We start from the raw sequence: 144,179 nt of genomic DNA, 5'->3' as shown, positions 1-144,179 counted from the left end.
CATTCAACTTGAGACAGGGGCTGACAATACAGGACAACAGATAGCGTCGAATGAGAGTAGGATGTCTGACGTAATCTGGTAATTAGAGGACTTTGAAAATCGGCAGTGCCGAAATAATCTCTGCTTATTGGGGATTGCTGAAAAGGCAGAAGGAGACGACATCCGTGGTTTTGTTCTTAGACTACTCAAGGGCTCTTTTCCCGAATTAACTCAGTGGAATTGGGAAACGGAGGTTCAAAGAGTGCACCTATTTCCTTTGATGCTAAAAAAGAGAGCTGGACAGGAGGAAAAACCCAGAGCCATACTTATATTTTTTGGAAATTTTTTGCTGCGTCAGCTCATTTTTGAGAGAGCCAGACCAGATGCAAAACGAACAGCTGAGGGGCTCTCCTTCTTCGTTCGACCTGACTTCTGTCACACCACGGTAGAGAGGAGATGGAGACTCCGCCAGCTAATAACTCCTTTCCAGAAGCTGGGCTGTGAGGTCTTTCTAATGAACCCTGCTAGACTTAAGGTTATCCTTAAGGGTACAAGTAGAGTATTCACTTCAGAGATTCAGGCCCAGGAGTATCTACACAAACTCTCTCAGAAATAGTTTTTTTTCCCCTCCTTTTTTTTTTGGTTTTCTCTGTTTTCTTCTCCGGCTAGGGGGTTTTTGACTCTGCATTATGGTTTGATTTCTTATTATGCTTTTTTAGGCAGGGAACGGCAAGGGACACAGCATGACACAGGAGGCATCACAAGGGTCCAAGGACCTTTTTTGTCTTTTTTTAGGGGTTGGGGAGGGTCAGGGGTGGAGGGGTCCGAAAGGGGGGAAGGTTGGTATTTTTCTTATACACACATTGGTATTTAGTGGGTATCTCTTAGGATGTGTAAGCATAACTTTCAATGAAGAAACTTAGAATAGCCACAATTAATATCTGTGTTCTGAATAATCCCCAAAAGAGACAGAGAATCAGTTTGGATATTCAGTACCTGCATGCGGATATTCTTTGCCTGTAGGAGACACATATAGAGGCCAGTAGGAGTGGGGCCGTGTTCAAAAAACTGCCCCATGGTTCAACGTGGAATTAAGAACCATGAAAACCACACTGAAAAGAGCCGAAAGAGATTGGCGCAGGACTTTCTCCAAAGAATCTAGAGCCACCTACTTGACTAACAGACGACTTTACCATGGTCAAATCAGAAAATCCAAAGCAGCATACTATGCGTCTAGAATCAGTGAAGCTGGTAACTCAACGAAAGAGCTGTTTTCACTCTACAAAACTCTTTCGAGCGGAAAATCAATCAATGCCCCAGTTGATTGTTCCCCCGAATCATGCAATAAAATTGCAGATTTCTTTTCTGAAAAAATAGCCAAAATCTATTCAGCGTTCCCAACGCAGCCTATAACTGGGACAGAATTTGTCGAAAGCCCCAGGGAATGGGGAGATAGACACAGACTGACCCACTTTTTCGTCCCGCCCCCAGAAGATTTCCTAATAATTTGTAGATCTGTAAGGTCGGGTTCTCCACGGGACCCTACCACACCTAAACGTCTAGCGGATAGTCTGGTGGTATTAGAACCCTACATCAGACATCTACTAGACGTGTCTTTTAGTACCATGACAGTACCTAAAGACTGGAAAAAGGCGGTGGTCCTACCTTTAAGGAAGAAACCTACCATTAGTTTTGAGAAACTTGAGAACCTGCGGCCAATTTCTCTCCTACCATACTTAGCCAAAGTAGCCGAAAAAACGGTCAATCTACAACTGATGGATTTTGTTGAAAAAGCCACATTATTACACGATACTCAATTCGGTTTTCGTCCCCGTCACTCTACAGAATCTGCATTACTGACGGCGGTGGAATCCCTACGTCAGGGGGCGGATGAGGGTCACACCATGGCCCTCATCCTACTGGACCTGAGTGCAGCATTTGACACTGTTGCTCATGCCAACTTGCTACAGTGTTTGAATAACGGAGGAATATCTGAGGCTGCACTTCAATGGATCCAATCGTTCCTGACTGGGAGAAGCTTCCAAGTCCGCCTGGGTGATCACTACTCTAGAGACATAGGTTTGGGACAGGGCGTTCCCCAGGGATCGTCCCTGAGCCCAACTTTATTTAATCTTTATGTCTCTCCAGTGGCTTCAATTGCCGCGAGTCATGGATTGGAAATCGTGTCATATGCCGATGACACACAGTTGGTTATCTCCCTCTCTCGAGCGCCCGGACTTGCTATGGACAGTTTCAGAGCTTGCATGCAAGATCTTGCAACCTGGATGTCCACTAATTGCCTGAAATTAAATGGCAACAAGACCGAGGTACTCGTGGTGGGGGGGAGTCCTTCCGCCTGGTCGTCGGCATGGTGGCCCCCAGGCCTAGGGCAGGCACCTATGCCCCGTCAGGAAGTTAAAAACCTGGGCGTATGGCTCGATGCTGACCTGTCTTTTGGACCCCAAATAAACCGAGTGGCGGGTGTCTGCTTTAGCGTTCTAAAAATCTTACGCAAGGTCCTTGCTCTCCTTCCTATGTCCGCCCGGAGAACGCTGGTACATGCCCTCGTGACATCGCGCCTAGACTATGGCAACCTTTTGTACTTAGGAGCCACCTGTAAGGCAATAAACCGCCTCCAGGTATTGCAGAACGCGGCAGCCCGCCTCATCCTTAAAACTCCTAATAGATCGGATTCGAAAGCTGCCCTTCACACTCTCCACTGGCTGCCAGTGAGAAGCAGAGTGGAATTTAAAGCCCTCTGTACCTGCCATCGCATTCTTGCTCGGAAAGCTCCTAGACCACTCCTGAACCTTGTTATCAAGTATGTACCTTCTCGCGCTCTGCGCTCTTCTCACGGAGGTCTACTTGTGGTCCCTAGGGTCAGAAAGGCTCGTATGGGTGGACGCTCTTTTCGCCATTTGGCAGCGAAGCGCTGGAACGCCCTGCCTCTTAACCTCCGCCTAGACCCCTCGGAATCCAGCTTCCGGAAGAATTTAAAAACTCACCTTTTTTCAAGATAGTCGTGCCTACTCCTCACTACTGCTCTGAGTCTCTCAGCTGTTGCGCGGGGACACGCTTTCTAGCGTAACCAAGCGCTTTATAAACCTCCCTAATAATAATAATAAGTGGGATTTTGGAGCTGCCAGGCTATCAGTTGATTTCCCGCACCACACAGCAGACTAGGACTAGAGGGGTGGCTGTACTGGCAAGGAAAGGGCTAGCCAGATTTCCACGATGTTATGTTGATAAAATGGGTAGATGGATAATCATACAATGCTGTCTGGAAAATAGTGTTTTTACACTCTGCTCGGTGTACAGATCCATGCTCGATGATCCAGCATTGTATGAGTGGCTCAAAATAGAACTAGTGTGCTGGCCTCAGCCCCTTATAATCTGCGGGGATTTTAATATCAATATGAATTGTCAGATCTCCAACCACCCTGGTATAGTGCATAATGGTCGCAAACCTAAAGTGTATAGAGCTGTTTCACAATTAAAATCTTTGCATTGTTTAGTAGACGTTTGGGCTAAACAAGAAGTCAATGATGCAGGCTTTACATATTACTCTGCACCACATAAAACACATGCTTGGCTGGATTACTTCTTTGTGTCACAGGTGCTTCTACAAGGAAGCAAAATAAGCAAATTCCCCAGAGTTCTGTCTGATCATAACCCGCTGGTGTTAGAAGTAAATATTCAGTTAAAAACTCCACTGTCACGTTGGACATTCAATAGGGCTTTATTAAGCCAGGAAGATTATATACAACATATGGAGATGTGAATACCCAGGTTTATTAAGGAAAATCTGGGAAGTACTAGTATTTGTGTAGTTTGGGATACTTTAAAAGCTGATATTAGAGGAGAAACGTCCAAGTTTGGTTGGGAAATGCTATGGAAAGAAAAAAAACGGCTACAGAAATTATATGACGATCTGGGAAGAGCAGAAGCTGACCTGATTGAGACTCTTGCTGGTGGGGGCGATCCGGTGCTAGCTCAGTCAAGGATTATACTCATCAGGTCAACAATAATAGAGATTTCGACTCAAAAGGTGGCTGGTAGATATATGGCTTGGAGGAGTAGGGCGTATGAAAGTAATGAAAGGGTTGGCAACATGCTTGCTGTCCGTACTCGGGAAAAAACGGTCCAAGCCCGGATCGGTGAAATGAAAGATCCCAGTGTGGGCATGGTCTCGGAGCCTGTAGATATTCTCTCTGCTTTTCAAAAATACTATCAGAATTTGTATACAGACGACGTTCAGATGGGGGATCAAGAGATTAGAGATTATCTCACTGGGCTGAATTTAGAGAAGATTTCCACAGAGGAGAGAAGAAGATTAGAAGCACCAATTTTATCTGATGAGATAACAAAGGCTATTGACTCTATACCGTCCGGTGAAGCTGTTGATCCGGATTTGATACCAGGGGAGTTTAAAAAATTTTTAAAATAGAGATGATAGATATTATGCTCGAGCTCTTTTTAAATGCACAATTAAGTGAGATGGCTCCGGAATCGTGGAAATCTGCCAATATTGTGGTATTTCCAAAGAAAGACAAACCCTTGTATGAATTAGGATCATATCGCCCAATAACGTTGGTCAACAGCGACATAAAAATCTACTCGAAGATTCTAGCTAATAGATTAGCATCAGTGATTCAGAAAGTAGTCTCTCCTTGCCAACACGGCTTTGTCCCGGGGAGAGGAACGATTGATCATATTCGTCTAAGGTTATGGAAGACCCTATGGCTCTTATACTTCTAGATGCAGAAAAAGCTTTTGATATGGTCTCCTGGCCTTTTTTATGGGCAATTATGGAAGAAAAGGGCCTGGGAAAAGGATTTATTGGGGCTATTAGCTGTATATATCAAGAACCTGGTGCTAGAATTGCCATGATGGGCTCTACTTCTGAATTAATTAAAATTATCCGTGGCACGTGACAAGGGTGCCCTTGTTCTCCCCTATTGTTCGCGGTTTATATTGATCCTTTAGTAAAGAAAATAGAGGAGAACCAAATGATTCAAGCTTTATATACTATTGGAGGGGGTACCAAGATTTTAGCTTACGCGGATGATCTGGCAATAATAACACCAAATCCACGAGAGGCCCTTATAGAAATAGAAAGGGAAGCAAATCAATTTGGCAAGGTTTCAGGATACCATCTTAACGAAAGTAAGACGCTAATAGTTAAGAATGAGAAAGCTGTTCTGGACGACGTTAGAGTAGTGGGAAATGCTAGCTATTTAGGGGTTAAAATCAGTGCTAACGTCGATAAAATCGTTAATATTAATCTGGAACCTCTGATTCAGAAATCCAAAGTAGAGTTTGATAGGATGACTAACCTTTATTTAACATTATTAGGTAGGTGTAATGTGATCAAAATGTTGTTTTTACCTAAAGTTTTATATTTTTTCCGAGCCATTCCTGTGGAGATAAACAAATCATGGTTTTTGACAATGAATCAAATGAATACTAGATTTTTGTGGGCAGGGCAACGTCCCCGTCGAGCCTTGAAATATATGACCTTGTCTAGAGATCGCGGAGGCTGGCCAGTTCCTAACTGCCAATTATATTACTGGGCGGCAGCACTTCAACAGATGTCTGTGCCATTGGGAAGACATAGTGGGACAATAAGAGAAACAGCTAATGTTTCTATATATGAGTTAACCCTTTCGATGCTTGTGACGGAGCGGGTCCGTCATGCGCGTCGGTCGCGCTGTGCGCATGACGGAACCGCTCTGTCACGGCCCCGCCCGCGCAAGAACCCTTCAGCACAGCGCGGTAATCCGCGCCGCGCTGAAGGGGTTAATACTTGAGACAGAGGCCTGCGGCTGCCTCATGCGGCATATTGACTTTGCTTACTTTAAGAGAGTTAAATTCAAGGTAGTGATTGGAGCATTTAGGGTGTGGACTGATGTTCGGAAAAAATTAAATATTGGTAGAATTCACAGATATTCTCCCTTAGATAATAATGATTTGTTCCCAGCCATATTCCATGATGGTTATATGAAAACATGGGTGGATAAAGGTGTGAGACTTATTGGGGATTTAATGAAAGATAAGGATGTATGCTTATTTGACACTATTAAGGATAGTTTTGGGATAGGGAATAATAATTTTTTTTAATACTTACATTTGAGGGATTTTTTTGTTTAAAAGGTAGTCAATTGCAGTAAAATTCCCTTATTGGAAACACTACTGGGGCCTTTTCCAACCTTATCCACAATATGTAAATTACTTAAGAAATGGGTGATGATATAAATAAATATAAAACCCGTTCGCAAGAACTGCTTCAAGTAAACATTGAGGTATGCGAGAATTCACTGTGGTACAGCCAGACAGCATTTATTTCGGCCAATCTTCAAGTGCAGTGTTTTAAAACGTGGCTCAATCTATATATTACTCCAGCACGGATTTTTAGATGGGGTGGGACGTCTGGTATACATTGTTCTTGCTGCGGATAATTAGCCGCTGATAGCGTGCACATGTTTGCTACTTGTCCTAAACTCGACCCCTTGGTAATTGATTTGGGTAATTATCTGAGAAATATGTTGGGATTTGAGGTAGATGTTACACCTCAAGTAATAATCATGCGGGTAAGCAAACAGGAAATGGCAGAATCAAATCAGATTTTGCTATTTACAGCTATGGCGGTGTACAGGCTATGCTTAGCTAGTGCTTGGCTCAATAATGATCCCCCTTCAATACATGTTTGGTTGGAGAAACTTTTAGCCATATACCGATGGGAGAGTGCAGTATATAAGCGTAGGGGATTCAGAGCAAAAAAGAAAGGGACTGCCATATGGGCGCCAGTATTTAGATGGCTTAATGAGGATTTGGCCCCTCCAACGGCTTAATAGCCTTAAAAAAAAAATTCTCTAGGGTAAGGGGATATAGAATGTACTCTCTTTTTTTTTTCCCTTCCTTTTCTTTTGTCTTTTTCCTGGTATAAAATGTCTGTAGTAGATTTGTATAATTGTACCTCCTTAGGACCTGAGGGAGGGGGGTGGGTTTTGGAGGGTTGGGGGGGAACCGGGGGTGGGGAAATGAAAAATATATAAGACATCGAAAGTTTATACATTGGTTTGCTCATGCTGTGCTTGTTGTTTTTTGGTTTGATGTCGAAATAAAAATTTAGTAAATAAAAAAAAAGAGTATCATTCAATTCTAAGGTGGTGTCTAATTTGACCTTGCAAAATAATGATTACTTTATTTGCAGGGGGATTGATGTTATTTGTGTACTGTAGGAGAATGGAAGGAGTGGGTTCTGCTATGATGGTGATTACTTTTACTCAGATGGGGGTTTCCTGTGGCTGGGAAAGAGATGTAACTAAAAAATGCTTAATTGTATTGTATTGTAGTTGAATTTATAACGGCGCACAGCTACCCACCATGGGGTCTCCCGGCGCCAAGGATGGTACTGGCCAAAAACTGAGATAGCTATTCATTGAGGGAAGAGCCAGGTTTTCAGGTCCCTACGGAACTTTATGAAAGTAGGTTCCAATTTCAAAGAGACAGGAAGAGAGTTCCAGAGCTTAGGAGCGAGATGGGAGAAGGAGCGACCGCCCATTCTAACCAATCTAAATCTAGGGATCACATAGTTACCCTGAGATGCTGATCTGAGGGACCGGGAAGGGACATAAGGATAAACAAGTGATCGCAGATACAGAGGTGCCAGGCCCTGTTTGATTTTGAACATAAAGCAGAGCGCCTTGAATTTAATGTGGCTCTCTAAACACAGCCAATGTAAGTCCCGCAGAAAAGGAGAGATGGAAGATCTCCTAGGGACATTACATAGGAGCCGGGCGGCAGAATTTTGCACCAACTGGAGCTTCTTTTGTACCTCCTGGCTACTACCCAGATAAAGTACATTACCATAGTCAAGGCGGGAGGTGACAAGTGCCTGGACCGCGGTACGTCTAGTCGAAGCGGGAAGCAGCCAGAGGATTTTCCGAAGCCACCTTAAGATGGTAAAACAGGTGGCTGCAATACTGACCGCTTGTTGACGCATGGATAGAGAATCGTCCAACAAGAAGCCCAGATTGCGCACATGCGTAACCGGTTGGGGTAGCGGGCCCATTACCAGGGGCCAGTGTTTCGGGCCCCAGAGATGTTTATCCTTGCCCAATATAACTACCTCAGTTTTGTCACCGTTGAGCTTTAGTAGATTCGCCTGCATCCATTCTGCCACGCGACCAAGTCCCTCCTGTAGAATAGAAAAGGAACACTCCTTGTTTGAGGATAAAGAGAAAATGATCTGCGTGTCATCCGCATAAGAATAGAGGGATAGTCCAGCATCCTCCACAATCGAGGCCAGGGGTCGCACGTAGATGTTAAAAAGCATAGGGCTTAGCGTGCACGATGCACGAATAGAGGAGGAGCAACTAGATGAACAAACCTGAAATGAGCGCTGACACAGAAACGAGGCTAACCAGGTCAGGGCGGACCCGGCCACCCCAACATTTTTTAGTGCGGTGAGAAGAATAGAATGGGACACCGTATCAAATGCGGCGCTCAAATCAAGCAGGATCAGCGCCGTGGTTTCGCCTTGATCCAAACGAGCACATAGAGTCTCTGTAACCCCCAGTAGGGCAGTTTCCGTGGAGAAATGAGTGCGGAAGCCTGACTGAGAAGAATGGAGATAGCCCACTGCCTCCACATGGGCAGTCAGATGAGTGTTTACATGTTTCTCAAGGATTTTTGAGAACATGGGTAGCAAAGAGATAGGATGGAAATTAGCGAAGGTTTTAGGTTCAGCCCCAGGTTTTTTCAGAAGAGGGATCACCATAGCCCTCTTCCATTCTACGGGAACTGTAGATTCCCAAAGAGAGGCATTAAGCAATTCTTGGACAACCAAGAGGGGAGCGGATGAGAGCTGGCTAAGAATAGCAATAGGCATAGGATCTAGAGGGGAGCCAGATTTCACCTTAGAGAGGCAATGGCGGAAGGACTCTCGATCCAACAGAGGCCAGTCAGAGATCACTTCCTTGGGAGGAGAACACTCACCATGAATAATATGAGAAGGCTCACCCCTGGGCAACGACAAGCCAGCTGCCAGGGAATTATGGATAGTTTCGACTTTGGTGGTAAAAAAGTCAGCGATCTCATTACACTGGGATTCCCCAAATGTCGGAGGGGCCGGAGAGGTATCGGCCCCTGCCAGCTTCTTTATCATGGAGAAAAGAGCCTTAGGACGATTCCTGGCCTTAGAGATAGAGTCAGAAATAAAAATTCCTTTCGTTTTCCTGCAGGCCAGATGATAGTGCTTTAAAGCTAACCTATAAGTTAATTTACTATCCGATGAATAGGTTTTCCTCCAACGCCTTTCCAGGTGTTTACACTTAGACTTCATTATTTTAAGGTCCTGCGTGAACCAAGGGGCTGGGGGCATGTGCACAAGGGTCGCCTAGTGCATAAAGGAAGATGATGATTGATAGTAGATGACAACCACTGTGACACCTCCAAGTTCAGAGAGGACAAAGTAAGAGAGGTATCAGGGCATGTAGATATCAGCTCAGCATTGAACTTATCCAAGTTCAGTTTAGACCATGCTCTATACCTAGCAGCGTTAAGGGGCAGAACTGGTGTGGCAACACTATCTGAGGTTAAGCTGAATTGAATGGCAAAGTGATCCGACCAGACAAGGGGAAGGGGCGAGATAATACTATCAAGCAAAATGTTAGATAGAATAGGGTCAAGTAGGTGTCCAGCCTGATGGGTAGGTCCTTGATTACATAAAACTAGATTGGTTGCCTCACAGTCAGCAAGAAACATTTTGCTCAAGTTGTTATGAGCATCTTCTAAATGAAGATTAAGATCTCCTACGATGATGAAATTTGCAGCCTTCAAAACATAAGGAGCTATCCGCTCTGAGAATGAGGAGAGCCAATGGGTAGGTTTATCTGGGGGACGATAAAGAAGAATACCCGATAGAGTCAGGTGAGGTGAAAGTGCTAATTTAAACAACCAGGCTTCACAGTCGGGGAGTTGCAGAGCCTCTAACCGGCATGTATAGGTGTCTTTAAATATGATTGCGATCCCGCCACCTTTCCCAGAACTTCGGTCTCTTCTCACTATTACATAGCCAGGTGGAAGAGCACTGGCCACATCCGAACCGGAGCTAGAATGGAGCCTAGTTTCTGTGAGAAATAATGCATCCGGGTGTGCAGTGCTTAAAAGATCAAATATATGTTCCTTATTCTTAGGGAGGGACCTACAATTAATACTCCAAAATTTAAAAATGGAACTTACTAACACAGGTGAGGCTTTTTGAGCGGAGGATTCAGGTTGAGTCTTGCCTCTAAAGCAACTAAAGGTAAAATCGCAACCTGTGCACTTAACCGGAAATCTAATTGACATATTAAGGGGTGTACAAGCGCATACCTTACCCCGTAGCTGATACAAATCACTGGCAGAATATTCACGACGTGAACTCCTATCCCGCCCATCAAGGACATTATAACTAGGTGCTGGGCGCTCCTTGGGGCGGACATGCGCAGACGGGCTTGCCTCTGGCGCGCCCGCTGCGCGGGCGCGCTACGCGCTTGCATCCGGTCATGTTAGGGGGGCGTGGCCAAAGGCGGAAGAGACCCTCCTGCTACACTCGTGAATTAAGAGCGAGTGCAAGGAGGCGTCATGGCAACCCAACGCAAGTAACTACAAATGCCCCAAACGTTAGTCCCCACAAACACTCTGCCCAACAGTAAAATAAGGCGAGGAACAAAGGTTCCTGTGAATTAAAATTTTGGTTTGCAAGTATGCGGGCATGAAGCGTTTGGCTCAGCGGTAGCGGTAACAAGATCTCAATAGACCGCTGCACGCTTGCATCCGGTCGCTCAAATAGCGGCCGGTCGTGTCAGGGGGCGTGGCCAAAGGCGGAAGAGACCCTCCTGCTCCACTCGCGAATTAAGAGCGAGTGCAAGGAGGCGTCATGGCAACCCAACGCAAGTAACTACAAATGCCCCAAACGTTAGTCCCCACAAACACTCTGCCCAACAGTAAAATAAGGCGAGGAACAAAGGTTCCTGTGAATTAAAATTTTAGTGTGCAAGTATGCGGGCATGAAGCGTTTGGCTCAGCGGTAGCGGTAACAAGATCTCAGTAGACCCATTAACATTTGTTAGTGTCACTGGGAGAAGAAGGAAAACATGTTTCCTGTTAGATACAGAGGAGGAAAGATCCCATTCAATAGTAGAGGACGAAGTAAAGAAATGGAGTTGGCTAGCTGGCTCGCACAAAAGTAATCGTGTGGGGGCCCTATGATCAATTCATGTAGTTAATAATAGTTCAAAGGTGGTTTCCTGGACTGCTGCAGGTCTGTTGAATAATCCTGATAAAATTGACTTTTTAAATAGTTTGAAAACTGATGTGATTTCCATTCATGAATCCTGGTGCTCAAAAGATTTTGAATTAGATGAGTATTTTGTTTTTAGTTTTAGTGCTTTCCCTTCCAGGATGGGTCATTCCAGGGGGGGGGGGAGCTTAAACATTCTTTTAAGTAATAATTTCATATGGAATTACAGTAGTTTCTCAAAAGTCTCCAACCTCTTTCAAGCAGTAAAAATGACTTTGTTTCCAGGGCAGGGCAAAGAAAAGTCTGTGGTCCATGGAATTAAATGCTGCTGATAGCTCTAAATTGATATCATATCTATCTATTTGATCAATTGAGCACTCATATTGAGCACTGCTATCCCATTGTCCATTACCTGACTAAAAACCAGAGAGCAGTGAATTTACCTCTAATATTTCTGCAACCGACAGGTATCTGTAGAATTTACTATATGTACTTGGAAAGGTGTTGTTCACTACAAAAAAAATATAGGAGTGAGTGAAGCTGCCATTGGGTCAATTGGAAGCTATGATGCGGAGGAATGTTTTATTTTCTGCATATCTAGCACAGGGAGGATTATGGTAGGGATGCATGGTTTGGGTTTGTGCTGGTGTGCATAAACATTGGGTGCACACTTCAGAGTTGTCTTTGATGGAGCAGGATTTTTGCAAATTAAACCTGCTCGGATAAAACCTCCTACTGTGTGAAAATTATTAACAAGAGTAGTGAAATTAACAGAGAAAAATTAACACAGGGTATTTGGAAAGAGAATCAAAAAACGTGCAGGAAAATGACAAATGGTTCTTGTAGGCCGTAAACGATTTCTGCACCATAGACAGCAGATAAATAATGCTGAGAGGTTTGAGTTTTCATGTGCAAGGTAAATGAAATGCGTTAACAAAGGAGTTTTACATGAGTGATATTAATTACATAGAATACTGGTTGAGAATGTTTGCGTTTATATTAGAATAATAGAAGACTAAAATGAATAATGAAATGGAGCTTTTAGGTGAACAAAGAACTGAATTTGTTTATTTCTCCTAGAGAAAACTGCACATTTCACAGAGAAGGCCTCAAGTCACTGTTAAGATTAATTAGCGTTTTATACATAGTCTGCAAAGAATTGTATTTGGACCTTCGTTATGATTGTTTTGTTCTTTCCTTGTCGACTTCTACGTGGAGAGATACCAGCAGGACTTCCTACTTACCGAGGAAATGTCCAGTTTTGGGGATAACTGCTCTAGTAAAATGTTACAATTGTTTCAAACATGTGTGTGAGCCTAGGAAGGAGAATATCGTGATTTCCTCTGCTGAAGGACGATGATGACCGCATGGCTCTAAACAAAGAACTCTTGAGAGAAAAGTGCGACGGAAGGGGTGTGACTGAACACCCTATACTCCTGAACCAATGAAAACTGTGAATTGCTTGGACTTTGATACTAATTTGGAATGGACTTTAACATTTAGGGTGTAACTATTGGTGTTAGAATCTATGGTTTAGGTAGGCTTGAGCTTACGCAGGCCTTGGCAGGGTGAGCATTTTCTTGTGAGCTGTTACTTGTGAGGAGAGAGCTGTTTCCTTAAGCTCTACTTTGGCTGCTGCTGTTTGATCCTCACTTTTTAACTTTGCTCCTCATACCTTTGTGAGGTTGCCCCAGCTTTCCCTTCTGGTCAGAAGGTTAGCTTTTTAAAGTATTAGCATGCTGTGCTATAGTTTCTTTAGGTTCGTATAATACTCCGTAATTGTATTGATCTTATTACAATGCTCTTTTGTCTCTTCCCTATCCACTCACTCATGCTTGTTAAATGAGATGTTATTGTGATTTGCTTACTTTCTCTTGTGTGATGATCTGTAACTTGATACTGTGTCTTTGAATTGACCATTTCATATGCTTCAATGAATAGATAAAGATAGTGAATAGTAAAACTAAGTCTGTCATTATTGATGACAGTGTTTAATGTGATTTATACATTGTGAAGTAAAGTTGGTTTGTAGAATATTCCCTTGGTTGTAGGTCCTCATAAAGGGGGTATTATCCGTCTTAACAGTTGTCAGTCCCTAACAACTCTAAAAAAGGTTCATCGGAGGACCATTTATAGGTACGGGCCAAATTTAGTTTCATAAAGAGAAAAGATTAGTGGTTATTAAACTGGTTACGTGTGGTTAATATGTTACCCCACGTTTTCCGCTGCAACATCTTCAGTGAATGCCCACATTCGTGGAATAAGTGTATTTATTTAAGGAGCTTTGTAGAGTGCTATGTGTTTCCTTGCACTTCCTTTAAAGAGACAGGGTTGGATAGGAAAATGTACAATTGATGGATGGAGAAGTTAGAGTTCAGTAAATGAAGAGGAAGTCCCGATTGGGTTGTCTTCATTGGAACTACCATGAGAGTCAATTTCAATTATAGTACTGGCTTCAGATTCGTTCTGAAGTTAGCTTATTTCTACTCTCAGATGTGGACTGAGTGCGGGCGGAAGCAGAGCTATGGGGGGAGAGTTCATTCGGCTAAGGAACATGGGTGGTATTGATCAGTAGTGCAGAGGGCACATGTGGTCTAGTTGTATTGCTTGTAAACCTTGAAACCTAGGTTTCAATCCTAGCCTCAGCACTTGACATAAAATTGCATGATTCTGCACAAATCACTAGGTGTCTCGTGAATAAAATATAAGGAATGCAATTTAAATTTTGCAATTCAAGGATAAAATCCACTTGATGTCCACCACTGTCTTATACCATCTTCCAACACCTGCACATGTTCAAGACTCTGTACCTCACAACAGCTACATTGTTCTATATAAATACACATACTGACTTACTAGTTTGATTTTGGGGATATTCTCAGCTTCTCCATGCCATGATATTAAAAGTGACCTTTCTACAATCTGGCCCGGTGTCCAATCTGCCCATTCCCAAACTGTGTTTTTGCATCAGTATGTTGGCACAATTATTGCTTTCGCAATGGTCGGTTGGTGCAAATGTCAGTGCAAAACTGCACTGCGTGGGACAACGGTGTGTAATCTTGTTCCAGATGGGGAACTATTGAATGTTGTAGCACGTTCAAGAATATAAGGCGCCTATCTCACCCATTATAACTATAGCGCGAACATAACACGTGCCATGTAAGCGGCTGTGAAAAGCAAGAGGATGTTGCCAAACTGAAAACAAGCCAATTTCCGCAAGGCCACTGTGTGGCCCCTAGCTCTTGGACACGTGCTGCACCCCTCGCACGTGGCACGCTTAGTGTGTGCAAAGTGCTCCTTCGACAGCTGACATTCGGTGTTTACCTATAAACAGACCCCGAAGTTACCGCAGAATCTGCACTGCTTTGTATACAACACTATTATGTAAAGAGCTTAAGCAGCGCGTATGTATGACGAGACGTGTCTATTCTGTTGCTCCAGCTGCCAACAGCCTAAATTATTCAGCGAGCTGAGGCCGTGCCAAGTATTTTAGTCAACAATGTAGAGCCTGCCAATGAGCTAATAATGTTAAAAAGCAATGTTTGTGACAATTAACAGAGCCTGCAGCCTGCACCGAGACTTGGACTCATTTGTAAAGGGAAATTCAAATGATATGCTTCGTTATAACTGGTTCCATTAAACACACTGCTAATCAACCGAAGCAGCCCCCTTTTCCCGCCCTTTCCATCAGAGAAACCAAACAGCAGCCCGAGCCAAAGACCTGGCCACTGTTTGCTGTAGCGTCAGACGTGGTGTGGTTATCCCTCTCTGTAATCATCTCGGAGCACGCGGAATAATTACCGGTAAAGAGGTCGGATAGCGCCCCGGCCCCTTATCTTGTCTATTAATAAGTACGTATAACTTCACGGGTCACTCGAGAGGTGTGCAGTCGTTCTCCGGAGAGTGGCTGTCTGGCTGAAACCCCACGTGACCTCAACAATGCGGGTGATTAAAGATGGAACAGTAATATGCCGGTAATAATGAGCTGACAGCTGCAAAACACCGCTGCCCTCCCCCTTCCTTCAGCCTTTGGCACAGATAGGATAAACATGTCAATCACAGTCAAGGAAATCATTTCTATAAATGCGGGTGGGGGAAGGGGTGCTGGGTACAGTAGAGAGCCCCCATTCAATGAGCACAGGTCTCAATAAAATGCTGCAGTCAAACAACAAGGGATTAGGGAGGTATGCGACATATGCTCGGGGTGAATATTAAGAAGCAGTGTTCCTTTGGAAACGACAGAGACCATTTATTTCCCCTTTTAAGCAGAAACATGGTAGCGTCGTGCGCATCACACAAAGAGAACCCTAGGACAGTTCGCCTTGAAAAGAAACAACAGATGCTCGCAGGGAATCTTTTTTTTTGGTGATTAGCATTCTGCGGAGGGAACCCCAGATGCACAGCCTTAATACTCGTCTGCGCTTAGACAGTGCTGTACACATTAAATCAGATGCAATACGGGGACCGCCAACGTGTGGGTTTTCTTTTGAAATTAAGGCTTTTAGACGTGGATTGAAAACATTAGCTGATCCTTCTTGGGCAGATCTCGGATGGATATTCATGCACTGCTGTCTCCTTAGGTCTACAATCAGTGTAATTCAGTTTCATATTTTGTACATAATAGTTGACAACAGAGCTGCATAGTGTCAGTTTACGTGCTTCATATATGAGTCATGTTTACTGTGCTAAAGATTCAGACATTCCATTCTATTTCATTCCACCATCAAAAAAGAATTTGGCAGGGATGATTAACCTGCTAAATTCACACGTCTGTAGAGGTGAGCACCAAAATAATTCCTCAAACTATATTTTAAAGAAAATTAAGTTGTACTCTGGCAACGTTGATGCAATTTGGTGGTGGTAGTAATTGGCAGAGTGTAAAGGAGCAGAGAAGCGGAGCAGGAAGGATTAAATATAGGGGACATCAAATGTATGATTGCCTACAGGAGTTTGTGGGCCATAACTTCTGCTGGATATATCGACACTAACCTTAGATTGAATTAGAGGTCCCTCCAACTCATAATTCCCTTTTCATTTCGTGGAAATCTAAACAATCCCAAATAAAATGACAAAAAAAATGCTTATCAGGCCCATTTTGTAACTCAGCTGGAAATCTGATTGGCTATGACGGCTGACATGGTTTTGGTTATGTTGTGGAATAACAGAAAAATGTCTCTTTCAAGGTGAATGGCTCCAAGCTATTGTCTGCAGAGCTATGGACAGATAAACCGAGCAATAGATCACAGTTGATGGCCATTCCTTATGTGTAGGACCTACTTACTGCACATCCAAAGTCTGCTTTGTGCTCAGGGTACTGCCACTGGTCATATGATGTGTGGTGCTGCACTCATAGGGCTTGGCCAAGTCATTGACTCCTTTATACTCTAGACTGTATTAGTGCACAAATCTCTTTTTTTTCAGCAATACCCTGTTCACAGTGTTTACAAGGACTGAAGTATTAAAAAAAGTGATGGAAATATGCTTAAATTAATCTCAGCCACTGGCATAACTCGGGCCGCATCCCAGTCTATCATTATTTTGCACACCATGAGACCTTAGTTTGGACCCAATCATATGCAAATCGGTCCTCACTCTGTTGCAATGGGAGGAGTCCTGCTTGAAATACCAGGATAGGTCCTCTCTGACACAGAGCACAAGCAACCCAGGACTCGTTTTGCCCTGATTAGGGCTCATCAGCCAGGTATAGCTTGGTTCTAGTGGCACAGTGTGCATGGGACCCATGTCTGGGCATACCTGTCTGAATCCTGTGTGAGTGAGTTTGCCTAAGTGAAAAAATACTTCCATAGACCAAACAGAGCACTCTTTTCTTGAAATGGAGACACTTGTGGGAGTCACTTGGACCCAACCATCCAGATATACAAATAGGTTTATACTTTAATTTCTCAGAGACTACTCAATGGATTTACACCGAATCACAAAATGCTCGATCTGCGAACGAATATCTAGCTTTCTGGAAATTTGGTGTCATTCCGTTCAGCAGTTATTGCGCAAATGCTTCTGACAAAAGTCTATAGAAAATGCTTGGGGATTTTGTGCTGTGGGACCCCCCTTTGTTCTCAGTCCCCGCTTGGGGGATCCCTCCACAACTTTACATGAACAAACTAGTTTTGTGGAGATTCGGCAAACAGTGCCAAAGTTCTAAGCTATGGAAATGTTGACCTAACTATAACTACCCAGGGGCAAATGCCATGTCATTTTATTAGCTTTTCAAGTCAGTGCATTAAGGACAGGCACTGCTGCCTGACTGACGTTACAGTGAGCTCCTTAACTATAAGCCTTGTGTTATATGGAGCTGGAAGTCTTACTTGAAATCCGGCGCTGGTCTCCAATGACCGATGCACCTGTAAGTGAAACCAAAAACAGACTTTTATTTGTGCAGAAAGAAGAGAGAGAAGAAGGACAAGAGAGGCTACAAAAAGGGACAGCAAAAGAAAAGATGGACTGGAATGAAACGGAAAGTGAGGAAGGTGGAAAATGGTGTCTGTGTAAGGCACAAGTGAAGTTCCCACGGTGCCAACAGCGGAGCCCGAGAAGCAGATGCCAGAAGTACAGGCATAGCCGGAAGACCCCGCCGGCTTCTCTCAGTCACCCACCATGCTCCTGGAGGAGCAGCGCTTTCTCAGGTGCATGAGAGGGTCGGTAATTAGAAAGGGAGCAAGGTTGTAAGGGAAGGGACTGGGCAGGTCATTACAGGGGAAATGCATTAAGTTGAAGGGAAACCGCACAACGCAAGCAGATAGAAAAGTTGTGAAGAGTGAGGTCAACTGAGCTGTTATACTCATGTAGAGCCAAACTAAAGGATAAATATCACGTCACATTAGACTTAATTCTCTCCTACTTAAATTGTCATATCCTTTGCTTTATTTGATTCCAAGGGAACCGTTTTATTTTTGAGAACATATTTAGACATAGAAGTGTCCTAAAAGGAGATACCAAAATACGAAGAAGGCGAAGAATGCCAACAGAGAGAAACGTCTAAGAGAGAGAGAGAGAGACAGACAGAAGAAATTGAAAGATTAAACTAAAGAAGGCAGGCAAGACTAGAGTAGATCCCGTCAAGTAACACAGAAAGTACAAGAAAAGACGCAGATCAAATTTGGTCTACATAAGTGATACATTTCTGAAGTAGACACTTACCTGTACTTTCTTCGCTCTGAGGGAACCTGCGGGGCAAAATCGAGGCTACACCTACAGAAAAAAGAGAAGAAACCTTCAATAAATATACATCATTCCACCAAAGACTCATAACAAATTTCCCATGGTGGAACCCTACTGCTATATTCACTACTATTGAGACTAGTATCGCTATCTCAACTTCACGAATTTCCAATAAAAGAAAAATACTTAATGTGCATACTAGTTGTTGTGAAGTCATTATCCCGCCAGACCTAAAGTGACTCCTTGTTACAAATGTTTTCATATTTCAAAAAACAAAAGACCTCATGTGTGGCACATTAGGTAATTACTTTATATACACATAACCAAGAAATTAATAAGTTGATCAAATTAATTTCTTCCAATGCTTAAGACTCAAATGGTGCAAAAACAAGTAAGAAAACATGCTATAGACACTGAGAACTTTTACAAAATATTTTGTGAATGACGATAGTAGACATCAGTGAAACTTTGTGACCTAAAAAGAAACCACATAAATAACTGCAAAATAACAATAAACAAATAATACATAAATATGTCAAGAGATTGCCCGTAGTATTATGAGGGGACCAGTTCTAGCATTTTTAAAAACAGACTGTAATAGTATGAAAGAAAGTTCCTGAACAAACATAGATAATCCATACACAAATTACATGACAAATGCCAATGGGGAGTAAGCAACAGTCTTGTTAGGAAAACAGAAGGATCCTTCTGAGGCATCAGCGTAGATCTTTTTCTGTACTATAACATTTTATTTAAAAAAATGCTGGAATTGGCCCCTTCCTAATACTATGTACAATCTGTTTTACTGGTGCTGACAGGGATCCAGAAGACACATAAGAACTCCTGGATCTATGGAATGTGGAAGAGTGCAAAGGGGGTGTCCCTTTTTAAGGACGGTTTCACTCACCCACCCAAAGGTGGCATGCTTCATCATAGGGCAACCTCCTTGCATTATGAACCCAGTCATAATGTGGGCTACAACCCCCTCTCTGAGAGGAAGGAGCCCTGGGGTGTTTTGTTAACAAGAGAGGTATACCAAACATTTTGAGAGAAGGGTGTGGTGAGGGGTGCGAGACAAAAGAAAATGGTGTGAAGTGATAACTAACTCAAGGATGCTCAATAGACTTTAATGGAGTTCCCTTTGGCCAGGACTAAAAACCAAGATGTGACTGGTGGTAATTCAAGCTGTCACAAGGTGATCCACCTTAAAATCTTATGAAGCATGTAGAGGGTGTGGAAGCAGGAGGAGGCTCCTAGTGCAGTGGGCTATCATCTGTTGTCTCATGAGCACTTCTGTCTTGACTGTGTTCAGCTTCAAGCAGTTGGATCTCATCCAGTCAGTGACATTAGTCATGGTGTTCTGTAACTTGAATCTGGTGGTGGTGGTTTCTTCAGTGAAAAAGATGAGTTGGCTGCTTTCAGTGTATGAAATGATGTTGAGTCTGTAAGTGTGGGTGATGTTGGCCAATGGAGTTATGTAGGCATTGAAAAGAGTGGGGCTGAGGGAGAATCCTTGCGGGACCACAGGTGATGCTCTTGGGTTCAGAGGTGAAGGGCGGTAGGCGGATTCTCTGTGTACACTCTGTGAGGAAGGAGGTGATCCATTTGAGAGCGTTTCCTCTGATGTCGATGTGGTGAAGTCTGGTGATGAGCATGTGTGGAATACGGTGTTGAAAGCCGCTGAGAGGTCTAGGAGGATCAGGGCTGCTGTTTCGCCACAGTAGAGGATGGATCTGATGTCGTCGGTTGCTACTATCAGGGCTGTCTCTGCGCTGTGGTTAGATCAGAAGTCAGACTGGGTGGCAATGAGTAGGTTGTTTCCTTCCAGGTGATCTATGAGCTAGCGATTGATGGCCTTCTCCATAACCTTGGCCAGGAAGGAGAGCAGAGAGATGGAGCGGTACTTCTTGAGCTCGCTGTGTCAGTGAATGGTTTGTTCACGAGATGTTTCACCTCTGCATGTTTCCAGGCTTCAGGGAAGGTGGCAGTGGTGATGGATGAGTTGAGGATGTTGGTGAGTGCGCTGCTGATTTCATTCTGTCCCAGGTTGAAGGCGCAGTGGTATAGGGGTCTGTCAGTGCTTTGGAGTGGATGGAGGTCATGAACGCTGTGGTGATTGGAGTGGTGAGCGCAGTCGCAGCTCCTAGTGGGAGTGCTGCGAGGTGGTGGGGCTGGGCGGGGGAGGGGCAAGGTGGGGGGTAGTAAACTCCGGCATACGGCCGACTGGAGTTAAGTACATAAATACAAAAATAAAACAAATTATATTGTGCACGCTGCAACGCCATTTGCATTGCGGGGTGCGTAATGTAATTTGTTTTATTTATTTATTATGTACTTAACTCCAGTCGGCTGTAAGCTGGAGTTTACTACCCTCCACACTGCCCCTACCCCACCCCGCCCCACCACAGGCAGCACTCCCACTAGGAGCCACGACTTGGTGAGCGGTGTCCAATCGGTGTGGTGACGGTGGGAACGGTCAGTGTGTGTCAGCAGGTGGCCGAGGTCAGTTGGCTGTAGATCAAAGTTGCAGTAAATGTCTGCTATCTTATTGTGGAAGTAGTCCACCAGGGAGTCGCAGAGGGCTTCGGAACATAAAATAGTGTTCTTGGTACAGATGGGCGTGAGAATTCTCTGACAATGCTGAAGAGTTCTTTTGTGTGGTTGGCGCAAGTCTCGATGTAGATGATTAGGATGTAGTTTTTGCAGCCGCGGTCGGTAGTAGGAGTAACTGCAGGGCGGTGATGTGGGGAGGGGGAGGGGCAGGGTGGGGGTTGTAAATTATGGATTACCGAGGTTTACAGGTAAGTTAACATATAAATTAATAAAACGAATTTCGTTGCGTGCACTGCATCCCCAAATGCGATGAAGTGCACGCAACGAAATTCGTTTTATTAATTTATATGTTAACTTACCTGTAAACCTCCGTAATCCATAGTTTACTACCCCCCACCCTGCCCCTCCCCACGTCACCGCCCTGCAGTTACTCCTACTACCGACCGCGGCTGAGTTTTTGGATTCCTTGAAGTATACCACATTTTACAAATGTTGGCATGCGATACAGTTAATTAAACAATAAACAATTTGAGAAAGTCAAACATGAGCTACACTAGCTCCACATAGAACAAAGGAACAAGCAAAATATTCTTTGATCATCCTTACAGCCTAGAAGTTCAGGGGCCCAGAGAACCTTAAAACAAGGCACACAATTACACCCATTTGCCAAATTAAGTCAAGCAGAGCCTATACATTTTGCCTTTCAGGATTCAAAAGGAAAACATAAAAAAGAGAAAAACATGCACGGTACCAGCCTGTGAAACTCTCTGGCTCTAGGTAACAATCCCTTCCAAAACTTCCCGTCCAGAAGAACAGTCTGAAAATGATATTTACCCTTATCTAAATTCATTTCCTTCTCTTGAAAGACAATGGCCAGCAAGCAGGGTGGTATATCTAGGGGCGGTTCATCCATAGGAGCGGAGGAGCACTGCCCCCCCCCACACTGCTGCGCAGAACACTAGAAAAAATAAATAATTTTATTACCATTTTATTTTTCCAGTTTTCTGCCAAACAGAGAGGGCAGGGTGGGACCAGTGCATCATTGCTGCTGATTGGCAGCAACGACGAGTGGCCCCTTCAGTTTGAAGTGTGCATGTCGGTTTGGCCAGCTACCTTGCTACTGCCAAACAGACATGAGCAGTTCAAACCCTCCAACCCAGCTGTTTTAGGCAGCTGGATTGGAGAGTAGGTGTCAACCTTCAGTGCCCTTTGGAGTGCTGAGGCAGCCTGCTCCAGCCAATCAAGATGCTCCACTCATGTTGCTTAATAGCATGAGTTTAGCATCTAGATTGGATGAGGACCTTTGGGAGCTGTGGGAACTCCCGCTCAGAGGAGTCTGAAGCTGTGGACAGAAGAACATGGATGACCTGCTGCAGGCTAAGGTAAGTGAATCTTTTCTTTTGATATTTTTAAATGTTTTTGTGCATTTGTAATTTTTTTATGTGTTTATGTTGCCCTCTCGCCCTACCATTTTTGCTTGTCACTAACCGCCACTAGGTATACCAGCCATTGGTGCTCACACATCCGGTAGCAGATTCATCAGCGGGTAAGACATGCATCATGGAGAGCTTCCAAAAGAGCCAAACAACTGTGCTTTCAGTGTCCAATTTGCATGCCAGTGATCTGACTCAGCCACAAGCAAACGTGTTGCACAGCAAAACATCTAAATAAATGAATGCACCCACCTGAATTCATACCTGTAACAAATGGACTTCTGCCGAACATATTACCTATGGGGTTACCATTATATATGCTTATTTAACCATGTCAAATTAAAAATTCTCTCTACGTGTGGAAAAAAAAAGAAAAAAAGAATCTGGAAAATGGTAGACATCACAAAAAGCTACGGGAAGTTAACAAAATATTAGGGTGGGGATGCCCAGATCTGGAGAAAAGATTGAGTTTGGTTTGCTTGAGAAGATGAAAGCCACTTACAAATTTGAATCATTGCATAAAGAAGAAAGAGAACAAAGAAGCGGTGTCAGAGGGCTGAGGGATAAGGCGTCTAAGGGACAACCATGATTTTGGTTAATCAGCACTTGGGGGACCAAGGAAATGTTAGCACCCACCAGTACCACGCATACAGATAGCCAAAATGTTCCTGGGTGCCCAGCAAGGGGGCAGGAACAGTCACACCCATGCTCTCTAAGTTGAGAAATAAATCTCAATAACTAATAATAAGAACAAAACTGATGCAAGCACATCATTTTAAATAAGCAAAGTGCCTTGCATCCAACAAATAAGTCTTCTTTTCTGCAGACTTTTTTGGGTAGAAAATGTTCTTGCAGCCAAACAAACTTCGTGTGTGCTGATCAGAACATTGCACTTTGTTTATTTGAATTGAAGTTATTGTATTAGTGTTGTTTATGAATTGTGCTGTTTATCCTATCCTTTATATCAAAGAATTTAGCTAAAATATTACACACATCTATGAATCTCAAATAAGTTTGCAAATTGAACAGCAGGCGTAAAACTAACTTTGGTCCCAATCCGCAAACGTATTTTGGCTCGCTGCTGTCAAAAGGAAAATAACAAAACTAGCGGTCACCAAGAAGTGTAAAATCTGCCATTCTGGTCTCTAGGGAAATACTGATTGCGAGATTCAGAGATTTTATGAGCAATATAAGTAGTGAAAAGATGAAGGACATGGTTAACAATGTGATACGTAGGTGGGGGAGAGTAGTGATGCAGAGATTTTGCACAACAGCTTCGTATGTATTCATAAACCTTGCAGGTAATTTCTCAAACAAAATCCAGATTCATATTTATATTTGCAAAGATTATGTTCGTGTTTGTATTTTGTTAACCAAGGTAGTTGCACTCAACTTGCCCCATAATTTATGTGGATAAAGAGGAAGTTTTTCCATAGGAAAAATATTTTTGGTCTATGGTGAGAAAATAGAAAAAAAACACAATGCTAATCACACTTTTATACCAAATCTAAATAGGAGGAGCTTCTCCTGTAGAAGCACACAAAGATTGGGGTTTGGCCATGATTCTGAAATTGTACATAATCCTCAGGTTTCTATAACCTAAACCTGGAAAAAAATGTCTAAGAATATTTTTTAAAAATTGATAATTTAAGGCAGGTGAATACAGAAGCCTTCTCTTAGCTTATCGACATTGTGAATCAATGAAAAGGTCGCCATCCATTTTATAGAATTAATTCAGATTTCATAGTGCTAAAATTCTAAAATGCAATGTATTTGACTGAAACGGAAAACACTTGTAGAGAAAATAGGAATAATCTGCTTTCCATGAGAAATTAGGTTCAGGTGGCAACGTTAGTAATCTGGCATATGTTACACACATACAATATTTACAGTGAGAATATGATTTGGGTCTAGGCATAAAATAAAGTGAAAGTGGCATTATTCAATATGCGGCCCACTGTTTTCGAGTTTAAAAACCAGAGGGAAAAGTTTTAAAATGAAAGAGAGCTGCTGGTAGCGAATATCCCTGTTCAATGTTCATGCAGGTTTTAAGTAATGTAAGCAAACAACCCTTGCAATCCATATTTATCGCCTGGCAATGGAAATCTAATAGCATTTATTCAATCCACGGGGAAAGGGAGTCTAACAAATGTTTTCTTTAATGAACAGCGGAAAATATGTTTCTGTTGAAATTACCATTTTGTTTGCTGTCAAACAGGCTTGAATAGGATTACAGACGTTCTCTGGGAAGATTGAAATGGGTAAAGTGGTTAGCTCAGCATTGACCTTGAAAGGATTAAATGGATGAAAGGAAGTTCTTAGAGCACCCTGCTCTTAAATTCTCAGCATAGAGACACCAGTCTTTGTACACGGAATAAAAGTAAGGGGAATACTGGAGGAGGAAAGTGGAGCAGAGGAAGCATTCTTAAATTCAGCACAACTAAATGCATGTTTATAATGTCAAGCATCTTTGAAGCATCCTCCCGGTGAAGGTAAGGCTACAAGAGAGGTTTTGTTTTCCCTTCCGCATTCATTTGCTTTCAGCCACCATTTCGAGTATTCTCAATGAGATACAACTGGTGTATAGGTTAGATTCTTTTTCTCCCAAAGCATTATGTGGTATATTTTTGATGGTATGTCAAGGAACATGAGGATCCGCAATAAATAGTGTTTTCAGAATATTTTAGATTTTATGAGCAATTTCTGAGAAATATTTTAGCACAAGACAAAAGTCGATTCACAGCTGGCAAATGGAAGCAGATGAACTATAAAAATGCAGGCGGTGATAATTGCCCCATAATAAGGAGACTTCATACCTTTCAACAACTATTCACGCCTTGGTCATTGTGTTGGCACCAAAGGCATGCTTCACTCTGAGCCGAATGGGTACAGGTCTCCTGAATTGTCACAGTCTGAGCAGCACACATTTCTCATACCCATCCAGGATGAATCTTCATGTTTTAAGTCAAATTCGCCCCCAATTGCTAGGTTCTATCATCCTCCCTCAAGCAGGGATTACTCCACATAAAACTGCATCATGCTCTGACAAATGGACTCTTTGACACTCTTAATGTTCGCTGACTCACTCCATGCACTCATGTTTGTAAAATGGTGGGTCTACCTCTGCCTGCCTCTTGGTAACCATATATGAGAGTAAAGGTAGCGTTGTCTCCACACTGTAAATGGGATCCAGTATGAGGTTTACACATAGGAGACAACAGGATATAAACAGCCTATGGACTGCTTGGATGCCAGGGTGGAGTACCATCTTTCACAGCGGCGGTTCCTCCAATAAGGCAGAAGAGCATCGCCCCACTGCTTTGAGGGCAGTAGTTAATGGAAAATTAAAATGATAACAAACAACGTCATTATCATTTTATCTTTGTGTTTCCTGGTGCAGGGCGGGGTTGTGAGAGCCGGGGCTAGGGGGAGGAGTGGTTTGCCCACTCCAACTGAGCATGAATATTTGGCCGGCCGTCTCGGGCTGACCAAACCCTTATGCTCACCTGGCATGTTCTCCACCCAGGCTGCATTACAACCTGGGTGGAGAACATGCCCAGACTCCCATTTCCCGATTGAGCGCTGAACCATGCTACTCAGACTAATCACAATGCTGCATTCCAGCATTGTGATTAACTCGGGAGTCAGGATCCTGGGTGGTTCCTGCTTCCTGCTGTCGAGGAGCCGAAGAGGAGTGAGAAATGGCGACGGGTCGGCCTGTAGGTAAGTGTTTTTATTATTTCTTTTTACATTTACCGCCCCACCACCCCTGTTAAATAGCAGTCGCCCCTGGACTTTCAGACCAAGTCACTGAGTATTCAAACACTATGCCAATAGATCATCTTCGCAAAGCTAAATGCGGGTTGTTGGGCTCCAGTGTGAGAGAGCAGAAACAGTGTTGGACAACAGATTTACTCTCAGACACATTCTCTTTCAGTGCTGCTGCACAGGGGCATCTAGTTGCAGGCTCTTGTTGATTTGTCACCAGCTGCTCATGCCTACACAAAGAAGGTGCTCTGTGCTCATTCCACTGCGGTAGAGCAGTCACAGTTTCTGCAATTGCCAATTGGCTGAGGACCGTTCAGATGATAGTAAATTAACAACCAGCAGGGGCAATTAGCGGATATTTCAATAGATTCGGAGACATGAACAGACCTGCCGATATTGTGTGGTGCCTCATCAACATTTTTCCAACTACAACAACTTTAGAATCTAATAGGTGATTTTACACGAGTTAAAGTGCTGAATCATTTGTAAGACCAGAGGCTGGCTAACAAGGTTGAGAAGCAATGAATCTTTGCCTAGAAACCAAATTCAATGGGCTATAGACCAGTTTTTCTCTGGTGTAGCCACAAGCATTTGGAATTTGCTGCCAGAAAAAAGTCATATTCACGGGGAAGTTTTCTCATTCTGGAAAAAAACTTCTCTTTCATTTTCCCCATAACCATTAGTCTCTTTCATTTACTCTCATGCCTCTTTAGCTGGCTTCTTCTTTTTCATTTTTGCCTTTTATTTCCATCCTCCACTATTATTCTCTATTTCCCTCCCTCTCTTTCGAACTCATAAAAAAATAAAAAAAATGCAAAAGAACTAGATTGTTACCTTCTTTTGCAATGCCACTCCCCTCTTGTCCTGTACTTCCTTGTGTTTCAAATCTATCACTTTTTATTAAACACTATTTCACCACACATTTCTCCACTTTATATTTTTTTAATTGTTTTTCACTATTGCCATTGATCTGCTTCTGGTACCTCTACCTGACTCCTTCATTTTTAGACTCTCTTCATCTTCTTAGTGTGGCCTATTACAATCCTATCTCGCCTTCCAAATAACCTGACTTTTCTAATTGTTCTCCAACCTCTGGAAAGAGATTTATGTAATATTCTAGCTGTTTTGCTATAAATTCCCATTGTCTTAACAGCCACTAGCACCAGATCTTTTTATGTCTGTTCTAATTTTATTTGTGGACCGAGCAATGTTCACTGTCTGGCTATTCTGTGGTTCTCAAAGTTCTATTAAGAGATTTCTCTTACTAGCCTTGAATTAGTTTATTGTAAAGAGTGCTGACACTATATGGTTTTGCTGAGCTACATTAACATACAAATAAATTCAATAAAAAATCTCATAGCTGTTCCCAGTCCACGAGCGTCCTTTCAGGTTAGTCCTGATTGAAGCCATCCTGAGACAAGCAACCATAAAGGACCTCATCAATGTTTTGAATGCAGAAAGTGGACCCCCTTACCAGCCCCCTAGAAAAAGTGCACTCACAAATGAAGCTGTAGTGAGCTATTTTTGGCATGGACATTTCCACTTGGTTGGTACAGGGGGAGTATAATTTTACATTTGCATAATTAACACATTTGTAAGCAATGTGTGATTTACATGGTCAAATAACATGTGAATGTTAATCGTACAATTTGTAGTAGGTGACCACATTTAGCCATTATGAGCCACACTAGAGTTAACATGCTATGTAACTTAAGGTTAACCGCATTTCTTTTGCCATCTTGAATGTCAGCTTTAACGTGTTTCTAAGATGCCTGCACATTTCATTTATTTGCACTTTATGTGCTTTTCCATTACAGATGTTGTTATTCCATGAACCTATTGCTAGCTACTGAATAGCATATTGTCATGTATTAGACGATTGATAGTAAGGTTCTCATCAAAAGCAGAAGATGCCGGGAAGAAAGAGCAACTCGTGGGAACAATCTGTCAGGGTTGACAATTCAAGGACATAGCCAGTTTTGGATAGTTGTGTTGTCCTGAGAAAGAGAGGAGTTTACCTGCTTTCAGAGACTGAAGTAAAACGACTGTCTCCCAAGAGTGAGAACCAGCTGTATTGTTGCAAAATGATGCCTTGTTGAATAATAATAGTGTGTGTTCTTTAGACTAGAGGGGAGATGCTTGCTGACTTCAATCTGAGAAGAACCTTCTCACACCTGCTGATCTCCACACATGAGTGCAAAGGCTTTAACCCTGAGCATTCACATTTTCTCGTCAGAGACCTTTCTTTGGTTTTGCAAAGCTGGCCCCTCACTTACAGTTTCCACTTTCTCCGTATAAACTGTTAGTTTGTTGGACAACATAAACGCGAGAAAGTTCCAGGATGATTCCATGCACTCTCCAGGATTTGTAATTGTTAGTCTACATACTTTCTAGCTCACAGTGCCACTATGGGTACCCCTAACCATAGTAAGGTAACATATGGTTTGGGCAACTTCAGAACATGACAACCCTGACTCGTCAACAAATTGTGGTAACAGACCTAGAAACTTTCCGCTCATTTACTCGTGCTCACTCAGAAAGGTAGACAAGAAATACACAAAGGGGTATTTCAATATTTATTGAACCATTGCCATTCTTGTATAAAATATATGTGCTGCAATGATTGATAGATAGAAGCAGATAAAAGTGATTAGTAGTATAAGAACAGTCAAAACGATAAACAATTCCACCATTTTGCTAAAACAGTGTACATATGGGGGCACATAAGAACAGGGTATAGTGTACTCCTACTATGTGCTCCCTAACTTAGATGCCCAGGGTGGGTGTTCTGCCAGGAATCCCCTACTGGATGATCTAACTCCCCATACCCTGAAGGCTAGGTATGGGGGTCACCATCTTGGTCATAAGTTGGACATCCTTCCTCGCAGAGTCTAAACAGGAATCCTGCTGGGCTGAGATTCCGACACAGCAACAACCCCCCAATGACAGAGGAGTGCTCCTCTAATTTGAGCACAGAAATGCATGTGTATTTCTAATAACATCAGCCATGCTTCCATGTCAAGGCATCACCCGGGCCGACATTGTTTATTGTCTTTTTGATAGCCATATAGCCTCATGGATGAATAACAAACAATTGCAAAATGTGTGCTCAGGCATTGTAGTAAATGTTGAGGGTGTCATGATAGTGTATTTACGAAGTTGAATTGTAAGCAATGTGGTTTCAGAGAAACTAATCCTGCACTGTCACACAAGAAAATGTGTGTCAAAAGTCAATATGTAAGAAAGAAGGCAATTTAAGAAAAGTGTATATGTAAAATGGAAGTATTTCTTCCTGGGCCTAACCTAGCCATGTGACAAATTTACCTTATTCACCTAACCTAATGCCCTTTCCCAACCCATACCTGCTTTTTTTAAATAAGGGGCTTCCTTCATGGAGCACAGTTATTGCATAGTTTGTATTCTTTACATAATGCATGTTAATGTTCTATTTTTCCTTATCTTGAAATATCAGTTCATTGACCATTTAAACAGAAGGTACACCACGTCTTTATATGATGCCCAATGTAGGACTTCACACATGTTTGCAGCTTATTCAATGGCAGAAGTTCACCTAGAAAGAAGGACCATTAAGAATTCCACAATAGAACACATTTTATTTGAGACCTGTTCAGAACTTGACTTGAGAAAAATATTGTATGATGTGAAATCTTCCCCTAGATCAGCACAGTATGAGGATTCCAATGCTTGGGAACGTTCTGCTCATGCAGAGGAGAAAGAGAAATACCAGAGTAGAGCAAATAGAGCAGTGCATAATTACGCAGATGATAAGTGGGATGAAGAACAGCTTGGGTGGAGGGGAAAATTCTGTATGATTGCAAGAATAACAACCCGTGACAATTTTGGAGAACCATAAACAATCTGGAAAGAGGCTTCCACACAGCTGATAAATGATAATGCAAACAGTAGTCTCCTGAGGCTTGAGCCGGGAGGTAGCGTCTTGTTGTTTTTAAATATTTCGTGCCCTGTTATTTACTGTGTTATTCATTGTGCTGCTGCAACGATTTACGAATTTTAAATATTTTCTTATGGTCACTAAATTGTTTGCTCTACTTACCGTGTGGTTTTTGGACGCATGGGGAGGGTTGTAGCTCGCTTCTTATGCCGGCTTCACTTGCGGAAGTCGGGGGGCCGCCAACTTGTGTGCTTCTGGTTAGCGGTCTAGTCTCGCAGCGTGCAGGGACAAAAGCGAATGCTGCCGCGAGCGCGCAGCAGTAAGGCAGTAGTCTTCTGAGGCTTGAGCTGGGAGGTAGCGTCTTGTTTTTAAATTTTTCGTGCCCTGTTATTTACTGTGTTATTCATTGTGCTGCTGCAACAATTTACGAATTTTAAATATTCTCTTATGGTCACTACATTGTTTGCTCTACTTACCGTGTGATTTTTGGACGTGTGGAGATGGTTGTAGCTCACTCCTTACGCTGGCTTCACTTGCGGAAGTCGGGGGGCCGCCATCTTGTGTGCTTCTGGTTAGCGCTCTAGTCTCTCAGTGTGTAGCGACAAAAGCGGGTGCTGCCGCGAGCGCGCAGGTGTGCCGCGGGCGCACCAAAGGCGCGCCTAAGGCAAGCCCGTCTGCGCCCATCCGCACCTGGACGTCGCCAGACGCCAGACATGCTGATGGTTTCTTTCCAGCTGCGCCAAGCTATACCAGGGAGTCTTTGCTATCTATGGGTCAGTGACTAAACCCCTGTGGCTCGCACCTGGGGACTGCGGTGGAAGGCCCTTTTTGCTGCTATAAGTGTGGTTACAATTCCCACCCTTTACTATCCACACCTTCCTCGACCCCCTCAAAAAACTCTGTAAAAATGGTATATCTGAATGTACGCTCTCTAGTTAAACACTACATGGAGATCTATGACCTTATTGAGGATGAATCTCCTGATGTGTTTTTTATAACTGAAACTTGGCTTACTGATGACACAGTGGCCAAACCAGGCCTTGCACTCCCTGCGGGGTTCAGCATTCGGACCAGAGGCGGGGGATTAGCTGTTATTTTTAAATCTCATCTCCAGTGTACTTTTGATAAGGAAGACGTAGTAGGATGCGAATGCGTCTGTTTTTTCATCTCTTTTAGCGCATTTTCCTCTTTCGCCGGTTTATTAGTTTACCGCCCCCCCTGGACCCATCTCAGAATTTAAAACAGCCATTATCGAGGCTGTGCACTCCGGTGCACTGAGAGCTGCAAATGTAAGCCTCATAGGAGATCTGAACATTCACTTTGATCGTCCTTCTTACTCGGAAATTGGCAGCTTGCTTGCGGATTTTGCGGCGTGTCAATTAAGACAGCTGGTAGTGGGAGCCATTCATATTGCTGGGCACTTACTCGACCCAGTTTTTTCTAACATTCCCTTCCTCACTGTCAAGACCCCTAGCGCAGTATCCTGTTCTGATCACCACCTTATTTCTATCACCTTTCCCTCTCCAGAGAGAATGACCAGAGCTGACCGCAGAGCTACCTTTAGACGCTGCTGGCATAAACTCAAGTTGGAGGATCTTTTGACCTGCTTGGCTTCTTGTCCTCCTACTCTTGACATTAATCCGGAGCACGCGTATAAAGTAATCTGTGAATGGATACTTCGGGGATTGGATACGCTTATTCCGGGCCAAATGGTCTAAAGGCCGTTGCTCTAGCTCCAACCCCTGGTACAACGACTCTTTAGCTGCTCTGCGTACTATTTGTAAACAGCGGGAGTGGGTGTGGAGAAAGGAATATGACCTTATAGATAAAAAGCGTTATCAGGACGCAATCAAACGCTACCATAAAGCTATACATTTGGCTCGAGCAGCCTACCTCGCTAACAAGATCAAATTAAGCAAAAATCCGATTAAAAGTATTTTTAACTTACTTAACAATTTTAAAAGAAGGAAGGATCCTTTTATCTCGACGATTACGTCTGGAAAGCAATGCGATGATTTAGCCACCTTTTTTGTCCAGAAGGTTGAAGCTATATATAAATCCTTCCCTATTCCTACCACGGACCTGACGATTCCTTTAGCTCCCAAGCCTACCGCCACTTTGGCAGTAATACCTTCCATTTCCCAGGATGATTTTCTCACATTAAGCGCGAAGGTTAGATCGGGCTGTGGAAATTTAGCGTGCAAACTGAACATCATCTGCGCCATCTTGCCTCTCCCCAGCGTCACGCACAGCGAATGCACGGCCGCCATTTTAGACACCCCACTCTCTCCCCACTCATTGTCAATCGTCAGCGCGGTCCCCTTGGCGCTGCGAGCATCCCCCGCGCGCTGGCCACCCCCGCTCTCTCATACAGGCCATAAACCCTCTCCTTCTGCGCGACCCTGCTACGGAACCACTTCCAACCGACAACCCATACATGGTCATGCCTCTCCTTTGATAACCCCCTTCCTCTACGCCCCATTGTCTGAACCGGTCCCAGGCCATCACCTAGCCCTGCGGATGCAGTTTACTGCCCCTACTGTAAGGGAAACACCCCACATCAAAGGGATTACAGTAGATCAAAGCCCCTACCCCCTGAGACCCGGCCAGTTGCACACACCCCGGAAATTAGCGGAATTCCCTGCTGCGCGATAGCCATCTCCCACTGCGGGTAGGGTGGGAACTTCTGCTGTATCTATGTGTGGGATCGGATCTGAACCGGGGCTCCAGGGGATATTCCCCCGTACTTCAAAAGAATCTCAAGAATGTACAATGTGTAATAAAGCAATAAACCAGTGTATAAGAGACCAGGTCTCAGAGATGCGGGTAGAGCACCTCGTGACGATACCTTGCTGTCTGATCTGATGTGTTCTGCTCCGACGGAATAAAACCTTGTTTCCTGCCTTCCAGTCTCCGGCGCCTGCCTCTTTTATTGGTAAATTATCGAGTGGTATGAGAGGCGATTATCGCCGGGCAAATACTTGGAAGGTTATCGACTGAAACTGCCGCTACCATTTAACAATTGGCGTCCCAAACGTGGGGCCCATCAGCGACACGTGGATCCAGTGGGAGAGGTCCCGACGACAGAGTGAACGACTGCAACGATCGGGAGAGCTCCTGCCCAATAGACCCTCGTCTGGCAGCCGATCATCCGAACTTCACTGGTTCCGAGCAGACCTCTCTCGAGTGATCTACGGTCCTGACTGGGAACCATCAGGAGTGCCGCGGCAAATACGGAGAATAGAGGACGATCGGGCGCTGGAGGCGGAAGACGAGAAACTGTCCATGCGGTCCGGGTAAGGTCGTGAAACACGACAAAAGTGCGAAATAATTGATTGATTGTTTGAATACTAGTATTGCTCATTGATTGTTCTTTTTGAGATATTCGCTGTCTACAAACGGGGAGGAGTAGAAATACTCTCTCTCTCTCCCTTTGCAGATAGTGAAGGGTAGGTAACGCAGACTTTTGTCCCCATTGAAACCCGTCGTGCCTATCTTTATCTCCCCATTGATTGATTGTCCGAACATTGATTGTTTTGAAGAATAGTGCTTTTTGAGATATTCTCTGTTTGCAAATAACGTAGAATAGGAATATTCTGTCTAGTCTTTGCAAATAGTGAAGGGTAGGTAACGCAGACTTTTGTCCCCATTGAAACCCGTCGTGCCTATCTTTATCTCCCCATTGATTGATTGATTGATTGTCCGAACACTAGTTGTTCGATATTGGTTCTTTGGAGGTATTCTCTGCTTACAAATAACGAGGAATAGAGATATTCTGTCTAGTCTTTGCAAGCAGTGAAAAGATAGGTAGTGCTGACTTTTGTCCCCGTTGAAACCCGTCATGCCTATCTTCTCCCCACTGATTGGTAGTTGGTTCTGCCCGGACCGCTTATTAGAGGTGAACCACCCGGCTCCACTGGAAGGCACCCCTAATAAGGACATGTTCACTAAATATGGACTAGTCGCCGTGGCTTATAGCAAGCTGTGGCATAAATATACCAAGAAGGAGCCCGAAAGTCAGTGGCCACTGATGGGATCCTTCGACGACCGCAAGATAGAAGCGCTAGAAGTAGCTCTGCGTAGCAATAAGACGACGCCTACTATGCTTGACAGTATTGGCATGTGGCGCAAAGAAGCGACGCAACGGAAAAAGAGGGAAGAAGTAAAAGCAGAAAAGGAATTACGAAAGGCAGCTCACCTTGCCGCTAAAAAGTTAGAAGAAGACATAAAGGAGAGAAGGGAAACTAAACTAAGACAGGAGCCCGAAACCTCAGGCCAGTACGCTGTTAGGACCCCTTCTTTGCTCTACCCTGTGTTGTCCTCCAAGCAGCAAACGAATGACGAATTACTGTTAGGTCCCCCGACCATTTACATGCCCCCTCCGTATGCACCCTCCCAACCAGTAGTGCAACACCCACAACCCCCGAACACGAACGAAGGCAGTACAGGGGCCTCGGCCCTCACGGCCTCCGCGCCGGCTGAGCCTCTTGTACTGAACCCAACGTCGGCTATAACGCTAGATGACCATGAGATGAGAAAGAACGATTCCACCAGAATGAATCGATTAACCAAGGATGAACGAGCAGGAATCGATAGGATAGTAGGGACGCTGGTGGAGCGAAAAGAAAGTGAGGAGTATATAACGGATGTGTATAAATCGTATGCCGACAACCGCAGACGACACTTTGTCGTACGGCTCTGTTATCACGCCCTGAATGCATATGAGGATAGGTACCACGATAAAGGTCCCGAAGGCTTAGCGGCCCTATATAGAAAGATAGACATCGGGGAAGAAAGAGAGGGCGATGTAGCGAACCTCTTCACTCGTACACTCGAGGTCTACCGACATCTTAAAGAACATGGACAAACAACCGAAACAGAAACCCCCATAGCAACTAAACCCCAGGGAGGAAGGGCCGATGCCATGATGCCCATTAAAGAAGCTGCCCCCTACTGGGTCCCCCCACGGGGTCAGGGAACACACGACGACATCAACCACCAAGATGCGAAGGGAAGGGTTGTATATAACTGGGTCTACCAGCCGTGGGACCGGCAAGATATTTTGACCTTTAGAAAGACCCTACCCGACTTGAGAAAGAACCCGACTGCCTTCTACACTGAATTAGGTACAGCCTTAGGCTCAACGATAATGACGTTAGCAGATATCGACTTGTTCTTTGGGCTATGTCTGCCGGCTGATGTGTGGAAACAAATCCGGAAAGTTGACCACGCTGAGCCGTTCGGATATACCTGGGTACAACTCGATACCATAGATAAACAGCGAGAACCAGGACAGAAACCCCCGAAAGCCATCCTAGAGCTCCCAGATAAGATTGTACAAAAGCTGAAGACTCTAATCCCTGAAAGAAAGGTAGACTGGTCGATAGTGACGGCTTGCCGCCAGAAACCCCAGGAAGACGTGTCTGAATACTTCTCCCGATTCGAGACTGTGTTTTCCGACTACAGTGGCCAAGACATGACCACCGCAACCGGACACCACCTCTTTGTCCAGAATTATGTAAAGGGTCTGTCGCCAGAAGTTTCCCAGAAACTACAGACCAGCGAGAGTAGTTGGGCAGCCTCCAAACCCGCAGCAATTCTCCAGATGGCCCAATACTACGAAAACCAGAAAAACGAGAACGATAGGGCGTCAGAGAAGAAGAAAAAGGAATTAAAGGAGAGGGTGATGATAGCACAATTGCAAGGGGTGACGATAGGAAGGGAACCCCCGAAGGAGAACTACCAACCAACCGCCCCTAGAAAGCTACCCCCTAGAGACCATGCACCTACACCCTACAACGGACGGAGGGACTTAGATGGAAATCAATGTGCGTTCTGTAGAGGGTTCGGACACTGGAAATCCCAGTGCCCGGTCCTTCTGGAAATGAACAAGAATAGGGGCCCCAGAGACGCAGCATATGACCCCAGAAATAGAGAACAGGGACGAGGGCACACGAACAACACCATCAACGACAGGCCAGGCAGACCAAACACCTTTGATCGCCCCCGACAAAACCAGTGTCAGCAGTCCGACTATGAAAGCACTCATGACTTCGCATAGGACCGCCAGGGGCAAGGGAGGGATCCAGTCGAACTCCGTGTTGACCAGCAAGGTCCTTACGTCACCGCTAAGGTCTTGGGCACAAAATCTCCATTCCTGGTAGATACTGGGGCGACACGTAGTGCGTTATCTAAACGACTGATTCCTAGGGCACCCTTGTCTGGCTCACACGTAACCTCAATAGGCTTTGACGGAACGCCCTCCACTAACCCCTTATCAGCACCAATCCCCTTTGACTTGGAAGATAACACCACTGACACGACCTTTCTGCTCTCCTCCAACACCCCCGATGCTATTATGGGACTTGATTTGCTAAAACATTTTCGAGCCACTATCAGATGCTCCCCAGACGGAGTTCGAGTCATCCTACACGATAACCCAGATCTGTTCAGACCCTGTCACACTCGGCGTATGCTCTCTATAACCAATGCTGATATGTCCCTACTCGACACATTACCTTCACATCTATGGGCTAAAACCGACTCAGATGTAGGGCGCATGGTGATCGACCCGGTACACATAACCGTCCGACCGGACGCAGTGCTCCCAAAGCTTCCTCAGTATCGGATATCCCCCGAAGGCGAGAAGGCATTGGTGGAAATCATCGAGTCCCTGGTCGAGGCAGGAGTGGTAGAAGAAGTAGTGAGTAATGTTTGCAACAGCCCTATCCTACCCATTGTAAAGAAGCAAGGCGAGGGGGATGAGAAAGCCTACCGTTTCATTGTTGACTTGCGAGAGGTTAACAAAGTAGTCATACCCCAGTACCCCGTAGTCTCAGACATCACCACCATCCTCACCCTGATTCCATCCACCGCCACCATCTTTACTGTTATTGACCTCAAGAACGCATTCTTTTCCATCCCCATCCACCCAGACAGCCGCTACCTGTTCGGCTTCACCTTAAAAGCCCGTTCGTACAGATTCTGTAGGGCACCCCAAGGCTATACTGAGAGTCCCAGTATTTACAGCCAAGCCCTCAAGAGGCAACTAGATGCAGTCCAACTACCCGATGGAGTGGCATTGATACAGTACGTCGATGACATTCTTTTGGCGGCCGACACCACCCCTCTTGCCGTCACGGCCACCATTCACCTCCTTCGCTTCCTTGCGGAGAACGGTCACAAGGTCTCCAGAAAGAAATTGCAATTCTGCCAGCCCCAAGTAACGTATCTAGGCCACCTACTATCCAAAGATGGGAGGAAACTTACCCCTGACCGAATTCAAACCATCCTAGAAACCCCTGTTCCCAAAACTCAGAAGCAAGTGCGGTCCCTAGTGGGCCTCACCTCCTTTTGTCGTCAGTGGTTGCCAAATTTCAGTCTTATCGTAAAACCTCTGCTTTCCCTACTGGCTAAAGATGCCCCCTTCCCCCTCCCCTGGACACCCGAATGCCAATCCTCCTTCAAGGAATTACGAGACGCCCTCTGCTCAGCCCCAGTCCTAGGAACCCCAGACTACACTAAACCTTTCTCCCTTTACACCCACGAAAGGGAGGGATGCGCATTGTCTGTCCTAACCCAGTCCATAGGCCCTAAACAACGCCCTTGTGCCTACTTCTCTGCCACTCTCGACCCCGTAGCCAGAGCCTTGCCCGCCTGCCTTCGAGCAGTAGCCGCCGCTGCTGTCTCTATCCGACAAAGTGAGGGGATCGTGCTCTCGAACCCCCTCACTGTATTGGTGCCCCATGCTGTTGATACCCTCCTGAACCAAACCAAAACTCAACACCTGACTAGCGCACGACTGACTGGGTACGAACTGACTCTGCTTGCACCCCACATCACATTGAAACGATGCACCACTCTGAATCCAGCCACTCTACTACCTCTCCCTGACACTGACCCCAATGCGTCCCCTATACATGACTGTGTGACCCTCACCGACGAACAGACCAAGAGTAGGGTTGACCTCCGGGATACTGCCTTCCCGAACCCTGACGGAGAACTATGGGTGGATGGCTCATGTATCAAGCTCCCCGATGGCACCACCTCAGCTGCCTATGCAGTCACCACGGCCCGAACCGTTGTTGAGACAGCCCGCATCACCCAGCGATCCGCACAGGCGGCTGAACTAATTGCCCTCACACGAGCCTGCATCCTGGCAGCAGGGACAACCGCAAACATTTACACAGACAGTCAGTATGCCTTCGGGGTAGTTCACCACTTTGGGCTCTTATGGAAAGAGAGGGGATTCTTGACCTCGCATGGCACACCCATCCTGCATGGAGATCTAGTCTCTGCCCTGACCGAAGCAGTCCTCCTCCCCACACGGCTGGCTGTGATCAAATGCCAGGCACACAAGAAGGTGACAGACATTGTAGGACAGGGAAATGCACTAGCTGACATTACTGCCCGAACCACAGCCGAGAATAGGTCCACGACCCGCATGTACGTGACCAGGTCACAAACTGAGAATTGGAAGGATGCTAGGGAAACGATTAGGGATATCCAATTAGCCAGCACACCACACGAATTAACTGAATGGGCCCGGGTAGGATTGAAGGACGATGACGGTTGTTGGCGAACTAAAGACTCGAACAAATGGTTGCTACCCGACTCATACTTGATCCCCATGCTGACCATGGCACACTCCCCCGCACACATAGGGTCTGCCCCCATGATCGAACTCATCTCCAAAGTCTGGCACAACGACAGAATACCCGACTCAGCCAAACGACTGGTCCAACAATGCCTAGTATGCCTCCAACACAACCCTGGGAAAGGAACTGCTGTACCCCGGGGAGGGTTTGGGGTCCCCAATCACCCCTTTGAAGTCCTACAAATGGACTACGTCCAGCTAGAAAGGTGCCGAGGTTTAAAGTATGTGCTCGTCGTTGTGTGTGCCTTCAGCAAGTGGGTGGAAGCCTACCCAACCCACGACAACACCGCTATGACTACTGCAAAAGTACTACTGAAGGAATTCTTCCCCCGATACGGCCTTTGTCGAATTTTGTGGAGCGACAATGGCCCCCACTTCGTAGCCGAAGTTATCCAACTCATCTTAAAAGGGTTGGGTGTAAAACAGAAGTTCCACGCGGTCTTCCATCCCCAATCTGCAGGCTTGGTTGAGCGACACAATGCCACATTGAAGCTTAAGATAGCAAAAATAGTCGCCACCACAGGGCTAAGATGGCCAGACGCTCTCCCGCTAGCATTGCTATCAATGCGTTCCACCCCCACCAAACACCACTTAACCCCCTACGAGGTCGTCTTCGGGCGGCCCATGAACCTTTGGACTGCACCAAAACCATCGTCCATCCACGACGTCCCGGACGTCCTCATGTCTGACTATTTGTATAACCTAACTAAGACATTGTCTGTTATCCATCAGCAGGTGCTGCACGCCATTCCCGATGTTTCCAGGGGCCCGGGACACGACATCCAACCCGGCGACTTCGTCTTAGTGCGTAACTTCCAACGCACCAAGAGTCTGGAGCCCCGGTGGACGGGTCCCCTGCAAGTCCTGATCACCACCCGAACAGCTCTTCGAGTGGAGGGGAAACGCAATTGGCTGCATGCACACCACTGCAAGAAGGTATCACCGACCCTGACAACCACGGACGGCATCACCGCCCAAGAAGAACTCCTGGACAAAGATCGACCATCCCTGAGCCGCTGCCCAGATACAGAGACACTCGAGTTAGTAAGATATCCTGATCCCACTGTGCCATCCAAAGAAGGGTATAACTTGCGACGAAAGGAGAGAACTTCGGCTAAGCAGACCACAAGCTAAGTGAAAATCTCAAAGCGGTAGCCTAGTCACCCCAAAGGCCACCAGGAGAGAAACCAAACAAAGTCTGTGGTTCTGCCCGCTACCGAGTCTCTTGAAGGTGATGGAAGCGCCCAACATGAAGATGATGGAAGCAACCGGACGTCCGAAGATCCACTACAGAAACCCAAAGACTGACCGAATGCACAGCTTAAAGACTATTGCACTTTTCATTACCCTTCTCTTCTGCCTTCTCCTCATGGTCGCCTTCTGGATCATGGAGGAGAGCACACCCGCTCATAAGACATTACTGGCCACCGTTCAACCTACCACCACGAAAGAACATCATCTGATCTCGCTTTCACCCCAACTCCGAGAAAGGCGTAAGGAGTTCTGGAATAACTCCTTTGTACAGTTGCTCCACCAACACAATCTTGCTACCAACGCCACTAATTGCTGGATCTGTGGACTGCTACCACATGCCACTGGACACTCTATCCCTTTTATCCCTTCACCTTTTTCTGTCCATGGCTCCTGCCTCGCCTGGCTAATCCTCCTGCAAGAAAGCTACAAGGACAATGCCACTTCCGGCAGAACCATGTCACATTTCTACCATGGGTTCTGGCTGAACAAAACTGGAAGAACTTCTGCCCTCTTCTGCCCTCTGAGATCGAACACTTCCTTTCACATGGACATCCCTGCCAAAGAACGAGTTGAAATGCAAGTGTTCAACAATCCAGCCAGACCCACCTTCTCTTACCTCCGGAAACGAACGGCCGCCACCCTAACAGTGGCCCTGTCCGTCATCAACATCACTGGGTCTGTATGCCTCGAAGGCCTGGGGGCACAGCTGGTGGGCCACAGCTCCTGCCTCATCACCCGAACATTGGACTCAGTTGACCCACCCTCCTTTGTTGCCTCCCCGAATATGTACTTCATCTGCGGTACTAAGGCCTACACCTGGCTTCCGAAAGGTTGGGGAGGCACCTGCTACATCGCCTTTGTCCTTCCTCCGACGTATGTGGCTCCAGCAAACCATCACCGACAGAAACGGGCCAAAGACATTGTTCAGGCCGACTCCACCGGAGCACAGTTCATGGACGCAGTCAAAGGCCTTGTTCCTCTCTGGGGTCCAATGGCAAACAGCCGTGCCATCCGCCACTTAACCCAGGCAGTCGAAACGGCAATGAACATTACAGCTGGCGCCCTCGCCAACAACACCGCTGAGCTTCAGGCCGTCCGCCTGGTGGCTCTCCAGAACCGCCTTGTTCTAGACGTGGTTCTAGCAGATCGTGGAGGAGCATGCCGCATCATTGGGTCCAGCTGTTGTACCTACGTACCGGATAACTCACCCTCAGTCTACAAAGCAATTGAACACCTCCACAGACTGTCCGCAGAGGTCCATCAAGAACAAGAAGAATGGTCGCTGGGGAGTTGGTTTTGGGACACTATTAAAGGTTGGGGATGGAGGCTGTTTTCATTTATCCTGATACCAATTGTGATACTATGTGGATGTTGCTTGGGGATTCAGTGTCTGCCACCTTTATGTTCGCTTTTTATGAACTGCATCTGCCCTAAGACTTTGGACTTTGAAACCGAGCGGATGAAAGCTCTGAACGAGGTGGAGGTACGGGGTATTATGGGGATAGATCCAAACTAGGCAAGCTGGCGAGATATGTTAAAAGGGAGGACTGTGGAAATTTAGCGTGCAAACTGAACATCATCTGCGCCATCTTGCCTCTCCCCAGCGTCACGCACAGCGAATGCACGGCCGCCATTTTAGACACCCCACTCTCTCCCCACTCATTGTCAATCGTCAGCGCGGTCCCCTTGGCGCTGCGAGCATCCCCCGCGCGCTGGCCACCCCCGCTCTCTCATACAGGCCATAAACCCTCTCCTTCTGCGCGACCCTGCTACGGAACCACTTCCAACCGACAACCCATACATGGTCATGCCTCTCCTTTGATAACCCCCTTCCTCTACGCCCCATTGTCTGAACCGGTCCCAGGCCATCACCTAGCCCTGCGGATGCAGTTTACTGCCCCTACTGTAAGGGAAACACCCCACATCAAAGGGATTACAGTAGATCAAAGCCCCTACCCCCTGAGACCCGGCCAGTTGCACACACCCCGGAAATTAGCGGAATTCCCTGCTGCGCGATAGCCATCTCCCACTGCGGGTAGGGTGGGAACTTCTGCTGTATCTATGTGTGGGATCGGATCTGAACCGGGGCTCCAGGGGATATTCCCCCGTACTTCAAAAGAATCTCAAGAATGTACAATGTGTAATAAAGCAATAAACCAGTGTATAAGAGACCAGGTCTCAGAGATGCGGGTAGAGCACCTCGTGACGATACCTTGCTGTCTGATCTGATGTGTTCTGCTCCGACGGAATAAAACCTTGTTTCCTGCCTTCCAGTCTCCGGCGCCTGCCTCTTTTATTGGTAAATTATCGAGTGGTATGAGAGGCGATTATCGCCGGGCAAATACTTGGAAGGTTATCGACTGAAACTGCCGCTACCATTTAACAGGGCTCCCCTCAGGACCCTATGAGGTCGGCCCAATTTAGAGACTGTCTACCCATACTTCTTACTCCCTTACTGCAGACAATCAACTCCTCTTACAACATGGCAGTGGTCCCTTTGGTATGGAAACACGCAAGGGTGCTCCCTCTCTTGAAAAACCCTTCACTGGACCCCACCAAGCTGGAGAATTTTCGTCCTATCTCCCTTCTGCCTTGGGTTGCAAAAATTGCGGAGGCCCACGCCAATAGAGTCCTTTCGGACTTTCTAAAAACAGAACTCTAGACCACTCCCAGAATGGGTTCCGCCCCGGTCACAGTATAGAGACAGCGCTTTTAGCTGTGAGTGAATATCTACGGACCATTTTCGATGAGGGTCAAACGGCGGCGCTGATATTGTTAGATCTGAGCGCCACGTTTGACACGGTCTCCCATCAGATCCTCCTGCGTCGCTTAGAGAAAGCAGGGGTAGCCGGCCTCGCATTGGAATGGTTTCGGTCTTTTTTGTCTGGCAGATCCTTTCAGGTCTCCGCCCTTCCCTTCCTCTCTTGCGCTCACTCCATCAAGCAGGGGGTCCCCCAGGGCTCAGCGTTAAGCCTGGTTTTATTTAATCTTTATGTCCAACCCCTGGCACAAGTCGCGCAGAACTATGGTTTAACCATGGTCTCCTATGCAGATGACACCCAGTTAGTGGTGGCCCTTTCTGATGACCAGTCTCTGGACGCCACTCAGTTTCGGAATGGCTTAGAGGCAGTCGCTTGCTGGATGACTACAAACTGCCTTCAGCTTAACTCTAACAAAACCAAAGTGTTGTTGGTGGGAAAGGACAAGAGGCTCTGGAATACGCAGTGGTGGCCAGTATCCTTGGGTTGTGCTCCCACCCCTAAGGTGGTGGTAAAGAATCTAGGGATCTGGCTTGACTCCACTCTTGGGTTCCAAGACCAGACAAAAAAGATTGCTGGCACGTGCTTTGGACTCCTACGGGATCTGAGGCCTATATTAGCGTTTTTGATCCAGCTACACGTCAGCTGATAGTCCAGGCAACTGTCTTGTCGAGACTTGACTATGCCAACTCTTTATTGTTGGGTGCCAATAAGGCGGAAGTCAACTACCTTCAACGAGTTCAGAACGCAGCCGCCCGAGTTCTGCTCAGACTTCCCAAAACCTGTTCTGCATCAGGCGCCCTACGTCGCCTTCATTGGCTCCCCATTTCCCAAAGGATCGAATTAAAGACCCTGTGTCTAGCTTTCAAAATTTTAAAACTTTCCACCCCTGAGATCTTATCCAATTTGCTGGCCCCATATGTGCCCACCCGTCAGTTACGCACCACTGGGCAAACTCTGGCCACTGTTCTGCGAGTGAAACGTACTAGGGTGGGGGGAAGGTCCTTTCGCTATCTAGCCGCTAAGCTATGGAACTCCCTTCCTGTGCAGATTCGTCAGTTACACTGTCTGTCATCTTTCCGCAAAATCATTAAAACTCACTTGTTTCCTACAGCCTAGTTCTAGCTTTTTTTTTGGACTCTGCCTTCAGCGCCGGGACGCCCCTTCGCTGGGGCAGCTGCGCGCTATACATAAGGTTTTAACATAACATAACAAACTTAGTTTGAGTACCTCGCAGTCTATTATGCCATCCAAATGAGAAAACCGGCCGCAGTACAGTTGCCAAATAATTTGTTTGGGCTAGGGTGGGATTAGGATGGCAGGGACGAGCAAGGCTTCCTTCCAAGAAGCATAGAGAGGCTTGTTCTCAAAAGTAAAATGGACAGGGCTATAGGTCCTAACGAACTGCCAAATGCCCTGTTTAAATCCAACTCGGCGAGCTGTTCAAGCTTTCTCACACCTCTATTTAATTACAGCTTTGCCAATAATCAAATTCCTGACTCCTGATGTGGTGCACTCATTAATCCTACAAACAAACACGGTAATAAAAATGATCTCACCAATTACTGCCTGATCGTTTTACTAGACAAAGAGGTAAAATATTTTGTGAACCTTTAACTACAGGAGCTGAGAACCTGGGTGGACGAGTGCCAGATAATTCCATACAATCAGTCTGGCTTAGGCCCAGGAATGGGCACAGTACCAAACCTCACACTTCTAACCCTCCTCATAAATAAGGTTCAGAACATTAAAAGCTTCCTACATGACTGCTCATGGATTTGAAGGGCGGATTTGATTGCGTCAATAGGAAGATGCTTTGGTCACAACTCGCTAACTGGGGGATAACCGAAAAATTATTAAAAGCAGTTCAACTTCTTCATACAGACACATGGGTCCAGATAAAAAGAAGGCTCTCTTGTAAGATCTTGAGAACAACTTGTCTCAAGCAGAGATTTGTGTTAGCCACGGCGTTATTTAACCTTTTCCTGATAGATGCCACCCAAGGTCTGGACCGGAGAAACACCCATGCGCCCAAACTCTGTGGACAACAACTGGTAAGCATGTTATATGCAGATTATATTGTTCTCTTTAGCAGAACCAAAGTGGGACTACAGAGGCTGCTACATAATCTAAGTTCCTCTACCCTGGATAACAACTTGCAAATTATTGTAAACTCAACAAAATTGCTAACTTTGAGTTAAAAATTAAAGCCAGAGGGACCATGGAGTTTAAACAATCACAAACGAATCAAAGATAGTGAATATAAGTATCATGGGATCAAATTTGACACAAAAGGCACCTACCAGCGGCATGTGGAGAAAATGAAATCCAAAGCTGGAGCCCTCCTCACAGCCTTTCTTTCTTTACAGAAAATAATAGGGTATTCACTTCTCCCAATACTAGAGGTTAACAGAGCTAATTCTTGCCAGCCAATTCCTATATTGTGAAGCCCTCCATGGTCATGACTGTAGGTGGCTTGGAAATATACTGCATCTCAATTGGTATAGGCAGCTCTTTCATCTACCTCAGAATGCTTCCCCAGCCAGTTTGGGCTTGCTAAGCAAAAATGCACGACAATGAGCTTTTGTTAAATTCTGCCAGAAACTGAGAAGCACCAATGAGAACACCCTGGTCCAAAGGTTATGGATCAAATTATCAAATTGTTCTGAACATAGCCCTCATAGGTACTACCTTTGGTCTTCTTTAGACAACCTGCAAATTACAGCCGCTCTGGGAGCTTTCAGTGTCTTTTCATGCCTCCAAGAAGTATGTCAATAAAAACGTGTATGTTCTATGTCTTCTGGAAGTCAAAAATGCTTTCTCAAAGCGAGCGTATTAATGTATCACTATTCATTCTAACAAAGCCCTGGTGCAACAGACCTACTTAGGTCCTAGCTGGGCTTCCAACGTGAAAAAAGGTTATGTGCTTGGGAGATTTTTTAACATTAGACCTGTGCCTAAAATGGCTTGTAGCAAGAAACACTGACCTCTGTGGAGGTTGCAACCAAGCCCTTGAAACAGTCATGCACACCAACTGCTTCTGTCCAGCATTCCTGAATGAGCGCCGAGATCTCTTGTGCCGCTGGTTTAAAAGTGTGAGAGTGGGAACATGCCGGCAAACAGTAATTGCATGCTGTGATGGGGGAAAGACAAGTCTAAATGTACAGATGATTACATTCTTGACCTGTGTTGTAAAACAAATCTCCATTTAGAAACCCAGATGACTAAGCAAATTCACCTAGAGGAAAGCAGCGGCTCCTCAAATAACATAATAGGACCTTTTTGTGCGTTCCTCAGATGAACTCAGTAACCAATTATGCACATATGCATATTGTGTCCTATTCACCAGCGACAATGAGAACATTGATTCACATGACTCATAAATATTCATATCCTAATATAAACGATACATTGGAATGTGTTTTATTTATACATTTCATTGGTGTATTTTATGAAATGGTTTTGAGTAACCATTCATACAATAAATAAATATAAATATGTATAAAATAAAATATATAGTAGTAGCACTGTTGCCACAGCCCCTGTTGACATAAATGAGACTCAGATTGGAGGAACACCTCCAACTCTTCTCATTGCAGCTGCACCTACTGAGACAGATACTACTGTATTTGCCCCTGTTATTCCCGCCCCTGTATTGCCTGTCCCTGCATCGATGTCACAAGTCCAAACCTTAGCTGTTCCCAATGTACCTGCCCCAGTAACCCATGCCCCGATTCCTGCAGTACCAGGAGCTGTAGCTGAAGTGGCACAATAATTCTCTAATTACGGCTTAAAATCCACCACAAAACATAAAATCCCTGAGAAAAGAAGGAAAGTTTGTTTTCACAACACTGAATGTCCAAAGTTGGATGGGACATTGTTATACCTTACTTAATTGTATAACATGTACTCCAGCCCTGCTGCCTATAGCTGCTCAGCCAGAGCGTGAGATGGTCATGGAATGTTGGTGTGCCTGTGATGCGTGGAATGCCTGGGTGTCTGAGTGGATGAGTGTTGGCAGTTAGAGATGGGCTGAGCAGCTAGGCAGGCTTCTCCTGGTGGGGCTGGTACCACACTAGGCTGGCTGGGGTCAAGACAGATGTGACCTGTACTGGAGACTGAATAAAGAAGACTTAATAATACCTCCTGGCTCCAGGTGTCTATCTACATAGATCACCACATAATTTTGGCGACGAGCGGACTTGGACCCTATCAATCAATCAATCAATCATAGGCATTTGTATAGCGCACTGCTCACCCGGAGGGTCTCAAGGCGCTGGGGGGGGGGGGGAACGCCACTGCTTGAACAGCCAGGTCTTGAGTTGCTGCCTGAAGGTGAGATGGTCTTGCGTTGTCCAGAGGTGGATGGGGAGGGAGTTCCATGTCTTGGCTGCCAGGTAGGAGAAGGATCTTCCTCCGGCGGTGGCTCTGCGGATGCGGGGGACGGTGGCGAGAGCGAGGCTGGCGGAGCAGAGCTGGCGGGTGGGCTTGTGGAAGGTCAGTGGCTGTTGAGGAACTTGGGGCCCAGGTCGTGGAGGGCCTCGTGTGCGTGGGTGAGGAGTCGGAACGTGATTCTTTTGTTGAAGGGGAGCCAGTGCAGGTCTCTCAGGTGTCCGGAGATGTGGCTGTGTCGGGGGATGTCCAGGATGAGTCGTGCTGAGGCGTTCTGGGTCCGTTGGAGTTTCTTCTGGAGTTTGGCGACGGTGCCGGCGTAGAGGGCGTTCCCGTAGTCCAGCCGACTGGTGACGAGGGTCTGGGTGACCGTCTTCTTGGTCTCGGTGGGGATCCACCGGAAGATCTTTCGAAGCATGCGCAGGGTGTTGAAGCATGAAGACGAGACGGCGTTGACTTGTCTGGTCATCGAGAGGGAGGAGTCCAGGATGAAGCCTAGGTTGCGTGCGTGGTCTGTTGGCTTGGGGGTGGCTCCCAGGGCGGGGGGCCACCAGGAGTCGTCCCAGGCGGAGGGTGATGATCCCAGGATGAGGACCTCCGTCTTGTCTGAGTTCAGTTTCAGGCGGCTGTTCTTCATCCATTCGGCGACGTCTTTCATCCCTTTGTGTAGGCTGGCTCTGGCGGCGTCCGGGTCGCTGGTGAGGGAGAGGATCAGCTGGGTGTCGTCGGCGTAGGTGATGATCTTGAGGTTGTGTTGACGTGTGATGGTTGCGAGGGGGCTCATGTAGACGTTGGAGAGGGTGGGGCTGAGCGATGACCCTTGTGGAACGCCGCAGATGACTTCGGTGGCCGCTGACCGGAACGGGGGGAGGCGGACTCTCTGGGTTCTTCCGGCGAGGAATGAGGTGATCCACTCCAGGGCCTTCTCCTGGATGCCGGTGTTGTTCAGGCGCTGTACCAGGGTGCGGTGGCAGACAGTGTCGAACGCTGTGGAGAGGTCCAGGAGGATGAGGGCCGCAGTTTCCCCGTTGTCCATTAGGGATCTGATGTTGTCTGTGGCTGCGATGAGGGCGGTCTCCGTGCTGTGGTTGGCTCGGAAGCCGGATTGCGAGTGGTCGAGGGATCCGTTGGTCTCGAGGAAGGCGGCTAGCTGTCTGTTGACGGTCTTCTCGATGACTTTGGCAGGAAACGGGAAGAGCGAGATGGGGTGGTAGTTCTTGAGGTCGGAGGGGTCTGCAGTTGGTTTCTTCAGCAGGGCACTGATCTCGGCGTGTTTCCAGCACTCCGGGAAGGTGGCGGTGTTGAAGGAGGCATTGATGATGTCGCGGAGGTGGGGTGTGATGATGTGGTCGGCCATGTTGAAGATGTGGTGTGGGCAGGGGTCTGTAGGGGATCCGGAGTGGATGGTGTTCATTGTGCGTGTTGTGTCTTCGGTGCTGACTGGGGTCCAGGTGTGGAGGGTGGCGGTGGGGGGCATCGGTTCGGTGGTGGGGTTCATGGTTGGTCGGCCGAAGCTGTTGTGAATGTTGGCGATCTTGTCGTGGAAGAAGGCTGCGAGGGAGTCGCAGAGGTCTTGCGAGGGAGTGATGTCATTGTTTCCGGCGTCGGGGTTGGAGAGCTCTTTGACGATGCTGAAGAGTTCCTTGCTGTTGTGGGTGTTGTTGTCCAGTCGTTCCTTGAAGGCTGTCTTCTTTGTTGCGCGGATCAGTTGGTGGTGTTTGCGGGTGGCGTGTTTGAGGGCCGTCATGTTGTCTGTGGTCTGGTTGGTGTGCCAGGTGTTCTCCAGGGAGCGGCAGTTCTTCTTGGAGGTGATGAGCTCATCGGTGAACCAGGAGACTTTCTTGCTGCCACGTCTGCTGGGGGGGTTCTTCTTCTGTGGTGCGAGGGCGTCTGCGCAGTTGGTGATCCACTGTGTGAGGTTGTTGGCGGCTTCGTTGGGGTCCGTTGAGCTGGTGGGGGGGTTCTGGCTGAGGAAGGTGATGAGCTGGTCGCCGGTGATCTTGTTCCAGCTCCTGCGGGGGGCTTGTTGAGGGTGGTGGTGGGTCGTCGTTTTACTGAAGCTGAAGTGGACGCAGATGTGGTCAGGCCACTGGAGATTGGTGGAGTGGCTGAAGGTGACGTATTTGCTGGATGAGAAGACTGGGTCAAGCGTGTGGCGGGCGTAGTGGGTGGGGGTGGTTACCAATTGCTTGAGTCCGAGGTTGGCCAGGTTGTCCAGCAGAGCAGTGGTGTTGCGGTCCTTGTTGTCCTCCAGGTGGAAGTTGAGGTCCCCCAGGAGGATGTAGTCGGTGGAATTGATGGCGTGCAGGCTGACGAAGTCTGTGATGTCTTTGCTGAACTGTGTGCGTGGTCCCGGTGGTCTGTAGACGAGGGTGCCTCTGAGCGTGGTCTTGGGATCGGTGTGTATCTGGAAGTGGAGGTGTTCGGCGGAGGTGAAGGTGTCATCGGAGTCACCCTAGAGACTCTTGGTACAGCACAGAAACTAAGGAACTACAAAGAAACTTCAAAAGAAACCAAGAGATCCCACAAGTAACTACATCTACAAAGAAAGTATTTCCAGGCAAGCCAGCGCCAGCCCCACCAGTGTCCTCACCAACGGACAGCCTCAGAGAAGTGTCATCACCAAAGGACACTACAGCCTGGGAATACTACAGCCACCTAAAAGATCACAGTGAGTTGGAGGAGTAGCTAAGCTACAGCCACATCTGGTGTTCCAGCCACAACGTTTGCCACATAAAGGATTACAGTGAGTTGGTGGAGTAGTTGCACTACAGCCACATCTGGTGTTCCAGCCACGTTATTACCTTCAAAAGGGTATGGAGAGTTGGATGGGTAGCTTCTCTACAGCCAGTTGTTGGTGTTCCAGCCACAGTCTACAGTTTTTGAGTTAAAGACACAATTTGTGATTCCTCGTCAATTAGAGGTCAGAAAAAACAGCGTTAGTGCGCAGATGGAGTGTTTCTGGTGTATTGGGACATGTGCAACATTTTGGGATCTATAGCAACGTTTGTACCTGCATGCACCACACAGTTACGGTGTGGTATCACAAGATTTGGGCATAAAAGAAGTGTGGTATGCTCAATTAAGCTCTCACAAGCAATGGGAGTGTCATAATGATCTGCGTGCAGTTGTAGCACAGATGGACAATGTGTGATTCCTGACAAGGATTTTAAACCAAGTGCTATGATGCTACAGTATGTTAAAAGGAACAACGGACTTGCCCCGAATTTGCCAACCTTTGGATTTCTACTCTTGGGGCACTCTGGGTCGTGTTGATTTTGGTTCCTGTCTGCATTGGAGCGGAGATCCACTCGGATCGGGACTTGCACAGAAGTTTGCAGGCGCAGTATGGGCAGCGTGTTGAAGTTGCCGCACAGTTGTGGGAGGACATGGAGTGTGCACACTGCTCTGCGGGTGACACGCAACGCTGCGCTACATTTGGCATTGTCAGTGCCGAGTTGGCATATCGTATCTTTCTACAGTTTTTTTATTGCCCTTTTTCAACTTGTTTTTTTGCGGTAAAATTCAAAGGGAACTGCCCAATGGCACACTTTTCAGCGTCTTTTTGAGATGAGCCTTTCGTTTATTTTCTGTGTCTGTCAACGCTTAACGGTTAGTTTAATCTTTTCATTTGAAATTCAAACTGGGCGCAAGTCACAAACAGCACGCGCAAACTTACCTGATGTTTCCTCGAGGGATCCTGCATGACGTGCTCATCTTCGTGGGATCCTCTATGATGGTCAAGTGTCACACAGGACGCTTTTGGAGCATCTACGTGCCGGGAGCCACCCGGTGCAACGTAAAAAACGTGCCGCCGTCTTAGGGTTGGTGGTTGCACATAATCATATAACGTTCTGTGTTGCTCTCTGGTTTTCTAGCCAACCACGGTGTTCGTGCTGAATTCAATAAAGTTTTGTTTGTGAAAGTCAACGTGAGGGCTTATGACTGTAACTTCTTCTGGAATAGTCGTTTCTTGAGAATCTTCGTTTCATGGACGTCGGAGGTATGGTACATGTGTAATTCTTCCCACAGTATTGTACAAGCCAGCTACATGTCGCAACCGCGATCCATGCGATGACTTGTTTTTTTTTTATTCCGGCTACCAGTAATTTTTCTTACTCAGTGTACATCACGCCGGATAGTTGCTGTATTTGGCGGTGCTGAGTTACATGCCTGCATCCTCCCACTGTTGACACCGAACACTTATTGGACATGGTGTTGTTCCTAGCTAGCATTTTATTTTGCTATGCTTTGGTCTCACTTCTTCTAGGTGAAGTATTGAAAGATTAACCACAGGGTATACTCTTTATTCTGTGTTTGCGTGAGCAGATTTATTTTGTTATTTTATGATTATTTCAGTGCTTGCTATGTTTACTTTAAAATGTACATTTTATGGTTCTGAGATCGCCCACGGCGTGGGGCACATGCACCAGTGCTCTACTGATAATGCAATTGCATTAGTATATGCGTGTTTAAGTTTCAAATGTTGTGATGCCACAGGCTTTAGTTTGACTAGGGATGGTTCTTCCATGTTGTCCTGTGGTGTGTCATCACATTGTTTTCACACACGAGGGAAGATTGTGGGTAACAGCCCTTTGTTTAGTTACTTTTGTTACTCCTACATGGGGGTATGTAACCTCCACTAGGGGGTTGGGATATGGGTTCAGTTCCCATACATACACAGTACCTAGGTTAACCCTTACACTGGGTTGGGATTTGGCTTAGTCATTAACAGTTGCGCGCAGTACTAATGTACATCCCTTCATGGGCGTTTTTATGGGTGACGACCCATATTCATGTTTGTTTTCCTTTCTCTTGGGGTTGTAGTTGCAGGGTATGCTGCCTTTAGCGCTACTCTAGGTTATGCTTTTGGGCATTGGTGTTGTGGGGTCTTTTACCCTATGGGTTATTGAACTTTACATCATAGTATATGATTCAAAATGCTACGAAATGTATTTCGTCTAATGTTACGCCTTAGCTTACGTTTCAAATGTTTTATAATCTCTTTTTAGGGGGGATGGGGGAGATTGCTGTTAAAATGTATGAATATTTACCATCCTTTCTTGCCATAATGGTTCTTTCTCCTGCGATGTTTTATCTTTATTTCTGCATCCGTGATACTTGTACCATTATTAATTTTTCTTGAGATAGTTCTTGCTTGATGTTATATCACTTGCGTGTTTCGTTTTCTTTGAAGAAAAAGGGATAATGTTATACCTTACTTAATTGTATAACATGTACTCCAGCCCTGCTGCCTCTAGCTGCTCAGCCAGAGCGTGAGATGGTCATGGAATGTTGGTGTGCCTGTGATGCGTGGAATGCCTGGGTGTCTGAGTGGATGAGTGTTGGCAGTTAGAGATGGGCTGAGCAGCTAGGCAGGCTGCTCCTGGTGGGGCTAGTACCACACTAGGCTGGCTGGGGTCAAGACAGATGTGACCTGTACTGGAGACTGAATAAAGAAGACTTAATAATACCTCCTGGCTCCAGGTGTCTATCTACATAGATCACAAAAGACATTTTTATAATGAAATTCTCCCCCCTCTCCCAATGGTTCGAGGAGCCCCACGAGAGTAGAGGGACAAAAGAAATTAAATATACATCCAAAATTGAAGTTTGAACAAGTCCCTTAGATGTACTAAAGTTGTAGGTAGAACTGGGAGAGATAATCAGGGGATGTTCAGAACTTTCACATCTGAATCAATACCAAGATCACAAGCTGATATATTTCAATGGAGAGATCACTAGGCGTGCATCTATGACACATAATAACCCATCAGACTTGGCAGGAAAATACGACAAAGATTTTTCGAGAAGTGCTCCCTTGCAGAAAAGCTTCAGAGCACAACTAGCTAGTGATGTGATTATCACTATGTGATCTTCAGGGATGAATTTACAGAGTACTGAATTGATAAAATGCATTCCAAAATGCAGGGCTTTGGATGCTTTGGAGAGCAAGTGTGCAAAGAAACAAGAAAAGAAAATTAAGCAAACAGACAGCATAGGGTCAATGAGAAACAACCTCCACAACTCTCAGATGGAAATGAGGCTCAGACATTCCCTATAAGAGAGATACCAGGTGGAGGGTATGTTCATGTGCCCTGGAGTTGAGATGATCTTGCAGCATTCTCAAGCAATTTCCCCAAATTGAGAGGGAAATATACCTAGTGGTGTATCCAGGTTGATAGATTTTTAAACAAATTTCAAATGTTTTGTGGGCAGATTTGAATACCTTTCACGGCATTGGAGTACCAAGTGATTTTTGGGATGAGTGTAAGATAGCCATACAGTGGCCTCGTATGCAACCCCCAACTGATCCAAGGACTCCTGCACCATCTCTTACAGAGATAAAAAACAATGAAGAGGTGATTACATTTTTTAAATGAAAGGTCCTGGTAAGGGATATTGATTGGCTTAAGATCACCAAACGACCCCAGGAAGCAAATGCTTGCCTATTTTGAACAATTGTTGCAGGTGTTTAAACAACTTAGCGGTCAGGAGAACCCTGAACAGGGAGACATGGGAAGTTTTGTGTCACAGTTCATTCTTGGATTGTGCCCGGATACAGGCATGTATATTCAGCAGAATGCAATTTGTTGGCAGACTAAACAATTGGATGAGATTTAGAGGTATGATAAGAACTGCAGTGATGAGTAAGAGATGATATAGAAGAGACTTAATGAAAAGTGTTTGCTTGCCCAGACGAAGTTTGCACAAAAGGGATTTCAAAATCAGATGTATATGAGAAATGTTGGTAGAAAGCAAGGTGTTGGCTATCAGAGTGGAGGTTAAATGGTGTAAGGTGGCAATGGTGTTCCACAAGGTTGAGGTTACGGTGTTTCAGTTGATCCAAATTCTGGCGTAGATATTGCGACATTGAAGATATCAACTCCTTGTCATCACTGTAACAATAGAAGAGGGAGGCCAACAGAAACCAAATAAAGTAGTTGGGGACAGGCAAAGGCAAAATGTCAATCCTACCCAGAGAATTCAAAATTTAAATCAATCATAAGCACAAATGATGCAAGTACCACAAGCTCTGATGCCCCCCGCAGAACATGGGTAACCCCAAGTTTAATGCAAACGAAAATTGTTGCAAGTTGTAGATGTAACAAATAACCAACTCTGTGTCAAAGAAAGTCCCTGTTAAAATAGGCTCATTTGCAAAAGATCACCAATATGTTATATGTGAGTCAATTCAATTCAAACTTTATTTGGTTTCATGTAATGAAACCATAAAAGCACAGGATAAAAAAATATGATACATACAATCCACACGAGGACTTCCTCCCCCCTCAGGCACCATCATCGTGATTGATCGGAGTCAAAATTCTCATTCTCAAACATGGGATATTGTTGAAATGGGTTTGGATTTTGGAAAAGATTTGGACTTGCTCTTAGGACTTGGTTTGCATTAAACTTCCCCATAAATTGAGCATAGAAGTTTATAAGCATTTGCAGGCCCCCTTTTGTCCTGGCCATCCGAACAGCGTTGTCTGCATATAACAGAACTTGGAGACTGCGCAGTGCCGCCCTAGGAAAGTCAGCCTTGGTTTCCAAAAGGGTTTTGTTCAAATTGTTATATAAAGATTAAATGAAAAAGGGGCACAACTACAACCCCGATGGACTCCACCATTGACAAGAAATGAGCATGATACATTCTAGCCAGTTGAATATTGCACGACCGCCTTAGTCTCTCGGTGGAGGTCTTGTAAGAAGAAAACCATGTGCCTGTCCACCCCCAGAGAAAGTAGGATCTGCCACAGCTTTCCTCTGTTCACACAGTCAAAGGTGGAAGAAAGTTCCATAAAGGCCTGGAAGATGGTACCAGAATGGGCTACTGTGTACCTATTCAATAACATAAGAAGTTTTTAAGCATTGAATTATCATGGAGCAGCCAGAATAGGATATTGTTTTCTAGAGCCCATGAGGATAACCTGCCCAGCAGGATCCGTCCAACTACTTTAACCACCGAATCCAACAGGGATATAGGCCTATAGCAATGAGTGCTATCCCTGTTCTCTATTTTAAGAACCGGGACAATAATGGAGATGGCCCAAGATGCCGGAGAACCAAACCTTGCTGCAGCTTTATTGACAGAGGTAAGCAGCGGTAACCAGAACTCCACATCATGCAGACGCAGGTCATGAGGGATTCCATCAGTTCCCGGGGCCATATTGTGTATCATACTGGCAATTGTCCGCCTCACTTCTACCTCCGTAACTGACAGTAGATGCGAATCAAGTCTTGTAAACCTGTTAGGGAGGGACCTTTGGTGCAAGTTAAATTGCTATAGTTACTGTACACTGAATGGTGTTGAATATAAAATGCATGATGAGGATGCCGAATTCAAAACTGCCTGACAAGGGACAGCAGTAGGGCTGTTACTTGTGAGAACGGTAGAGGACTTTCCTCCAGATTTAAGAGATACTGTGAAACTTGAAGTGTGGGATTTCTAAGGGAAAGACATTTGACTTATTAAAGGTGTAGAACCTGTCCAAATATCAATTACATCTGATGCTGAGTATCCAAGAACTCCATTGTACAATCTCACACCTGAGACAGTGGCTGGAATTACTTCAGTGATTAAGTCAATGATATGACAAGGGATTTTGAAAGAGATAGTAGGAAGCCACTGCAGCTCACTGATTATGGGCTTGCAGAAGTCAAATTGCAAGAACCGAACAGTCCAGGATTAAAAAGAGATTCATAACATTATTATTTCATGTTGTCCCGAGGCAGTGAATCCAGCTACACTATTATTTCAGATACCCTGTGATGCCGAGTGGTTCACAGTGGTCAATTTGTGTCAGGCATCTTTCTCTAGCCCCTTTCAAGATGAAACTCAATTCCTTTTCTCATTTCAATTCTAGAATAAAGTTCTAGCAGGGTGCGAAGTACTGCTAGGGTATATAGAAAGACCTTCAATTTTTAAACAGATCTTGAAGAAAAATCGTGAGTCTTTATATTTACCTTGTAACTCTGTGTTTGTTTATTATATTGATGACCTGTGGCTGGCGTCAAGTATACAAGAAGCCTGTCAACAGGATACGATTGCCCTGTTAAATCATTTGGCTGAGAATGGACACAAGGTGTACCTGAGCAAATTGTAGTACTGTCAAACATAGGTTTTACATCTTGGACATCACATTGAGAAGGGAGCAAGGAAAGTATCACAAGAGAGAATTACTGCCATCCTGAAAATGAATCCATCTAAAATGCAAAGGGAGGTCAGAATGTTTCTGGGAAGGTGGGCCACTGTTGACAGTGGATACCAAGTTTTTCCCTAATGGCAAAGCCTTTACTGAGGCAGATGCGCAAAGTTGCGCGTGATCCACTTCCATTGAGCGACAACTGTTCAAAAGCTTTCCTAGAGCTAGAGCTGAGTGTCTTTACCCAGTACTAGGAATGCCTGATTATAGTAAACTCTGTTTTGCACTGAGAGGGAGGGCTAAGCTCTCTCAGTGTTTAGTCAGTTGCATCAAGACTCTCAAAGAGTTGTGGCATACCTTTCGATCACTCTTGATCTAGTAACCGCAGGACTGCCTAGCTGCCATAAAATGGTTGCAGCAGTTGAGAGAAGTGAGCAGATAATCAGGGGACATCTTCTTACAGTGATAGTCCTGCATTCCATGGAGAGTTTTCTTACACACACAAAAACGCAATACTTGACAAATAGCAGGTTCACAGAGTATGTACAATTGATTCTGGTTGATAAAAATGTTACTCTAATGAGGTGTCAGACCCTTAATCCAGCTACACTGTTACCACTGCCTAAAAAAGAAGTTGACAGGGAGGAGGTTGAGCATGACTGTCTCAATGTCACAGATTTGTGCACCAAGCCAAAACCTCATAAATAACTATGATCCCCTTGATGAGCCCAAATATGTACTGTTTATGATGACTAATGTTTAAGAGATAAAGTGGGAGATCTGAGAGCAGCTTATGTTGTCTGCACAGTTCATGAAGTGGTGGAAGCCTTATGGCTTTGAGATGTCCCCTCTGTTCAAGTAGTAGAAGAGGTTGCCATTTCCAGAGTTTGTTGTCTTTCAGATCAACTGGCACCGCAGAGCAGCTTACACACCAATGGGCGGGCCTTATTGACCACGAACAGGACCTCCTCTAGGTATGGAGATTGCAGGGCTTGGTCAGTAATAATTAGAACTTTTTCTAAAAATTTTTTTTTTTTAAATAGTATTCTGCTCACACTCAGAGGTAAATTAAGTTTACATTAAGAATAATATCTGATCCAGCATGAGCTTGAGTGCCACCTAGTCGGCGCTCGCTTGGGCTGTTAATTTAAGAAATGATGCAGAGTCTTCTGTCCTGTCACTATTAACACAGTGGTATAACAGGGAGTTAGATTTCTCTTTGCCTTTCTTTATGAAGTTCATACAGTCCCAATCTCCCTGATGCATAGCATGCATTACAAAGGGAGACTAAGCTGGTCCATTAAAGGTTCAAAAGCAAAGATCATTAGTTGCAATGCTGCAATGCATTAGTAATTCAAAATGTAGTTTAGGTTTAAAAAATAGGAATAGGGCAATAGGGTGTTTGATTTAGAAAGTACAATGCTACTGCCTTAGCCTATGAAAATATATATTTTTTGGAGTAACTGAACCATTCATATTTTTTTAAATCTTCTTTATTTCTTACATCAGCACCAAGGGCAAGAGGACATTGGAGCACGTCAAAGGGGCTGCCACCACCACCACCGCGGGCACGGCAAGTGGTTCTGCTCGCCCCAATATGTCCTGTATATTATCATTTCCCTAACAGTTATCTCTTCCCTCTAGTAAAATAATTCGGCCTTGTGTTTTTTTTATACTTTCTACGTTTTCTCAACTCCTCTGTCTATTGTGTGTTAAATTGCTATCCCTGCATTATCCTTTAATTCTAGATTTCCTGTTTCCATAGCTGACTTTCTCCTGTCCATAGCTTTTTTATGCTCTGGTAGTAAGCTTTTCCTCTTCCCTCTTTTATATGTCTTGTGGTATTGTAAGACAAAGAGAACAGATTTTTGGTACAGTGAAGAAGATTGCAGGCCCAAGTAAGCTATTTTCACCACACATGTTTGTTGAGAAGGCTTTCTTGATCAAACAGTCAAAAATAGAGAGTGGTCATGGTCATGGACCCCATCAGTTGTGTCTTATCATTTAAAGAGTATACCAGTAGGTTTCATGACAGTGCATGATGGCAGGAAAGGAATGATAGATCCCATTGCATTTGTCAACCAAGATCATATGACCTTCATTGACCATTCAACCCCTTCATTGCGATTCACTCTCATCATAGCTACGTTCCTCCATAAGGATAAAAAACTTTTTGGTTGAATTTACCTGGCCTTTCTAACATGTTCAACCAACAAACCTCTCAAAGTAATAGTTTCAATAGAAGATACTGCAATGTTAACTAAACTGCAGTGAGGTATTGCTGTTGTACGTTGCTCAAAATAATATTTACTTAGGTGGCAAATCTGGTATCTAAAATGAGTAATTTTATCTTCTAGCTGCACAGACCACCAGTGCCGAAGCCAGTTCCAGCCATGATGCAGGAGGAAGTGCGATGGAGGAGGCCCAGGTATTTGGAGGGGGAGGAGTCCCAGCGGGGGCAGGGATAGGTGGTCACATTGCTTGCTTAATGATAAATTAAGCATACTGTATTTGTTAATCGAGGCATATAATCCATGCATCATCATCATCACCTACCTGCCCATGGCATTTCACCACCCATGACCTAACTGTAGCATAATTCAATTTAGCACTGCAGTGTTGGCTGTGCAATGTGGGTCTGCTTCAGTGAATGTGGCATTGCTCAGTTTGCAATGCAGTACTAACTGTAAACAAGGTCTGTTGCCCAGTGCCCACTTAGTCACTTCCTACTAGTTCTTCACTCCATCATACTTTCCTTCTGTCCTAGCCTACCAAAAAAATAAAAATTCCAATCTTGGCATGTGCCACATTTATCTGCCCAAGTGATTTATATTTCATGGCTTCCATGATGAGTTTACCCCTGTTCAAATTATTCCCTTTCACCATTCTTCAACCAGAGAGACGGACTGAGCAAAAGCGTAGCACATGATGATCAGTAACACCCCACTAGTTTATACCTAGCATCTGCCTAGCTTAATAACTGCAAGTTACTTTGTGGTAGTGTATCTTTCCCAACTGACAAGTGAAGATATTCGTTGAAAAAAAAATTGTGGTGGGGGCAAGAGTGTATAGTGGGTCTAAGTCCCTGGTTTAAAGTTTGGTGGATGGAATACTCTGTGGCAAACGTGCCAAAGAAAATATATCCTGTTCCCTTCCCTCTACTGCAGTGCATTGTTTTTTCACTGTCTACTTACAGCATATTTTGTATACATGACATGTGTAACTTACTATTACTAATATGATTCATCTGCCACTTTTAAGTTTGGACTCCTTCAAAGTCAGGGTAGAATTGAAAAGGCAGTTGGAGTAAAGCAGGGCCATTGGAATTAAAGTGAGCTAATACATTAACCATCACAGCTGCCCTAAAACATCCATGCTGCAGACTGCGTAGAGTAGCAAAGCGTCTGTTTAATTTTTAATATGAAATCCTTTAAATACAAAAATGACCTTTATTCTTGTAATATTCTGGCTTAATTACTTGCAGTTAGTGCTATTGCTACTTGATGTGATGCATGTGTTGGGAAACCTGGACCTGTGACTAATCAAATCAAAACTTCCAATGGCCCTAGGGAGCCAACAATGTTCTGCTGTTGCGCCACAATAAACAAGTGATAACACTGTGCATTACAATTTGTGTGTTTTCATTTTTTGTTTCTTAATATAGTTACTCCTGCTGCTGGAGCTCCACCACCATGGCAGAAGATAGCCACCTGGCTGCTGCACCACAGGATGGATGCCATGTAGGCAGAATATCGCCAGGCCCCACCTCCATGCAAGCCAAACAATAAGCAGTGCAACCAGCAGTTGAGATCCACCACTATCACCACCCCCTCCTCATCAACAACAGAGCTGGCACTGTTTCAGGTGGAATTATCAAGACTGGAGCCTTGTTGTGCTCCTCTGCCAGGTGCACTGCTTGATTCATTTCAGGTGGGCCAGCAGAACTTGGCTCTAGTGTTTGGATGCCTTCATTCCTGCCTAGATGCTCTCTCAAGCCCTTTTTCAATACACTTTTTTGATGGGAGCTACTGTTGTTGTGGGTAGAAGGGTGGAAATTGATAAGGGCAGTTGGGGAAAGGACTTTAGACTTATTTTTAGACATTGAGTCTTGGGACATTGGGGTGACATTTATTTGTTTGGGGACGGGGGTCGACCTCTTGTGAGTTGAAAAGGTGTTTTTTTGGTAAAAAAATAAGTGGGTAGTTTGTTTGTTGCATATCACTTGCAATCTGTTTAATTCATTAAAACAAATAAAACTAAACTTACGAAATCCTCGAGTCAGGAGTCCACTCAGGAGAAAGATAAGCATTTAAGCAACACAAGGGACAAGGCCTGAATGATGATGTTGATGAATGATGAATGATGTATCTATACCTTTTATGTGTGGGTGGGTAAGAGGCTGGCATGGGCTATTGCTCAGGTAAGAAGATCCCGCAGTGAGTTGGTGTCGCTTTCGCCTTAACTTGTGGTATGAGGTTTTGGTTCCTTTTAATCATCATCAATCTCTCCACATTTTGAGGTGAGAAACTGGCCCTTCTGACTGTGACAACTGCGTCAGTTACACTGAACACACACTCGGCTAACACCCTGGCTACTGAAAAAGCCAGATACTTTACTGCAAGCCTGCTGATCACTTGCCATTGGCACATCTTCCCATACCAATAGACCAATGGGTTTGATCCATGTTGATCTTTTTTAGGGCATCGAGATAGTCTTGGACCATCCTATGAATGATTCTGCCACTTGCTAGACCTCTGTTGCCTTCACCACGGCACTTGACTTAATCTCTGCCACTTGAAATCAAGCCATAGCATAGGTTGAGTCCGATTCTTCTGGTGCTGGTGTTGTTGTAGCTGTTGTTGTTGCTGGTTTTGCTGGTGCTGGCAGCTCTGAGACAACAGCACTTCCTCTCTGGAGGTTGATGGCTACACACCAGAACTTCTGCCCGGGACTCTAACGTCCAGCCATTCTTCTTCCAGGTCTCTTGCTTGCTCGACAATCCACATTTTGTAGAGTGAAACATCTACATCTAACAAAGGAATGAAAGTGGGCAGCAGTTTTTTTGTACTGTGGATCAAATATTGTCTCTTTGGAGGACACAATGTCTCCTTGAAGCCTTGGATTAATAACCAAGTGAAGGATTAAGCTCTAAACCAACTCACACACTTCTTCATTCACACCAGCAAACCTTTGCGATACCTTTTTTAACTGGTTCTGTAGCAGATGCAACAACAGGATAGCTTGGGTCATCGTACTGTCCTCCTTGCTGACTTCCCGTGTGAAAAGTGTAAAAGGAAATGTGATTTATGTCAGGCATTTGTCTAGTCCCATTTGTCCACCTCAATGGTCATGCTTTTCCCAGTTGCATCCTCACCTCTTTGAAGGAACTAGTCAGTGATCTGTCTGAACTGCTCAAACAGACAGTTCAACATGCAGTAGGTCGAGTTCCGATGTGTTGGCACCTCCTGTATGAGGGTTTTAACCGGTACTCTAATAACACACTAAATGATCCTCATCTGCTTCCAGGTTATAAAACAATGACTGAAATGAGTGCAAATTCTTTTGCAGGTCACCAGTATGTGGCTGACTATGTCTTATTTTTGAGGAAATCCTGCACAATCATGGTGATGCAATGTGCCAAACCCAGGACCCTAAAAACCACCATCTGCCCTGGCCTTGACTATATTACCCATTGGGCACAGGGTCGAGACTGATTTGCATATGGCTGGGTCCAAACTGGAATGGCATGGTGAGCAACAAAACAATGGATTTAGGCCCAGATCTCTGTACTGGGGTGAATGTATGACATTTTTCTGCATTCTGTCCATCAATAGTTCTTTTTGCATTTGTTACCCCGACTGGGACGTGTATGCTCAGACGTGAGTCCCGTGCTCTCCATGCCACTGAAATCAAGCTATCCTGGCTGAAGAGGGGTGAAACCCTGAAACCGGTCCTAGGATGCTTGTTTTCAGTCCAGGGAGGACCTGGCCTGGCAGTTCGGGCTGGACTGTTCCCATGGGGCACAGTGTCAAGACTGATTTGCATATGGCTGGGTCCAAACTGGAATGTCAAGGTGAGCAAAAAAAAGATGGATTTAGGCCCAGATCTCTGTACTGGGGTGAATGTATGGCATTGTTCTGCATTCTGTCCAACAATATTTCTTTTTGCATTTGTCACCCCGAGTGGGATGGGTATGCTCAGACGTGAGTCCCGTGCTCTCCATGCCACTGGAATCAAGCTATCTTGGCTGAAGAGGGGTGAAATCCCGAAACCGGTCCTAGGATGCTTGTTTCCAGTCCAGGGAGGACCTGGCCTGGCAGTTCGGGCTGGACTGTTCCCATGGGGCACAGGGTCAAGACTGATTTGCATATGGCTGGGTCTAAACTGGAATGGCATGGTGAGCTAAGAAACGATGGATTTAGGCCCAGATCTCTGTACTGGGGTGAATGTATGACATTGTTTTGCATTCTGTCCATCAATAGTTCTTTTTGCATTTGTCACCCCGAGTGGGACAGATATGCTCAGACGTGAGTCCCGTGCTCTCCATGCCACTGGAATCAAGCTATCCTGGCTGAAGAGGGGTGAAACCCCAAAACCGGTCCTAGGATGCTTGTTTCCAGTCCAGGGAGGACCTGGCCTGGCAGTTCGGGCTGGACTGTTACCATGGGGCACAGGGTCAAGATTGATTTGCATATGGCTGAGTACAAACTGGAATGGCATGGTGAGCAAAAAAACAATGGATTTAGTCCCAGATCTCTGTACTGGTGTGAATGTATGACATTGTTCTGCATTCTGTCCATCAATAGTTCTTTTTGCATTTGTCACCCCGAGTGGGACGGGTATGCTCAGACTTGAGTCCCGTGCTCTCCATGCCACTGGAATCAAGCTATCCTGACTGAAGAGGGGTGAAACCCTGAAACTGGTCCTAGGATGCTTGTTTCCAGTCCAGGGAGGACCTGGTCTGGCAGTTCGGGCGGGACTGTCTCCTTGGGGCACTGGGTCAAGACTGATTTGCATATGGCTGGGTCCAAACTGGAATGGCATGGTGAGCAAATAAATGAGGGATTTAGGCCCAGATCTCTGTACTGGGGTGAATGTCTGACATTGTTCTGCATTCTGTCCATCAATAGTTCTTTTTGCACCTCCAGTAAGCGCCACAGAGCTGCGTTGCAGAGAGGTATACAAAGGGGCGTTGCCTTGGAACACCTCTCTGCAATGCAGCTCTGTAGTGCTTGCTGGAGGTACCTGGTGGGCTAGTTGGCCCCCCGGGACCCTCAGCATTAAAGGGGAATTAATCACCCAACTTAAAACCTGCCAGGGGGTGTGTTTGCAGAGTGGTGAAGGGAGGGGGCAGGACTGATGTGACGTGTGTACTTATCCAATCACTCCACCAAAACCCAAGCACTTATAAATTCACCATGCACTCTCCTTGCAGTACTCTAATCATCCAGTCAGTACCCATGCACTCATGCAATGACCCATGCACTAACACATGCACTGCTACAATACCCTGAGCACTACCCATGCAGTCCAGCCATTGCCCTGTCAGTACCCATGCACTCCTTCAATCTCCCAGCCAGCACCATGTACTTATCCAATCACTCCACCAAAACCCAAGCACTTATAAATTCACCATGCACTCTCCTTACAGTACTTTAATCTTCCAGGCAGTACCCATGTACTCATGGAATGGCCCAGGCACTAACACATGCACTGTTACAATCCCCTAAGCACTTCCCATGCAGACCTCTAACCACCTACACACTACTGATTCACTCCTCCAATTACCCAGGTAGTGTCCATGCACTCCACAAATCCCTCTGTCACTACCCATGCACTCCTCCAATCACCCAGCCAGCACTATGTACTTATCCAATCACTCCACCAAAACCCAAGCAGTTATAAAATCACCATGCACTGTGCTTTCAGCACTTGAATCATCCAGTCACTACACATGTTCTCATGCAATGATCCAATCACTAACACATGCACTGGTGCAATCCATTTAGGACTACCTATACAGTTCAGTAATTTCCCTGGTACTACCTATGCAGTCCTCCAATCACCCAGCCAGTCCTATGTCCTTAACTGATGCAATACCTTGAGGACTACCTATGCAGTCCAGTAATCTCCCTGGTACTAGGGCACTCTCCTAGCAGTATTCTAATCTTTCAGTTAGTAGCTATGTACTCATGCAATGATCCAGGCGCTAACTGATCACTGTTACAATCCCATATGCTCTCCCCATACAGTTCTGTACCCACTTACACACTTCTCATTTGCTCCTGAAATTCCCCAGGTAATACCCATGCAGTCCCGCAATCACACTGTCACTCCCTGTACATTCCTCCAGTCACCCAGCCACTACCATGTACTAATTCAAACACTCCTCCAATAGCCAAGCACTTAGTTCACCACGCACTCTCCTTGCACTACTCTAATTATCCACTCAGTACCCATGTACTCATGCAATGACCCAGTCACTAACACATGCACTGATGCAATACCTTGAGGACTACCTATGCAGTCCAGTAATCTTCCTGGTACTATCTATGCCGTCCTCCAATTACCCAGCCAATCCTATGTGCTTATCCAATCACTGCGCCAAAACCTAAACGCTTATAAAATCAACATCCACTCACCTTGCAGCATTCTAATCAGCCTGTCACTACTCATGTACTCATGCAATGACCCAGGCATTAACTCAAGGCAAATACAGAGGAGGTCATGCTAATCACAGGGGACCCCAACGCATAGGGTTCCCTAGTGTAAGTAGGTGTTTTCACTGTATTCTAAGTGTCTTTTAGCATAGCACTGGCTCTAGGCCTGGCTAGTCAGAGTCAGTTACCACCAACCAGTACTCGTCAGCAAAAGGTTGGGGGCACAGGAGGACTTTCTGCTCCTCTGTTGGTTCTTTCTGCACATCTCTTCTTTTCCTGCACTTTTCTTTGTCTTTCTGGACTTCTGTTGCCTCTTTCTGCATTTGTCTTGCTTCTTTCTGCGCTTTTCTTCCTCTTTCTTCACATGTCCTACCTTTGTAGGCATAGTTAGAAATTAGCATTTAAAAAACCTTAGAAATTCACTGAAAAAAATATAGGTTTCAGGGACGTTATAGTTAGAAATTAGCAATTTAAAAACCTTAGAAATTCATGGAAAAAAAACATAGGTTTCAGGGACGTTATAGTTAGTTGGAGATTTTACTCGTACTAAACCATAGAAATTTGGTTGTTACAGTTAGTAGACCTAACTATAACTCGCGCCCCCGCAAGGCACTGCTGATAACGTCACATATTACATCACTCATGACATGTTCAGTGACATCACTGATGACATCACTGATGACATCTCAAATGACATCACTGATGACATCACTGATGCCATGATCCAGTGAATGTGTGTTTCTGTAAAGTATAAAAATATGTTTTTTATATATATATATATGCCAAGGTGTATTGAAGTATGAGTGGGTGTATGAGTGTCTGAATGGATGGTTTAGTAGGTGTGTGACTGACTGTATAAGTGAATGATTAAATGTGTCTTACTGAATGCATGGGTTAGAGACTAAACTGTGTGAATGTCTTTATATGTCTGTTAGTTGGTGTGTAAGCGGCTGCATGGCTTGGTGAGTAGCTATATGAATATCCATATGGGTTATTTATTGGTTGTCTGAGTATCTGTCTGGGTGCCTGAGTGTCTTTGTGGGTGGGTGACTCTGTGCATAGATATGTGAGTGGTTGTTTCACTGGGTGTATAGGTTTGAGAATGCATATGGAAACAGCTATATGGGTGGGTGGGTGTGTGTATGGGTGTGTTGCTGAGGGAATGGATGTTTCAGTGGTGCTTGTGTGAGTAATTTCATATCTTTTAAAGCAGTATATGTGAGTGTTGGAGTATATAAATGACTATATGTGAGAGTGACTGATTGCAAGACTACTGTATGGATGAGTGTGTGTTTCTATCAGTAATTGTTTAAGAGAGTAAGTATGTGTTAGTATCTGTATAAATAAGTGTACTGGTGTCTGTATAAGCAAGGAAATGGGTGTGTGATAGTTTCTTTGCATGACTGACCAGGGGGCATATGTATCAAAGGATTTTGTATTCGCAAACGCTGCGAAACGCAAAAAAAACAGCGTTTGCGAATACAAAATCGCAAAAGGAGATGTCTGAGGCATTTCAGCCTCGCAATCTTAAGGAATCGCTAAATTTGCGATTTCTTAAGTTTGCGTAAGCATTTAAGAAATCGCAAATAGCGATTTCTTAAATGCAATGTAACACGCACCCAAGTTGTGCGATTTCTCCTTAAGAAATCGCAAATTACCACCAACTTCAAGTTGGTGGTAAGTTACGATTTCTTTGAAATATGCTCTTTTGGTGCACATACATGCCCTTAGGGCATGTATGTGCGCCATATGTGCACACATGCTGATTTCAGGGGTGCATCAGGGTGTCATCATGACACCCTTGCACCTTTGAAAATATTCTCAATTTGCAATTAGCAAATAGCGATTCGCAAATTGAGAAGGACTTCCCATTCATTGCTCTGGGCCTCCTGGCCCATAGGAATGAATGGGAAGGTATTCCTTAATTGCGATTTCGCAATTTGCTAATCGCAATTAAGGAATTTTAAGAAATCGCAAAATTTGTGCGATTTTTTAAATACATCCCGTTTTGCAATTCTCAAATAGCGATTTTCAAAAAATCGCTATTTGAGAATCGCAAATGGAGATGATGATACTTATGCCCCCAGGTGTATGAGTAACTCTTTGGGTGAGTTGCAGTGTGTGAGTGTCTATATGGGTGTATGAGTGGATTTATCAGTGGCTGTATAGATGAATGACTGTGTATGAGTGACTGCATGGGTTAGTGGGTGGATGTGTGTGTAGACATATGAATCTGAACAGGTATGTACTAACTGCTATTGGTCTGTCTATGCTTTCGATATTGGTGGTCTGTGTTTTAGAGTGGGTGTATGAGAGGTTTTATTAGGGTATGAGGAGGTGCATCAGATGATCACATGGATGATCTCATCAGTGATGTCGTTTGAGATGTCATCAGTGATGTCATCAGTGATGTCACTGAGCATGTCATGAGTGATGTAATATGTGACGTCATCAGCAGTGCATTGCGGGGGCGCGAGTTATAGTTAGGTCTACTAACAATAACGGCCGAATTTCTATGGTTTTGTACGAGTGAAATCTCCAACTAACTATAACGTCCCTGAAAACTATGTTTTTTTCAGTGAATATATATATATAAGTTGTGTTTGAAGTGAAGTACTGTCCCTAGATTTGCTAGACTGCAGTAGGAATAGTAAAATTAACTCATCCGAAGTCCAACACTTTTCCTACTTTTGCACTGTTAGGAATGGGAATAATACATTTCACCCCTCCAAAATCCTATGCTTTCCCTATTGTTGCACAGACCAGAGTGGAAATAGTAAATGTTACCCCTCTGAAGTCCTATGCTTAACCTACTGCTGTGCTGTTTAGAGTGGTAATATTAAATGTAAACCATACGAAGTTCAACGGTTATCCTACTGTTGTACAGACTGGAGTGGGAATAGTACATTTTACCCCTCCAAAATTCAACAACTTTCCTACTTTTGCGCTGTTTGGAATGGGATTAGTAAATTTAACCCTCCGATATCTAACACTTTCCCTACTGTTGCACTGTTTAAAGTGGGAATAGTAAATTTAACACCTTTGAAGTCCAATGCTTTCCCTACTGCTGTTTAGACTGGAGTGGGAATAGTAAATGTCACCCCTATGAAGTCCAGCATTTTCCCTACTGTTGGTTGGACTGGAGTGGAAATATTAAATGTAAATCCTCCAAAGTCCAACACTTCCCTGGTGTTGCATAATCTAGAGTGGGAATAGTATATTTAATATTAACTGATTCCAATAGTTTTCATAGCATTGGTTAAATAGATTTTATAGCATTTAAAAAATAAAATAATTTATACTATTTGTTTTTATTTTTCTAGTTGAATTAAAGTGTATAGTATTTTTAGTAAATGTATTTGTGGGATTTCTAGATTTTTTATTTTTTATTTATTGCCTAAATTGATTAATATATTTTTGCTATTTAATAAATACATTTAAAATGTTTAAAACGTTACTATAATGTAAAATATTGTTATTAATGATGCTATGCTATATATAAGTATATGTTTTTATATAGTATTAAATATTAATCGAATTTACTACTTTAACTGTAATTGTATTTTTAAATATCAATATTTTGGTATATTTTTTATAATAGGAACACAATATCGTGGCAAATTCTATTTTTGTCAAGATATGTTTGTCAACAATATTGTTTGCCACGACATTGTGTTAGTGATCTGATGACACCAGGTCTCTCACTCTCTCCAGGTCTAGCAGAGAGTACACTTGAAGGATGGAGCACTATGGAATCTGGCAGTTGAACACAGTCACCATGCAAAAGGCTGAATGCCTTGTGGATTGGGGAGTGCAGACATAGAGCGTTGTCTGACATGGTGGACATGTGGGGTGCTGCTAAGGAGATGAAATGCACTAGGTGATGAGACATTTGTGAGGGATGGGACTGCAGGATAGAACCCTACCCATACAGTGAAACTGCTGCTGGTGCCAAGAGAATTAACCTGTGGTGCAGAGGCTGTGAAGTGTTGAGGAACTCTTCCTAAGTGCTGGTACTGGTGGATTGGGGAGGTCACCTGGAGAAAAATGCTGCAAACCCTGTCAAAAATGGAGTTGGAGGAACTGAATAAACTGTAAATTGTTTTCTCTGTTCATGCTCAGCTTCTAAATCCTTGCGGCAACCAGGTCCTCAGAGGCTGTGGGCACTCACCAGTGCCAAGAAGTTGCCTAGTGTGAACTTACACTACTTTATTTTGGCCACATGAGCCAGGTCCCTGATAAAATCACAATAATCTGTCCACACGCTCTTTATATAAATGTTCTTGTTGTTACCTCTGTGGGACACCAGTGGTGCACTGGGTTTTCCTTGACTAGAAGTTAAGGGGCTTTAGTCTGGCATGAGAGGCTCAGAAATGCATGCTATTATCAAGTGAGACTCCCAGCACCGGATTGTGGTATCCTCGACCACTGCATCTGGATAATGCTGATGAAACACACATCTGCATCCTAAGAGAGTGACTGTGCACTGGAGTCTGGCATAGCTGAGTGGGAAAATCTGCAAAATACAGGATCACAGTACCAGGTACTATAGGAATGTAATTGGGGTTTCAGGAAGAGGTGGGGCAGGTGTTTCTTTTTTGGTGTAAACACTAAAAACTAACATCAATGGCCAGCAGATGCACGTCCATTTCACAAAGCATCTCATTGCCATGCAACCAGGAACACACCCAAGATGGGTGACCAGAGCCCCCAGCCATTTAAAGAAAGACTAAGGACGGTCAATGTATTAGAAGCGTTCTAGGGAGACAGTTCATTTTAATATTGATTTTATGTGTGGCCAGATAAAACTTTGCATCCTAAAACAACCCATGGTAAAGTTTATGTATGCCTCAATAGTGAATTAGAGCTCTGTTTTAAAACACAACTTTCTACCCCCATTCTCCCACAGCCATCACAGAAACACTCATCCATGCAATGAAAGTTGTCTCAACCTGCTCCAGTCTTGACAACAGTGTTTGCAACTGCTGAATAAAATCAATCGACAGGTTGCATTGTGGTTCATGTGCCATTTGTTGCACAAGCTTGGGTTAAGGAATGATATCAGCATGTTGCATGTCCTACTCTGGAGAAGTAGATTACATTGATCTAATGGAAGCCCCAGGGACAGACAGCTTTTCACTTGAACAAGTATGCTTTCTTGGGACACCCATGAGGAACAAAGGCTCGTACCACTTTTTTAGTGTCCTCATATTGGGATGGAGTTTGAAAAGTTTTATAACACTTTCCAAATTTCTCAAATGAGATGCAAGTTGGAGGCTAAACCAAAACACCACACCAGTGACTGGGGAGGAAAGCATTTTTGGCCCGCTGAATCCTCTCACACATATGGGGACACATGCATATTGATGTTCAAAGGCCATGCCTTCGGCTGAGAAAATCTCTAAATATATCTACGGTGGGAAAGGGCCGGATTTCAGATGTAAATGAGGGCATTTTCGGCCATAAATGCAGGTTTTGTGACATTTTTTTGGATCACATATCTTGATCAACAACCTCTTATTTAGGTACTCGTTAATGATAATGGAATATTTGCAACTAGAAATTAACACACACTGATGGCACATACCAATCCACCGTCTCTTCTAGATGCCGTGATGGACAAAAAAATGCAAAGCATTTGAACATAATATACATTTCCTTTTCAAAATCATTTTTAGACAGTCTTAGCACCCTTTGAAAACTGACTTCGGATCACCACTTCGAACCATCTGCTAGTCACCTGGCAACAAGCTGCAGGTCCCTAAACCACTCTCTCTCAGAATAGTTCCCAAAGAATGCTGTGAACAGTTGCTCTTGTCTGTCATACGGCGGCTCTCATTGCATCAAATTGTACTGAAATACCAGCCAGGCAGCATATTAACATTGCAGTAAAACCCTAACAAACCCAAAAATATAATAAAGGTCATGCGATGGGCCCCTCCCCTGCCGTGTCCCCTGGTCTCACTTTGCAGGCTATGCTGTTCCTTCAGTGAGGCAGTTTCAAACGATGCCGGCGACCCGAAGTAGCACCTTGTGCAGGAGCATTCGGTCACTAACGTCTGCATCAAAGAGCTTTAGGTAGGGATTGGAGGAGAGTCAGCCAAGTGAATGACTGGAGGAGTTTGAAAGGTAATCGCTTACTATTGTATGAAAATAAAACAACAGTTTCTTGCAATTCTCAAAGTTTAAATCATTCAGAGAAAAGCTGGGCTAAGTTTGGAACAATACAATTTATACTAAGGGGCAGATCTACAAGAAAGCGCCGCTGCACCGCAAGCCCTTTGGCTGCGCCACACTGCAGCACTTTCAGAGCACAGGAATGCCACATATTTACAATGATATGTTGTATTCCTGTGCTCTCCCCTGCGCTGGCGCAAAAACAGCTGCCATGCGCCGGCGCAGTCATCCTTGCACCACGGTGCAAGGATGCCTGCACCAAGTAGAGATTGTTTCTGTGCAGGAAGGGGCACCTTCCTGCACAAAAACAATCACCAAACACATTGAAAGAGAAAAAAACTAGAAGAAATTAAAACATTTCTACTCGTTGTGCCTCGCTACTCACCCCTAGGGTGGCGTAGCATACTGATGCATTTCCATGTTTACGAATCCTTGTGAATCTGGAAATGTGTCTCGCTCCATGGGTGTTGCATGAGAACACCCACAGCAACACCCATGGAATGCCCTATTCACGCAAAGTGCTGCGTGTAAAGGGGCCATATTTACAAGTACAGGAAAAGCCATGCAGGGTGGCTTTTCCTGTCCTTGTCAATATGGGTCAGGGAAATGCGCTGCCAGTGCATCTCAAAAAGTGATGTACTGGCAGCGTAAGGGGCTTGTAAATTTGCCCCTAAATCTTTTTCATTTTTATGTTCAAACCAAAGCACTGGAAACAGGGTAACTTGCCTTTGTCACCACAATGCTCGTGTTTTGTACGCGTGTTGGATACTCACTCATTCATAGCGTGTTCTGGTTCTTACTTTTTTTTTTTAAGTTTGAGTTTATTGAAGAAATAAAGAAGGGAAGGAGAAGGGAGGGGAACGGGGTATAATCATCATGATAAACATATACAAAAAATAAGCAATTCAATAGAAACTCTCATTAAAAGCAAATATAACAAACATGAAGCTTACATGAACAGAGCCTACGTATAGGAATGAAAAATACCATATAGTATAGTAGAACGTGATATCATAACAAAAAAGGCATTAAAGAAACAAGAAAATCATGGTGGCTTACGCACCTCAACTGTGTTAGGATCTGGAGAGGCGTGCACTGGAGCAAAGGAGGAGAGATAGGATACCAAAGGGAGCCAAATCAGGTCGCGTTTAATTGCTAGGGAAACGGGAGATACGTAATTAGTATCTAGGCGATGATGGTTCTGGTTCTTTCTTAATTTAGGGATTTACTGTCAATAACTGTTTTATAAGATTTGGAGGTTTTGATGGTTGGTGGGTGTAATCAGAGTTTTGGCCAACTCGAGTTGATTACAGAGTTACTGAGAAAATAACATAAATGTAATTAACCCCTTCACTGCTAGGCCTTTTCCCCCTCTGTGCTAAGCCTTTTTTTGGCTATTTGGGGTAGTTCATGCTTAGGCTCCTGTAACATTTTGACCACATAAGGTATCCACGCCAAATTTGTGTCCTTTTCTTCCAATATCATGGGAATTCTAAAGGTATCCAGGGTTTGTGGATTCCCCTTGAGGGGACCCAGAAATTAGACAAAATATAGCTAAATATTGATTTTGGGGGAAAAAATGGGAAAAAGGGCTGCAAATGAAAGCATCTGTTTTTTTTTCCTGCAAATGGTATCAAAAAAGGGTTTTTGGGGCTGAAATCACAATTTTCCCAGCTTTTAAGGAATGACAGACTTTTGTCAGCAAACCAACATTTTTTACACAGTTTTGGCATTTTTCTGGGACATAGCCTATTTTAGCTATTTGTTGTGCTTTGAACCTCCTTCCAGTTAATGGTAGAAATAGGTATGAAAGGAATAATGGATCCTGGAAAGCTATACAGTTTAGTAAAGTAGACACAATTCTGAATTCAGCAAGGGGTAATTTGTGTAGATCCTTCAAGGTTTCTCTATAGAAACTAACAAAAAAAATATAGGAAAAATTGAAAATTAGTTGAAAAAAAGTCTTTTGTGTTAACGTTTACACCTGTAACTTCTTCTACTTATGACAGCTCTTTGAAAGCAATATACTGTTACATCTGTGGGACCTTACTGGTTGTGGCGATATATAGGACTTGTAGGTTCACCAAGAACCCAACGAACCCAGAGCCAAAAACTGAGCAGCGACTTGCAATGGTTTTTTATTATGTACTGGGTATATAGCAATTATTCTGGGAAAATGTATACATGGGAAAAATCGGTATGAAAGACACCTATGTATTTCTTAAATATGAACACAATATAGAGTTTAGGAACAGTAGATATTTGCACATTTCCGAAATTGGGAATCCTCATACTAGCATGAGAATTATCAGGCATTTTTCAAAATTATTTATTTTTTATATATTGTCTTTCATTTGGAAGGCAGAAATGCACTGAAAGTCAATAGGTAATAGCAGTTGCTTTACAAATCTGAATTACCCTAAGTCTCCCGATAACAATGGTACCTCACTTGTGTGGGTAGACATAGTGCCCACGACAGGAAACGGCTCAAAACGCAACGTGAACACACCACATTTTCACAATGAAAAATTACCCTTTTTTTGCAAAGTGCCTACCTGTTGTTTTTTAACCCTAGCTCTGCCGGCACCTAGGGAAACCTAGCAAACCTATACATTTTTGAAAACTAGACAAGCAGGGGAATCCAGGATGGGGTGACTTGACTGGCTCTCACCAGGTTCTGTTACCCAGAATCCCTTGCAAACCTAAAAAAATGTTTCAAAAAACCACAATTTCCTCACATTTCTGTGGTGGAATGTTCTGGAATCTGCATGGATCCACAAATTTCCACCCACCCCGCGTTCCCCAAAGTCTTCCAAGAAAAATGGTACCTCACTTGCATGGGTAGGCCTAGTGCCCGTGACACGAAACGGCGCAAAACGCAATGTGGACACACCACAATTTCACAGCGAAAAATGACAATTTTTTGGCAAAGTGCCTACCTCTAGTTTTTGAACCCTAGCTCTGCCGGCACCTAGGCAAACCTAGCAAACCAATACACTTTTGAAAACTAGACACCCAGGAGAATCCAGGATGGGGGTGACTTGACTGGCTCCCAACAGGTTCTGTTACCCAGAATCCCTTGCAAACCTAAAAAATTGTCAACAAAACCACATTTTCCTCACATTTCTGTGGTGGAAAGTTCTGGAATCTGTGTGGATCCACAAATTTCCACCCACCCCGCGTTCCCCAATGTCTTCCGAGAAAAATGGTACCTCACATGCATGGGTAGGTCTAGTGTCCGCAACATGAAACAGCACAAAACGCAACGTGGACACACCACAATTTCACAGTGAAAAATGACCCTTCTTTGGCAAAATGCCTAGCTGTAGTTTTTAAACCCCAGCTCTACCAGCACCTAGGCAAACCTACACATTTTTTAAAACTATACACCCAGGGGAATCCAGGATGGGGTGATTCTACTGGCTCCCACCAGGTTCTGTTAGCCAGAATCCCTTGCAAACCTAAATAATTGTCCCAAAAAACACATTTTCCTCACATTTATGTGGTGGAAAGTTCTGGAATCTGCGTGGATCCACAAATTTCCACCCTCTGAGGAAATTCGATTTTCGATCTCGCTTGTATTCAGCCACCATTTCTTTGTGTTCCACCGCCATTTTGTGTTGCCCTCACTCAGGCAGCACAATGAACAAAGTTTTTCTGCTGATCTTACTGCGAAGTGTCAAATAACCTTCTGCCTCTGTTTACGAGACTGATGGCAGGGACTGGCTGAGTCCACTAATCCTCGTCTGGTTTGACTAAACCCTGTCTCAACTGTCTGTCGGTTCACACCATTCTTTCCTGACATTATCTTATCTTCTGGCCTTCGCTATTCTCTACTTGTATTCTCTCATTTCACAACTGTCCTCCAAAACATACAAATATGTCCTGCCACCTGCAAGTTGAGTTGTAGACACTACCACTGATTAACTTGTGGGGAGGGGTGACAAAAACAGTTGGAAGAGAGGTTTATTTGGGTTACTTGATATCTTGTTTTCAACCTTTTCTCATTGGTTATATCTTGTTTTCAAACTCTTCTCATTGGATAACCATGTATGCATTAGGAGTGTTCTTGGTGAATCTATGTGCTATAAAAGATTGTGCGCCACGGAGTAAAGTGGCAGTCTCCTAAGAACATACTGAGTGTACTTCTGGGACAACTGTACTTAGCTGCAGCTAATAAACCTGATCTTCTACGCTCAACAGAATGTCCTGTGTCTCTGTTCAACAAAGCAGGTGAACTCAGGAGATTAAGGCGTGCCCTGCGCCGCCAGGCCCAAAAGGCCCTGGTTCTTCACCACCCTGCGTTCCCCAAAGTCTTCTGAGAAAAATGGTACCTCACTTGCATGGGTAGGTCTAGTGCCCATGACAGGAAACGGCGCAAAACACAACATGTACACACCACAATTACACAGCGAAAAATGACCCTTTTTTGGTAAAGTGCCTAGATGTAGTTTTTGAACCATAGCTCTTCCGGCACCTAGGCAAAGCCAGCAAACCTATACATTTATCTGACAAAACCATATTTTCCACATATTTTTGTGTGGAATCACCGTGCCGGCACAAATGTCCTACCCAACAGTGTTCCCCTGAGTCTCCCGAGTAAAATGATACCTCACTTGTGTGGAGCAAGGGCCTGTGACTGCGAAGAGCCCAAAACATAGGGAATAAGGGTATAGCACCGAGAATTCTAAGCGCTACATTTAAAAAAAAAAATTTTTTTTAGCCAATTCGGCATTGGACAGCCACACAAGTGAGGTATCATTTTACTCGGGAAACTAAGGAAAACGCTGTGGGGTAGGACATTTTTGCCGGCACGGTGATTCCATACAGAAATATGTGGAAAAACAATTTCAGCTAAATTTGAGGTTTGTCTGGCATTCTGGGTAGGAAAACGTTGGGGGATCCATGCAAGCCATACCTCATCAGTCTCCTCCTGGTGTCTAGTTTTCAGAAATGTTTGGGTTTGGTACTTTCCCAAGATGGCCACCGAGCCCAGGGCCAAAATCTCAGGTGCCTCCCCAAAACCAGGTTGTTTTCCTATAGGTACTTTTGAACTCTCCACAGTACGATTTGGGCCATTTCCTGTTGCAGCCACTATGCCTACCCACGCAAGTGAGGTACCATTGTTATCGGGAGACCTGGGGGACCACTGGGTGGGAGGAAATTTGTGGATCCACGCAAATTCCAGAACTTTTCCACACAGAAAATTTAGAAGAAAGTGATCTTTTCAGCGAAATTTGAGGTTCGCAGGGGATTTTGGGTAGCAGAATGTTGGGGGACCCACGGAAGCCATACCTCGCTGGACTCCCCCGTGTGTCTAGTTTCCAGAAATGTGTGGGTTTGGTAGGTTTCCCTAGATGGCCGCCGAGCCCAGGGCCAAAAACTCATGGGACCCCCCCTGCAAAACCAGGTTGGTTTGTGGTAGGTAATTTTGATGTTGCCTCAACAAGTTTTGGGCCCTTGCCTGCCACAGGTCCTTGACCCACCACGCAATTGAGGTACCATTTTTATCGGGAGACCCGGGGGAAAGCTGGGTAGAAGGAAATTTGTGGGTCCACACAGATTCCAACAACTTTCCCACACAGAAATGTGAGAAACAAGTGTATTTTTCTGCGAAATTTGAGGTTTGCAGGGGATTCTGGGTAGGAGAATGTTGGGGGACCCACGCAAGCCATACCTCACTGGACCCCCCAGGTGTCTAGTTTCTAGAAATGTGTGGGTTTGATAAGGTTTCCCTAGATAGCCGCCGAGCCCAGGGCCAAAAACTCATGGGACCCCTCCTGCAAAACCAGGTTGGTTTGTGATAGGTAATTTTAATGTTGCATCAATAGGTTTTGGGCCCTTCCCTGCCACGGGCACTTGGCCCACCCATACAAGTGAGGTACCATTTCTATTGTGATACTTGGAGAAATGCTGGGGGGTTGGAAATTTGATGTTACTTTATGCAGCATGAAAATTAGAGCACAATAATGCAAGGAAAATGTCACAGTCGCATTTTGAGGTTTGCAGGACATTGTGGGTAAGATAACTTGTTGGGATCCACAAGAGAGACATCACCATGTACTCCCATGGGTGCTTACTTTACGGCAAAATCTACAGTTGGTAGGTTATTCTTAGATGGAATGTACACCTTGGCAGAGAGACAAAAAAGACAAAGATTACTGCACAGCCATATATTCCTCAAGCACACACACATACTGGTTGGATTTGGCACGAGGGCAAGTGATGGTTCAGTATATACAATTTTATTAACAAGAGATTTCACAAAAAAGAAATGCACTGTCAATAATTGAAAGGACAAAAAACTGAACCAATGACTCACAGCTCGTGAGCTGTAAATCCACGTCAAGGCACCAACCGCTTTACAGGCCATTCACACACCTTTCATACATGATACACACAAGACCATTCACACTACCAGGCACAAAACCAACACATTACAACATTCACAAAAAGGGACAAGGTACACCCTGCTTGATAAAAACAGAAAATAAATTGTTTTCTACACAACCACCTATCCCTCAAGCACACATACATACTGGTTGGATTTGGAACGAGGGTGAGTAATGGTTCAGTATATATAATTTATTAACTAGGGGTGGGCGGAATTTGCGAAATTCACTTTTGAAAATTATCGCGAAAATGTTAAAAATCTCCGCAAACACGCAGAAATATCGCGAAGATGCGGAAGTTTTTTTCCCGCCCGTTCGCGGTATGTTCTGCGGGGTCGCGGCTCGCCAACTTACCCATGCGGTTGCTCGCGGGCGTGGCCATCTTGTTTTCACTTGTCTCACGGTGCATGATCGCGAGAAGAAAGACGTGATCGCGCGACGAATGATGTTACTGCGGGCGCGAACTGTCGCGAGACAGCGCAAATGGCTACCAACAATCCAACATCTCATGGAGAACGCAACCGGATCGGGAAAACTTGTCGGCGAACGCGGGGATTCAGGTAAGGAGATCGCGCGCACGCAAGAATGTATTATTTTACAGCGCGAGCAAGCAAAAAATTTCCGGTAAAATGCGGATTGCGGAAATTTGGACATTTTCGCGCTCTCCGCGGAACGCGAAAATGTCAAATTATCGCAATTTCCGTGAGCGGAACGGATTTTTAGCCCAGGCCTAGTATTAACCAGAGATTTCACAAAAAAGAAATGCACTGTTAATGATTGAAGGGACGAGAAACTGAACCATTGACTCACAGCTCTTGAGCTGTAAAGCCACGACAAGGCACCAACCTCTTTACAGGCCGTTCATACACCTTTCATACATGTGACACATACAAAACCTTTCACACTGCCAGCTGCGGGCCCACATTACAACACTCACACCAGCAGACAGCGCCATTCAAGGGCCCATCACTTTCACACGCCCACATTCCTGACACAGCAACCACACCAGAGTGGCATTTGGCCAGCAATGTGTGTAGTGACCAGCAGCAAGTCACTACTCACACACCGCCGGCCAAGTGCCCATCCACGCACACCGCCAGCCAAGCGCCAGTCCATGCAAGCCAGCCAAGCGCCAATCCATGCATACTGCCAGCCAAGCGCCAGTCCACTCACCACCAGCCAAGCACCAGTCCACGCACACAGCCAGCCAAGCTCCAGTCCACTCACTGCCAGCCAAGCTCCAGTCCACTCACCTCCAGTCCACTCACCGCCAGCCAAGCTCCAGTCCACACACCGCCAGCCAAGCACCAGTCCACGCACACTGCCAGCCAAGCGCCAGTCCACACACACCGTCAACCAAGTGCCAGTCCACTCACTGCCAGCCAAGCACCAGTCCACGCACACTGCCAACCAAGCACCAGTCCACGAACGCCGCCAGCCAAGTCCAGCCCATGCATACCACCAGCCAAGCACCAGTCTATGCATACCGCCAGCTAAGCACCAGCTCACGCATACTGCCAGCCAAGCACCAGCCCACGCACACTGCCAGCTAAGCGCCAGTCCACGCAAGCCAGCCAAGCGCCAATCCATGCATACTGCCAGCCAAGCGCCAGTTCACTCACCACCAGCCAAGCACCAGTCCACGCACACAGCCAGCCAAGCTCCAGTCCACTCATTGCCAGCCAAGCTCCAGTCCACTCACCTCCAGTCCACTCACTGCCAGCCAAGCTCCAGTCCACTCACCGCCAGCCAAGCACCAGTCCACGCACACTGCCAGCCAAGCGCCAGTTCATACACACCGTCAGCCAATAGCCAGTCCACTCACTGCCAGCCAAGCACCAGTCCACGCACACTGCCAGCCAAGCATCAGTCCACGAACGCCGCCAGCCAAGTCCAGCCCATGCATACCGCTAGCCAAGCACCAGTCTATGCATACCGCCAGCTAAGCACCAGCCCACGCATACTGCCAGCCAAGCACCAGCCCACGCACACTGCCAGCTAAGCGCCAGCCCACGCACACTGCCAGCCAAGCGCCAGTCCACGCACACAGTCAGCCAAGCGCCAGTCCACGCACACCGTCATCAATTTTTTTAACGAGAATAAAAACACAAACAAATTGCAACTAGATACAAAACTATAACTACAAAAACAACAGCAGTAACTAAAGGCATCATTCTAATGCCAACAGTGAAACTAAACAACAACTATATAAAACCATACAGACCAGGCAGTACACTATTAGACTCACGGTTGCTCCCAAAAACTCTTTCTAGTGTGATACAATGTGAAACATGTGAGCACACACAGCCCAGGATTAGAAGGACAATCGGCACAGTGCATACGACTCTCCTTCCGCATTCCTCTTCGCAAACAGGTTCTACATCTCTCACAGGGATTGGTTTTTTTGGGCGTGGGAGGAATTAAATCGGGAAAGTGGTGCTCTTTCGATCTAGCTACATCCTCCACCACTCCAACTCTAGGAACAATTACCTGTTCCACAACAACAAGGCTGCCTATCACAGACTCCTGAAACTGAACAAAAGTCATCTTTGACGCAGGAGAACACTCCTTGAACACAACAAAAGCATTAAAAGTTGCTAAATTGAAGAGATGGATGGCCAACTTCTTATACCAAATGTAAGCCTTACGAACAGCAGTGTAAGGTTCCAACCTCTGATCTACTCTATCAACACCACCCATGTGCTTATTGTAGTCTACAATGCACACAGGTTTGTGCACTTCAGCAACCTGACTCCAAACAGTCACAGGTGAAGTACTCTCATCATGGATGGTAGTCAGCATGTACAAATCCCTCCTGTCCACACATTTCACAGCTAGCAGTTCTTCACTACGCAAGGCACTGCACTGTCTCCTCTGAAGCTTTTTGCAAACAAGCTCTTTTGAGTAACCTTTATGGTTAGAGCGGATTGTGCCACAAGCAAACGTGTCCACTTTAAACAATTCCTTAAACAACGGCACAGCAGTGTAGAAGTTATCAATGTACAAATGGTGACCTCTGTTTAACAGTCCTCTCGCAAGTTCCCACACAATTTGCTCTGAAACTCCTAAAGTGGATGGACAACCAGAGGGGTCAATAGTGGAATCCTTACCAGTGTACACCCGGAACTTAAAGACATATCCTGTCCTACTCTCAGACAACATATACAGCTTAATTCCATAACATGCCCTCTTGCTAGGAATGTACTGCCTAAAAACCAAACGGCTCTTGAACAGGACCAAAGACTCATCAATAGATATTTCTTTGCCTGGAGTATAGATCTCTGAAAATTGATCTACAAAGTGATCAAGAACAGGCAGAATCTTAAAAAGACGGCCACAGTCAGGGTGATCTCGTGGCAACATCAAAGCATTATCAACAAAATGCAGCATCCGAAGCAAAAGTAAATACAGATCACGACTAATTGCAGGAAATATGGCCGTTGCCATCAAGGGACTGGTAGACCAATTTGAAGCCGGGGACGGCTTCCTTATCAAGCCCATCCATCTTACATTCCATGATTATATCCTATTTTCACTGAGAGATGCTTTTATGTCTTTTCCAACTCAGTCGCATTACTATCAGTGGTCTGGATCATGGACATTCTCATACAGACCGAGGGGATGCAAGGAGGTTGCTAGTCAAATGAATAACACATCCTCCTGAACGAACAAATATCACAGTAATGGGGGCGGCCCTGGACAATCTGTTTCCAAAATGCTCAATCTGTCCAGCGGAAGATTTATTAATGTCAAGAGACCACAACAGTTAAGTCAATCAAAACATAGTATGTAAATACTGGCCTTTAATTGAGCGTGTCCTGTCGGTGCTCAGTGTGATGTGTGGAGCCGGTGGCTACGCAGGGCCTAGCAGGCTTTGCAGATGCGCTGCTTAAATGATTGAACACCCACACACTGCTCGGGTCAGCGGTGGACTGCCTAGCGCTGTCACGCCCCATTTATTTAGCGGCGGACCGCCCGAGCGCTGGGGCTGGACATTTCCGGTGCGTGCGTGCGTCAGCATCAGGAGCTGGCACGCCAACTCACTACATCCCATCTCAACTCAGTCCTTGACTGGATCCCAAGTGTCTCATAGTTCACATACTTGGCAGGCAAAGTCCCTCAGGCGAGTGCTTGGCTGGGGGTTGCTCCTCAGAGCATACCTGTGCTGGCCACGGCTGGACCTGGGTTCCACGGCTGGTTTGCTGGGCTGGGGTGGTGTCTCTGGGAGCCTTTCAGCTGCTTCTAGGGCTCTTGGCAGGGAGGCAGAGTCTGGAGGGTAGTGCCCTGCCTCTCCCGGCTCTGCTGGTGTCGCCCTCGGCTCTCCAGGATCACTGGTTGCTTGAGCACAGTGTTCGGAGTTGACTACCTGTTTGAACCATGAGATGTTGCGGGTTACGACTTCTCCTTCCTTTGCGACTGTTACCATGGTTCCTTTCACGTCGGTCACAGTCCAGTAGCCCTGTTCATAACGGGTCTGGAACTTCCCTCCGGGCCTCCAGTCCCTCATGATGATGGCATCCCCTCATTGCAGCTGATGAGTCACGGCTCTTCTGCTTTGGCTGGCCCAGACGTTGTGTTGTTTCCTCCTCTGGAGGGTGCCTTCTTCATCAAAGGGGGGGAAGTCCACCCTGGGGCGATAGGGAGGCCATCGTGGTGAGACACATATGAACATTAGTGCCCATGCTGCTTGACGCGTGGAGCTTTGAGGGATGCTCCGGTATTCCCGCAGGAACTTCTGCAGGTGCTGTTCCGGGTTGGCATGCTCGGCCACGGCTATGCGTCGGGCTTTGTTGATTGTCCTCATAAATCGTTCAATCTCGCCTTTAGCTTGGGGCCATTGCGGGGTGATGTGTCTGTGCCGGATGCCATGGCGTTGCATGAACTCCTGTATCTCATGCCCGAATGGACTTGTTGGGAAGGTGCATGTCAATGCAGAGTCATATTTTCCCTGGTCAGCGCCGTCTGATTGAAGCTCTTTTTATCGGTCCCAGTCCCTCGAACAGATCCTTGGAATGGGGGTCCATTGTCACTACGGAGTTCTTCAGGGCATCCAAACATCGTGAAGATCTTTTACAGCACGGGCCGATGTGGCGAGAAGGCCGCTGAGGGGACAACCTCTACAATTGGATACTTCGAGTAACTGTCGATCAGAGCCAGGGTGACTCTGCCATCGGGAAACTCCCGAAGTCCAAGCTCAGCTTCTCCCAAGGACTCTTCCTGCGCTCTTCGGTGTGGAGGGGCGCAGGTCTTTAGGAGCAACTTGTCACCTGATAGGAGGGACACCTCCGAACAGTCTCGTCAACATGGGCATCCATACCCGGGAACCAGACCTTCCCTCACATGCTGGCCTTCATCTTCTCTACCCCTTGGTGTCCTCCGTGGGTGAGTTGCGTCGCTCATGACTGTAGTGACGCTGGGATCACAATCCGAGAGACTCTCAGCAGGATTCCCTGTTGGGTAACGCTCAGTTCATTCCTGACCCTCCACATGTGTATTAGATTCTGCTTCACTGGGCCTGCCCTTGAGTTGGCTGATAGTAGGAAGTGATGCCAGTGCCCTTCTTGGACGGCTGTTTGGACCTTCGCAATGACTGGGTCTGCTTCCGCTGCAGCTGCCATCTCCTCAAGGGGCAGCGCTTGATGGGCACGTGAGTGCCGAAATCATGTTCAAGTGGGCCTCCATGGGGTCAGTGCCCAGTTCTTCACATCCGTCTTCCGCTGGCCCCAGGTGTCTCGAGAGGAAATCAGCAGGGTTTTTGGCACCCGGCCGGTATGCCACGTCCATCTTGTACTGTTGGAGTCCAATGGCCCATCATCCGATCCGGGGCGGGATGTGAGGCGCCGATCCTTTAAACAGCAGTACCAGGGGTTGATGGTCTGTAATGATTTTGAGTGGGTGCCCACATATGACAGATGAAAATGCCGGCACGCCCAGCGGATGGCTAGGGTTTCCCTCTCAATCTGGGCATATCGTTTCTCAGTCGGGGAGCGCGCTTTGCTGGTGTAGGCCAGAGCAGCCCACTGTCCCGGCTCTTGCTTCTGGGTAAGGATGGCCCCTAGGCCTACGGGGCTGGTTTCTAATAGCATTTCAGTCCGTTTGGTGGGGTTGAAATACACCAGCGTGGTGTGGTCGAGGAGAGCACTCTTTATTGCTTGAAATGCTGCTTCTTTGGCCGGGCCCCACTGCCACATGGCATCGGCCCACGTGAGATTTCGGAGTGGCTCCACGATGGTGGCTAGGCCCGGGATGAAACAGCCACAGTATGTGGCCATCCCAAGGAAACTGCGAACTTCAGCTACCGTGAGGGATGCAGCTGCACTTTTGATGGCCTGGGATTTCGGGGGTTGACCTGGATTCCATCATGCGTGAACGTGTAGCTGAAGGATTCTATTCGTTGTTGGAACAGCAGACATGTCTCCCGATGTAAGGTGACCCCATGGCCCTGGAGCCTTTGCTGCGTGGCTCCCTGGTGCCGGAAGGGTTCCTCGGCTGTCTGTGAGTGGATGAGGACGTCGTCACTCATGTTTAGTATGCCCGGCCGCCCGACCAGGATTTCTTTGATTTCATTCTGGAAGATTTCGGTGGCTGAAGATATGCTGAAATTCAGGTGCTTGTACCTTCTGAGTCCTAGGTGTGTGCGGAAGGTGGCTACGTACCGGCTTTCTTTCGCAAGCGCCAGCTGGTGATAGCCCGCATTCAGGTCTAATTTAAAAAAACACCGGGACCCATTCAGGTGGGCCATAATGTCGTCCATAGTCGGCGTAATGTGGCGTTCGCGCCGAATAGACTTGTTGGGAAGGTGCATGTCAATGCAGAGTCATATTTTCCCTGGTCTGCGCCGTCTGATCGAAGCTCTTTTTATCGGTCCCAGTCCCTCGATCAGATCCTTAAATTGACTGAGTAGTTCTTTGGTCTGGTTGTCTTGCACGCTTCTGGCAAATTTCACCAGTCCTAGGTCTTCTGCTGCGTGGCTGCTCAGCAGTGTGTCTGCCTCTTGGTTGACAACATGGATGTCAATCGTGATTTTGGTGTTTACTGACCACACAGATACGTCATTTTACCTCGGAGGGGTAATTGCGAATCACTCCTATAGGGGAAGATCTTTGTCTTGGAGGGTCGCAGCTCTGGCTTGGGCTTCAATTTGTTGCATTGTTGGATTCCCATGACGGTGACGGACGCTCCCGTGTCTATCACTGCATTGAATTCTGACCCTGCTATCTGCACCGTGCATCGGGGTTGGGGACGTCTCCGTCTTTTCAGGGCTTGGATGAAAGAGACTAGATACGTCTCTCCTTCCTCATCTGACGACGTGTCGTCTGCTTGGTAGACGGTTGTGCCCGTCGTCTTTCTTCCTGGCGAGGACGATAGTGAGGCGCTCGATAGTTGATGGACCAGTCTCCACATAGGCTTGGGTTGTTTCCCTTCTTTTCGTGATGTCTTCTTTCTGCACACCAAGGCGAAATTGTTCGCAATCCCGCAGTTGGTGCATGTCTTCCCTTGTGCCGGACATGACTGCGGTGGATGTTCCTCATAACCACAGTACCCACATTGGCCTTTCGAGGTGAGCGGTGGGCGATCTCTTGGTTTGTTGGTCCTGTCCCGCATCGTGATGGCATCGGCACGTTCAGTCTTGATGGCGACGCCCTTTTCTATTTTGCATATGAGCGCAAGGTCCATTTCCTCTGCACGCGCGCCTGAAAGATCATGGGACCGTGCCAACACAGTATGTCGTTCATTGGTATTTTCAGCTTCCTTAGGATGAGGTCTCGCATGACTTTACTGCGGATCCCTAGAATTAGTTGTGCCCTGATTTCCTCTGCATAAGAGTAAATAGTGAAAGCATTTCAACATAGACTACAATGAGCACTATGGTTAGTCTTCCAATGTCCAGCCGGACAGAGGAACATTTATTCATACAAATATAAAGGGAATGAACGGAATAAAGGAAACAGCAAAAGGTGGAAAAAAGGCACAATCCTGTACCGAGCTTGGAAGTAAAGGAATGGAAAGAATGGAAACAAGAAAGAAATAACAAGCAAAAAAATTAATTAATTAAAGAGCAAAAGGTGGCTTACATTACACAATAATCTTAAGTAAGCTCATACCAGCAAACATCACAATAGGATTTACACAGTGGTTAAATTGTGGTGTTGCTAAACAAGTCGACGTTTCGATCCCTAGCTCTTAATACTGTGGGATCATCATCAGGACTAGAATTTGAACTGTTGCCTGATAAGTTTTAGAAACAGCCTCGGGAGGAGAGAGAGGAGACCTGGTCCGAAGAATGCCGGTCTGGCAAGCCAAAGGCCGGAGAGAGTTGTCCTTCAGGGCCTGGATGGATGGAGGGGGTTGGGAGGATTTCGGACAGCGGCAATGGCTGTGAAACGTTACGGGACCGGAGCTCAAAGGAGTCGCCGGGGGCCGGAGGGAGCAAAGGACAACTCTCTCCGGCCTCCCGGGATTCCGGCTACTCCATTAAGCTCCAGCTCTCCACAGCGATTGTTGGCTCTCCCTGCGCCATTTCCGCATTGCCTTCGCCCACTTTGGCTCAAATTCTAGTCCTGATGATGATCCCACAGTATTAAGAGCTAGGGATCGAAACGTCGACTTGTTTAGCAACACCACAATTTAACCACTGTGTAAATCATATTGTGATGTTTGCTGGTATGAGCTTACTTAAGATTATTGTGTAATGTAAGCCACCTTTTGCTCTTTAATTAATTAATTTTTTTGCCTGTATGTCTTTCTTGTTTCCATTCTTTCCATTCCTTTACTTCCAAGCTCGGTACAGGATTGTGCCTTTATTCCACCTTTTGCTGTTTCCTTTATTCCGTTCATTCCCTTTATATTTTATGAATAAATGTTCCTCTGTCCGGCTGGACATTGGAAGACTAACCATAGTGCTCATTGTAGTCTATGTTGAAATGCTTTCACTATTTACTCTTATGCTAAGGACCTTTGTTCTTTAAAATAAGTAATTACCCGAGGTCCTTAGGCTACCAGATCGGGTCCCCTTGTTATTTCTTCTCTGATTTCCTCTGCGGCTCTGTCTCCTACTAGGTGAGTGCTAGCAAGCTCCCTCAGCCTTGCGTGGAAAGAGTCCACTGATTCTCCTTCCCTTTGCCTCGCTTGCCTCAGCTTAAAATGTTCAAAGTCAGGATTCAGTTGCGTTTCAATGTGTGCGTTCAATGCAGCCACCGCTGCTGTGTAGTCTTCGGGGGGTCCGGTGGAGGGGAGGTGTTTGAAGAGCATATATATTTCCTCTCCCACGTAGTGGAGAAGTAGTGAGCGTTTGACGGCACCATCCATCTCCCTGGTGGTAATGAGGTCATTCTTCAGGCGGCCAAGCCAGACCTGCCACCTTGGCAAGGCCATAGAGGGGTCTGCCGATTCACTAAAAGAAGGAAGAACTCCTGAGGGAGGGTGTTGTGTTGTGGCTCTCACTGGGGGTTGAGCCCCTTCTCCGTGGTCTCCCATAGTGTTGGCTTAGGAGATGTTTGTATGTCTTAGCGAGGGTGCAGCACCCAAAGCAATGGATCCGGGGTGTTGGCCAGTGGGACTGACACTGTTGGGGTCTTGCGCTGTCAGCGCCCGTGAGCGCAGCCTTGTGGCACGTGGGTACTCTCTGCCATGCAGGAAAATGCCTGGGTGCCTCCACTGCATGTTGTGCGCAACTCACCAGTGTTGGTGTGGGTGTGTCCTACTGTGCCACTGTCTGGTACTCCTTGAGGACAGGCGAGAGGCCTCCTGCCTCGTGGTGCTGTCTGTGACCTTTGGCCTGCTTCAATGGCGGTCCCCTGTGTGGATAGCACACCGTGGGGGCGTGTTACAGCTTCCCTCTGCAGGGTGCTGGAGCGTAGGCCATTCTGCTCCTCGTCGCCTGTGTGATGTGGGGAGACGGTGGCTGCGCGGGGCCTATTACGCTTTGCAGACGCGCTGTATACATGATTGAACACCCACACACTGCTCGGGTCGGCGGCGGACTGCTTAGCGTGGTCACGCCCCGTTTATTTATTCACGTGCTCTGCCTTCCGGCACGAGTGCTGGGGCAGGACATTTCTGGCACGTGCGTCAGCATCAGGAGCTGGTGCGCTAATTCACTACACTCAGCACCGGTATTTCTAAAATGCAGGTGCTGAGACGGGTCCCTATCAAGCTCTCCATTTCTCCATTTTTGTCCTCAGCAACAGGATGAAAAAAAATATTAACTCTACAGCAGTGTCACACTTCACTGCCTTTAAAGTAACTTCAAAAAGACTTGTTATAGTTCTTTCAGAGCCTTATCATTTCAGAATCGAAGCATTTTCAATATTCTATGCAATGAAGCCATAGTTGTTGCTTATTTATCTTAGGCAACTAACATCCATTGGCATAGCCAATACTCCGTGCTTCTTGTAGGTATGATGCTGCTTGTTGCAGTATATATCTGGATGCAATGACAAAAGCAGCAAATTACCAGTCAGGTGGCACACTATGCTAAGCACAGATTTTTAGCTCATGTGTTTTAAGCCACGCCCATATTACATCGGCCACGCCGCTTTAAGAGACACCCCCAGTTTTTCATCCCACTTAAAGCCCTGAGTAAATAGGCAACGATCTATTGACAGGAAAACCCTCAACCGCAGTCTGTGGTACAGAAAATGGGGTGACAACTTTCTCAGAAAGTTTCTATTGAATAAGGAAAAAAAGGTCAGACGAGGTACAAAAGTTCCCTTTGTTATCTAACACCTACCTACCTTGTCGTATTAGTCTTATTCATTACCGCACTAGCATTGCCATCTAACTACTTAAACATCCCCTGTTAATCACTATGTGTATAAAATCACTCAAAAAATAGGGCAAGGGTTACACTACAACCTTCGGTAAGAGTGTGCTGCATCCTTCCTTCTTTTAATATTGTCTGGTGGAGGTTGTCGAATAATACTGAATCCACCTACCCTAACACAATTGTAACAGCATGCTGATGGTTGTTACTTTGTTTTACCTTCAGATTGCCACTTCTTGTCAGTGGAAGATTTATATCGCCCTATTCTTTTCTGGCCTACAACCTGCATAATCTAGCAGTTTGGCTCAGATTTCCTGCTTGTTGTCCTTCAGTTCTTCCTTACTTGTTTATGATCTGGTCACTGAGTGATTTTTAAACAGGCTTTTTATTGTGCTCCTTGCTGACCTCTTCAAATTGGCCCTTGTTGGATAGCACAGCCAGAGACATGTGTCTATTTATGTGTGGTGTGGTAGATTTTACTGGTAGTTGATGCGGTGTTATGCAAGAACCTGCAGTGCTTGGCAGGTTATCAACTTCATTTCTTCCCAATGAAAGATAGATGCAGGGGGAGCACCACCATCGTTTTTATCCTGATAATTATTAAAGTTTGAAGAGTATGTATGTAGTTTCTTCCCCGCTTGTGTGTACCAGTGTTTTATTGTACTTTTTTGAGTCACTGACTGCTATTCAAGGTGGTGTGTCTCATTTTGAGCTGTCCGATCTCAATTCCCAGGGTCTGGGTTTATTTTCTGGCACTCACAAATGAATCTGGTATTTATGTTTTATCTGGCACTGTCCACTTCCTGAGGTACAGAAAACACTGATGGGTGGAATGCTTAAACTAATGTCATCCACTAGCAATTACTCTGGGCTTCATTGCAGTCCATCGTTCTTTTGCCCACCATGCCACCCCAAACAGAAACCAGCCATCTGCAAATGAGTCTTGATTCTGCTCCAATAGGAACAGTCCAGCCCGAACTGCAAGTCCAGATATCCTCTGAACAGAACAAGCCACCCTAGACTACTACCACCCTACTTGGCCCTCTTCAGTGGAGCATTGTTTGAGGCCGAGGGCACAATGAGCATGGGACCCACCTGTTTGCAGATCCCATCGGATCTAGGCAATTTCTCCACATGGGCTAGCTGGAGGATTTCCTCTGTCCACCTTCAGTATCTCACCACACTATACTGTAAGTACAATCACACCCACCTGGGGCTTTTGATGTGTGGCTGTATAAATCCTGCTGTGCTCTGGGCCCCTCCTGATTAAGAGATGACAAACAAATACTTCTGGCTGGATCTGCACATTTTTGAAAATAACAGAAGTCGCCTCACATTTCATCTATTGCCCGTTTTACAAGTGTTCAAATCTGTGAATAATACATCAGTGCTGAAGAGGTGGCACGGGCTTGAGACTAGCCACTTTGCCAGAAATTACAGTTAATTTGCTGGTATCTTTGAATATGAGTGCTCTGACTGTATTTTCTCTCGTAGGCCTAGCCTCACGTTTGTATGTATTGCATTTTACACGCAATCACTTCAAACACAAAATGAAATCACCATGTCAAGTTCTACAGTGTGTGTGCGTGCGTGTGTGCGTTTGTGTGTGTGTGTATCTGCAAAAAATATATATATAGCACCGCCGGTTCATGTGTCTTATAAACAGAAACCGATAGAGTGAATTGTGGAAGCCATACAGGTTGCTGAATTATATATTGTCATTATTACTTATAACAACTTTACACAATCAGGATTGTGGTATGTAAGATTGTATAAGCCCCTTGCATTGCCATTAGGTAATCTGAATAACTTGTTCAGTGATCATCATCTTTTATTAAATAACCACTGAATCAGAATACTCATAGCAACTTTGAATTGAAATATAGAATAATCGAGGATGAATCGATAACCTGTACAATAGCAATAAAAAACACTCCGACAGGTATTACAGAAGTTAATTGACCACTTAAGGACTTAAGTCAACCTCCTCATACACATCATTATTTGGAATGAGGCCAGTTTAAATTGGTCACTAAAGCTTTTAGAAAAAAACATATTCCAAAAATGAATTGGACATAGAAAAAGCAAAGATGCTTTAATTCGCAGATTTGACTGCCCGCATTTTCTTTGGCCTTTTTAGGAGTTCTGATAGCTTTTCTATTCTTGAAAGAATGGATCTAGCTTTATCAAAGATGAATTATAGACAGCTTTGCACATACATAGATGGAGACAGAAAAGGAATTGTGGGATTGATGACCCCTATTTACTTGCTGGAATGTTTGTTCTAAATTTTGCATTTTAAGAAGAATGCATTGCCGTGAAAGATGTCCTGGCGTGTGTAATTACGGGTTCTTACTTTGCACTCACCTGCTTAAAGTTTAGTTTTTATTTACCAGACTGATTTAAGGAATGCCTTTGGAGTATCTCAAATTAAATGTATGTGCCAGGGCAGCACCTCCTTCGCAGAATGAGACTGGAAATTACTTATTTATTAAGGAATTTATGAGGCAATAGGGCATAGGAGAGCACTGCATTTACAATGAGCGAGAATACCGGCAATTGGTACACTCATGTGGTTAGTAACTACAGCCGACTTTATGTAATTATCTAAAGCAAGGTGTTTTGCCAGCTAACCCTTGTATGGTAACGATGTTGACTGTTACAACATGTTTAGAACAAACTTTAATTGAAGTCTCACCTGGTGGAAAACAAAACAAGTCCAGCTGTTAGGAGTTTATTAAATGAGCCGCAATGGCTCTAAAAGCAATGAAAAGATTAATCAAATTTGATGACAAAAATCTACACGCAGTGTCGCACCAATAAGAGACGTAAGGGCAGATGTCCTTGAACTGTGCTGGTAGCTGTGCCCTCCTGACCTATTACCTTGTTTGGTTTCCCCAGTGTCCTGGACATCTGTGAGATTACAGAGGTGCGCCATAAATTATGTTTATTTAATTTCTGTACAATTAGGTCTGTTGTACTACGAGTGAACCCCACAACATTTGCACACAGATTACTGACTGATCAGTACTAGTAGTGATGCTTGTAAGGGCACGTGCTTTCTAAGATCTCTCCTAAAGGCAGGCTTAGATGTCTATTGTTGAAGACCTATTGTCTAAAATACAATGTACAGAGTGGAGAAGTGTGGCTCAATGGTTAGAGCGGCAGACCCTGTCAATCCCCCGCGTCGGCGGGTCTTGGATTCAATTTCCTTGGACCTGATAATTCTCACCTCGGTGCCTCTTCTAATCATGGGTCCCACGCTGCAACTCTGGGCAATAGCTTGCTTAATCTCCACAACGGCCCCAGCAGCGCTGGGATGCCTGGCGTCACCATGGGGGTGCCCAGGAGTGGACATTTCACAGGGAAAGGTCAGGAAGGGTTCCTCAGCAGTATGAGTAAAAGCGCCAGGATACCCCCATTTGGGGGTGGCAGTGCGCTATACAAGTACATACACATTTACAGAGTGGGCTTTGAGTCAACTCCTTGCTCATTAGTAAAAGTATTTTTGACTAGCTGAGATCCCTGCTCCCTACTCGATGGCTTTCCTCCTTGTTCTTGTGTTTGCCCTTCCACTGGGACATAGCTTCGTTGCATCCATTCTGATTGGAAGACTTCCATCCTTTCAATGTTCACGTGAGAGGACTGCAATTTTAGTTCTGTTTCTGTTCTCCATGGGAGTGCATCACATTCCTCACACTCTCCCCTCCCCTGTCTGCTCATTACCACATCCACCCCTGCTCTTCCATTGATCCCCCACCCCACCTCCCCTTCCCAACCTGCTTCATTATTATACTATATATGTATGTGTGTGTGTATTAACCCTTCACGACCCCTTGGGTGCTGCATGTGTGAGGGCTTGACAGCTGTACACTACTGCTGAGCTGCTCACTTTCCCATCCACTTTTACTACCCCTTTTTCCCTTCCTGTGCCTTCTTTTTGTTATTAGTTTTTTTTCTCTGGTGGTCCAGTAACTGCACACTGCAACATCCCCTTTCTTGGCACTGCACCTTCTCTCCCATGTTTTTTCCCTTTTGTTCCTGCACAGTACTTGTAGTTACACACTAGAACTTGGCCAAGTGTTTCTTTTTTCTTTCAGTGCTCACACATATTACATATACTCACTGAACTAAACAAAGGTTAATGCGATTTTATAGTTAGGTGAAAATGTCAATTAAAACCCATCATTTAATCAAAAGAACACACTGAAATTTACCTGTTATAGTTAACTGAGCTAACTATAACTTAGGCCCCTGCCCTGCAGTGCTTCTGACTTCACATATTACAATACTCGTGACATGTCCAATGACATAATTTATTACATCACTAATGATACTACTGATAAAATCATACGAGTGTAACAGTTTACTATATGCTTGCAACATTGAGAGGTATTTAGTGAACTACATTTAGACCAAATTGTACATAGCTTCTGTACTTCCAATAAGTGTAAGCCTTTGAAACATGCTTGGCCTCCTAATGGGACTTACATATGTGAAGGGTCCTAGTCTTCTCAGAAGAGTTCTTCTCAGGATAAAGAGTGTGCCTAGGGCTTCACCACCCAACAGAGGGACTCATTACGATGGCAGTCGGAAAAGCCTTCCTACCGCCCTGATTTTGGAAAACACCGCCGCCGGGCATCGGGATTATCCAATGGTCCCATTACAATACATGGACTGAAAAATACGTCTGCGGCAGTTGGATTTCTAAAATCTCTGTCTTCCACAGTCGGAAAGCTTGAAACTCCGACTGTGGCATACGGAAAAGCATTTCTCCGAAAACCAAATGCTGATTCCCCAGCGGCATTACCGCTGAGGAAATTATGATGAGACCGCGTTCCTGTCACAACGAACCCTGCGTTCCGACCGCCGCGGTCCAGCTAAGCCAACTTAAAAAAATGCCCATGGCAAAGTCACCAATGAAAAACACAGCTGACGGTCACTCCAAAGGTGGGCACACCCACATTGCAGAGTATAAAACACACGCCTTCCCTGACCAGCATCTTTTGCAAAAAGACAGCATGGAAGGCCCACACACCACAGCTGCTAGGAGAGGAGAGGAGAGATATGACACTGCACACCATAACACCCACCTATCACCACACACCAACCCCTCCCAACCACACACCTGACACACCTTTTACACTTTCACCACCACATCACCATTTTCACTAGTATAACTTTTTTACACCATTTCATCATGTCACAAACAAAAACGCCCAAATTCACTGACAATGAGTTGTCAGTGATGGTAACAGAGATCATTAGAGTGGAACCACATTTGTTTGGAACTCTAGTCCAACAGACACCACTTGCCAGGAAGAATCAAATGTGGGACAGGATAGTTAACTAAGTCAATGCAGAAGGTTCCACCCTGCGCACAAAGGATGACATTAGGAAGAGGTGGCATGACCTCAAGGCCTGGGTAAAAGCCTGGGCCAACAGGAACCACAAGGCAGCTCAGATGTCTGGTGGGGGCCCTCCTGTTCCTCTACTAAGAATCACAGAATGGGAGTTGAAAGTGCTTGTCATCCTGCATCAAGTGAATTTCACAGGAGTAGCTGGGGAAGGGGAGATTGGTAAGTGCCAACTACAAAACTGCCATCACACTGTGATGTACTGTTTTTCACAACCATTGACGTAGACAATCACGTCCAATGCTCACATATGTAGTATCCACTGCTCCTACCACATTCCTCACTTTGAAGCCATTACACTCCTCTGCTTCACCTTACAGGTAGGTAGCCATGTTATGCTCTCTTGCTTTAGCCCTGAACAGCACAGAACACTCCTCCCGCCTGAGAGCCATGTGGCAGCCATTTAATTCCTCAGTACCTCCTTGCAGGTAGGTAGCCATCTCACCAGGGGGTGGGGACAGGAGAACACCACTACAACTCCAATCAGGCCCTCTTTACACACCCTCAAACAGCTTGGAACACTCGCCCCACCCCCAGAGCCAGGTGGCAGCCATTTCATTCCTCTGCTTCACTTTACAGCTAGGTAGCCATTTCATGCTCTCTTGCCTAACCCCCAAATAGCCTGGAACCCTCCTCCCATCCCGGAGCCGGGTGGCAGCCATTTCATTCCTCTGCTTCACTTTACAGGTAGGTAGCCATCTTACTAGATGGGTGGGGACAGGAGAACACCACTACAACTCCCACCAGGCCCTCTTGACTAACCCACAAACAGCCTGGAACACTCCTCTCACCCCAGAGCTAGGTGGCAGCCTTTTCATTACTCTGCTTTATCTTACAGGTAGGTAGCCATCTTACTAGGGGTGGGTGGGGACAGGAGAACACCACTACAACACCCAGCAGGCCCTCTTGACTCACCCCCAAGCAGCCTGGAACACTCCCTCCACCCCAGAGCCAGGTGGCAGCCATTTCATTCCTCTGCTTCACTGCAAAGGCTGCTAGCAATCTTACTAGGGGTGGGTGGAACTGGAGAACTCCCACCAGGCCCGCTTGACTCACCCCCAAACACGTGGAACACTCCTCCCACCCGATCATCACTTGCCAGCCATTTCACCCCTCTGCTTCTCCTTACAGATAGGTAGCCATTTCATGCTCTCTTGCCTCACCGCCAAGCAGCCTGGAACACTCCTTCCACCCCAGAGCCAGGTAGCAGCCATTTCATTCCTCTGCTTCACCTTACAGGTAGGTAGCTATCTAACTAGGGGTGGGGTGGGGACAGGAGAATACCACTACATCTCCCACCAGGCCCCATTGACTAATACCCAAACAGCATGGAACACTTCTCCCACCCCACCATCACTTGGCAGCCATTTCACCCCTCTGCTTCTCCGTACAGGTAGGTAGCCATTTCACGCTCTCTTGTCTCACTCCTGAACAGCATGGAACACTCCTCCCAACCGAGAGCCATGTGGCAGACATTTAATTCCACTGCTTCACCTTCACAGGTAGCCATCTTATGCTCTCTTGCCTCAGCCCTGAACAGCATGAAACACAGCTCTCACCACATACCTCTCTTGGCAACCATGTCTACACAGCTATATATGTCACATCAACTGCACACATAGTTGTGCTCAAGTACATGTCCGACTACTCACACTTCCAATCACCAAGGCTCCAGGAAAGAAATGGTGAGACATATCACAATATGTGCACAATGATGGGTGCAAACCAAACGGATGGACAGCATGAAGGTGATATGGTCACAATACACGCATGGACACACATTCAAATAACACAGCACATTAGAGGAGCACTGCAAAATGGACAACACAAATTGGACTATACCTGCATAGTAAGCACATTGTAGTGCAAACTGAACAATACACATGCCAAAGCTACAGAGGCTGAGCATCAAGTTGGTAGGTGATGACATGTCTATTTAAACAGACAATTTTAAGATGTACAATAATCATTATGTGCATGTCAGTTCACAAACAAGTAATGGATGTACCTCCATTTCATGTCATACAGGATAACCCCATGGATAATGGTCATTATGTCTAACCCCAAGCCTTTTGTCTCCTTCAAACCATTACTCACAGTGTAACACATTTTGTGGAATGCACTAAAAATCCTGACAATATATCATTTCTCCAACAGGCGGATCTCAATCAACAACAGCAGAGACTCCAACCACTGAGCAAAGCCAGTCTCCACCCCTGGATCGTGAACTCTCGGATGCTGAATCACGCCAACATTCGGACGTGGAGGACCAACCTGGCATTTCTGACTAGCCAGGGTGCCAACAATCAGTCGGTCCCACTGTCCCTACCATCAAAACTCCCACCACAGCAGCCACAACAACGCTGAACACTGCCCCAACTACCTGCGGACCAGCCCCCTCCACTGCTACCTGCACCACAGTAACAGTCCCAGAGGTGAGCAACAACACCACGCTCACCGAAGATGCAGGGGACAGTGTGCGAGTGCAGGCCCAGCCAAGGGCACAGGTCCGGGGGCGCAGGTCTGGTGGGAGGGCCACTGGGGGCCAAGCACAAGAGCCCATTGTTGACCCTGAAGCCCTGGCCACCATCAACAGAGTCCTTGGGGCTTAAAAGAACAGATGGGCCCGGTCATTGAGGAACCCTGGGAGATCAAGCTGCTGCAGTGGTCCATGGACAACCGTTTTAGTCAACTTTTGATATCATGGGCCAGCTCATTGGGGTGCTGAGGGAGCAGACGACCAGCAAGCCGGAGAAAAGAAGGAGTGAGAAGGGCTGCAACCCTGAAGACACAGCAGACCCATTCCAAGACAAAGAAAACGAGGTGCATAACCCACTGAGTAGATCATGGAAGACTACCTTCCATGCAGGGTCTAGAATAGATCCTAAGAAATTTTTCCATGTCTCCAGAAAACACGTGTCCAAAAAGAATACATGGCCCTGAAGAAGACCTTCCACAAAAATACCGCCAAGGTCCACCCCTGATGGTTGAAACATGTTGGCGTATTGCATATAAAGGTCAAGAGCCCAAACGAACAACCCACAAGCACACACGAGGCACTTAGTAGAATGCGTGATTAAGGGCACTACAACAACCTATCTAGCAAAACTGTGACCCTACTAGGACCTTAAAATAGTACAAGTACACAAAAGTGCGAAAGGGCACAATGGTATCCAGTCCGAACAACAAATAAGAATAGGACACATGATACCCCAATAAGGCACTTGTTCAATCTGGTAGAGGAACAACGCACTTGTAAATACTTAGAGGAAAAAAGCACTTGTTAAATATATGTTATATATGTGTAGTGTAAAAAGACGTCTCATTGCTTATGGAATGTTTTTGTGTAAGTTATGTCACCATATTTTGTCAGTTATCGTCTGAATTGTGAATCTGTTTCAAGTATGTGTACATCGTCATACTGAAGTGTGTTACATATTCATGTTACTGTAAAATTTGGTATTTGTTTACATGTCTGTGTGAAATGATGATACAGAATCTTTAAAAAAAAATAATAAGAGAGATAACAAATCAAACAAAGACCTAGTGTAAGAGTACTTATTGAATAAGTTGGGTTGTACTTAAAAATGTGGATACAGGGATTTATACAGATTGAGAAAACTGCGCCAAAATAAAAAGAGTTCAGTGATAGAACCTGAGTAGGGATATTGTTACAGATCCCGGATCCACAACCGATAGTAATTTATGGTCTGGGAGGTACTTCATTGCAGAGAGGGACATCAATGCAGCTCAAAGGATGCCTCCCTCCCACAACATCAACAGATAGCTACTACATCAACCTCTGGGGCTGCCACAGAGAGGGAGGAGCTAACATACGCTGTATCCTCAGACACCTCTGAGCCTGAGCAGTGGAACCTCCCCCCAAACGTAAGTGGGGACGTCTGAGAAACCTGACAGGAGATTTAAGTGGCAATGCACAAACCCATGCCAGGAAACAGAACCCCCCATAATGTCACCAGTTGTGGGCAGAACATTCACTTTGTGGACTATCCTGTCACAAATTTCCATTATGAAGGCAGGAGTATGTTGGACTGTGGACTATTCCAAATGTGGTAACAGCTCTAATGTGTTCTCTTACCATCACTGACAACTGAACCCCTCTGTGTTCATCGTCCCACTGTTTTTCACTTTTTTCAAATCACCATATGTACATAAATAAATGAACCTATCACACATCCCTTTGTCTAGGTTGTATGGACCCGATTCACAGAACTAACTTAAGACACAATCCTAAACTTACTACTATTTTGGTATTCACAGAAGTCACTTACTCATGTTGGTATTCACAGAAGGCACTTACTCATTTCAGGATTCACAACAGTTAGGAGTCCTAACTTTAGGACTCCTAAATGCCTTCTGTGAATACTGAAAGTCTTAAAGTTAGGATTTTTCTCAGTTTAGGAGTAGTAAAGTTAGGACTCCTGACTTTAGGACTCCTAAATGCCTTCTGTGAATACCGAAAGTCTTAAAGTTAGGATTTTTCTCAGTTTAGGAGTAGTAATGTTAGGACGCCTAACTTTAGGACTCCAAAGCTGAGAAAAATCCTAACTTTAAGACTTTCTGTATTCACAGAAGGCATTTAGGAGTCCTAACTTTACTACTCCTAAACTGAGAAAAATCCTAACTTTAAGACTTTCAGTATTCACAGAAGGCATTTAGGAGTCCTAAAGTTAGGACTCCTAACTTCTGTGAATACCAAAATGAGCAAGTGCCTTCTGTGAATACCAAAATGAGTAAGTGCCTTCTGTGAATACCAAAATGGTAGTAAGTTTAGGATTTTGTCTTAAGTTAGTTCTGTGAATCGGGCCCTATATTTTTCTGAGTAAGTACTATAGGAATTTGATTGTGACTGTACCACCCAATGCCATTATGTGCAAAACAAGTTAGGCAGTCACCATGTGCAGCGCAAGCTAATACTGTAGATGAGAATACCAAAGATGTCAACATGAACAGACCTTGAAGTATAAAGTACACAAACATCTTTATTGCAGTGTTACACCCATAGGTGCTTAGAAGGAGAAGCAGATCCACACAGTGACCTCACACGTGTCACTATTGAACATGCTGTACCACAGTTTACACATAGCAACATATCAGATAAAAGTATGTAGGAAACATCAGGCACTGTCCAATTCCAGAGTAATCACACAGATGTTTCATTAGTGAGGATGCAGACATGTCAAGTAGGCCACAAGAAACTTCACATAGCCAAACAGTCACAGCAACAGGGGTTCAAAACTGCAACTCTACACTGGTACACTCCAAACAGGTGTAGCCACATCTTCTGGCCATCCCTAGGACATGTGTATGTGTTGTCACATGATTTATGTTGCATACAATAATGACACACATGGACACCTACATCCAGTTTGCACACAGAGAGGTATCACCCTAGGTGAACATTGACAAATATGTATTGGCCCGCAGACACAATGTGATGAGGAACACGATGGAACACATATGATATGCGCCAACACACAACACATGAGAAATAGTAAGTTGTACTTGAAACATACATCATATCGCAGTGCAAGTTGCTTGCAGAGCTGAGTTGCACTAAGAAAAGTCTGAGTCAGACATTCCCAGGGACAAATCACGTCCATTTTGTATGGCAGAACAGCATCATTCTGCAGATGATGTCCTTACACCGACATGTCAGATTGGAAAATGACAGGGCAAAGGGACCCACAACAACACAACAAGGAGATAAAATAGAGCAGTTCTATGATGTCACAACAATAACACTCCACTCCTGGAGTACACAGTACCAGGATCCGATCAGACAACACATACTGATACCTTAAACATTTGCATCAGTTAAGAGTTCCTCCAAACACAGCTATGCACAACGTAGCCCACAGTGATGCACAACAAACAGTCAGCATCCCAACACATCCTCAATGCTTCACCACAACAGCTAATGCAACTGTCACAGTCATGCCATCTTACTGCATACTTACACTCAAGGGAAGTATTTGTTGATGAGCTCTTGACACAGGTCAAGACCTTCCTCTTCACCACTATCATCTTTACTGTCCATGTCAGGATTCTCACCTGGGGGCTTCTGCTGGTCTCCATCCTCCAGAATCAAAAGGATCTCCTTGTGCAATGCAAGGTTGCAGAGCATGCAGCAGGCGACTTGATCTGACGCACCTTCATGGGTGAGTAGAGGAAGGCTCCACCTGTCTTGTCCAAACACTGGAATCTGGCCTTCAGAAAGCCAAAAGCCCGCTCCACTACCTGTGTCCTCCCATGAGCATCATTGAAGTGGACTTCCCCTGGCATTGTTGGATTTCTCAGTGGGGTCAGCAACCAAAGCTTGTTTGGATATACTGAGTCATGTAGTTGTGAGACACACAGATGTACAATCAGAACCAATATTTTTGATGAGGAGATGAGCATGTCACACACACACCCAAAATATTGACACATCTCACTCACCAACAAGCCAAGCCCTTTCCGGTTGAAACTGTGATATCAACTGGGTATGTTGCTCTTCCGCATGATATAGAAGTCATAAGCAGACCCTGGGAATTTTGCATGGACATGTGAAATGGTCAAATCTGCTAGGCATGTCACTTGCAAGTTGATAGAATGATGATGTTTGCTGTTCCTATAGATTTGCTCACATGCCTGAGGTGGAACAAGGCCAATATGTGTGCCTTCGATGGCTCCTACGACACCCAGCTCACCCTCTCACTCACAAATAATCCAGAGGACACCAGACTATGCTTTCAGGAAGGAATGAAGAACGTGGCAGCCTGGATGAAAGACAGCTGCTTGAAGCTCAACTCAGAGAAGACCGAGGTCCTCATCCTCGGACCCTGTACCTCTGCCTGGGACAACACCTGGTGGCCCTCAGCCCTCGGGAATCCACCCACCACTACAGACCACGCACAAAACCTCGGCATCATTCTTGACTCCTCCCTTTCAATGAACCGCCAGATCAACGCTGTCGCCTCCACTAGTTTCAATTGCCTGCGCATCCTCCGTAAGACCTTCAAATGGATCCCACCCAAATGCAGAAGGACCGTCACCAACGTGCTCATAATCAGCAAACTGGACTACAGCAGCGCCCTATATGCCGGAATCAATGGAACTCTTCTACACAAACTCCAAACCATCCAGAATGCTGCAGCCAGACTCGTCCTTGGGACACCGCATCACAAACACATGACCCTACACCTACGAGGCCTCCACTGGAACCCCATAGAGAAGAGGGTCACCTTCAAACTGCTCACCCACGCCTACAAATCCCTCAACAACATCGGACCCAAATACCTCAACGAGAGAGTATCCTTCCACGTACCCAAGAGGAACCTCCACTCCACTGACTTTGCCCTGGCACAGGTGCCCCGCATCCGCAGAAACAGAACAGGCGGGAAAGCCTTCTCCTACATCACAGCCAAGCCCTGGAATGAGTTCCCTGTGAACATCAGATGCACCCCGGCCCTGCACACATTCAGGAAGGACCTCAAGACCTGGCTTTTTGACTGATCCGGAGCCGCTCCCCCCCACCCCTCCCCAGCGCCTTGAGACCCTCACGGGTGAGTAGCGCGCTTTATAAACCCCTGATTGATTGATTGATTGATTGATGTGGGATGCGACCTAGGTCATAAAATTCATCCTTCATAGGTGTCAATTCTTCTCATCTTGGGAAATGTATATACCTGTCCATGTGTCTCATCAATGCAGACAGGACATCATGCAACACCATACTGAACTTCAGTTGTGACATCCCACCTGATGTAGCCACCGTGTACTGAAATGAACCAGTGGCAAAGAAATGCAAGGCCATCACCTTCACTGTTGGGGTCAGAGCTGTAGGATAGGTTCTGTGAGCCATTAGCTGAGGCACCAACTGCTAACATAGCTCCTAAATTGTCAGGTGTTTGAGTTGGAACTTCTTGATGATGTCTCGCTCCCCCATAGTCATCAGGTCCAGAAAAGGCTGATAGACAGGTGCTTGTCTCCTTCTCCCTCTGGCAGTGTACACATGTGTGGAAATAGTCAAAGATGAGATGTTGGTTACAGCGGAAACGATGACTCAGACCAGCACAAGGTTAACAATCTTGTGGAATCTTTGTCATGCACGTGTGTATATATACATTGGCATCATGTAGTTGAATAGGTTGATAAGATGTACATACTGACTACCAGAATGGACTCAATGGCAAAGGTGACAGACATGTGGTGCATTGCAAATTCATGGGTACCCAGCCACGTGGGTGGTGAACACATCGGGGTGGCACGCAGCATTAAGCCAGAGATGGATATACCTGTTGTCTCTTAACATGACACACCTTGATGTAAATGATGGACAACATCGTCCCTATAGTCTGCCATTGACTCAAAACAGGACAAGACATCATTATATCTCAGCACTGTGCACAGGATATATGCACATTTTGTGTTTAGTTCATTTTGCCTGTGTAAGGAGTCTGCATTACACACACAGCCACATTCACAACAAGGGAACCCGGCTCAACTGGTAATGTGTGTCCATGCACACATGGATGGCACTGACTTGTGATGAAGGGCAAAGCAATTTTGTGAATCCACTGGGAACTGCTATTTCATGATTTGGATGAGAAAAATAAATGTCACACTTTCAAGTCTCTTCACAAAGTGCCCTTGATGTCTGATTTTGTGTGGAGATTAATGCTGCAATTTATTTAACAAAAACCGCAAATGCCAGATGGTGTGCCCTGCGTGGTAGGTTTCAGCCACTGCGGTCACTACCATTGGACACAAATGAGAAATGCGACTTAGGCCGACCAATGACAATGGTGAAATACCACTGAAACCACCCTAGTAACCTATATATGTGTGGCAAATGGGCATCCTTGTCACTTGCCTACAGACACTGCTGCCTGCTATACCTCCCCATCACTTGCTGCTGTTTTTCATCTCTGGGAGCACTCATGGCTCATACTGTAAAATTAAGGGCCTTTCTCTTCACCCTAGAGGAACTCGATCTCCAGGTGGACGAGGTCCTTGGCCAGTACGGGCGGCTATATGGTGCACCAGAGGTACTGATAAGTGAATGTGTCCCTAATTTGGAGTCATTGGAATGCTTAGCTTAGGCAACTGTACACTAGTATGTGCCTCAGAGTGCGAGCCAATGTAGATGCCTTTGTTGTTGGACCACTACATGGCCCATACATGACAGTCCATATGTTGCACTTAAGTCTGTGGAAAGGATGGCACCATTGTAAGTAGTGTAGCTCTCTTTGACACTTTAACCTCAGATATTTTTCTCTGCATGGCTCAGAATCATGTTTGCTACTCTGACTTGCATGATGACTTCATGGTTAATGGGCAATGGTGTGTAGAGGCTTCTTCCCCATGATCCTGACTGCATGCAATCAGGAGTTAGACATAATTAGTTTTGCCAATTGTACAGTTACACACACTGATGACTGGACCAATTGACTCTTTGTGCACCTTTGAGGTGTTACTGAATTAATCTCAAACTTACTATGTCAACATGATGGAGATGGGACCTGTCAATTGGGCTGAGTGTACAGATAAGTTAAGTAAATAGGGATACAGTGACACAATGGATATGAGTGCTGTCTGCCCACGAGATCAAGGCCTGTATCTGTATCTGTCTAGATATATCTGAACTCACCTCTTGCACATCTGAAACATGTACAGTGGAGATGTAATCCTACTTTTGTTACCATATTGTGGTGAAGATCACATGTGTATGTACTTTGTCACCAATCACATTTCACATGCAGGTGAGTATTGTGATGGCATCCCAGTTTCAGTGTCACATTTGGCAAATGGGCTGTCCTGTGAATGCGCAGTGATGAAAGGCCACATCTAAACAACTGACTTGCTTAGCCATCTGAGTAGTGCACCCTCCTATTTGGACACAAACAGATATAGCTATAATTTGTACACATGACAGCCTGTGACTATGTCACCTTAGTGAGTGATTGTAGTGTCAGGTACCTTACTGTGTCCTCAATATCAGGTGATGCCATGCAATGTGCCTGGATGTAAAGGTGTATGTAGTGTCAGACACAGTAAGCATTTTCACGAGGTTTCAATTACAGTGTACTGTCTGTCATTATACATTACGCACCACAGATGATGTCCTTGCTCAGCCTGATCTAAATGGGCAGCCTCAGCAAGTGCATATAATGACCAGGTAGTAGATCCATCCTCACAGACATTGCCATTGTACTTATCAAGCTTGATTAGAGCGTAGTATGTGACATGGTCTTCGTGATTATGCTGTCCATGGATCAATGTGTGTGGTATTGCATAATTGCTTCAAAACTGGCACACAAATGTCCACTACATAATGTTGAAATCATGTCTCCCATGCCTACAGCTCAAAGTCCATAAGCGCAAGGTCATATGGAAGGGCATCGCCCGGAAGGTGCGGACCCTGGGAGTCTCCAACCGGAGCAGTACCCACTGCCACGAGGTGTGACGACATCTGCCACCTCAGCAAGAACTTTGCCAAGATGCAGCTAGGGCTGACCCCTCAAAGTGGAAAGTTGGCGCGCTGGACCTTGAACCCCTTGATGGCCCACATTCTGGTGGTGACCCAGCCTGAGCTGGATGGACGCTTGAGGACCCTACAGCAGCAAGTTGGGGGTGAGTATTGGGCTAAGTGTGACTTTGTGCATGACTGACTACCTTAATTCCAGCCAGCATCAACCCAGGAAGCTCAGAGATCTGTCATGTGTGATGCAATCTCTTGAAAGTTGATTGTGTGGGAATGGCAGGAGGTGCTGGGTGTATACAACTGTTTCCAAATCATGTTTCATTGACATGAACAGTATCAGCCCAAAAAATATTACCATATATGCATATTCCATCTGGAGAATGCTGTCTGAAATGATCCATTCAGTTACATTAATATAAGTCTGTGAATTGTCTAGCACGGTACACTTGTCATCCTTGTGTGTGCAGTGTGGCTCCCAGACTATTGTGACACATGTGATGGTATGTAAATGGCTTGAGTCATGTCCAATTGAGGTATCAGGTTGCAATGAGTTAGCAGAGTATACACTTGTCCTATGTGTTGTGTAGAGCCAAATGATAATGATGACAACATCCATGTCAACCTTTATTTGGCTACCTGCAGCATGGTATCACAATAGTTGTTTCCCTGCCACAATCACAGCAGCTGCACATATGTGCTGATGGCGTAGATGGTAATGAGAACAGTTATGCATTACGTGCGGTCAATTTGGACATTGTGTACATGGCAATATGTCTGTGATTGTCAGACCGCGTAAGGTTGATGCAATGGAGCAGTATGTGGGTATTGGGTGAATGTGTTTACACCTAAGGGTTGACATGGTTGTATGGGATCAGTGTGTATGGAATTTTGGTATGTCTCAAAAGTAATGTACTGTACATTGCAAGCAAGCCAGCCTATGTCAATCTGAGTGGCAGTGTTTACTGTGAGTGCATTGAGGACGGGTGTACATATGCATCAGTGCACTGTCAAGTTGAGGCTACTGATTTGCATCAGGTAGTGTGCTCTTGAGACACTGATGTGCCCTGTGTGTCAGCAGTCAGCAAAACATAAGGATGACAGCCACCAGACACTATCTTTGTCCACATATTCCCTGTCCTTGTGGAGGCCACTCTCATCTTCCTGGAAAGGCTCATTCTGATGCCTTCTGTCCTTCAAGGCTCTCCCTGACATTGACATATGTCTGGTGTATGATTTCTGCTCACATGCAAGGCCCTTGACTGAGATTGCCCTAGACAGTCTAATGTTTCTTGTTCTTTGTTAACACTTGTACATGGTGCACAGTTACATTTATCCATACTACATGTGACAAATGTCAAGTCCGCTGATGTGTATATCTCAGTTGCATCATCTGACAGTGGACAGCAGTGACCATGATGAATGGGGGTGTGATACAGGCGTGGTGTTTACTTCCATGTCAGTGATGCGTTTAGATTGTGAAGCCAATGATCTCAAGTAGGTGTTCTGTAGTACTAAGAGATATTAGTGTATGCATGTAAGGCCAATTACCCATTTGCATTTTTAGGTCTCGCTGAGCCCAGCGCATGGGCGCTGGCTCGGAGAGACATTTTGTATGTGAGCTTTTCAAAGTGCTGCTGGCTGGCCTAACGCTTGCGTTCACGCGATCGTGCACGCGCAAAGCCGGCCACCAACAGCGCTTTCAGAGCGATCGCGATCACGATGACGTACACACAACTCCCGCTTCTCCCCCTCCCCCACCACATATTGCGTCTCTGGCCGCTCGCACGCGGCCAACGCTTGTTAGGACTTGTGCCCTGGTCACACAACTTCACTTTGAATTGTGACGTTTTTGTTCCATCAATTATCATTTAGTAGCTAATTATTATTAGGGTAAGAAATGCATTTCTGACCCTGTAGATATCAGTGACTGTGGACTGGAACTCTTGCTCAGACTGTTTTCTGTTCTTAGAATTAGCTACATTTACTTTCAAGTGCTTTCGGGTCCTAAAAGCAGCAGTGTTCGCGCTGTCTACGAATCTGGCGCAGGGATGTTTTCATCCCTCATTTTCATTGTATTTCTCATGTAAGTCGCCCACACTTTTACTGTGTTTGTGCAGATTTATACAGCGCAAGCTCGACCCAAAGGTTTCATAGCGCTTTACACGGCACATTCATATTTGTTAAGTGCGGGCAGATGAAGTTATTTGCCCAGAACCGCAGGATGCTGAGCGCCCTTATCGGGGCTTGTTTAAATTCAGCACTGTCACTGTGTTTGCCAAATAGCTCAATGTTCTCGCGTCACAACTCCAACATCTCTCACTCAGTGTACTCTGAGATCCCTCATTTTCACTGTATTTTTTACATCACAATAAGCACTCGTGCCCACTTACCCAAACTCGAACTTTCAATGTTAAGATAGAAGATCACTCGAATTTACTGCCCTCATAACAGAACCCTTGCAGTAGCTCTCGTTGTCCTCTTACCAGATCCCTCGCATCTTCCTAGGCAATCGCCAGATTCCTCACTCACCATGACTCACTCTCTCCACCCGTTCATAAAAAACCACTCAAACTTGCCTTCCTCTCACTGGGAACCTCACATTTACTCTCACAGTCCGGTTACCAGATTCCTACTGCCATTGTACCAGATCACTCACTGTACCATCATTCAGTGTCCCATCATTAGAGACTTACTTCACCCTCATATTCATACCAGATCCTTCACATCCATTCCCACTGTCCTCTTACCAGATCACTCACTCACTCACTGCCCAAGCAGACACTGGTAAATCCTCCTGTGACTTATGTCAACAGTTCCCTTTCACACAAAGCCTTCGCAGAACCCAGGCATTCACTTTCCCCCTCACACCTTTTCTCACACCTCCTGCTTCTCATACAAGCCCTAGCAGCGCACTTCTTGCTCTAACAGCCTTCTCATTTTCACTCACACTTCACTCCCGCTTCATTTCCCTTTTTTTTTTCTGCCCCAATAATCATCCTTTGACTTGTAAAAATTACTCTCCCACATTCCCTGGCCCATACACAATTTCTGCCTAACACTCCTCTTCCCCATCCCTCCCTTTCACCCTTCTGGCCCCTCTCCCTCCTCCTACACATTCCTCCCCTGCAAATCAAAGTACTTGGCTGAACTAACATGCACCCCCTCCGGCTCACATTCAGCTTCTGTGTCGCCGGAGCAGCCGTGCAGCAGGGCCAGCAGCCCCCAGATGCAGCAGTGCAGGGATCCGTGCAGTGCCATGCTCTTTAGTGCAGTGCCATGCTCCTCGTTCTTTTTTCTCACTCACTTACCCTCATTTCCCTTTGCAGCCTCAGCCTTCCTTTTCATTCACGTGCTCCCCATTCTCTATCTACCTTTGTCCTCCTGCACTTCCCACCTTTTCCCTGATTCAGTTCCCCTGACACCCTTGCACGCCTTCTCTCCAAACCCCAAAACATTTCTCGCCTTCCCCTCACACTACTTTTCATCTATACTGTTTCCCTCTTACATTTCCATCGTTCCCTTCCTAGGGCATTTCACATCCTTTCTCAGGCAGATAAAAGTTGCCAGCATTGAAAGGACAAAAAAACTTTTATTGTTAATACTTTTTTAATATATTCGTTCAGTTGTACATAATGCTTCCTTGGTCATATATAAGATAACAAAAATGCTTCTGACACTTCTTTATTATAACTTGTCAGCATGCTGCAGACTTCTGTACAGCACAGCTTAAAGACATAGGCAAAGTCAATATCTCTGGCTAAACCCTTATAAGGTCCCAAAGGCGAGACCTATTGGCTATGCCAATGCTTGTTTAGTTTGTATGTGTGGTGGTTAGGGACTTTCATCATAACGTCAGAGTGACACAACACAATTAGATGTGTAGCTCGCTTGATGGGAAGCATGTAAGTGTAGCTACACACAATTGGATGTGAGATGTAAATGTTGGCACATGCAATGGGATTTGGCATAGTAAACGTATCATGTTGAATGAATGTACATAAGTCATGTGTCAATACATCATGTAATCATGTCAGAGGTTGTGCCAATCCAGCCAGTACTTGTACAAGTGATTTCCTGCTCTGATGTGTAATGAGTTGGTTTTGTATTTGTTTTCATATTTGTGCCAAGGCCATTGTATTGAAACTATGTCTTCTTTTGTTACAGCATCTACCGGGGGCAGGGATGGAGAGGGGCACGGCACTGTTGGGGAAGCAGCTGGCATGAGTGGTCACCAGGAGATGAGCAACACGGAGGGGACCAGTGCCTCGGAGGGGGACAGGATTGCGCTGAAGGAGACACGAGCTGAAACACCAAGCTCAACGACATCACACTCCAGCGGCAACTCCATGCTGTTGGCGGACCAAGGAAGCTCAACATCTGCATCGCCGTACACCATACCACATCCTGTGTCTACCCTCCCTGCTGCTCTCCAACCTACCATCCTGGCCCGGTTCCCTAAGAAGGGTAGAGTTTCCTTCCCTTCAGGCACTGCAGCCCCCGCCCCTGTATCCCCGGCTGCCCTCAGTGTGGAGGCCATAAACGTCCTGCAGCAAATCTCTGTGGGCCAGACTGCAGTCCTGAATGCCCGACAGGATCATGACAAGAAGTTGTCCTAAGTTGTTGCGTTCCTGGAGGGTATTCATTTGGACATGGCTGGCCTGCAGAGATCTGTCCAGTCTCTGTCCTCCACAGTGACGGCAGCCATCCAGACTTACCAATCTCTCATCCCAGCTCTTGTCCCTTCTCTCTGCATTCTCCCAATTCCCACACCTGACCAGAACACACGCATACCACAGCACACTGGAACCCAAACATCCACATGCAGCACACATCAATGTCACTCCAAGAGACACAAACACACCACACCCACTACGACACACACTAAAAGCATCCAAGACACAACACTAACAACACCATTCAAGGGCACTCAGAGACAAAAACACCGAAAACATGCATCCACGTCTCAGACCTCAGATTCTTCTCCCACCAAAACCCCAACCATCACTACACCTCCTCCCACTTCTTTAAAGACACTTACCCTGTGTGCCCTAGACCTCTGGCCTGCCACTGCTGCCCCCAACCAGAGTTAAGAGGGCTAACTTGTCCCAAATCCCTCCATCTTAAATTTCCAGCCACCCCCCCTGAGAAGGGTGGCCCCAGGAAAGAAACAGAGGATGTCCCTTCCCAACAGGGGAGGAAGGGGAAAAGGTCCACCCACCCTAATCCCACACTGAAATCAGGGAAAAGGACAAAAAGAACCCCCACCACCATCACATTCAGAGAACAAGGTGGCTGATAATGGCCACCTCAATTATCATTCCCCCATGCACCTTCAGGGTTATAGTATTCCACAAATCCTGAAGCCCAGCCCTCCCCATACAGAACCAAGCCCTCCCCCTCCCCAAGCCAGCCCTCCCTCTCCCCGAGCCACTACATTGTGCCTATGACTTTTGTGGCTGGCCTTGCTAATGATAATGGGCAATGTATATGTATATGATGACCTGTTCCAGTATAGAAAGGCCACTTTCACTGTGGCATTTAATTTTTATCAGTTGCAGGAGCAGGTAATATGCTAATTGAATCAGAGGGTAAATGGGGCCAAGATGCATATCTTTGATGGGTTACTCTTGGCCTATAAGTTGCTTATTTATATAAAGTTGTATATAGCGCAGATGTGACGCAAGCCGGTATCAGACCGCTTTACAGATAATCGAGTTATAAATAGAATTGCAGGTAAAAAATAACAACAGTGAGAAGCAAGATACTGAAAAAGATAGACGAGCAATAAAATATGCCAACGCAAAAGAAATGGAAGAGCATATAAGTGCAACAGACAAATAGAGGGATTGAGCACAAACCAAAGTCACAGGCTTAATCAAAAGCATAGGACCCCCTGCAAACTCCCCCCCCCAAAAAAACGATGAAGTCTGGGCTCTGCTTTGGAACACATGTCATCTTTGCTTCCTCTACATCAAAACCATCAAATTGGATTTACTGTATGACTTGTGGGCTGGACAGGGTGCATCATATGTGAATGATTGTACTTGATGTGTACACACCTGGGTAGGTGTACAGTTATCTTTGATATGTATGGCTTCACAGGCACATGTGTACATTTCCATGTGTGAACTTGTCAACCAATGGATAATGATTGTCATGGGAAATGCAGCAATAGGAATGTGTATTGTGGACTTGGCCTTAAACCTTTCACACATGTATATGCCAGTTTGTGAGGGCATGATTTGTGCCAATCTCAGAGACATGCAACAGGTTGTCTGCACATGTGGACGTTGCTGCAGGTGCTATGTGCAGTGTGTCCTTGTGACCTTGCTGTACTAGGGTCTAGATATTTGTGGGCCACATCAGCTGGGAGTAGGGAGAGTGTGTTGCCCTAATGTGTGAGACAATGGGTTGTGGAGCTGATATTTGTCAGCCTTTCCTTTGTACATGTGAATTCATTGTGCTGACTAACTTTGCAAAACACATTTGCATTGGTGCCTTTACTCATATATTGATGTCACATTACACTGTCTCTACTCCACTATATGCTATTCCACTCCATACCAGTCCTGTACACCAGTCCAGTGTCCGCCACTCCTATGTCTGATGATACAGTACAATCTACACAACTTCATTGGATGCCACTCCAATGTGAAATACTCCACTATCTCCTATTGCACTGTACATCACTCCCCTGTACAATAGTCCTATCTACACTATTCCACTCTACAACATTCCACTCTATGCCATGCCAGTGTTTCACACTCCACTACATATCACTCCAGTGTTTGCCCCTATACTGTGGCACAATCCATTCACTCCAAATCCATTTTCCCCCTCAGCAGTGCTTGGCACTCCAAAATATGCAATTCGACTCTACTACATTCCAGTGTAGGAAAATCCAGTATAGTACACTTCACTTTGCAACACTGTCCTCTAGGCTTCTCCATTGCATATGTAGTTGCTGGAGTTGTAGAGCAGTAGGTGATATCCGCAGTGTAGGGGTGTTTGCTGAGTCACTGCCACCCATCCTGATGTTTGTTGTAGATGAGTATGTGACGTGTGTGAAGATTCATTTGAGGTTGTGCCATGAGATCCAGGCTATGTCATTTGTGAGGATGCGCAGTAAGTGAGGACTGTTGCCTGCAAACTGTACAGAAAGGGCTTGTGATGCGGGCACAGATGTTTGGTTGGTTTGTGTTTGCCTGTCCATAGTGATATGTGTGGACATATGGTGGCCAACTTACATGTAAGTGGGGGTTTGGTGTTTGAGATGTTGCATACATGGTCACAGTGGATTTATTTTGGGCATGGATGTGGAAGTCAGGAACTTTGCCACTGTCTTGATGTTCTCGGATGGGGGTGTTCTATGTTGCGTTACCACCTGCTTAGATGTTTTATGTATGCTATCTCTGGATATGATAGCATTTGGTGTTTTGATGTTGAGTGTATGTGGAAGCTCAGTCAGTATGTGTGTTATTGGCGTGCTGAGATGTACAGATACTCACTGTTTAATCTGCTGTGTTATGAGTGTGCAGTGTGGTGATGGTAATATTCGTCCTAGTAGCAGTTCTGCTGTGCCTGTGGGTCTTCATTGGGATGCATGTGGAGGGTGGACTGTGATAGTGTAATGAGGGGTATTTTAAGAGTGACTTATGGATAATGGAGAGTGATCTGTGTGCTGTGATGATTTGTGATGTTGTTGTTTCTAATGGTGAGATCATATATGTGTGCCCCTGGTTGTAGTGGTGTTAGTACACTGTTTTGTGCACATGCAGTGCTATCAGAGTCTGAACCATTGGCCTTGAAAGGTGTGAGGCCCCCTCGTGTCCAGCTATGGTCGCAGTGGGATGTTATGTATTAGGATGTGAATGTGTAATGAGTTTCAATGGGATGAATGCTTTTTTTTGGTGTGTTGGCCCTTTCCACAGACCAGTGCATGTGTGTGTTCTGCTATAATTACAGGAGAGTGTATGTGAGGAGTGTGTGTCAATGAGTGCACTGAGATAAATGTTGCTTTTGTAATTTGCATTTCCTTTGTGCATGTCAAATCTAACCCTGGGCGGAGTTCGCGGAGTTGCACTATGCGGAACTCCGCGAAGTGCAAAAAACCCTCTGCCACTCTACGCGGAGCTCCACGAGCGGCGGAGTACTATAGAAAAATGCCATTTGCGGTTATTGCACAGTGCGGGATGCTTGTCTGCACTGTGCAATCATTGCGAACAGCACCATGCACAGCGCAAGCTGTCCCTGCTTTCCTTTTCTGCAGCTCAAGTAGATTTTTACTCGAGCGGCAGCTTTCTCATCGCAAACGGGCAGTTTCTCAACGCGAGCAGTCACGAGCATTCGTGACCACTCGCAATGAGAAACCTGATCCCCCCGCATTGAGAAATCTGACTGGGAGGTTGATTTTCCACGCTCGCGCTCGCCAACTTGATGTTGACGATCGTGAATGAGGAAAAATCTCACTGGGAGGTTGATTTTCCTCGCTCGCACTCGCCAACTTGACGTTGACGAACGAGAGCGAGGAAAAAAACTCTGCTCCGCGTACACGGAGTGCAGAAAACTCTGCAAACTCCACGAGCGGAGGGGAGCGGAGTTCACTGCCCAGGCTTCGTCAAGTCAGGCATTGTGGAGTCTTGTTCATTTGCTATGTGAGTGTGCCCAATTCGGCTTTGGCCCCCTATCTGTGTGCGATCTGCTGCCAGGATTATGGCTGCTAATGCTAGGGAGGGGGGAATTACACCATGGCCCCTTTGTGACCGGTGCAGTGTCTGGGCCATGAACATATGCTGCCACTCATTTCTACAGACATTGCTTGCAGTGTTTGCTCCACTTTTGAACAGTTTACTTGTTCTTGAACAGTGCTGATCATTTACACATTGGGGACAAGGCAGTGGAAACTGAATTAAAGACCAAAGAGAGTAGATTATAGAGTTGACATGCAGACTGACCAGTGAAAGGTAGGGATTATGAGCAGTCACTTAGTAATTTTTCAATAGCGCAAGGTTTATTCACAAAAGGGAAAGGCAGGTGTGACAATGAGGAGCTTTGTTATGGTACTTGTGCCTTGCATCAGCTTTTTCTTACTGGTCTCTTCATTACACATTGGCATTCAATTCTGCTTTTCTGCTTTCTACTACTTTTGAAAATGGGGAGTGCTGGGTTGGAGGAGTTGAGTCGATTAGCTGGATAGTCAGTGTTTTTGTGGTACAGGACAAACACACATGGAAAAATGTAGTGCTGCAAGACACAAACGAACCCAAATGGCCACTGTTGCTGCCATGAAGATTACATATCATGACAACAATATTCTGGGGGTTTGAATGGTATGGCCTGTCATTATGTGGTGTGGTCTGCCATTGTGTGGTATGAGCCTGTCATTGTCTGCTGAGGGTATGATATGGCCTGTGATTAAAAGGCATGGTACCTCTCTTAATATGTCATCTATCTCCACTCGTCTACTCATCCCAAACCTCACTGTACCAGTGTGATCTCCAAAATCACATTCTCTTTGCTCTTCCCTCCTCTGTTCCTCCTTGGATCAGACCAAACCTCATTTCACTCCAATGATCTCCCTAGTCTAGTAACTCTTCCCCCCTCCTTGCTCATCCCAAACCTCATATTCCTAATATGATCTCCCAATGAACACTTTCTAGACCTTTCCCGCTTCTCTCCCTCCACTATCCTTTTCAATCCAATTCACATACTCACATATCCACCACTCACATAAACTCAGATTTCACTAGAGTATTCCCCCACTAATCCTTTTTGGGTTACAGCATAGTGTGTTACTCGCCAAAAAGCACTTCAACGCCTCTTCAGGGGTAGTAAGTGCTATATAGATAGAATTACAATGTGCCTGCGCTGACAGTGGGCTCAGGGCTGCCACATAATAAGTGTGACCAAACCACTTGTAAAGTGCAATTTTGTCACATACATTTCAACAGATGCATGTCAACTCTCCTGTCTGTCTTGCTATTTTCAGAATTCTCAAGTGCATACATTCTGCACAGACCACATCTATGAGATGGTCCGGCCAGATCTCTTCATTTCCTGCCTGCCTGGTACTGTCCCTGCCCCTCCTTTCTTGGAGTAACTATGTTAGGCTACTTTGGGCTACTTTTTGGTTGGATGTGGGCTGGTAAATGCTCTAAGGATCTGGCAACACTGTAATGGTCTGAGGCCCATCTGCATAGAAATGGGCATCTTTGCCCACCGCTTTGGCGCTGCTATGACGTGACCGCCATGGCAAGCCCAGATGACTGCATTCTGTGTGTAAATTGAAGCCCCCGCTGCTGAGGTGACAACAGCCCTTCGTCCACGGCATGGTTAAGTGACATGCTTATAGGCTCCTGTGTCCATGAAGGTGTCAGAGGTTGCAAGGTAAACTGTCCCTGAGCGGAGATTGGGTCATGTTGGTGTCAGGCAGTTGCAGGCGGTGATAGGTGTTTGACTTACCTTGGGTGGGGTCCGCGATGGCAGCGTATTTTGTAGTAGTGGACGAGGTAGAGCAGCAGCAGGGCTTGTAGGGCAGGATCCCTGACATGCAGGAACATGGGGAGGTGCATGAATGTAGAGTTTCTGCTCTCTGTGTTTCTGCCATCTCTGATGAGCTGGTTTTACCCCCGTGTTCACATAGCCTGATAGGTGCATTGTAATAGGGAGGGCGGTTGGAGCGCTCTTCTGCCCAGCTGTCTGTCTCCATTGGCTCCCTCCGACACCGGTGCAGAAGGAATTTCCTGTCAGATCTGGAAAGATTGTGGTGGATGGAAAAATGCCTATCTTTGCCCATTGTAATATGGCGGTCAGGATGACCGCTTCCGGTGTAATGTAAACGTGCTTTTACACCTCCGACAGCACCGTGGAGGTGCTTACGACCGACATAGTAATCAGGCCCAGGGTCTGTAGATAGTAGGCTCTCTGTGAAATGTTATGCACAGGGAACAGCTGTGTGTAATAGAGGGTTGGCTACCTAAGTGGACTTGGGTGTCTTGAGTAAGTGTCCTCTTTGTTAAGACTTGTGGACATGGTGGAGACTGTGCATAGTAGTAGCTTGCCCACCTAATGGAGTTCGAGTGTCTGGCAGGAGTGATCTCTCAGAAAAGAGCTGTACACAGGGTGAAGGCTTGAGAAGTAGGGGGTTGGCCACCTAATGTTGCTTGGGTGTCTGGAGGGAGTGGACTCTTTAAGAACAGCTCTGCACAGGGCTAAGATTGTGCCTAGTAGTGACTTACCCACTTAACAGGGCTTATCTGTCTGGAGGGAGGGGGCTGTTCATAAAGATCTCTGCTCAGATTGAAAGGCTGTATGAGTAGGGTGAAGTAAGGGACTAGTGTGTCCACTCAGACCTCGCTGCAGGAATACCGTTGACCATATCAGGCTGTGGTGAGAGACCAACCTCTACACTAGGACCTCTTTCTAGGAAAACGACTGTGCATAGTAGGGTGTGGTGAGGAACAGGCCTCTCCACTGATACGTGTGAGCAGAAGGGCAACACTGCATAATAGGGTATATTCAGGGCCTGGCCTCTCTGCTGAGACCTCTTTTTTAAATGAACTACCTATTTATAGTATAATTTGAGTAGCAGTATGATTGATGACGTTATCAGTGATTTCAATAGTGATGTCATCAATGATGTAATTTGAGATATTATCAGTGATGGCATGAATGATGTCATTGTACATGTCATGAGTGATGTAATATGTGAGATCATAAGCAGTGCACGGTGGGTAGCAAGTTACAGTTAGTTCAGTTAAAAGTAACTGGTGAATTTCAGTGGGTTTTTGCATTTAAAATGTTAGGTTTTAACTGACACCTTCTCCTAACGATAATGTCACTTTAGCCCTTGGATTTTTCAGTGAATCTCTGAATTGTATTTTTATGTAAAGTAAGACATTAATACCATACCAAACTATTGCTTCACTGTTTTTTTGTGAATTTCTGATTTTTTTTGTATAAAGTAACAATATAAAGGGGTGTAATTCTAAGTAAGGCAGAGCTACCGGCATTGTCAAAGAGTCAGAACACTGAAAATATATAAAATGCTGACCTATTGACGTTATCAGGGAGTTAGTACATCAACTTATGAAGCAAACCTATTGGCTTTGTCAAAAAGTGAGCATAATAATTTATCAATAACAATAATCTGATTGTATTCCTCATAAATACACCCACAGCATTGCTTAATAATATTAATTGTCATACATATATTTAAAATAAAACATTTTTATTTAACCCCTTCGCTGCGGCGGAAATTCCGCCGCAGCGCTGGGGGGTGCGGGGGGGGGGGGCAGCGCGGTGGCGCGGTGCTCATGACGGAGCCACTCCGTCATGAGCCACGGTTGGGCTGTGCTCATGACGGAGTGGTTCCATCATGACTCCGCCCACAGCGCTAACCATCCTCACAGGCGGGGAATAAGCGCCACGTGGGCGGCGCGGCCGCCAACGGCCGCAGCATGACGGAACCACTCCGTCATGAGCACACGGCAACCATGGCTCATGACGGCGTGGTTCCGTCATGAGCACTGAAGGAGTTAAACAAGAATAAACATGTGTTTAGTCTTTCTTTAACACTTTGCAGGCCACAAAATGCAGCCCCAGGACCCATCACAAGTTGCCCCATACTCAAGCTGAATATCATAGCGCTCCATCTTTGAGTGCTCGAAAAAAATGGTAAGCTCTCTTGGGTTCATGCATTCAATGACCCAGGAGACTTAGTGTTTTTTTCTAATTCCTCAGGGGACTGCTGTGCTCTCAGCAGACCCCCACAACACTTTTATAAGTAGTTGACAGTGACTCTGCCCTTCCCCTAGGCACCACAGGGCAGTTGGGGGAGATCCTGGAAGGAACAGTGAATATTCAATGAGCGACATCGCTACATAATGAAGCTGTGAGGACACAACTTATCTTCTTTTTAAAAATGTTATTTTCTAGATGTCCCAGTACTACCCGAGTCACCCATACCTTTTAATATTTTTGTAGGCTGAGGGGGTCCTCTGTCCCCCACAACAACGTCAGCTCCCCCTCAGCCAGCACCCATCCAAGGTGACAGTGGGAGTGTTTTTCTTTTGGGGGGGCGCTCTTGTGGGTACATAATAACAGTCTACTGGAGGATAGGGTCCCTGGGATGGTCTTTTGTGTCGGGTCAATGGGATGGAGCGGGCCCCATGGCACCATCCCCAAATAAAAATATATAGTGTAGAAGGCCCCTGGGGTTGAAGTCCCCAGAATCACGTGGCTCAGGGAGTTAGAGCCTCTTCCCCATATGAATGAAGAATGCACCGTAGGCCAGGGATGGGGAACAGGGAGCCAGGAAGTAGCTTGGGGAGGGGATACCATGCTCCCCTTCCCTAACAAATGAATAATATGTCAGCACCAGTCGATGGGGTCCCCGGAGGTATTATCTGGTTTGAGGAGGGGACCACATGCATGCCTCTCCCTCTTTTTTTATGAGGCTGAGAGGGTCATCTTATCCCTACCTTGCTCCACTATATATTTGTTTTCAGGACACTGATCCCCCGAGTATTTAAATGGGTGCTGCAAAATCATTGTTGATGGCAGCCAATCAGGTCTTATATTTTGATCTGTCAGTCCTGCAGTTCTCTAGCATCTCTAGATATCTATCAATTTTTAACCCTAGTTTCACAAAAACTACTGAACATATTTACACCAAATCACAAAAAGCTAACTTTTCTGGGCAATAATCTGGCTTTCTGCCAAATTTGGGTTAATTGCGTTCAGCCGTTTTTTGACCCACCCTTTTTCTTGGCCCCCACTTGACAGATCACCCCAAAACTTTCCAGTTAGAGGGCTAAGGAAGATAAACTTTTTTTCTGATAGTTCTGAAAAAAACTAATGTTAAAATTAACATTATAGTTAGGGGAATTTGTCAGTAACAACATTTATGTTTTGAACTAAAAAAAACTTGCACACCTGCCATGGACTGCTTATGACCTTACATATTGCATCACTTATGACATGTTCTATGACATCATTTATGAAATCACTGATGACATCACAAATGCCCTGGGGCCAAAAAAAGAAAAACAGTAAAAATGTGCTGTAAACCCTCGAAACTCCTGTGAATCATAAAAAAAAGACAGCTTTGTTTTAATAATGAGAAGGGGCGAATGGCCCTCCCCTCCACTAGCCTTTACAGGGCTCAGGGAAGTCCACCCCCGGGTTGAACTTAATATATGTGGCTAGTGGGGATGCGTGCCACCCTCCTCAAGTCATCCAAGGACCTGGAAGGGTTCACTAAAAAAATATTGCCTCTCAAAATATTGCCATAGCAAAATATTGTGACAAAAATGTTTTTGTTATTAATATCGTTGTATTAGATCTAATTCTTAAAATATATTCAAATTTAAATATTTGGGGGCCTATTACAATGTCGAGTGGACTTGCGTCCACCCAGCATCAACTCGGAAACCGCCCGACCGCCTGATTAGGATGCGACTTAACACTTTTCGGTTACATTCCAACATTTACCTAAAGGGAGAATGTGTTATGGCCGGCCATAGTACCTGCTCCCATAGGCACCTAAAGGTGCCTGCCACAAGGTGCAGGGATTAACATGGGGCACCATAGGTGCCTCCTCTGCCCCAAACAGGAGGCCACAATGGAAAGGGGGCCCTGCTAGGGTCTCCCAAACACGCTTTCTGACAGGGTTTCCATGTCGGAAAGGCCGACATGGAACCCTGCTGGAAACGGCGCATCATAATCTGGACAGCATAAACTGCCGTCCATTTGGATCACCACCATCCGACTGGACGACGGGCTCCATGAGCCTGTTGGAAGCAAGCCAGAATGACCGGCCCGTTTCAATTCCAACCAGCTGAATCAAAATCAACCGGTCGAAATTGAAACCGACGATGTCGGTCATAAGGCCACAGACCTGAGGTCGGAGGTCTTAAAACTGACATCGTAATAGGTTCCTAAATATATTAAATAGTAACTTTAATTTATATATTTACATACATCTAGTTAAAAAACTATTATTAAACTAATAATTTTAATTTATAATATAATTTCCGAATTTTTACAAAAATGTAATAATATAACAAATATATATATATGAGCCTGTTGGAAGCAAGCCGGAATGACCGGCCTGTTTCAATTCCGACCAGCTGAATCAAAATCAGCTGGTCGAAATTGAAACCGATGATGTCGGTCGTAAGGCCACTGGCCTGAGGTCGAAGGCCTTAAAACTGACATCGTAATAGGCTCCTAAATATATTAAATAGTAACTTTAATTTATATATTTACATACATCTAGTTAAAAAACTATTATTAAACTAATAATTTTAATTCATATTATAATTTCCAAATCTTTAAAAAAATGTAATACTATAATAAATATATATATATATATATATATTATATATATATATATATATACATATATATATATATATATATATATATATATATATATATATATATATATATATATATATATATATATATATATATATATATATATATATATATATATATATATATATATATATTTATATTATCTACTGGCGGTCGCCAGTAGATAGTTATAGTTAGGACCTATTTTCCATAGAAAATCCGCAACATTCTATTCCCAATAAGTCTGGCACCGGTTGACGAATCCTCGCGAAATTTTCCAAACTTTTGCCCAGCTCCGCTCCTACCCTAAAAGTTTCGTGGTGATTCGTCAAGCGGGGGCCGATAAAAAAGTGGGGTCCCAAAACGCGTTTTCCCTATGCAATTTCCCATAGGATCTGTTGTCGCAGCTACAGCCCGAACCGCTGAACGGAATGACACCAAATTTGGCATAGAGGAAGTCCTCAGTTCAGACTTTTGCCTTTTGCATAAATGGTGTGAATCCGTTCAGTAGTTCCTGAGAAAATGTAAAAGTTAAAAGTACATAAATATCTATGGCCGGGGAGGATCCGCGGACCCTACACGCACCGTAAGCGCACCCTCCCCGAACCAAGCGTGCACCCTCCCGATCACGCGCTGAATGCTAATTGGCTGTTGAGTGTCTCTCTACATTCGAAACCAGGAACTGTTGGGGGCCATTTTCTGCCTCAGTAGAAGCGAGGCTGAAGAAGCAAGGGGAATAAGTGTGTAAAACATAGAAAGGGGGTAGAGTGGAAATAGTCTGACCCTCTAGAGGTGCTTAGGGGGTCCCACAGTGCGCGCATCCTATCGCGTTGGGTGCGCGGATCCAAGAATTTTTTTTTAAAAAAAGAGAAGAAATCATTGGTTGTATGACTACCTTGTACACTGAAAGGTAGGGTGTATATTTCTGTTTTTTAAAGGTATGATTCTTATTGGTTAACAAAAACAGATTGGAAGGAACATTATATATGATTAGCTGATATGTTGAAAAGTGAAGCACACTTCCTCTCTTGTTTAGCAACATTGTGTGCTGAACTTCTGACCTGTGTGCTCAGTGCAGTGTTCCATGACCTGTTTCTATGGTAACAGGCAGAAGGCAGATTGGAGGAAGGGTTGAAATGTATTTCAGTTGGAAAGGGTTGAAATGTTTAACCAATAGAAATGTGTGTTTGCTTTTGAGTTTCTGTGTGAAGGATTGTGGTTTGATGTTTACATGTATATGTGTGGAAAATGAAAAGGAAACTTTTCCATTCTTTGTTTTTGCTGAGAGGTGCACAGTGCAGAGATTCTGTAAAAGAAAATATGGTGAGTGACTGATATACTTCTTGATCTACAAAAGAACTTGAAAGATGAGTTATTTAATTGTGAGGGGATGTATGTAGACTATTTTGATTTTAATCAGACTAATGTATTTCTCCTGCTAAAGTGTAGGAAGTACTTTTTTTTCTCTACAATCTTATTGACAGTGTGTGTGCATGTAGAAACCATTCTGTGATAAGCATTTGTGTTTTGCATGTGTTTGCAGACAGATAACTGTGCTGTTTTTATATTTTGGTAGAATTAGAAACCAGTCATTGTTTATGAATTTGTGAAATGAGTTATGTTATGTTTCTATGCTAAAATGTAGTACTTCTTCTAGATGAAGAAATGTGTTTTGGTATAGTGCAAGGGATAGTGTTGTTTCTCTAGAATCACACAGTGAGTATGTGTGAATTTAGGAACAACTGTGAGAGAAGCATTTAGTAACATTGTGTATTTGCTGACAGATAAATGTTTTAAAACCTGTCTTGTTGTCAAGTTTTAGTAGCATTAGAAGGCAGTTTTTGCTTATGCTTTGATTAAATGAGTCAGGCTTTGACACCAAAGTGCAGTCCTGAAATATGTAGATTGTGTGCAGCTCCCTTACCACTTGCACTGTAGTGAATGAGTTTTGGTAAACTCCTAGGGATTGTGGTGCTTGTCTAGAATCACACTGTGAGTTAGTGTGTATTTGGGATCACTGTGAGAGAAGCATTTGGTAACATCATGTAATTGCTGACAGATAACTGTTTTAAAACCTGTCATGTTGTGAAGTTTTAGTAGCATTAGAATCCAGTCTTTGCTTATGCGTTGATTAAATGAGTCATGCTTTGAAACTAATGTGCTGTACTTAAATATGTAGATTGTGTGCAGTACCATTAACTCTTCTAGACTAGTGAATGAGTTTTGGTAAATTCCTAGGATAGCGTTGCTTGTCTAAAATCACACTGTGAGTCTGTGTGCATTTGGGTAAGGATTGTGAGAGAAGCATTTTGTAAGATCGTGTATTTGCTGACAGATAACTGTTTTAAAACCTGTCATGTTGTGAAGTTTTAGTAGCATTAGAATCCAGTCTTTGCTTATGCGTTGATTAAATGAGTCATGCTTTGAAACTAATGTGCTGTACTTAAATATGTAGATTGTGTGCAGTACCATTAACTCTTCTAGACTAGTGAATGAGTTTTGGTAAACTCCTAGGATAGCGTTGCTTGTCTAAAATCACACTGTGAGTCTGTGTGCATTTGGGTAAGGATTGTGAGAGAAGCATTTGGTAAGATCGTGTATTTGCTGACAGATAACTGTTTTAAAACCTGTCATGTTGTTAAGTTTTAGTAGCATTAGAAGCCAGTCTTTGCTTATGCTTTGATTAAATGAGTCAGGCTGTGACACAAAAGTGCAGTCCTTAAATATGTAGATTGTGTGCAGTTCCCTTACCACTTCCACAGTAGTGAATGATTTTTGGTAAACTCCTAGGTATAGTAGTTGTTGTCTAGAATCACACTGTGAGTCTGTGTGCATTTGGGAACCACTGTGAGAGAAGCATTTGGTAACATCGTGTATTTTTTAGCAGATAACTCTTTTAAAACCTGTCATGTTGTCAAGTTTTAGTAGCATTAGAAGCTAGTCTCTGCTTATGCCTTGATAAAATGAGTCAGGGGTTGACACTAAGGTGCAGTACCATGTACTATTCTCTTCACTGTGGCAGAACTGAAAATGTAAAAGTTTTACCCAAGCACTGTCCTAGAAGTAGTCTGATGATTTAGTCAGTTTCTAAGTACCAAATAGACTGCTTCAAATGTCTATGCAGTATGCATGTAGTGTTCTAACATACTATACACTTGTCTTTTACACCTCCAATTCCCTAGTCAGTATCCATACATTTCCAGGAAACACCCTGTCACTCCCTTTGCAGTCCTCTAGTGACCCATTCAGCATCATGTACTAATCCATTCACTGTGCCAAAACCCAAACACTTATAAATTCACCAAGACACTCTCTTTCCAGTACTCTAATCATTCAGTCAGTGCCTAAGTATTCATGCACTGAGCCAGGCCTTAGCACATGAACTGCTTCAAACCCCTATCCACTATGTATGCAGTCTTCTAACCACTTAGACACTTGTCTTTCACGCTTTCAATTTCCTAGTCAATATCCATACAGTCCAGCAAACATCCTGTCACTGCCTTTGCACTCCTCTAGTGATCCATTCAGTACCAAGTACTAATCCATTCCCTGTGCGAAAAGCCTACCACTTATAAATTCACCTAGGCGCTCTCCTTGCTGTACTCAAACCATTCAGTCAGTACCCAAGTAGTCATGCAGTGAGCCAGGCCTTAGCATATGGACTGCTTTAAATGCCTATGCAGTATGGATGCAGTCCTCTAATCACCTACGCAGTTGTGTTTCACACCTTCAATTCCCTAGTTAGTATTCATACACTTCTATAAAACACCCTGTCACTCACCCAGTGTGTCTCCTTATAGTACTATAATTATTTAGTCAGTTAGCATGTAGTGTTTTAGTGAGGTAGGCTTTAGGGCATGAACTGCTTCAAAGTAGTATGCACTATGCATGTAGTGTTTTAACCATCGTCACACTTGTGTTTCAGGGCTATAGTTTCTTAGTCAGTATTTATATAAAATGTGTTTGTACAGTAATGGAATTGTGATTTTTTTTTCCAGATACAGAACAGGAGTGTTTCTCATCTGTTTGCACTCTTCTCGTGCAAGATTGTTTGGATGAAGGGTCCTTAGGTGTTTCATCATACTTGCTGTGCCGCACGAGTATTTTTTGTTAGGATCCCCTCGTAACAGAACTCTTTTGAAAATCTTGCGCGTGACAAAGGTGGCATTGGTCTTTGTTTGCCCCTCGAGAAAAGTAGAAAATTTCCACATCACTAAAGGAAAACGTTGTGGGCGTGGTGCATCCTCCAAAAATTCATCTTTAGATTCGGTGAATATTTTAAAGCGACATCATTTACAGTTATTGTAGGTTAAAGTTAAAAAAATGTGTTAGCTGTGTGCATTTTATATATCTGTGATTTGTATCTTGTTTCTTTTTTTTTGAGAATAGCATGTTGGTTTTTTTTTAACAATCTTTGAGATTGTGTTTTTTTTGCCCGCTGTTAAGTGATGAGTACGATTGAAATCACTATTTTTAGTGACATTTAATATATTCTGAGAACAGCATAAAAGGCAAAAAAATTACTTTGTGGAAATTATGCTGTGTTGTAAAAAATGTATTATTACATGTTATATGTTTTTTTCCTTTTCTTTCACAGATCCAAATCTTAAAATAAGCAATTTTTAAGAATTTAGATTGGAATGAAAATATGAAAAAAATGTGTACCATTTTTTATTCCTATTACTGTGAAGGTAAGTTTAACTAAGTCTCAATATGCTGAATGAGGAGGTCTGCAAGAAGCTACAAAGTGGAAACATGTTTCTAAAAACACTCTGTTTATACCTATGTAGTTTTGAAATCTGACCATAATCAGATATCATGTGACCTGCAAAAAAAGAGATTTGAGGGGTTCATAATATTTCCTATTTTAACTATTGAAGGGCCGCAATTATTTAAATTATTCTTCTTTGAACATATTTGCAGACAAAACTCTGTGCTTACCTTTTATCATTCGCAAGGAATTTTAAAAACGGAAATATGTCACTTTTCGTAACATAGTTATTTTGTAAGATACTCTTTCATATTTACAAAGAGAGGAAAAGGCACTCTGTGCACTTTTTATACTCCATGTAAATACAACCTCATCATGCAGACCACTTTGTTTTGAAAGGGTGTTCTATAAGTGTTGTTGTGCATGATTGCACTGAATACTCATAGAACAAGACGCATGTCTAGATTTATCAGAAATCATAAATCTCGATATGTGTGTGAATGGTGCACCATTCTAAAATTGGTGTAGGAAAGCACAACAAGGAGAATTGTTTTCATTTCTCCACATTTTTATATCTTCAATGCATGCTAAAATGTTCAGCATACATTGAAGGAGAAAAATGTATTTTCTCATTGTTTTTGTGCAGGAAGGTGTGTCTTCCTGCAGAAAAACTAACAGCACATGACACTATGGTGCAAGGGTGCCTGTCTCACCACATGGCTGCATTTAAGCAGCCGTGCAGACAGAAGCATAGATTTGCAACATATTTATGTACATATGTTGCATCCCTGTGCTTCTGAAGTACTACAGCATACTGCAGTTAAAGAGGTTACTGTGTGATGCTGCAGCACTTCCTCATACTTCTGCACTTATACATTCACTATACGCTACTAATGCATTCATTCAGTCAATTACATGCTACACATATATTCATCTAAACTAACACTAACAAAGAAATTTAGCTCTTTTTTTAAACCAGGAAAGTTAGTTCTTACAAGAACTTTTTTTTTTCTTCTTTCTTCTTTTATATTTTTTTGGGGGTTTTCTGAACAATTTGTAATTTTTGGGGGTTTTTCTGCAACAAAAAAAAAAAAACAGGAGAAACCAAACAATGAACTTCAGGGAACAATAAAAGAAAAAAAGGAAAAATAGTAAATGTGACTTTCTTGCCGGCGGCAGATCACCATAGCACAACGTCGCATTGCACTTAGTGCAGAGCATTTTTAAATATTGAAATTGAGGACGGGTGTCCAAGGTTTGGGCTGATGGATGCACTCTTGATGTGCTCGGCTGCGATGAGGTGGATGGCGCAGGAGCAGGAGTGTTTCTCATCTGTCGGCACTCTTCTCGTGCAAGATTGTTTGGATGAAGGGTCCTCATGTGCTTTATCATACTTGCCGTGCCGCAAAAGTATTTCTTGTTAGGATTCCCTCAGAACAGGACTCTTTTGCAAATCTTGCACGTGACCAAGGTGGCATTGGTCTTATTCTGCCCCTCTGGAAAAGTAAAAAATTTCCACACCACTGAAGAAAAACGTTTTTTGGGTGGTGCCTCTGCCAAAAATTCATCCTCAGAAGTATGAGGGGATGCAGGTGATGCCTGCTGCCCTGAAGCCATTTATGGTTGAAAAAAGTTAGAGCTAAGTGTAAACTTAGTCTAAAAAAATCTTCTTGTCTCCAAAGAGATGGTGCTCTAAAGAAGGTCAAAGAAAAATGATTGAAATTGGTGGGGTCTTTCAATAGTTAGAAGAGGAAGTGTAATGAACCAATCAAATCTCTTTTTTTGCAGGTCACATGGGATCCGCGCACCCTGAGCTTACGCAGCACGCACCCAGCGTGCATCCGCGAAATTGAATTAAAAAAAATTATGGGATTAGATGTAAAAATATATTAGTTTTAAGACTAGTTTAGAGTTTGGCTTCAATTAATATTCACATGAAATAGATATAGATTCGCGCACCTACCGCGTCTTAGACGCAGATGACGCATCAGGGAAGCGCGTAAACGTCGCGTTACATACATCGAACGTGTCGCGTATACGCTGGGAGTCGCGTACCGGTCGCATTGCGATCGCGCACTAAACACGTACCCAACGCATACCTTGCGCGGATGCTATCACGTAGGGATCGGGAACGGTGCACTTAGGGTGCGCGTATCCAAAAACATTGAAAAAATATATAAAATAAAGTTTTGCACAGATAGTTAAAAAAATATTTTGAAAAATATAAAAAAATATGTTTGAAAAACCCATTAAGTTCAAATAACATTAATTGAAAAAATAAGTTTAAAAAATGGTGATAAAAAAGTATTTAAAAAAAAATTTAATTAATGAAATTGACACACTGAATTTGAAAAATATACAAATCCAATCAAAATCATTAAACATGATATCTTCAGAGATAAGTTATAGATAGGAAATAGCATTTAAAAAACCTTGGAAATTCACTGAAAAAAACATAGGTTTCATACACGTTATAGTTAGGAATTAGCATTTAAAAAACCTGTGAAATTCACTGAAACAACCAAAGGTTTCAGGGGCGTTATAGTTAGGAATTGGCATTTAAAAAACCATAGTTATCAGTGATGTCATTTGAGATGTCATCAGTGATGTCATCAGTGATGTCACTGACCATGTCATGAGTGATGTAATATGTGACGTCATCAGCAGTGCATTGCGGGGGCGCGTGTTATAGTTAGCTGAACTAACTATAAAAGGGGAATTTCTAGGGTTTTGTACGAGGGAAATGTCCAGCTAACTATAATACCCCTGATACCTATGGTTTTTTCAGTGAATATATATATGCATACAATATTTTAAAAAAAACAATTTTAAATAAAATAAGTAATCAACATAATTAACTTACAATTTACTAAAAATATTTTGCACATTAAAAGCAATAATCATAAATATAATAACTTTAAATTAACAAAAACATAATAATATCAATTGTAACAATATAAGATAAAGAATAACATTTTGCATTTAATAGATATACTATTCCCACTACAATTTATTAAAAAGTAGGCAAAGTGTAGAAGTAAGTTTGAATAACATTTTCTACTCCCACTTCACACAATGCAACAGTAGGAAAATCGTTACATAACACAGGGGTAAAATTTACTATTCCCACTAGAGCCACCGCAACAGTAGAGTAATTATAAAATTGTGGAGGGATACATTTTACTATTTCCACTACACTCATGCAACAATAGGGAAAATGTTAGATTGTGGAGGGGTAAAATATATCATTCCCACTCCACTATGGAGCTAATTACGAGTCTGGTGGTCTATGGACTGCCAGATTTGCAGGAGTGCAGCGGTGGTGGCTTCCAACTAAGCCCGCACACAGAACTCCGCTCCACCAGCGGAGTGTGCAGAGATTTCCCTACTCCACGTTCCGCGTAGAACACGGAGAATAGGGCAAATTCATACTCCACAGCGGAGCGGAGTTGGCCAGCCCCCGCCTCCACCCCGCCGATTAAAAAATGTATAATACTTTAATATGCGCATGCGCAGTTTTTGCAAGATGATTGACCCAAGTAGGAGACTGCAGTAGAAGTAAGTGTTTATTTTTGGGGGTTTTAATAAAGTATTATTAATTATTTAATAGGCGGGTGGAGGCGGGTGGTGGAGTGGAGCGCCATCGAGTTTGTTCCAAACTCCATGGACCTCCGTGTAGCCCCGCTCCGCCAGCTCAGCCCGGGGTTACTTCTGACCACCCTATTACAACTTGGGCAGTCAGGCCGCTGCAACCGAGATCCCTGGCGGTAGTGTGGCAGTCATGAGGCCACAATATGCTTGGCCGGACTGCAGTGGTCCCACCAAGCATATTAAGAAGTTTCCTCTCCGCTATGGTTTTCATCTCCATGAAAACCGTGGCAGAGAGGAAACAAAGGGAACCCTATAGGGCCCCCTGTTAAATCTGGGCCTGGGGATACATGCAGGGGGGCTCATGTTGTGCCCCCCTGTGTGCACGCACCTCAGTACCTGCACGGCATGGACTGCAGCAGTCCATGCAGTGCAGGTACTGATTTTGACTTTCCCATTGCGGTGCCTATTTCATAGGCAACGCCGTGGGAATGCCAAAGAACCACCCGCCAGACAGAAGAAAACACCTAATCTGGCGGGCAGTTCAACCACGAGTTTGGCACTGCCAAACTCGTACTCAGGCCCTAAGTTTAAAAATACAAAAACTGTTGGGTAGCAAAAAAGTACAATTTACTATTTTCACTCCATTCACTACAACAATGCGGATGGTGTTGGATTGCGGAGGGGAGAAATTTACCATTACCACTCCAGACAGTGTAACAGTAGGGAAAGTGTTGGATTGCGGAGAGGCAAAATATACTATTCCAACTACAGTCAGTGCAACACTACAGAAAGTGTTGGATAGTAGAGAGGTAAAGTTAACTATTCCCACTTCATTCACTGCAGCAGTAGATAAAGTGTTGGATTGTGGGGAGTAAAACTTACTATTCCCACTACAGTCAGTGCAACACTACAGAAAGTGTTGGATAGTAGAAAGGTAAAGTTAACTATTCCCACTTCATTCACTGCAGCAGTAGGTAAAGTGTTGGATTGTGGGGAGTAAAACTTACTATTCCCACTCCAGTCAGTGCAACAGTAGGAAAAGTGTTGGGTTGTGGAGAGATACAATATACTATTCCCACTCCAGTCAGTAGAACATTAGGTAAAGTATTGGATTGTGGAGAGGTAAACAATTCTATTCCTACTCCAGTCAGTGCAACACCAGGAAAAGTGTTGGATAGCAGAGAAGTAAAACTTGGCATTCCCACTCCAGTCAGTGCAACAGTAGGAAATGTGTTGGATTGTGGAGAGGTAAAAAATACTATTCCCACACCAGCCACTTGAAAAGTAGGGAAAATGTTGGATTGTGGAGAGGTAAGATTTACCATTACTGCTCCAGTAAGTGAAACACTACGGAAAGCGTTGGATTGTGACGGGGTAAAATTCACTATTCCGGCTCCAGTCAGTGCAACAGTAAGGAAAGTGGTGATTGCGGAGAGGTTAAATATACTATTTCCACTAGAGGCAGTGCAACACTACAGAAGGTACTGGATAACGGAGAGGAAAAATGTACTACTCCCACTCAATTCAGTTGTATAGTAGAAAAAGGTTTGGTATGCGGACAGTTAAAATATATTATTGCCACTCCAGTCAGTGCAACACTAGGAAAAGTGTTGGATAGCAGAGAGGTAAAATTAACTATTCCAACTCCAGTCAGTGTAACAGTAGAGAATAAGTTGGGTTGCGGAGAGTTAAAATATACTATTCCCACTCCAGTCAGTGCAACACTAGAGAAAATGTTGGATTGTGGAGCGTTAAAATTAACTATTCCCATTCAATTCACAGCAGCAGCAGAGAGAGTGTTGAATTGCAGAGGGGTAACATGTACTATTGCTAATCCAGTCAGGGCAACAGTTGGGAAAGTGTTGTTTGGCAAAGGGGTAAAATGTACTATTCCAATTCCAATGAGTGAAACAGTAGGGAAAGAGTTGTATTGCAGAGGGGTAAAACTTACTATTCCCACTCCAATGAGTGCAATGAGTGCAACAGTAGGGAAAGTGTAGGATTTCGGAGGGGAAATATGTGCTATTCCCACTCCAGTCAGTGCAATATTAGAAGCAGAACAAATTACCTTTAACATAATAAAATAATTCTAAAAACATAGTAAACTAAGAAAAATATAAATATGTAAAAGAAAGAAATACAAATATATATTATTAAAAAATGTAATCAAATAAATACGTATTACAATGTTAAAGGCATACAAATAACAAAAAATATTATTATCATTAAAATACAAAAATATATTCTCAACATAATAACTACTAATAAGTAAAATATTATTTAAATTACAAAAACACAATACAGTTAACACATACAATAATAAATAACTTAATTTTTATCAATTACCTATATTTACCTATATTTAAATTTTCTATAACTTAAGATACATTCTTCCCTATTCAACAAACTATACAACACATAATTGAAAATGGTATTTAAAATAATATTATTTACACATGTAACATAATAAAATAGCAGTTAAAATATTAATACAAAACATGTATTCCTAATCTAATTATAGTTAATTATCACCCAGCCATTTATCGTTACAAATAAAATAACTCACACCAAGCATATAAATCAAAAAAATTATTTTCAACATTTTCATAATTGAATCTCCGAAAGCAAGATGGCGGCCGCATAGGAGCACTGTGGCGGAGCTCCTTCCTCCTCCTCCCCTCAGAGGGTTTTACCTGTCAGCAGAGTTTGTGCGCCTGGAGGCGCGCTGGATTCTTGTAGCCCCAGTGTGTTTTCCTTTGCGCAGGTGCAGCCTCGGTGGTCCCTCGGAGAAGCAGCGCCGGCATTTCACTACTCGGTGGCATTGTGCTAACCAGAAGGACTGCTGTATGGAGCAAGGAGAACAGATCTACGTTTCGGTGCCTGCAGGGGTGTCTTGCCTTTCCAGTGGTGTTCTCCAAGCATGACTGATTTCTCAAGGTCTCTGCTCAGTGGGTGGATCCTACAGCACGTCTGTCACGGTATGTTTGTTGAGTCAGGCGTGGCTGAGTCTTGGAGAGGATACACTAGAGCACTGACGGCTTTGGCAAGGAGGCTGACCTGAACCTTGAACCACGCCTTGAGCAGGTGGGTGGGTCTTTCTATAAGACACAACAGAATAGCTGTAAACACAGCGTCGGGCTCTCTTTGGGGGCTACCTTCCCTGATGGTCTGCACCATGGCACCCAAAGCTCACAGACAACATAAGGAGTCACCCTCACGGCCTGCTTTACAGGTGTATGGCCCAAAACAAGAATCTCTCCCAGTTCATAAGGATGAGAACCCAGGTAAGACTAGTGAATCTTGGGCTGCCAAAACTGGCTCGTGAGAATGGGGACAGGGAGGAGGAGGAATTTGCCGTACTGCACCCAAGCCGTGGTAAAACAAAACCAGGGTGAGACACAAGCCTCTGATGAGGGGGGTCTGGGGCACAGCAAAGACAGTAAATACAGCCAGGCTCCATCTCTGCCCCCCACACAGGGTTTAAGGATGAAAGTGTGGCCCAGCCAGCTCAGGGGGCATTTCAGGAGCTTGACAAGTTGGGTCAGAGTGCTGGCCCTGTATCAGATGATCACTCTGGGATATCATTGGCACAGAAGGAGGAGATCGAGGTGGCAGGAGAGCCTGCACCCTACGGGGGCTCTTCTTCATCAGAGTTGGGGCTATATACATTACAAGACATTGGTGAAAACAGAGAGTTTGTTAGCATCCCTAGTGAGGCGAACCAGGTAGCCTCAGAGAAAGAGCGTTGAGTTATGTATAACTCACGATTTTTGGTTCCTGGTGTCGTTATGAGCAAACTGGACTGTAATAAAGAAATTAGCGGTCTGGCTCCAGTCGATCTGGCTCCAGTCGATCTCACATCCGATTGGGCTGATACATTCTTTTCACTCACTGATGGTTCTCACTCAGAGGACTCTGGCTCCAGTCAAAGTGAAGTTGGGTACAGTTCTTCATCGTCAGGCTCTAGCACTCTTGAAGCACCTGAGGGAGCCCTCAAGTACCAAAGGCATTAGAGGAGAGTTAAGGGTAACACAGACTCACGGAAGAACAGGAAGAAGTCTACCATCGGTGGCGGGCTGAAATGGGACTATTCACTTACGAAAATATTGGGAACACTGGACAGAGCGTCTGCACAGGCAGAGACTATTGTGGGTATTTTGCAGGTTGTAGGGGCAGTGACTATGGATCCCGCTCCGGCCCTGATTTTGGATTCTATCAAGGAGCACCACGCTGAGACCCGTGCAGATGGGAAAAAAGCTAGGCAGGCCACAAAAATATATAAAGGTGCAGTTAGAAAAGTTGGGAAGGCATGCTCCGAGATCGGTGAGCGGCTTAACAGTATAGAGGAGAGAACAACCATTTTTGAAACAGAGCTGGCTGGTGTCAAAGCACAGACCAAGACCCATAATGCCCAAATGACCAATGCTATGTGAAAAATGGAGGCTCTGGAAAACCGCCAGAGAAGGAACAATTTTCGATTTCTGGGGTTTGAGGAAGACTTGGAAGGGGATGATATTCGATCCTTTATACTGGACCTACTCAAAGAAGCCTTTCCTGAGCTTGTGGGATGGGATTGGGAACGGGAAGTTCAGAGGGTCCATCGATTCCTGCTATCATGCCACAGATCCACAGAGGTCAGAGGCAGCCAAGGACCATCTTAGTTTTTTTCTGAAACTTCCTGTTATGTCAAGCTATTTGTGAGAAGGCTCGGCCAGAGGCAAGAAGGAAAAACCGAGAGTACTCCTTTTTTGTGCGCCCTGACTTCTGTCACATAACAGTAGAACGCAGGTGGCGTCTGCGGCAGGTCATTAAGCCTTATCAAGATGCAGGTTTTGAGGCTTTTTTGTTGGCCCCAGCTAGACAGAAGACAAGAGTTAGAGAGGCTATAAAAATTTTACCTCTGAAATACAAGCTAGAGAGTATCTTGAGCATGTCTGTTAGCTCAGGAAAATGGTGAGGCAGGCTAAAAACATAGCTGAGTTTCTTGTCAGTATTTCTGGTATTGTTTGTTTTTTGTATATTGGGGGCTTAGGGACTCGCTGGCAGTATCTCTTATGTTTTTTCACATTGGTATGTGGGAAGGTGGAGGAGGGTTGAGGGGTTGGAGCCCACAGTGTTTTCTTCTGTCTCCATCACACAGACCTGGATGGTCTGGCTGCTTTCATTGGTGGGTGAGGGGTAGGTGTCGGGTGCAGGTGGGGTTTTTGGGGAGGTTGGGGAGAAGGTGTTGGAACTGAGGACAGATGAAGTGGTATTTAAATTGCAGCAAGCTATCTTTAGTAGGCTCTTATTTTTGGTTGCATTGAAGGATATGCTGGGGTGTGAATATAAGACCGGGTGGAGGATGGTGTCTTGGTATTATAGGAATTCTATCATTCCAGGCAAGACATTGCTGGTGGCTAAAACAATCTTCTGGCGGGATGGCTTCGCTTCGTCTCACCACAATTAATATCTGTGGGCTTAATGACAGATCTAAAAGAAGAAGGCTATAAGAAGATCTTACATTTTTAAGAGCGGATATATATTGCCCTAAGGAGACTCATAAAGCAAGTAGTGACTGTGTTGTGTTGGACTCTCTACATCTGAAGGCTATATGTTATACAACTCAGGATGTTAGGACTAAGGGATAGCTATTTTTGTTAGAGTGAATGCAGTTACACTGGGCTGTAAGGCAGCGGACAATATATGTAGATGGGTAATAAAGGAGTGTAAAAACTGACACCAGTGTTTTTACTCTGCTCAGTTTATGCCCCAGTTTTAGATGATTCTGGCTTACTGAACATTTAGCTATGGAATTGCCTTCTTGGCCAGCACCAAATGTAGTTTGTGGGGATCTAAATTTAAATGGATCCAGAGCAGGGCTTTGGGGCAGTAGAGGGTCTAGTGCTGGGAGTAATCCACAAATCGCGAGATCATTGAAAAGTCTCTTGAGAGTGGTAGGCTTAATTGATGTTTGGCCTTCGTTGAAAACCTGTGAGCCAGGATATACTTATTACTCAGCCCCCCATGGCAGGTTTGCCAGGTTGACCTATTTTTTAATCTCACCGGTCTTACTTAAGGGTGCTCAGGTAGAACTCTATCTCAGGGTACTGTCCGATCACAACCCTATTGTTTTTGATTTCCCACTTGACGGAGTAAAAAGGTGGCTAGATAATGGTAATTAGAGAGGGCACTTTTGTCTGATCCTGATTATTTGAACCATATGAAGGGTTGGATTATGGAATATTTTATTATCAACAAGGGTAGTGCTTCTCCTGGAATAGTGTGGGATGCCTTTAAAGTGGTGGTAAGGGGTGAAACCCTGGGGTTCAGGTTGGCTAGACAAAAGAGAGGACAGGGAAAGATTAAAGAATTATATCAATAATGTAGTCTTTTAGAATTAGAATTGATTAGTGCTGTAGCAAGCGGGGGGTTTTGACCCTAGTGACGAATTCAATAACCATAATCAAGGCATGTTTGAAATGATTTCACCGCAGAGACAATTGCTAGGAGGTACGTAGTTAAGAGCCAAGAATATTATGAGTACAATGAACATGTGGGGCAGCTCCTCGCAGTTAGGTCTGGGCAACAGCAAGCCGTGGGAGATAAGGGACATGCAAAGTAGAGTAGTAACGGATCCCGGGGAGATCAGGGAAGCGTATAGGAAAATGCACTCAGATCTCTATAAAGCTTCCCCTATGGGCCTCTTTTCGGTCTCAGAGGATTTTGCCCCTAGCTTTAAGGCAACTCAAGAGGAGAGACTTCTATTGGGGGTGGCTGTCTCATTAGAGGAGTTTCAGTTTTTTTTTTTTATAAAGAAACCTATAAGGAAATGCTAGGATTGTTTAATGAAATAAGAGAGGGGGCACTGCCACCAGACTCGTGGGGTATGGCAAATATTGTTATTTTTTTAAGAAAGGCAAGGATCTCACAGCCCTGGGCTCTTACAGGCCAATCACTCTTTTAAATAGTGATGTAAAGCTCTATTCAAAGATCTTTGCGAGTCAGTTAAGTAATGTAATACATCGTCTTGTTTCACCTTAGCAGCATGGCTTTATTAAGGTGAGGGGAACTGTGGATCATGTGCGGCGAGTGACTGCTTTATTTGATGCCACTGAGGTCCTTGCGAACCGATGGGGCCCACCCTACTCGATGCAGAGAAGGCTTTTGACAGGGTCTTGTGGGACTATCTCTGGATGATTATGGAGGCTTATGGCCAGGGGACATCCTTCATTACTGCACGAGTAATATCTTCAAGTCATGGGGGGAGTCGGTGCCGTTCTCGATTGAAAAGGAAACGAGACCGGGCTGTCCCTCTTCCCCTTTGTTATTTGCACTATACATAGATTCCTTTCTTAGGCTGTTGGAGGCTTCCCCGGACATTCTTCCTGTTAGCCTCCAGGGCTGGGTCACTAAAATGCTGGCCTATCCTGACGATGTGGCAATAATTACAGCTGATCCTGACAAGGCTCTGCGGTCTGTGGAAAGGATAGCTGAAGAATTTGAAAATCAATCAGAGTTCTTGTTGAACAGGGCTAAAACTCAGGTCCTGATAAACAGATTTACTTCAGCCACTGATAGCAGGACTGTCGATGAAGCAATATATTTGGAAATAAAAATCACAGCAAGATTAGATACTATAGTAAAATTAAACTTATCACTTATTTCGGAAAAAGTCAAAAGGATTTTATACGCTGGATAACCTTAAACTCTCCATAATGGGGAGGTGCAACCTTGTCAAGATGATGGTGTTGCCAAAGTTATTATATGTTTGTCGCACAATTCCTTTAGAGATACATAATGACTGGTTTAAATTAATGGATAGATTGGTGACTAGATTCATCTGGTCTTATGGGAGGACTAGAAGGGTTAATATTTTTCTGTGCTTACAAATTATACTGCTTAGCTGCAGCGCTTCAATATTAAGGGTCTTTATTTAATGACAAGGTTAGTGAGGGAGACACGCCCGGGTATGTCCCTTCAATTTTTGAACTTCTGATTGGGGCAACCGCTGGCAGTTGTTTGCTGAAATTTTTTGAGCCAAGCTACTTCAAAAGATTTAGTTTAAGACCCTGATTACTGCCTTTTGGAACTGGTCATGTGTATGTAAAAAACCTGGAGTGGAAAGATACAGCAGGTATACTCCTCTGCTCAGGAACGATCAGTTCCCTAAGATTTTTCAGGATGACTGTCTAGCCAGGTGGGAAAGGGGGGGTTTTGGTAGGATCGGGGATCTCTTGGTTGAGGATCAAATAACATCCTTTGAAGTGTTCAGAGGTAGATTCAATATTGTCCCTATGGATTTTTGAAAAAAGCTACAGCTAAGGGATTTCTTTTTGAGGAAGGCGGGTGGAATGGCAGGCTTTAAACAGATCCCCCTAATGGAAATATTAGCAAATGGTACAAGCCCATCCTTCTCGTGACTATATGCCAGTTTGCTAGGGGGGGTACCATACAACCTGGACAAGCATAATGTGAAGTAGCAGGGGAGGCTCGAGCTGTCGGACTCTGGCTTTTTGAAATCACTCGAGCTGGTGGGTCAATTTTGTGTTCAGCAAATTTACAAGGAAACATTATAAAACACTTTTTGATCTATATATAACACCAGCAAAAATTGCCAAATGGGGTGGGTATGTGGGGACCTGCTGCTTTAGATGTCAGGCATCCGGTGCGGATTTGGTCCACATGTTTTCCACTTGCTCTAACCTTGAATCAGTGGCCCAGGAAATTGCAGGCTTTTTGGGTGATGTACTAAAAGTTAACATATCCCTGTCACCTTAGCTTATGTTACTGGAGACTGGTAAAGCAGATACTGGTGCTGGGGAAGGCACAATTTCTATTGCAATGGCAGTATTTAGGCAATGTGTAGCTTCAGCATGGCTTGATCCCTTGGCCCCGTCCTTTCAACAATGGAATGGAAGTTTCTTGCATATTTATAATCTGGAATCAGCACTTTATGAACGAAAAAGGTAAGAGGGGAAGGGCTAAAGGAAAAAGGACCAGGGGGTAGTTTGCTACTTGGGTATACTCGCTTAAATAAGCCACTAGGGTTTTTATAACTCTGGTAGTGAATGAATTTGAATTTGTGTATGTCTTTTCTCCACTCGATCTTGACTTTTTGAATATGTGTATTTATGGATAATTAATTAAACTTGCCTTTCACAATGTATTTATACTAGGCCTGGGCGGTAAATTCCGTTCCGCTCGTTGAATTTGGGTAATTTCGCGTTCCGCGGAGAACGCGGAATTGCCAAATATTCCGCGATACGCGGCTTTGCGGGATTTTATGATTGTCCGCTCTTTCAAAATGTGTGTTCGTAAGATATTTCCCCCCGAGCACGCAAACAGCGTTAGCAAACAGGAAAAAAGCATTACGAACGGGCGAAACAAGCAATTCTGCGTGTTCGCGGAACTCTGTGTGCTCGCGGAGATTATTTACCATTTCACGGAGCTTTGCGTAGCGCGACTATGCAAATTCCGCCCATCCCTAATTTATACAACCTGCTGCTGAAATTTGACTTCATGAATAAAAAATTAAAAAAACAATAATTTTTGGGAAAAATCTCAAACAATTATTAGCAATTAATTAATAATACATAAATAATATTGATTTAACATCCCATCATTCACTCCTACAACTGCAACAACTCACATCTAATATATAATATAAGAAATATTTTATGTACATAATTAACATAATTATTTTTCATTTCTATAATTATTATAAATTAACTTTATTTAATATTTAGTATAATTAATTTCCTATACACCCTATACACATACAAAAACTGCAACACGCACCCAAAAAACCCCATTTAGGGGCCAACCGACACCCGGTCGGCTGACCCGCCCGACTCATTTCAATGTTCGGTCGCATGTTCCCTTTCCTCAATGGCACCTCGTGTTACTGCCATAAACAGGGCATAACACAAGCTTCCATTGAGGAAAGGGAGGTGCAGGGATCAACAGCGGACACCATAGGTGCCCCCTCAGTCTCCAACCGGAGGCCGTGCACTAAAGGTGGCCTTGCTGTGGGCCCCCAAACACGCTTTCCAAAATGGTTTCCATTTCAGACAGGCCGGCATGGCAACCATGTTGCGAACCATGTATCGTAATCTCAAGGGCTGCAAAGCCCCCCCTTGAGATTACTAGCCGGCTTCTGACTGGACTCTCCGAGATCATCGGAAGCCAGCCAGAAAGACCGGCCAGCTTACTTTCTGACCACCTTCATCATAATGACGCGGTCGGAAAGTAAACCGAGGAGCCCATTACGTCGGTTGCAGCCTTCCGAGCTGCATCATAATCGGCCTCTTCATACATTACACAATAAACATAATTACTTTTCATTTAAATAAATAATTATTTAAACAATTTTTATTTAAAAAAATTATTATTAAGTAAATATAGTTTAGTTACTTTCCACCCTATACCCCTATAAAACACAAAACCTGCACATAAAAAGTAACTTTAAAAAAAATTATTTACACTATTAACATATACATCGACTGACGGATTTCCAGTTCATTCATTCCGCTTTTCGGTGTGAGGATATGAGAGCGGCACATGGCTCACATGTCTTAAAATAAATATACCTCTCTGACTCAATGGAGTTTACGACATCCACTCAAGTATCCATGGGCTGTTTCCACCGGACCGCACACTTTGGACACATCATCCCTACTAGTAAACTAGCTTGATCCATTTGAAGGAAGTTCATGATTGACTGATCTAAGGAAGACTACATTCTCAGGTGTGTGTCCTCCAGTATGGATAATTCTCTACACCCTAGGAGAATCACCTAGGGTGTAGAGTGCTCCTGATGAAGCCCTGTTTAGAAAGAAACACGCTGGCTGCACGTGTAATGAACTGAACATATTAAAAAATAATTTTTCACATCATTGAAGACTCAAAAACATTCCTTTGGTCATCTGACTCTTTACATCTTTTGCCTCTCTTTTTTGTGTGTTGTACTATTAACATAAATATTTATCCATTAACTAATTATCATTAATTTAATATTAATTATGACTTAATTATAATTGATGTACTTCCCACAATACATCCCTACAAAACACACAACGCGCTCCTAAAAGTTACTTACCAAAAAATAAATTACATAATTAATTATCAATTTAATAATTAATATCAATTAATTATTACGTAATTAAAATAAATTTACTTCCCGTCCTATAGTCCTTAAAAACTCATACCTAAAATGTAACAAAAATAATAATGGCACAATTAACATAATTATCAATTATATAATTATTATTACTTAAATACTAAGGATTAATAATAATTCATTTACATCCAACACTGTACCCCTATAAACCCCACAACACACACCTCAAATTTAAATTAAAAAAACATTACTTGCACAATAAACATAATTCATTATACATTAAATATTGAATATTAATTAAAAGCTAATTAGTTATAATTAAATTACTTTCCATTCTGTAGACCTATAAATGAACAACCATCTACGGTTCTAAAAATCACAAAATGTTATTAAATGTAATAACTACTAAAAAGTTAACTATATTAAAAAAACATAAACAATAATTACATCATATACATTTAAAATATATACTAAAATACATAACAATAATTTAAAAACTATATTATTAACAAATATGACCCTGATTTTGATACTGGTCGGACGTATCATGACAGAATGTAAACTGGCCGACTTGTGGTCGGCGGTTCCATCTGACAAATTAGGATGCGACCGCCCATGAGGCGGTTCAAAACATCTATTTTTTCCGTTGCGCCTTGTGCTGCAGCCGGAAAAGGGCCGCAGCACAAGCTGCATTGGAAAAATTGATGTTTGCAAACATCTGTGCACTGTGTGCCATGCACCTTATGGTGCCTGGCACATGGGGTATGGATGTTTGGGGCGGCACCACAGGTGCCAGCCACGCCTCAGCGGAGGCCGCGGACGGACGGGCCATGGGCCCCTAAAGTCCGTTTCCAACAGCATTTCAATGGGGGTCGGACCACCATTAAAAGGTGTTGGGGAAGGGGCATAGTAATCCCTAGGGCGGTGCCTGAGCAGGCACAACCCTATTCTAGAGTATTAAACTCCGACTGACAGTCGGACGGGTCCGTCGGATGCGTCAGTCGGTCTATCCGCCCGCCGTGCATCATAATGTGGCGGTTGCACTGTCCCACCAGATGTCGGTCGGACCGCAACCGACCGCCTGTTGGTTGCGACCTGACCGACATCATAAAAAGGCCCTTTATTTTTGTAAACAATATTAATGACTTTGATATTTTCAAAATTGATATTATTTACATCAAAATTGATATTCTTGATAATGATATTCTTGCAGATGATATTTCCATATCACAATATTTTGGTAGGATGATATTTTGATTTCTGATATTTTGTCTGAATACCCCCGTGTAGCCCACCCCGGGGTGAAATCATTGTGTATGGGTAGGTGGGACGCACGGCTGTACAGTTTGACAATGTTTCAGTTGGGAACCCTGTGAAGAGAACTCTTTGTAGACTTGAGCAAAGTTGTAGGCATAGATTTCTACATCATCAATGTATGCTCTCAACTGAACAATAAATCACCTATTTCCTGGACCTTATGGTATTATAAAGAAAAACAACTCCAAGTAAAGGCTGTTAAGGGAAGGGGTGAGGGTACCACTGTCATATTAGCCACCTAATGCTAAACCACTTCGAATTCAGTCCTATGGTAGTGACCATAGCTCGTAGAAACTAATACAACCCCCAGACCAACAATCTCCATTTTCATCAGGATTCTCAAGGAAACACAGTCAAATGCCTTTTCTGTATTAAAAAAATAACTGAAAGTGATTCCTGAAGCACGTCTGGGCACTTGAGCAGGCATGTATCCTTCCCATCCAAGGCAAACCCATGCTGTCATCGGATCTCAAGCCTTACTTTCACGTCTACCAAATGGATAGCAGGGGTGTAGTCCTCCCTTCAAGGCAGACCCATGCTCTCAGCAGATCTCATGCCTTAACAGGGGCGTAACACAGGTCCCTGCAGTCCCTGCAGCACTTGGGGGGAGGCAACCTTTCAGGAGGCAACCCATTAAAACTAAGTCCAATTAGTGTCTGGTCGATATTTAATGCTTGGGGGCCCTTGTCACTATCTGCAAGGGACCCTCATTATTTTGCATTAGGCCACTGAACCTTAGTATCAGGTATACCAAATGGATAGCTAGGAGCTTGGCATAAATCTTTGAGTTTGTGTTCAGTAGGCAACAAGAAAGGCAACAGAGTAGTTCATCTGTCAAGAAAATGTCAGTGTTTGCATTGTTCCGAAATGGTGTACCCAGGTAGTTAAGATAACTACTTGCAAGACATGAGAAGATAGTGGGCAGGATCCATTTAGTGCATTGTAAAGTTCCCCTAGCACACATTTGGAACAGAGCCTTTACCTTTTGGAAAGGAGCTCGTTGATGGTAAATTCAGATTCAGAATGCAAAGGGCGTTATATATGATATGCTTTTATGGTTGCAAACAGCTTTTAGAACTGCTTCCTACTGTTAAAACATTTTTAATATTACAAACTCTGTTTTAGGAGTCAGTAAATGATTACCACCTTCTAAAATGAGTTTGCGACTCCATAAGGAATTGTTATTTGGAAGGGTATGTTGTGGCCATCTCTTCCAAACAGTGATTCTTTCGAAGATGTATCAATGTTTTGAGACAATAATCCAGAAACAAAAAATCCATAATTTTCTTATTTCAAAGTTGGGGTGGTATATCCATTCACAAAAGGGAATGTGTCAGGAGGCATGGCTTATCGCGTATAATTTGGCAGGCTCAGGGATACAATACTCTAAGAATAAATTGCTGCTGGTGTTCACCGAGTGTCTGAGCTGCCTGGTGTGAGGCTTTGCCTGTGTGGATAATGCACTACATGATGGTACCAAGACAATGAACTACATTACTATTTTCACAGCCGTCCTTGAACTCTCAAGTTGCTGGAGATGGTGATGGTCATCTTGGATCATCAAGTTTAACTTTCCTCGTGTTTCACAGGGTGCTACAATGTTGATAAATATAAGACTTTGCTACTTGAATTCAGGATTTTGTTTTGCAAGGAACATTGACATCCTTGAGAGTCTGTTAGAGGGCCATTTGTGAATACAGAGAAGTATTCTAAAAATAGAGTTGTTTTGATAAACAAACTTTGAACTATTTGGAACATTTTACTTTGAGCATTTCTAAAAACTTTAGGAACTGTTATATTTAAACCTGGAGTTTCATACTGTGACAGAGCATGAAGAATTATTATGCTAAGATAATGATCAAACGTGACATCTATATATGATTATGCATAAGTTGCATCATCTATGTATGATTATGCCTGGGAAGAAGAGTAAACAAGGATTTTTTTACAAGGTTTCTGAATCATAGGGTTGAGATGGCATTTCAGACTACTCCCTTGACTCACAGTAGTTTTCAAGCGCAACATATATTATGTATCCTTCTTAGTACCCACCCATCATCATCAATCGCCTCCCTACGAGTCCCTACCCATGGCATTTCACCAGTGACAGCCATGGGTAACCTATTGGCTGCATGGTTACATTGGTAACACTGCATTGTTGGCTGTGCAATGTGTATCTGCCTCAGTTATTGTGTAGGCCCCTTTACAAATGTCATGGCAATGCGAAAAGTAAATAGTTGTGTTTCCCTTCACTCCCAGTGCCCACTCATTCACTTCCTAGCACATAAGTAACTCCAGTCCTTTCCTAACTAAAATTTGAAAAAATAAATTCTTTGCATGCGCCACTTTACTCTGGCCAAGTGATATATTTTATTATTGCTTTCATAACGTATTCCGCCAGTTAAAATTGTTCCCTTTCAACAATTGCCAAACAAAGTGACTCACTACTAGCAAAAGCTTAGGGACTTGATGATGAGGATTATAATCGGTGAAACATCTACCTATCCAGCAAATTCCCTCTAACTTACCTGCAGTCGACTAAGTTAATAAATATTTTCCTTACTGCCAAGCAGATACATTTTATTGGGAACAAGTAATGTCAAATGTGGTGATGGAGGGTAAGGCCAGGGAGTAAAGTGGTTATTAAGACTAGATGAGTTTGCATTTTGTGGATGGGATTGTCTGTAATGAACGTGCCAAATACAATATCATGTTCTTTAATACTTTCCCTGTAATGTAGTGCATTGCTTTTCCCATGGGCAGACAGGAGGATGTGTGTCTGCATAATTGTGTTCTTTATAATTAGTTAGTAGTACCTCACGGGGTGTATAACATTCATATAATCTGCCTTGTTGTAGTCAGAGTTAAATTGAGGCATTTAACAGAGCATGGTCATGATAGGAAAATAGATAAGTGTCTAGTACAGCTGTCCCACCTGCAGACAGTAGCAAAGTAACACGACACAAGCATGTCTGTCTAGGGCGCAAGCTGAGCTGGCATGCCTACATTAATTTAGCTCAACAAGAGGGAGAAGAATACTTGTATACTCCATAGTGCTTAATGCCTGAAACTCGAATCACATCAAAATCGAATGGCCTGAGGAATCGAGGATAGTAGCTAATGTACTGCTAGTGCTACTATGCCAGTATATCATTTTATATGTTTTGCTAAGAGTATTGCTTATAATTTGTCTTTTTTCCTTCTTGATATAACTACTTCTGCCAATCCACCATCACAACAACCCAATAGGCAGGAGGTAGCAGCCACGACCTGGCAATGGATGCTGAAGGCCATCAGGCCAAATATCAGCGGCTGGCATCCAAGGAGGAGGAGGCGGCAGCAGCCTCAAATGCCCCAGCCCCCAGCCAGGCCCCAGTGCCTCCGGTAGTCTGGTGCCATGGTCACAAGACAGCCGCCTGCCTCCATTCCACCACTGCTACTCCCCTCTATTGAGCATTTCAGCCCTGTATGATCCAGAGGATGGCGCGCCTGGAAACTGGGATGGAGTAGCGTTTTGACATATTGGAGAGGAAGCTCCTAGCCCATCGCTAGGCCTCTCTTTCCCCTTTTTTAATCTTTTGGTTGGCAGTTGGGAGTTGTTGGGGAGAGGGTGGGAATGTGGGAGTTGGGGCATTTTTGTGGTTTTCTTATTTATTTCTTCGTTATGGACAAGTACGTTGTTGGACTTTATTTGTTACTAAGGTTACTTTGGACATTGGTTGGGGTTGGGCTAGGTGTTGTGGGTTCACTAGTTTATTTTTTCTAGGGAAATAATTTTTTTATAGTTGTACATATAATTTAAATGTTTTTAGGGGGTTACTGTTTTACTTCGCACTGCTTCCTTTGCCGCAGGTCTGCAGCCAGTTTTTAAAATCTT

Source organism: Triturus cristatus, chromosome 5_1, assembly GCF_964204655.1.
Source record: "Triturus cristatus chromosome 5_1, aTriCri1.1, whole genome shotgun sequence".
Lineage (NCBI taxonomy): Eukaryota > Metazoa > Chordata > Amphibia > Caudata > Salamandridae > Triturus > Triturus cristatus.
Note: the sequence above shows the minus strand (reverse complement) of the source record.